We start from the raw sequence: 144,179 nt of genomic DNA on the forward strand, positions 1-144,179 counted from the left end.
CTGGCATATTTATAGGCCTGTGTACAGCTCTGCCCTCTTTGCACCAAGAGCCCAAGCCACCTGTCGTGGTAATAGCATAAGAGTGTGGCCACTCATTAGCCTGTTAACGACCATACCACAGGGCCGATTCTACCTCCTGCTGGGGAAAACAGCGGATCACGCAGCAAAACCCCACAGTGCAGCTGCTGCACAACATAACAGGTCAAAGACACGGCAAAAAAATGTTTCCTCTCCTTCAACAGCTGGAGGCCTCCGATATGGCCTGCTACACGACTTACACACAGCAGGAAGGAAGCCAACTAAGGCTTCTCCGGTGCTGCCATCTTGTGGTATAAATAAGTATTACATTGCTTATGTACTGTCGTGAGCCACGGACCCCTTGCCGAGCTCAGACCTCACGTTCCCACGAGCAGTACCTCACAATGAGGTGTCTCGGGGACGAACTCAAGTACTCCGAACGTCCTGGAGCCCTGGTAAGTTCTACTGAACTTCCAGCCCAGTCTCGAAGTGAAGGGTGTGATGCAAATCTGGTAATCGATGTCCTGTATTCAATGTATTCCTCTAAAGACTCTTTATCACATATGATTATAGTAAGATATACTTTATTATAATCAATAAAAAGAATAGAGTTATACAGATTACAGTGTACATATCATCTTTTGCAGTTTGCTAATCACATGCAAGTTACATATACCCCTCTTAGCTCTTTCTAAATTACCTTTCCACCACGATGTTTAAAAATCAAGGTACACCCTTCCTATATCCATCCTCTTTGGCCTTAGCCTTATCCTATAGCTCCCCCTTCTTGACGTTTAAAAAGAAACTATTCCTAGAATATTATATTTATCTAAATATGATAACTTCTCTACATTTTTCTACTTTATATAGTACCCTAATGAGAAATAAAAGATATATAAAAGTAAACTTATAATATGTTACTTTTCCTACTTCTACAAGTAATATAGATTATAATTACCACTCCAGCTTGGTTATAATTGTTCTGCGTGGATCTTTCTTCACCAGCTCGTAGATATCTTCTGAAGCCAAATTCTGGGATCCTGCTCTAAGGTCTAAAAGCTTATTCCTTATATATCTTTTTTGCATACAAAAGTGTACCTTTTTTGATAAGAAATGCCCCCATTATGTCAAGTGGGAAGACATTTATCTTTTATATAACCTGTTTTTTAATGATCATATTAATTATTTCTGTTTTTCCAATTGTCATTTTCCCATACCTCAAAAGAACTGTCCCCAATATTTTATTTCATGGGCCCCTCTGGTTTGGGAATTTCCACCATCTTAATATACGAGTGGAAAAACACTAGCCCTTATGTTGTTTTTAATGAACCTATTCATCACTGGTGTCTGTGTCAGTTTCATAATCTCTCCTTGACTTCCTCCAAACTTTGATCTCATGCAAGCCAGACGTTAAAGCCTGCCACCATCTCAACACACTCTTCAGGTGCCCCTCTCCGCGGCGCCTTAAGGGATCTACAAAGGACATCCAGCCAATAGCTGAGTGTAAATCATCCGCCATTAATCATTAATTTTCTTTCAGTATTGACATCCCTTCCGTTTTCCTTATTTAGCCAGGCATTGTGCCCCTCCCCTGTAGGGTTGGGGTATTCTCAGTCAGAACTTTAACCTTGCTCCTTAAAACCCTAAATCTAAGTCCCCCGACTTCAGACTCCTCTACTGACAAGTATGGCTGCTCATTCTCTGAACCACATATTTTTCTTCTTACGGGCGTTCTTACTACCACCTCGATGGCGTGTGCGAGGTGGTAACCCATCCCCCGTCAATCTCTTATCAGGGGGGCCTAGGGCCGGGTCCTCAACAGTACTGTATTAGATATCATTACCGGAAAATGCGTTATTCTTGCTCCACACTTAAGGCGTTTGGATTCAAGGTCAAAAGATGAATATGCAACAAAAGTACAGACAAGCTTTTATGTTATGGTATTCAGGAGAGGAAACCGTTTCTTGCCACGTGTCTGATCTGCTATGTTTTGCATCAACACTCGGAAGTGTTGTTCCAACCTAAGAAAAGATTATAAATAAGAGAAAATTGTTGAATGTGCCAAATTTTCGTACAAGCAATTTTAGAACATATAAACTCAGCGAGCACTTTATTAGGTATTTATTCGACTTCTTTTTTAGACATCTACTGCTGTAGTCAATCCACCAACAATCATTCCACAATCACATTTTTTCTGATGGTTGATGTGAACATTAAGAGAAGCTCCTGACCCATATCTAAATGTGGTAGCATGCATTGCACTGCCTCACAATTGTCTGATTAGATAATCGCATGAATAAGTAGGTGTAATAAAGTAAAAATGTTCATAATAACGTGCTCAGTGAGTGTATATTTATTTGTATGGTTCTTCCATGAGGCCAATTGTTCTAAATATTTGCGAAAATTATGTTTCTTTTAAAATAATTGTCTTCACCTACTGTGCCAAAATTTTACTGTTGTCCAAAAGGTTAAGGTATTTCAGATACAATTTTACATAGTTCTGTTCGTTATATATATTTTTATATCATTATTTAATGAGGTAAGTGACCTTTGACCCAGGTTTGTTGCCTTCTCTATGGCTGAATAATTCCTCTATGCCTCTCAGTGAAAGGCAGCAATCATACATAAGAGCACCCCCTAGTGGCAACATAGTTATCTGGCAGTGGCAGAAGGCTGAACAATGAAGCAGCAAAAATTGCAGGGGGGTCCATTTGCTGTTGTGCAAAAGCTTCCTGCCATCAGTGTCAGGTTACTTCAAAAACATTGCAGTGTCTTAGTCATACTGCTTGGGTTTTGTCAGCATGAAATCGTAACTCCATGTCGAGAATGCACCTTTTAAAACTGTAATTTCTTTAGCATTCTCTGCAGTTGTGCTTTGGTGGCATACAATGTATGCTGGAAGATAACAATTATTTTTACTACTATCAATTTAATAGTAAATCAAATATTCAATAACATATTTGTTATTTGCCATTCTTATTTTATAATTTCATAATCTGCAGTGCATCTTTGCTCTAATTAGGCAACACCAAGTCTGCATGGTCCGTATAGATTGTTTTTAAATGTATTTATTTCAACCCCAATTAAATCTGTAGGCCTCTCTGTATGATGAACCTTTATAAGTGTACATCATTCATCTGTACACCTTGTCTGGGCCTTTGATCGTATGGATTTTTCATATTAATACAGACTCTCAATAATGGTATCGTCAGGCTTGGCAGATAGTACAAGCCAGACGATAAAACTGATTCCGTTTTCATGTATAGTGTGTGACACACTGCCAAGGCTGCACTTATGGAAAAATTTCCATCTGCAATACCATTTAAATAAGTTGAATTGTTGGTAAGTATATTTCACAGCAGGGTTATATCCTGCAATATCTTAAAGCAACATTAAAACATTGATATAACATACCAGGTTCAATTTGTATTAGAAGATACTAGATACTTAGGTATTAGAGCAAGAGTTAGACACTGGAGTTATTGTTATTTCCTAGGCAGACTGAAGGCTGCTGAGGTCAGGTCTAGACTCTGTCTTGTGGGACTTTATGGTAATGGGCTATACATGGTTCCAACTGCTTGAGTGATCACATAGATAAAAACTTGAATCCTTGAGAAAAATCGGATACGGTCCCCTCCAGAAGTATTGGAACAGCAAGGCCAATTCCTTTGTTTTTGCAATACACTGAATACATTTGGGGCTGAGATAAGAAGATGAACACAAGACAAGAGTTCAGAATTCTATCTTTTATTTCCTGGCATTTACACCCAGATGTGCTAAACTACTTAGAGCATAGCACCTTTGTGATATCACTGACTGATGTTTTGGGGTATTTCTTCACAGCATTCACAATGTTTCTGTCATCAACAGCTGTTGTTTTCCTTGGTTGACCTGTTCAATGTCTGTTGCTTAGTACATCAGTGGTTTCTTTGTTTTTCAGGACATTCCAAGTTGTTATACAAGCTATCCCCAATGATTTCCCTTTGTGGCTTGCTTCTCTCCCAAAGACAGCTCTCTCAGTTGTTTTTTTCTTTTCTAACATAAATGCCCAAGCTAAAACCAAGAGTAGACTTTCACAGTTATTTATTGTTTAACCAATGAATCTAACATGACACATTTGGGCCACAGGAAACACCTGTCAGTCACATGTTCCAATACCTTTGCTCACGAAAAAATCGGGTGGTCCGATACAAAAGGTGATCAAAGTTGTTTAACAAATCTAGATAAAAATACCAGGAAATAAAAGCTGAAATTCAGATCGGTCATCTCATGTACTTATCATGTAAATACCGAAGGACCTCAAACTCAATTGTCTTCAGTGTATACAGCGTACACAAAGAAATTGACCTTGCTGTTCCGATATTTTTGGACGGGACTGTAACTGTGCAAGTAGCAATACCCCAGTTGAACAGCACAACTAGTAAAATATATCATGTGATGCAGCACAGTGAACTCTCACTCTCACTCTCATGTCCAAATAAGGATATATCTGTGCATGGACGATTAGCAGCTAATTACACAAACATGACCTAATGTCTCCATATTACTGGGAGATACGTGAAAGCAACAAACATCTGCACTAGGACACTGTGGATCGGCGCCAGGCCCTGAAATTGTCCATCTTCCTGTGGCTCTTCCTGCCGGGAAGCCAAAACAAAGCCAAAAACTACTTCTGTCTGTGATTACTGCACCGTCATTTAGCAGTTGCTTTTATAGCACAGACACAAGTGGAAGAATCATGGATCAAAGTAGGCTAATTGCTTCGAGTGGGGAAGGTACATTCCCGAGAGAGATGGCGAGCGCAAGTTATAGGGGCGATATTGGCTCAGGCGGTAAGAGCAGTTATCTGGCAATTGGAGGGTCGTCGGTTCGATCCCCCGCCCGGGCTGTGCCGAAGTGTCTCTGAGCAGGACACCTGATCTCAAAATGCTCCTGGCAGACTGGTTTGTGCCTCGCATAACAGCCAATCACTGTTGGTGTGTGAATGGGTGAATGGGTGAATAAGAAGCATCAATTTTGCAGCGCTTTGGATAAAGTGCATGGCCTCAGTCAGAACTTTAACCTTGCTCCTTAGTACTCTAAATCTAAGTCCCCCGACTTCAGACTCCTCCGCTGACAAGTAGGGCTGCTCATTATCTCTGAACCGCATATTTTTCCTCTTACGGGCGTTCTTGCTACCACCTCAATGGCGTGTGCGAGGGGTTAACAATGCATTCCTTCCTAACCCATCTCTGTCAATCTCTCATCAGGGGGGCCTAGGGCTGGGTCCTCGACAAAAGTGCAATATAAATGCCAGCCATTTACCAATTATATATCCAGTTGGATGTTGCCTGCCATATTGGTGGAATTACTTGTTCCAGACAGTAATGAGATTGGGCCTGCTCTTCTTGGCGTGTCGTTTTCAGAACCCTGCACTGGAGAAACTAAAAGAATAAGTCATTTTAGTCTTATATTTAGACTTCAAATATAATTTCTATAACTTTTTTGCTAAACAGGACAAGAATATTGGGGCAGCAAGAATAAGACAAGAAAATGGGGCGACATTGGCTCATACAGTAAGAGCAGTCATCTGGCAGTCGGAGGGTTGCCAGTTTGATCTCAACCTGGGTGTGTCGAAGTGTCCCTGAGCAAGACACCTAACCCACAAAAGCTTTGGATAACAGCACTATATAAATTCCAACTATTTACCTCATTTACCATATTGCCAGTGAGGTGACATGGCTTATCTCATTTCAAGATTTGTGAAAGGAGGAAAAAATGTCACTAAGGGAGCGAGAGAGAGAGGGGGAGAGAAAGAGAGAGAGGGAGAGAGAGAGAAAGAGAGAGAGAAAGAGAGAGAGGGAGAGAGAGTGAGAGGGAGAGAGAGGGAGAGAGAAAGAGAGAGAGAGGGAGGGAGAGAGGGAGAGAGAGAGGGAGGGAGAGAGAGAGAGGAGAGAGAAAGAGAGAGGGAGAGAGAGAGGGAAGTAGAGAGAAAAAGAGAGGGAGAGAGAGAGGGAGAGAGAGGGAGAGAGAGAGAGAGAGAGAGAGAGAGAATACCAAATACAGGAACTGCAACTGCAGGAGGATCAGGAACAGGAGGAAGGACATATCCCAGCATGCATTCGGCAAGAGGCAGCAACACACCATGTACCGGTCACCAATCCATCGCAGTGCACACACACTATTCACTCACACACTCATACCTACAGGCAAGAACACTGTGAGGGTTATGGTTATGCAATGCCTTGGGCCACATTATAAAACGTGTTCTACAGTCACATTGCATTCTGTGGTTTGGGCACAGTCCCTTGCCAGGATTTTTGGTGGAGCCTGGCTTTTTGATCCAAAATAGACTTATTGTTATGACTTCCTGCCTACATTCTCTTCACAGTAAATGTAAACGCGCTCCCTAACTACTTCCAGAGTCTAGTACTGGAATGGGTGGTGCAAAGCAGCCTTTTTCACAGACCAACATGGGGAGGCAACTTTAGTAGAGGTTGATTCAGTAACTGGATTGGGAGAGCTGTGCTGGGAATTCTGGCCCTGGTGAGCAAAATAGTGGCACAGACCACCTGTTTCTTGTTTTTTTTTTAACATTTTAGGCATTTAATTGATGCTCTTGTTAACCCGTTACCAAGGAAAAACCTGTTATCAAATTATATCACTCAGTTGAGGGCTTAGCAATTTTTCAGTTTCCATTGGTCTAGAGACTACTTCTGCCAATCCCAAACTATATTTTTGCCCGACTTTTTGTGAACACACAAAACACTCTGTACCTGGACAAACCATTTGTGTGATACTCAAAAATACACAATTATTTTATTTCCATCCATCCATCCATTATCTTAACCTGCTTATCCTGAACAGGGTCGCAGGTATCCCAGAATACGTTGGGTGAAAGGCAGGAATAAACCCTGGTCACCAGTCCACCACAGGGCACACACACCATTCACTCACACACTCATACCTACAGGCAATTTAGACTCTCCAATCAGCCTAACCTGCATGTCTTTGGACTGTGGGAGGAAACCGGAGTACCCAGAGGAAACCCACGTGAACACGTGGAGAACATGCAAACTCGACACAGAGAGGCCCCGGCTAACCGGGATTCAAACCCAGGACCTCCTTGCTGTGAGGCAGTGCTACTCACTGCACCATTCGTTCATTTTTTTTATTATTTGGTGGATGAATCATCTCCTACAGCCCTCTATGAAAAAGGCCCTTTGTAAAAGGTCCATTATAGAGGGCATCTAGCCAAAATCATGAGCAAACCATGTACTTTATCACATTAGCTGTGCTTATGATATCAAACCGGACAATGAAGGTTCCAGAACGGCAACAGACTCCATTTTGAAGAACTGAAATCAGTCAGCCATATCCGCAGTCTCCCCCAAAGGCAATTACAGTTGCATTTCAAAACGAAAGATGGATATCTAATCAACAAGCTTCCAGCTTTTTCAGACACACTCTTCGTCACAGTGACAAACCCACATAATAATAAGAGTGTACATCTCCTGTAATATTTATTCCAGGAAAGCATTTTGCAGCCCAATCCAAGTACATTTTATAAAAGTTTTTATATAAGGACAGCCATTGTGTATACAAGTAGCCGGACATGTTATAACCCATTTCTACATTACTACACCTGTATATTTTTGCCGAAAGTGCATGCAATCTTTCTCTTCTGTTGTCTAGATTGCTTTGTGTACAATTCATGAGATTTGGCATGAAATTGTTAAGCTTTGACAGAAGCATATGGTTTGAGAACATGGGCCAGTAGAAAACAGCATTGGAGCCTGAATTTGGGGATACGACCATATGAACGTGACAAGGGGAGGGGACGGCAGTAAAGCATATCTTCCTTCTCTCGATTTTCTGTGTATACATATTTCCTGCTGCATACAAGTTGTCCAGTACCAGTTTTGTGATGGTTGTTGATTGGCTGCAGTGTCTGTAATGCATGGTTCACCCACCCACCCCCACCACTCTATTTCTTTGGGTGGTGCCTGGAACAGCGTCAGGAGTTTCTGCAGCGATAAAACTGCTTGAGCCAGCTGCTACGTAGCAGAATCTGAGAAACGCATCGTGCGCATCACCACAGGAGCCGCACAGGCAGTCTCTAAGGTAAGAACGCTGCCGCATAATGCCAGCTAACTTCACATACCATACACATACAATTGGGAACTCGCATATCTCCAGCGGACAGCTAATGCGTAGAAAATGTATATTTGTTAAGATGTTGAAGATAGGAGTATGACCCGAATTACAGTCAGATATAAAACCGCTTTTTTTTCATCGACTCCGCTTTTACCTGAATGCAATGTTCTTTTTTTGTGGGTTTTGTTTTTGTTTTTTTTGAGGGGGGGGGGGGGGGGGGGTTCTTCAGTTTTACGTGGCTCTTTTGACCCGAACGGTGTTATACAGTGTCAATGTAATATATGGACCTAATTGAGCATAAGATGTGGTGGGTGGGAGGGCTGGCTGAAAGGACAGTTGACATTTTACAAGTGCTGAGCCATCATCTGGGGACCAGCTGGAAAATACGTAATATGTACATGATAAAGACGTTACCTTGGGTGTCCGACCGCAGGGGACTGGAGTGGGAGGGGCCACCGCAGGAGAGGGTGTCGCACAGAATGGTGCATGCTAGAGTGTTTTCAAGTCGTGTTCACCGAAACGCATTTTGACTGTACAGTATGTATCGGTGAAAAATGGGGGCGAGCGGTTTGGCACTGCGGAACTAGGGTGGGGCGACGCTTGCACCTGAGGGCAAATACAGGCGGTGCTGAGTGGAGAGCATTATGCTCAGACATGCTGCATGGCAGCATGTGACGTTTCTGTTAAACTGAGTTAAACATTACGGTTAAACTGAGCATAATTTGGTTTTCCGTCGGACTTAATCAAAGTCAGGGATTTGAAATGCTCAGAGACTTGAAACAAACTCCCCGGGCGTCCAGAGTGACGATGCAACAAAAAAAGTAAATTACGCCAGCACTAGCAAGGGTGAAACACAGCTTCAGTGTTGGACGCAAGCCAATGAGTCCTGCATATCCCACTAGGTCACGAGACAAAAATGTCAATGACTAAATGAATCCACTGATGGAATAGTCTTTTTCCCCATTTGCAATAGCTTTGGTCCAGAGCAGGGCCGCATAAAATGGCGCTGGATATCAAAAAACGCATTCACATACAGGACGTCGCAGTTCCAATTCTGCCTTCTGGCTTTATTTTGACCACGACTGCAGATCTGTGTGAGCTTGGTGCCGTATTACAGATGCGTCCAGAAACTGGAATTGTGGTGGTGCCTTCCCTAAGATATGAGAACAGCCAGTTATATTTTTTCATTGGTAGGAAAAAGATAACAAGGATGAGAACTTTCAAATAAATTGTCCCGCTGCCGTCATGGACACAATATAACATTTTATATTTTGAAGGACAGTCTACACATGCCATCCTGTAATTTCATCCCGACGTCATCCAAGCACGGTTCCATCTTTTTTAAATAATCATACGTAACCTAATGTGTAGAAAATCCCGACGGTAAAGTTAGTTTTATCTTCGATATTCCATTTTCCGACTTTAATAGCTCTTCAATCAAACATGCCACAGTCCTCAAAATAACAGTTTCGTAATCAGAGGAGCTCTTTTGAATGTCACTAACTTCAAAATCACAATTATAACACATCCTAGGCATTTAATTTATCCATTAGCCCATTTTTTAAAATATTTATATGTACGCAGCAATTCTACATTTTTGTGGCTCAGGCTTACATTTAGGGACCGTCTGAAAAGTGCGGTATTGTCTGAAAAGTGGTTGTCAAATTAAAATGTTAATAACTTTCTAACCACAGCACTCAGAGTGCTCAAATTATTACATTATTGAACCTATTGAATCATATATGAATCTATTATTCCCCTTTAAATACTTATTAAAACAGAAATAAGCACATATTGACAATATTAATAGGTGTGCTTCATGAAGCATTAATTGTATAATTAACAGGCATTGGTTTGGTGCCAGTGAGTCGTATGGAAGGTATTGATATATTAAAAGAACAATTGTGATGTACCATTCAGAGGACCCAAATGCAGACCAGGAAATATGCAAAAACGTTGTCTTCAATCAGTCCAATATCAAGCCAGGTAATCAGAGATCAACAATGCCAGAATGCTCAAATTGAAGGCAAAGGGTGTTGTTAAAGAATCTCAAATAATCAGGCTTACTGGTAATCGGCTACTGAGAATTGATCAACGTTCTGACGAGGAATAAAGCAGAGACTGAGGTTTAAATACATGAGGGGAAGTGACATACTAGGCGGGGCACGGGAGTGAGGAGGGCTAAACAAATAAACAACAGGTGAAGAACATCATAGGGTAATGACACAATAACAAGGGGGAAACGAAAATGTGGACTGGATGCACATAGACCCACACGTAAAACATATGGCTCCAGATTAGGGTGTGGACATTTGCATAGAGTTAGGAGACGTAGTGATAGCGAGAGGCAGGTGCGAACACTTCTCAGAATTAAAGCAAGTAATCAGTGAGAGAGACGGAGTTACAGAGCAGACTCGAAACTGGAGATAACGTTAGTCAGATAGTTACATGATTCAATCTAAATTACCCAAAACAAGTGACTGTTAGTTAATTAGTTAGACAGACAGTAAGTGTGTTCGTATAATTAGTACTGTACAATATCCATGTTAGTTGTTATTAGTTAGTAGTGCTGTACAACATGAACTAGCAAGAAAGCAGGAAGTAAGAAAACGCACCCGGAAATTTCTGAAACCAACTGAATAGTGCAACACGCAGACAGGGGAGTGACTTGGGCTCAGAAACATCTAGACACAGACATAACAGGGGATGACAAATGCAATGAACAGTGATGGATACTAAACAGAAAACCAGATATGAAGATGAAAAAAATCAATTACAAGAAATAAACAAACCAACAGAAAATACTCAAAACATAACAACAATAAGTAATTTCGGACTTCTAACGGTCAAGCAAGGAATAGCAGCAAAAAACACCTTGAAACCACAACACTGTGTATCCTTTCCCCTTCGCTGGAAACACGCTGACATTGAAACGGCATTGGCTGTGGCACTTAGAACCAATTTACAACCAATGAGCTTAAATTATTGTACATTTATACAATGTTTTGGTACAGAGTGTCGTCAACTTTATTTTGTGAAATATAAATTTTAAGGACTATAAACACAGGCAGAGGATGAGCCAACATGTCAATGAACCTTATTCAATGATCGGAAGGGATTTACAATAGTCTTGTAACAATGTTTTAACAAAAAAATCTTACCTATTGTATCTTTCATATAATTGAAATATCTTTCAAAAATCATGTCCCATGCATTGTGCCCTTATTCCCATGTCCCCCTGATTATTTCATATTGGATTGGAGTCAGTAGGTCATGTGATCTTGAAGCTATTGAAATATTAACATAATAATTGAAATATTTGTAAAAAAAAAAAAAAAAAAAAAAAAAAGTACATCAACTCCCACCAGGATCCAGGAGTTGTGACGGTGTGTTCATGTCCTCCTGATCCTCAACACATTATTTGATTAGAAATTGTGCTTTGCACTTTTCAGACTGTCCCTAAATGTGAGCAGTCTGAGCCACAAAACGTTTGTTGCATAAATATAAATATTGAAAAAGAAATAATGATAATGGGCTTAATGGATAAATGAAATGTTGTGCCTTGATGTTGCAAGGTCCCACGCCATAACGCACTTCTCCTGGGATGTGTTATAATTGTGATTTCGAAGTTTGTGGCTCATCTCTGTACCTCTTTGCAAATTGTAATCTTGCCTTCTGATTTTTACTACTGATAAGTGGGTTACCAAATGGTCTGAGCCAATGACTCACTTAATTCGCTAAACGATTAGGTGGTGCCATCGCCTGATACTTGGAATTAAGTCTACATTGTTTAACATTCTGTCGACAATGATGGAAAGCACATTGCAGTCCAATGCAAGTACTAGGCACAAGGTTTGATCAGAGTCGTGTTACTGTAAATGGAATGTGCATGGAAGGGCGGCCTGTAGCGTAGTAAGGGCGGCCTGTAGCGTAGTGGTTAAGGTAAATGACTGGGACATGCAAGGTCAGTGGTTCTAATCCCGGTGTAGCCACAATAAGATCTGCACAGCCGTTGGGCCGTTGGGCCGTTGGGCCCTTGAGCAAGGCCCTTAACCCTGCATTGCTCCAGGGGAGGATTGTGTCCTGCTTAGTCCTGTACGTCGCTCTGGATAAGAGCGTCTGCCAAATGCCAATCATGTAATGTAATGTAATGCATGCACAGCCAATTCAATGCCTCAATTTTCTCTTCCAGCCACCAGTGGGTTCTGGGGCCCAGGTTTTGTCACTTCTTCCCTACCACTCAACTAGCAGCGATGACTTTTACTTTCTCATGCCTGAACTTTTCACCACAACCACAGTCTAGAAGAGGTCAAAAACATGAGGTGTCAATTGCAGTGTGCTTAGTAGGTTTAAACGTCTGGACCACAGATCTGCATACCAACTGGAGCAGATATCCAAAGCTGTGGACTAAGATTTAGCTATTCCAGTTGAAATGCAGAGCTGTGGTCTAGAGATTTTAAACCTGCAGTTTAAACGCCAGCTCAGCACACTGCAATTGCCCCTCTAAGTATTACCCACATGGTGAATCACAACAACAATTGTTTTAACCCTTGTGTTGTCTTGAGGGTCAAATATGACCCACCACTATGTTTAACAGTAGATAAAACCCCCTAAATTATATATTTTCAACTTGAAATTTGATGACAAAGTTTGTGATGAGTGGCAAGTTGTTTCTTCATGCAAAATAGATTTGGGATTTAAAATTCAATTAAGCTGCTTTATTTGAGGGGTTTAGTGAAGGCGGGTCATTTTTGACCGTCAGGACAAGGGGAGTATACAGAATGTTAAGACTACACAATGGTTAACCAACATTGTGAAGCTGAAGACTAATTTCCACTTCTGTGGACAATAAAGTTCCATTGTATTATTTTCTATTGTATGCATTCATGTTTGGAATGGACAAGCACTTCTTCTGGATCCCCCTCAATATTTGAATAGTATCTAGCTATTACAAAGTATTATACCTGCAGTAACTGACTCTTCTTCTGATTTCTTACAGATCAAAGGGGAAACCAATCAGCATGGCCAACAGTTTGTTTATAAGTAGTATTTTTCTTGTTGGTAAGAATAAACCCATTCCTTTCTCAATGAGTCCCATTCAATAATTTGCGGACACGGTACAAAAAGAATAGCATGAATGTGTCATTGTATAGGTTTGGGCGTTTAAAGGTCTCCATCTCCAAATGGTGTATGGAAATTCAATTTACCCATGGGATATCAGGGAATATTCTAATGGCTGGAAGGCAAACTGCAAACTACCCAATTTATAATAATAGATTAGGCTCTTCTTTTATGGATTTGAAGTGCTATGTTGATTATTTATTTGACAAAACTGTCATTTCTATGAGAATATTTTGTGAATGAACAGTTCTGTAGTTATTGTATTACCTGTCATCTTGCAGACCCCCAGCAGAGGACCCCTTGTGGGCCAACAAATGCTGCTCTAGAGTCCCGAATATGGGCTTGCTCGTATCCAATCCAGGCTGCTGGTCCAATGAGTTTAAGCACCGCTGATTGATTTAACCCTTTCAGTCCAAAACCCAGGATGAAGTGGCTTCACCCAAATCCCAAGGCCTTTTGGCTTTGGTTGAGAAAATGGAGATAGTTGAGAAAATTTAGTAGGGTTTTAATAGGGGCTCAAAACAATAGTATAGCAGTAATTGTGATTGGTCGAATGGCACTCTTGAGATTGTATGGTAGCTACGCTTGAGTGTCATATAGCACTCTTGGTACTGAAAGAGTTAAGTCATTTATTGGCTAAAAAGAATCCACACCCCTTGTCCTTAAGGCAATTATAGTATAATATAGTGGGCGACATGGCTCAGGCCGTAAGAGCAGTCGTCTGGCAGTCGGAGGGTTTCTGGTTCGATCCCCCGCCCGGGCTGTGTTGAAGTGTCCCTGAGCAAGACACCTAACCCCCAAATGCTCCTGACAAGCTGGTCGGTGCCTTGCATGGCAGCCAATCGCCGTTGGTGTGTGAGTGTGTGTATGAATGGGTGAATGAGAAGCATCAATTGTACAGCGCTTTGGATAAAGGTGCTATATAAATGCCAACCATTTAGTGGAGATTATAGTATGCCCATATAACTACTATTGAAGATTTCAAGTTCCTCACTTTCCTTCTGTTCTTCATTTTATCATTTTGCATGCCAAATTCATTACAATAATGAATACAAACTTACAACATACATAACAGAAATACAGTTCTCCGTACACATTCACTAATTTATAATTTATCATTCCCAGTTTTAGTGACACCTGGATTTTGTCAGGAAACCACTGTGTGTAAAGAAGAGGATGGAGACATAAGGATAGATTGTCTTATCAAGATTAAACCTAACCAGGTCAACAGCTATGATTTTTCCATTGCCAAGGGTGGCAAGGAAGTCATCATGAACACCAATGTCTCTGGAACAACCGCAGACCAGAGCTTCAAGGAAAAAACTACAGTAACTCCACTCGATTCGGCTTCAGGATACAGGCTGAGGTTGAAAAACTACCCGATAAATGAGAACGCTACTTTCATCTGCAAAATCTCCAACATAGCTGCAAATGCAGTGGTTGAGAAAGGTGAGGCAGTCACCAGGAAGATGCCTGGCCTTGTGTAAAGTTATGTTGTATCTTTGTTTTTAATAATAATAATCAGCCAACAGCTGTGTGGACCTTATCATGGCTACATCGGGGCTTGAGCCACCAACCATCCAGGTCCCATCATGTCCCTTAGCCACTAGGCTACAGGCTGCCCATGTTTTATTTGGTGTATTCACAAAATACATGCCATAACTGCACACTTCTGTTATTTGCACAAATCACAGGCCCTCACTGTACCCTCCAAATGTATCAACCTGAAGTATTTATCAGCTATGTATTAATACTTTGACTACGCACAACTAGCCAAGTATCTCTGACTATTAGTCTTCTTCACAGCTCTCACAATGTTTCATCAACTGTTGTTTTCCATGGTTGACCTGTTCGATGTCTGTTGCTCAGTCAGCGGTTTCTTTCTTTTTCAGGACATTCCAAGTTGTTGTACAAAGCTTCAAAATGGCTTACTTTTCTCCCAAAGACAGATCTCTGGTCTTCATGTTGTTTTTTTATTAACATAAATGCAGTCTTCACAGGCAAAACCAAAGCTAAAACTAAGAGTAGACTTTCAGAACTATTTATTGTATAACCAATCAATCTAACTGGACACATCTGGGCCACAATAATTGGGTGGTCTGATACCAAAGGTGATATGTTCTAAGTTGTTAAACAAATCTAGATAAAAATACCAGGAAATAAAAGCTGAAATTTGGATCTGTCATCTCATGTACATATTTTGACTTGTCTTCAGTGTATAGCAAAAACAAAGAAATTGACCTGTTCCAATACTTTTTGAGGGCACTGTATATAAAAAAGAAAAAAGAAAAACTGTAATAACAGCTAGGATAAGTGTGGATATTATGTCTTGACTGTTTCACCACTTAACTTTCCACATGCTAACCTTCACCATCTTCACTATGAGCTAAAAGGCTAAAACCATGCATGGTCACTCCTGGAGCTAAATGAGCCTTGTACGACTACTACTACAGCTGTACCATGCTGAAAGAGTGCTGGGTGTTTGTCCTTTTTCCCCTTTGACTCTGCCCTTCTCGCCTTGCAGGTAAAATGGTGACGTGTTCCGCTGTCAGCGTGTTCCTGCACGGCTGTCCCTGGCTCCTGTCCTTGCTAGTTGTCCTCCATGTCACGCAGAGCTGGGTGCTGTCCACACCCTGAGGGAAGACTCACAAAGGGGGGGATGGGTCCTAAATAATAACTGACTTAAATCCAGTTGTAGAAAAATATAGCGTTGTAGAGGAACAACCAGAAACTCAGCAGGAGCCTTAATCATAATAATAATAATAATAATAATAATAATAATAATAATAATAATAATAATAAAATCAACTAAGGGAGCATGCATGTTCTTAACATCGCTGTCACCCCTCTACTGCCAGGCTGCCATCTCTTTAGTTCTGCCCTCAGATATTACAGAAGCCGGTGGATAATAAGTCTTCTGTAATAATGGTACTAATAATAACAATCTATAACAAAGTTTTTTATTGATATTATTTTATTTTCCCTGTTCCCTAGGGCCTTTATCATAATCACAGGCTATTGCATCATGCATATCTTCAAGAAAATCTTCACTGAAATTACTGACAATAAAACACATAAAATGTCACATAAATTTACAATTTGCAATTTCATGATGTAATAGCGGTTCAAGTGCACTATTGATGTAAATACATTAATATTTTGGATGAAACATTATTTAATGCACGCTGGCTCATGAAAGCAGGCCAGCCAAAGCTTTTGTGAGTTTTTGTAGCAGGTGGAAAACAGAACAATCTTGAGAAATATTATGATGAATTCAGACAGGAGGAACTGTCTGGATAAACATCGTCGTGGAAATGAGAAGTGAGAGACAATCATGAGCGTTCATTAAGAAGTTATATGTATCCCATGAACAGGCACTTATGCAAAATAAAAAGGCAGCACTGACGATTTCCTTAAAACATCACAAAACCATACGCAAAGGAACCATTGTTTAGTCACTTGCATACCATTCATCAACTAATAACAGAGAAATAATGAGGATAAAAGTTACCCCAAGTAAATTCAGGACCTCTGCTCCCTGGTACGCTTCAGTGATACTGCAGAATATTACACCATACTATGCGATTTGACTGCTTAAAGTGTAGGTGGATATGTTCCAAGTGTACGCTCTCAGAACTTGCACCATTCCTATCGATAACAAGTTGTAGGCCTAAAACGAATGTACCCGTTTACGGAAAGTGCGATTTCGGACTCATGGACGCTTCTAGAACGTGCAAGTTCCATCGCATTTAGCGTAAACGCATGCCCACATCCCCCATGTTAGACTGGTCACATTGAACTGACAAAAGGATGAGGAGAGAGAGGAGAGTGGTAGTGTGCATTTAAACCATTTGTTTAGGCGTGATACACTGTGATACACTGTTCCTGTGGCTTTATTAGTGTCGTGTGTCAATTTTCCTAGCAGTAGCCAAAGCGTTGCCATTATATTGTCAGCTGCTTATCGTCTTCCTTAAAGTAATATTTGCTTCAAATGCAGAAAATGTGGATGCTTTAATTATCAATAATGCTCAGGTAATTTCCTCATTTCACAGCCTACAGTGAGCATATAAAACTCCACATCATATCTACCCTACGCTATCTTATAGTCACACTTACAGCAAATAAGTCATTCAATGCTTCATGATTACACATATAGGCCCAACTATGACTATACCATGGAGTTCCGTATAAAACATACTACTTGTAATACTGTATAACCGTGACAGTTGGCAAAAGCTTGAAATAAATACCATTCTTTAATAAAGTGATTGTCGCTAACAGTTGTTGTCTATTCTTTAACATATTTGCTGTATTAAAGGCATACAGTAACATTTTGGGAAATATACCTTTTTTCCAACTTACCCAGACATAGACAAGATGATTGAGTTTATTTTAATTTTTGTGCATTCACTGGCTTGGTTTCCATGTTAGCATAACATGTTAGCTTAGCATAAAGACTTGAAGCCTATAGGAGTCAGTAGTCAAAATGGATAAATACACCTTACAGCAACTTCGAAGCTGTCTTATTTACAAAAGGTATTGTGTATTTGAAAATGTATTTAAAAGAGAGATATAACTATACTAACTAAACTATAACCGCTGAACACAGATGTATCCTTCCATCTTCCGCTGGTTGAGCGCAGTGATCCGCGCACCTTCTGAAGGTACAGCTACGTCAGGCACAAAGTGCGCTCACTCACTTGGAAACAAAACCACCAGAGTGTTTAGTGTGGGTCTGATTTAAGCACATTTTCTGTGCCTGTTACATCCCTCCCCAGCTAGTGTTACAACTCACCCCAGTAGTGGAACTCTTTGTATTTAACATAAACTCACACATTCTGTGATGTTGTAGTAGCTGTCTAAATGACTAGTATTTGTAACAGTCAAATACGGGTAGCTTATATCAATATTTGAGAGCTCAAGTATAAACTCATGAAGTTATACTTACATTGTTGCCAGTTGCTTTTTCAGGACACCCTCTTTCGATATTGTAGCTGGAAAAGCTAAACAATGCACCTATGACTGCAAGATGCATCTGGCCCGCGGCGACAGAAAACGGCATAATTAAGCATGAAGCGGAACGAGAATCCGTGGTATATAGTTGATATAGGCACGCCTTGCAGGATGTTCGTGTAGTGGCGTTACACCCTCTACCTGTGCCAATATCCACGATATACTACAGGTTCGAGTTCCATAACGCTTTTATACAACGGTCAGCACATTTATTGCTTAATGTTAATATGAATATATTTTTAATGGAACTATGTTGTATGGTAAATGTATTATTCCGCTGAACAGTAGTTTATTGGTTGCTAAGCAACTTTAGCTATTTTGGCACGGCTGGAATGCAAACTGACCAATGGACCTATCCGTTGTATAATAGCGTCATGAAATAATTAGCCAAAAATGCCTTTCATCTTTTATAAATACAACTAAAGTTGCGCATCAATGAGCAACAAGTTGCAGGTCAAGTAGCCAGACGTAGCCTATTTGTTTAGCTCCTTGAAGTTGGCAAATGTTGCTGGCCACAATTGGAGACTTTCGGTTCGCATTTATCAAAATAAAAGTTCGGTGAATAAAATTATTTACGAACTGTAATTTTGTCAGTTTTCATTGTTAAATTAATACAGTTGGATATGATTGTGATGTATTTGCAGAGAATATAAAATTATGCACAAATTTCAATGAAAACTGTTTGCCACATGTTGTTGCTGTGTTGGTGTGGTATGGGCATGCATTGCCATAGACTGTCAATTGCCAACCTGCTCATTTGCATAGCTGATAACTCAAAAACTATAAATTGTTTCCAAATGAAAGGGGGTATACATTTGTTAGCTGGACCCATACATTTAATATTCTACAGTCCTTTCTGTGAAATCATGTTCCCAGCAATTGTTGCTGTGTTTCCAGTGTGGGGAGGCCATACGTTGCTATTGACCGTCAATTCACAAGCAGCTCATTTGCATAGCTGATAACTAAAAAACTATAAATTGTTTCAAAATGAAAGGGGGTAAACATTTGTGATCTGGACACATATCTTTAATATTAAACAGTCCTTTCTGTGAAATCCTGTTCCGAGCAATTGTTGCTGTGTTTCTAGTGCGGGGAGGCCATACGTTGCTATTGACTGTCAGTTGCCACCCAACTCATTTGCATAGCTGATAACTCAAAAACTATTAATTGTTTCAAAATGAAAGGGGGTATACATTTGTTATATGATATGGGTCCAGCTAACAAATGTATACCCCACAATTGCTGGGAACCTGATTTCAGAGAAACTACTGTAGAATATTAAAGATATGGGTATATAGAGTAAATGTATAACCCCTTTCATTTGGTAACAATTTATAGTTTTTGAGTTATGGGCTATGCAAATTAGCTGCTCGTGAATTGACAGTCAATGGCATTGCATGCCCTTACCACACGGTAAATATAGCAACAATTGCTGGGAACATGATTTTAGATAATAAATGTATCATTTTATAGATATTATACATAGATTTAATGTATGCCCCTCCATATTTGGCAACATTTTTTTCAAACAGTAAGCAGGTATGCAAATGAGCTGTTATTGAACCAACAGTGTCAAGCAATTTATGCTTGGCCTACATTATAGTAACTAGTCAAATAGCAAGCTAGTTGCTTGCTGACTTTTATAAGTTGTATCAGCAATGAATTTAAACAATGGTAATTATATGAGGAAGCGCAGAAAACGCGGTAACTATGTTCTCATTATTTAACGTTACTCAGCAGCTCTTATTTTGACGGAAAATCACAGGAAGTTGAGACCGGAACTTCTGTACAGGAAGTCTAATTGTTGCCGACTTCACGGAGCTTATTTGTTTGGGCCCCACCACTTCCTAAAATAAAATAAAATGATCGCCCAACAAACGTTCCGTCCCTCAGTGACGACGAAGGCAGACAGCTACGTTACTGAATTAACTTTAGCTAGTTTGATAAACTGTCGCTATAAATTAACTTGGCAAGGAAAGTAGTACCTCAGACATAAAGCTGTCGCAACAATAATGTAGACCTACTGGTGTGACGTACGCTACGTAATATCTGGAAATCACTACTGCTGGTGCTTAGTGAAATGAAAGTGAAACAACATTGTGTGAACAACAATTTCACGGCAGCGTTGGAACATATTCGCCTGCTATACACGGGTAGGGAGAACGTATATATTACATTTACGAAAAACACAAACCAAAAATGTCCGAGTGATTAAAACGCCCGTGTTATATGTAGGCTAAGCGAGAGTAGAATGCGTAGGCTACGCGTACGTATTCGCATAGGCTACGCGTACGCATTCACGGGTACAATATATTAAAAAAACTTTTATATCAAACCTAGCGTTATCGTGACTCCAAGATATAGTTATATTATCGTTTTGGGGTGAGTTTCCCCATAACGACGTGTCTTGAAAATACACGACATAGCCTACTACTTCCCGCACAATTTCAAGACAGTTGTTGAAACTTTCACTTTACTTTCAACTTCTTCAAGGGTTCATTGGAGATTTCAGTTTTCAGACGTGTTTACAATACGGAATCAAAGTGGTATTAAGAAGTTCGTGCAAACAAATTAGACTTTCTCCAATTAAATCTTTCATTATTGACTGAGGCAGCTTGAATATCACAAATTGTGCTGCAGTAGGGGATATAGTTTTAGGTAGCCTATGTTTAGATATAGGACAAATCAATTACCTATAAAACAGTGAAAGGGATTTAACATGGAATGCGCAATTGGAATCTGGAAACTCATCCCAAATTGTTATATGTAACTGGCGTCTTAGTTATTGGTTGTGTGGTGGGTATACATTCAGTGAGCAATTTATTAGGTAGACCTGTACACCAGCTTGTTATCGCAAATATTTAACCTGCCAATCATGTGGCAGAAACTAAATGCATAAAAGCATGCAGACGTGGTCAAGAGGTCCATCTGTTGCAGTGTCACAATGGGGAAGAAATGTGATCCAAGTGACTTTGACGTATAGGATTCACTGTCTGAGGGTATTGATCATATCTTTTATCATGACAGGAGGAGAGAGCACACACACACCAACACACATACACACATAAACACAAGGATAAATGGACACATCCTCTTCAATAGTAACAAGATTCTTCAAAGATAATCCTGTATCTGGTATTGCCTGGTTATAAATGGGCAATTCCACATGTCAACCTGAGCATGAAAACATAAACTTACTTACTTTCCAATTAAACATATTATGTCCCTAACAGTTGATTGTGACCATTTTGAAATGTGATAAAAATTTTCTCAATGTCAAAACTGACACCCAGAGCCATTTCAGATGACAACAAATGTGTTACAATAAAATTTGATTGGGAAATCGATCATGCACTGCAAACAATGTGCATTTCAGATGTGTCACATCATAATGCAATGGCTTCATATCCATATCTCCTTATAAAAATCAAGACAAAGAAATACATATTTTCAAAATGGCTATTTTTATGTTCAGCCAAGCCTCCTGCATTAAATGGATATCAAACTTTCTGCATTAGACTTTTAGGAAGTGCATAGTCTCCCAAAAATACCTGTCACATCCATAAGGCAAAAAAGTTATTTCTCACATTTCATCTGCCATAGCTGTATTTTCCCAGTCACATAAGGGTTAATGAGAGAGGTCAGAGAAGAAGGGCCAGTCTGGTCGAAGCTGACAGGTGGTGACAGTAACGCAAATAACCACAGATTACAGTGTACACAACACTAGCGAACTGAACACCTTCCTTACCTTTTTCTTTGAAATGTATAAGAAACCCAAACCAGCACAATACCTGACTCATTAAGTCACTGAGTCTACCGTGTGCTTACCAGCTTTGTGCAAGAGCGAACAGTTGACACCAAAGCGTTGATAGACTGCCAGCAATGGCTTTAAATACTCTTAGGAGGTAGGTTCCCCTGGCACTAATGATGGCCAGGTGAAAACAATGGCGCCTCGGGAAAAGTAACGGGCGTAGCAGCCCTGAGGGGGGACGGTGCAAGCCCTTGCTGCGTGCGCAAACCGGACAAGTGGCCAAAAACTCACGGACATCCTTTTCCATCCCGGGTCACCAGAACCGTCTGGACAAAAAATCCCTGGCGCGGTGGGACCCAGGATGCCCCGCCAGCCATGAGGCATGTCCCCACTGTAGCACTTGGGACCGGACCCCAGCGGGCACAAAGAGGCAGTTAGGCGGACCCCCTCCTGGATCCGACTCTAGTCGTAAAGCTCTCCGCACTGCCACTCAACCTCCCAAATCACTGGCGCCACGATTTGAGCCCCAGAGAGAATGGGTTCAGGAGCATGTTCCCTGTCCGTCTTATCAAAAACCCGAGAGAGGGCGTCTGGTTTCGTGTTTTTTGATCCTAGACGATACGTCACCGTAAAAGAAAAACGTCGCCCAGCGGGCCTGACGCGAGTTGCATGTCTTAGTGGTTTGGATGTACTTCAGGTTTTTGTGGTCCGTCCAAACCGTGAACGGATGCAAGAGCGAACAGTTGACACCAAAGCGTTGATAGACTGCCAGCAATGGCTTTAAATACTCTCAGGAGGTAGGTTCCCCTGGCACTAATGAGGGCCAGGTGAAAACAATGAGCACCTGCCCTCTGGTGGCCACAATCGGTCACTACCTCCCACCATGACATCAAACCTCAAAGTGGATAGGCTACAGCAGCAGAAGACCAATAAGTCTAAAAAATAACTCTAATAAATACCTAATAAAGTGTTCACTGAGTGGTTTCTTTTCTCTAGGGTCATCATCGCACTTGTCCCTGTGTTCGAATTACACTTCGAGCGTCTGATAAATGCCTGTACTGTATTATTGATTTATTATTTGGAACCATCATGAAAATGTTATAATGAATGTTTCCTGAAGTTGAACAACAAAATTATCCCATAGAAAGTCAGGTCGGTGTGAATGTTCTGTGCTCTACCCGAAACAGGGGACGATGCCGGTCACGTTCAGCGGCTGGGAAGCGGTGTGTGAGGGAAGGCGGCTGAAAGCGGGCCAAGCTCCGAAGAGAGGGCGAGGCTACACCATGTACCACGGCACGCACAAGAACAACGCCAAGGCCATAATCCAGTCCGGGTTCAAGCCTTCCGCTGGAGGAACGCTGGGCCCAGGGGTCTATTGCAGCAGAGACCTCAACAAGGCCATGTCATACCCCCCGTCCTGTGCCTCCAACGACAGGGTGGTGTTCAGGCTCCTGGTGCGAGTGGGGAAGGTCAAGAAGATCGACGGGCCGAGCATGAACCTGATGACCTCGTGGCATCAGAACGGCTACGACACGGCCTGGCTGCCTTCGGGCATGGTAAGCCATGAGGAAGACTGCGTCTGGGACCCCAAGAGGCTGACCGTGGTGGCCATCGAGCACTGCCTTGACGCAACCGCCAAGAACGACCTGGAGAAAGTCATTAAGCAGCAAGGCAATGGGGCGGCAGGGAGCGCGGCCCCCCAGCAGGGCAGTTGTAAGACCTGCGGGCAGCGCCCGCGGCCCCGCACTGCTCACGCGCTCCAAAAGTGCTGGGGATGTGCAACCCAAATCTGCCCTTTCATGGAGAAACACGTATGCCCCAGTAAGAGTTAATAACAAAAGACTGAGCGGGAGGCAGTGTGGTATAGGGACGTGAACGTTTGATTTTGTAGGCCCCACAAAATTGTGTACCGCTGTTCACATAATTCTACATTTTTATTAATATTAGATTTCATGCCCATCATACAGTTTGTTGCTGTAATACTAAGTGTTTGATGTGCCCTTGCATGTGTGTAATAATAATTATGTAATGCCATCTACCCCTGAAAAAATGACACCACTAAACTATTCCCTATCCTATAAAAAATCACAGATGCAGTTTTGAGTAGTCCTACAATGTGTTTACCAAGTGTTGGATGTATGCTTGCAAATGTATGCAAATAATACTGTAGTCACTGAAAAATAAAAGATTTGGATAATAAATTCTCTAACTTGCACAGTTTTATGACAACAATTCAATGTGTCACACGGTTCATGCACTCTCAGAAATAAAGGGGCAGTGGATTTGTGTTCTTCAAGGATCACATTTACACTTGAAGTACAGTAATGTTTTCTTTGGGTACAAATGAGTATGTTTTCCCAGCAAAAAAGGAATACATCCATTATACACTCAGTGAGCACTTCATTATGTATTTATTAGACTTATTTTTTAGACTTATTGGTCTACACAAATGTAATGTATCTTGGCTAAAGTTTACAAAATTCCTCATAGCTTTCACTCATTCATTCTTCCCCTATTGCACATTAAAGGGTCTATAAATAGCGCAATTTAGACAACCGTAATTTAATCCAATTTACAATTCTTTATCCAAAAAAACGTACTTTTTCCATAGATCCATAGGTCGAAGGCTGTTTTCCATAGACCGAGGGCCTTTTTCCGTAAACCGAGGGATGTTTCCTTCAACCGACAGCCGTTTTACATATGTTGTCTTAGGTCCATGGACTGACATTTGTTTTCCTGAGATGTCGTCTGAGGGCCACCGTACATATGAATGTTTTTCAATGAGTCTTACAAGTGAACTGGGTATCGTGAATCACAAGTTCGAATGTGTCTTCATTTGACTCACTAGCCAGGTAGTAGGTGGCAACAAATCACGTGTGTAGTGAAAAGCAGGCAATCAGCCTGTGGCACTGCTGAGGTGTTATAGAAGCCCAGGTTGCTTTAATAGCGGCCTTCAGCTCGTCTGTATTGTTGGGTCTGGTGTCTCTCATTTTCCTCTTGACAATAAAAACACAGTGGACCAACACCAGCAGATGAAATGGCACCCCATCATGTGTAAACGTCACGCTGGACTTCAAGCAACTTGGATTCTGTGCCTCTCCACTCTTCCTCCAGACTGTGGGACCTTGATTTCCAAATGAAATGCAAAATGAAATACATTTGAAAAGAAGACTTGGACCACTGAGCAAAGGTCCAGTTTTTTTCCTCCTTAGCCCAGGTAAGACACTTCTGATGTTATCTCTGGTTCAGGAGTGGCTTGACACTAGAAACACTTGTAACCCATTTCCTGGACACGTCTGTGTGTGGTGGCTCTTGATGCACTGACTCCAGGCTCAGTCCACTCCTTGTGAAGCTCCTTAGCTCATATATTTCATTTAATTGGGTTCAATAACCCTTATGACCTTGATCGTACTGGGGTCCCAGACACAGTCCTCCTCCAGACCACTGGGCACCGTGCCACAGTTCGGGGGCACCCAGGCCGTGTTATAGCCAGCTTCGTGCCAGGTCTTCTGCAGGGGGTGTCCCTGGCGGTCAATCTTCTTCACCCTCCCCACATTCACTATGAGCACTAGGACCCTGCGGTCCCCTTCGGCTACATTCAGGGGGTAGCGGCTGGCTTTCTAGATGTCGCGGCTTTTCCGGGCCCCAGCATGCCGTCCTTCGAGGGAGAGAAGCCGTTACACCTGATGCTTTCAGCAGCCTCCTTGCTGGTGCCGTGGTACGTGACGTAGGTTTAATCGTTCACAGGCTCGCGGTAGCTGTCCAGCCAAGGCTTAGGGCCCATACTATTTGCAGCCCAGTAGGTTCTTCTCCCTTTGTACTGTAATAAATGAAACCAAAATGAGGTCTGCAGAGCATCCTCATGATGTTCATTTTGAATGGATTGTAGATTTGTGATTTCTCCAAAATAATGAACGTTACACACAGTTTCTAAAATGTAAATGGTTAACAATGTAATTCAATCAAGTATTTGATATATTGGGAAATATTTTCTAATTATTTGATATCTTACAAAAATCTTTCCCTGTGTTTAGAAAAAGAAATTATGTTGGCAGTGTAAGATATGTAGTGTTTAGATTATGGCCTTAGAGAGAGGACCAGGGTAATTGGATGGGGTGAGATTTATTGCTTCTAAGAATGCTGATGTCCTCTGACATCAAAGACACACTGATACCCTAGCCTACCCTAACCTAGGCCTGCAATCTATGGGCCTGACCTCCTGCATAGCATGTCACTGAAGAAACACCACAACCAGGGCAGGGCCTTGCCAGAATTTCCTTCTCCCCCACTTTAAGTTTGAATGCAATTTGTTACATTCAACTGAAATCATTCATGGAATGCCTATATAGATAATTATTGTTTGAAACTGGACAGTTGAAATCTACATTACTGTTAAAAGAAGTTTCAGATTCAACTGTACATCGCTCTGGATAAGAGCGTCTGCCAAATGCCATTAATGTAATGTAATGTAATGTAATGTAATGAACCGCTCAATTCAGAAAATAAACATATTATACTATATTATAAGGATTACTTGCTTCGACGACCGCAGTTTGCCTAAGGTTAGGACAGTAGTACTGTATATGCAATAAACAGGTGCAAGTGAGAAACTTTGTGATAGCTGGCATTTTTACAATTCACAAATGTCTGTACTTCAAGGATCTTTACCCAAACAAATGACAAAATTATATTGTATGGTACTCTGCTGCTGTTTCAGATTGCACCCACAAACTCATGCAAGACTACTATACTTGTAAAATAAGTTTGTTAGATCCAGCGGCGATGACGCGGATTGTTTCGGCCTCACCTACTGGTGGAGAGCACACGTTTTACTCTGCTGAAGTATATGCTTGAACCAGGGTAATTTATAGAGCTCTCGGGAAAATAAAATCAAAGCAATTGTTTGGAACAAAAAAGAAATGTACGCAGACCAGCCATTGGGGTTGTGCACCCCTGCCAGAGCGTCAGTTTTGAGTTTGCTTGTTGTGGCTAATTTGTGGCTAATTTGCTTGTTGCTTCCGATGTGTAGTCATCGCTTGGATAATAAGAAATAGTATACAGAGTTTCAGTGATTGCTTGTCTGGAGTGCAATTTGGGCCGCAACAAAAGAATAAGCCCCCACGCCATTGGATTTTACATTTGTGGTGCCTGGGGGTAAATCCTGAGGCCGTGGGTGGGCCCAGCTGAAATCCAAGACACAGGAGTCAGTAATCCAGAAAAAATTAGTCTTTTTATTTTTTCTGTTTTCTTTTTTTTTTCGTTGGGGTATTGCTGATAGCGCCCCCCCTCAGGGCAAGGGTAGTAAAACGGGAGAAAATAAAAGGGCCGTTGAGGCAAAACTAAATTAGGTTCTTCCCAGACCGGGGTATTCTTCAGGGCCTCCTTCCTTCTTCCCTCCGGGGCCGCGTCAGGGCTGGGGGAAGCACACAGAGATAGGATTAGGTAAGGGGGCTCAATTATCCTCACGTGTCCGTTGGTAATGGTGGGGCCTCCTTTTAGGTTTAATCCTCCAGGTCAGTACGGTAGAGGATCTTTCCTCTGCTCTTCCTTCCTCAGCATAGGCGCCGACCGACTCCGTTTGCAGCCTCGACCGCGCCTTAAATATCTTCCCCTGCTCATTAGGGAAAAGAGCTGCAGCTGAGTCAGTAGTTTTCCACCGTGTTCACTTACGTGCGCTGTCCGGGGTCCTGGACCTGCAGGTAGAGGGTTCTCTCTCCATGGTGCTGATCTCCCCATCACTTCCCTAGGGAAATAGATCCCTTCGCATACCTCTCCCAATGCATAACGGTTGCAGGGTTGCGTTGTGCGGGCCCTTCTGGGGTTCTCTACCCACGTGGCGCAACATGCAGGAGCAGGGGCGCCACATATTCCCCCCCTCAGCTCCAAGCCCCGGGCGGGAGCGTCTGCCCCTAGGCCATCCTCTCTCCTGGATAGCGCATCAGCATTCTGGTGCAGCTTCCCAGCACGATGCTCCACCTTGAACCTGTAGGGTTGCAGCTCTAAAAACCAGCGGGTCACTCGGGCATTGCTGTCCCGGTTAAGGTACATCCATTTTAAGGGGGCATGATCAGTCACCAACAAGAACTCACGGTCGAGTAGGTAGTAGCGTAATTTACCTACTGCCCATTTGATGGCGAGGCATTCCTTCTCGACCGTGGCGTAATTCTTCTCATGGCTGAGGAGTTTTCGGCTGATGTACGTCACTGGGTGCTCCACTCCGTCCTGGATCTGCGAGAGTACAGCCCCAAGTCCCACTTCCGATGCGTCGGTCTGCAGCACAAAGGTTTTCTTAAAATCAGGGGTGATCAGTACCGGTTCCTCCCCCAGGGCTGCCCGTAAGTCCAGGAAGGCTGCAGTGGCGAGGGGGTTCCACTGGACCCGGTTGGGCTGCTCCTTTTTGGTGAGGTCGTGGAGCGGGGCTGCTCGTGCTGCAAACTCTGGAACAAACTGTCGGTAGTACCCCACCAGACCCAGGAACATTCTCACCTGCTTCTTGGTGGCCGGTTGGGGCCAGGTGACGATGCTGTCGACCTTGTTCGACTGGGGCTTCACCCGTCCCCTCCCGACAGTGTGGCCAAGATAGGCCGCTTCCTCCAGTCCGAGCCGGCACTTCGCAGGGTTAGCTGTCAGCCCGGCCTCCCTCAGTGACGTCAGCACAGCTTCGATCCTGCCGACGTGACTGTCCCAGTCGGTGCTGTGTATGATTATGTCATCCAAGTAGGCTGCGCAATACATCTGGTGGGGCCGTAACACCTGGTCCATCAGTCGCTGGAACGTGGCTGGGGCTCCATGTACGCCGAAGGGGAGGACTGTGTATTGGTAGAGGCCCGTGGGGGTTGCAAAGGCCGTCTTCTCCCTGGCACGGGGGGTTAGGGGAACTTGCCAATATCCCCGCGTCAGGTCCAGGGTGCTTATGAATCGGGCCGGTCCCAGCCGCTCGATGAGTTCGTCCACTCTCGGCATGGGGTACGCGTCACACAGGGAGATGTCGTTCAGCCGGCGGAAGTCGTTGCAGAACCGCCAGCTCCCATCCAGCTTGGGGACCAGCACCACGGGACTGGACCAGGCACTGCGGCTTTCCTCAATGACCCCGAGGTCAAGCATTTTCCTCACCTCCTCCCGTATGGCGTGTCTGCGAGCTTCCGGGATTCGGTAGGGTCGTAGCTTCACCGTCTTCCCTGGTTCGGTGCTGATGTCGTGGGTGATCAGGTGGGTGCGGCCAGGCATAGTCGAGAAGACGTCCCGGTTCCGGTCGACCAGCTCACATAGCGCTTGCTTCTGCCGGCAGCTCAACTGCTCTCCCATCCTCACATCAGGGGTCGGTGGTGGGACACACTGGGCGGAGAGGGCTGGGGTCGGAGCTGGGGGTGGCTCATGCCATCTCTTCATCAGATTAACATGGTAGATCTGGAGGTGGCGTCGTCGCCCCGGCTGCCTCACCCGGTAGTTCACTGGTCCCGTGCGCTCCACGACCTCATACGGCCCATGCCATTGGGCCAGAAATTTACACTCACTGGTGGGGACTAGGATCATCACCTTGTCTCCTGGGACAAATTCTCTCACCTGCGCTCCCCGGTTATACAGCCTGGCTTGCTCTTGTTGGACCTGTTCCATGTGGGCCCTCATCATAGGCCAGATCTGGGCCATCCGCCGGTCCATTTGTTCCACGTGTTCGATCAGGCTGCGGGTTTTGGACGGTTGCTGTTCCCAGGCCTCCTTTGCCAGGTCTAGTAGTCCCCGAGGTCGTCGGCCATATAATAGTTCAAATGGAGCGAAGCCGGTCGTGCTCTGGGGTACCTCTCTGACTGAAAAGAGGAGATAGGGTAAGAGCTGGTCCCAGTCCTTACCGTCAGTCTCGATTGTCTTCCTCAGCATGGACTTGAGGGTTTTGTTGAATCTCTCCACTAGCCCATCGGTTTGGGGGTGGTAGACGGAGGTCCGCAGTTGGGTCACGTGTAGCAGCCGGCACATCTCTTTTAGGACCCCTGACATGAAGCACGTCCCTTGGTCTGTCAGGAGTTCCTCCGCTATCCCGACCCGGCTAAAGAGCATGAACAACTCCTTGGCCACTGCCTTTCCTGTCGCAGTCCTGAGCGGGATAGCTTCTGGGTAGCGAGTCGCATAGTCCAAGATCACCAGGATGTACCGATGTCCCCGGCTGGACTTCGGCAAGGGCCCCAGGATGTCCATCGCGATCCTCCTGAAGGGTACATCGATAACAGGAAGGGGGATTAGTGGGTTTCTCAGGGTTACCTTAGGGCTATGGAGTTGGCACACAGCGCAGTGGCGGCAGTAGTCCTCCACAGCCTTTTTCACCCCGGGCCAATAGAACCTCGCCAGGATCCTCTCGTAGGTCTTCTCCCTTCCCAGATGGGCTCCCAGTAGGTGATTGTGGCCTAAATAGAGGACTCGGGACACAAACAGTTGGGGTACGAGCAGCTGCTCGACTTCCTCCCCCTGTGGGTTACAGACCCGATAGAGCAGGTCACGTTTTACCCTGAAGAAGGGATAAGCTGGTGTACTCACCGCCCCTTGGGGTACCCCGTTAATGTCTCGGGCGTCTCTCCAGGCTTGAGCGAACTTGGGCTCGTTTAGTTGGGCAGTGCCGAAGCGGGTGGGCGCTTCGGCCTCCTCGCTCGTCTCTCGGGGCCCATCCGAGAAGGCCAGACGGACGTCTTTCTCCGGGGGCAGGGCCTCCCCAAGCTCTTTTTCGGTCGCGGTGACGGTTCCACTGGTGGCCGGGGGGTTTGGTTGGCGTTCCCACTCTGGTAGCGGGGCCTCTACTTCACTGTCCCCAGATGTCACTGCCCAGACTGGAAGGGGGGTGCGGCGGGCCGCCCGTCGGGGCCGTCGTGGCCTCATCTCGTTCGGAGACCGGGACCCCTCCTCCCAATAGGTCCGGAACAAAGGGCAGTCTCTTCCCATTAACACAGGTACGGGTAGATTTGGTACCACTCCTGCTCTCACCGAGTGGGTTCCCCGTGGGGTGATTAGGTCCACCCACACCGTGGGGTATTTCCTGGTGTCCCCATGGATGCATGCCACAGCCACCTCTTCACCCCTCTCTTCTCCCGCAAATTCTGGTCGCAGCAGGGTGATGGCGCTGCCCGAGTCGAGCACTGCTTCAGTGTCCCGGTCCCCCACTCGTACCGGGAATCTGGGGGCCTCCGTACTCTGATGTGCCCAGCAGGTGGTCAGGTACAGGCAGGGGTGCACGGGGCTGCTCGCACCACTGGCGGTGGGCCTGGACACCTCCTTCCCAGGGCAGTTCCTGACTAGATGCCCCTCCTCTCCGCAGTTGTAGCATCTCCACTCAGGCCGTGGTCTCCCTGTATTGGGTCTGCCCCGGCGATTTGGGTTAGGGAGGGGCGGTGGGTGCTTCACAGGTTGTGGGCCCTGGGTTGGTTGGCTCTGGGTTTCGGTGCGTTCTGGTTGGAGCATCTGCTGGGTTACCTGATGGTTTTCAAGGAGGGCCACTAGGAGGTCTACCGAGGCGGATCCCACCTGGGCTACGTATTGTTTGGCCTCCTTCGGTAGGGCGCGGGTGCATCGGTCCAACACGACCCTCTCCAACAGGGGTGGCCCCTCTCCCTCGGCCAGCCAGCTCTTAGTCAAGCGGGTCAGGGCGGCGATTTGGGACCGGGTAGGCTGGGAGGCATCATATGACCATTCGTGGTAGCGCTGGGCTCGTGTGGGGAGGCTGAGCCCATATCGGGCCAGGATGGCTTTCTTCAACTTGAGGTAGTCGGTGGCATCAGCCACGGCTATATCCCGGTAGGCCTGTTGGGCCTCCCCCATTAAGAAAGGGGCTAGTATGGCCGCCCAGTCTGCCGGCGGCCATTCTTCACGTTGAGCTGCTTGCTCGAACACGTGGAGGTACGCCTCGACGTCATCGTCGCCCGTCATCTTCATCAATACATCTCGTGGGGTCCATCTCGACCCGTCGCGTGGAGATAGGCGACAGAGTTCAACCACCGCTTCCTGCAGGGCCCGCTGGGACTTTGCCAGCTCGGTGATGACCGCTTCCAACATCATCCCTCGGGACTCCTCCTCTGCTTCTGCCTCTTGCATCTCGGCCAGGGTAGGTGCAGCCAGCCGTGTCCTTCGTCTCCCTTCACTGGGGGGTGTGGCCTCCATTCGCGTTGACCTTGATTCTTCCGTCCAGACCAACTTTCCCAGCGTGGCATCAGTGTGCCCGCATCCTCCACCATATGTGGTGCCTGGGGGTAAATCCTGAGGCCGTGGGTGGGCCCAGCTGGAAACCAAGACACAGGAGTCAGTAATCCAGAAAAAATTAGTCTTTTTATTTTTTCTGTTTTCTTTTTTTTTTCGTTGGGGTATTGCTGATAGCGCCCCCCCTCAGGGCAAGGGTAGTAAAACGGGAGAAAATAAAAGGGCCGTTGAGGCAAAACTAAATTAGGTTCTTCCCAGACCAGGGTATTCTTCAGGGCCTCCTTCCTTCTTCCCTCCGGGGCCGCGTCAGGGCTGGGGGAAGCACACAGAGATAGGGTTAGGTAAGGGGGCTCAATTATCCTCACGTGTCCGTTGGTAATGGTGGGGCCTCCTTTTAGGTTTAATCCTCCAGGTCAGTACCGTAGAGGATCTTTCCTCTGCTCTTCCTTCCTCAGCATAGGCGCCGACCGACTCCGTTTGCAGCCTCGACCGCGCCTTAAATATCTTCCCCTGCTCATTAGGGAAAAGAGCTGCAGCTGAGTCAGTAGTTTTCCACCGTGTTCACTTACGTGCGCTGTCCGGGGTCCTGGACCTGCAGGTAGAGGGTTCTCTCTCCATGGTGCTGATCTCCCCATCACTTCCCTAGGGAAATAGACCCCTTCGCATACCTCTCCCAATGCATAACGGTTGCAGGGTTGCGTTGTGCGGGCCCTTCTGGGGTTCTCTACCCACGTGGCGCAACATGCAGGAGCACACTGAGGAACCAGAATGGAAAACAGGCGTGAACGTGCAGCTTGACTGCCAGGTGCTCGTAGTAAATGGTAAATGGTTGGAATTTATACAGTGCCTTTATCCAAAGCGCTGTACAATTCATGCTTCTCATTCACCCATTCATACACACACTCACACACCGACGGCGATTGGCTGCCATGTAAGGCACCAACCAGCTCTTCAGGAGCATTTAGGGGTTAGGTGTCTTGCTCCGGGACACTTCGTCACAGCCCGGGCGGGGGATCGAACCGGCAACCCTCCGACTGCCAGACAACTGCTCTTACTGCCTGAGCCATGTCGCCCCATGCTTGTAGTGAGGGAACCATAAGGTGACCAGAGCAGGCAGACTGGAGTGGTCTAGCTGGGGAGTAGGGAGTGATTAAGGATTGTATGTAAGGTGGGGCAGTCCCCTTAGCAGCCTGAAATGCCAACACTAGGGCCTGGAAGCGGATGCGTGCAGCAATAGGAAGCCAGTGGAGGCCAATGAGGAGTGGGTGTGGCAGTTTTAACTAAATTTCAACAAATGAGTTTGAATTGTTGTACAGCTGGACAATGTTTGGATACAGAGTGATGGCCCAACAAATGTAAACTTTGAAACCCGAATTTAAGGACGATAAACACAGGCAAGGGGTGAGTCAACATGTCAGTGAGCGTTTTTCAATGATAGGATGGTCTTGCAGCAGTGTTTTAACACAAACGTCTTACCTATTGTACCTTTAAGGGGCCGTTTTGTTATTTAACTTGTACAAGATAGTTTTCTGATGGACTCATTCATTATCCTAACCCGCTTATCCTGAACAGGGTCGCAGGGGGGCTGAAGCCTATCCCAGCATACATTGGGCGAAAGGCAGGAATACACCCTGGACAGGTCGCCAGTCCATCGCATGGCACACACACCATTCACTCACACACTCATCCCTATGGGCAATTTAGACTCTCCAATCAGCCTAACCTGCATGTGTGTGGACTGTGGGAGGAAACCAGAGTACCCGGAGGGAACCCACACAAACACGGGGGGAACATGCAAACTCCGCACAGAGAGGCCCCGGCCGACGGGGATTCAAACCCAGGACCTCCTTGCTGTGAGACGGCAGTGCTACCCACTGCACCATCCGTGCCGCCTGCGACAAAGCTCATGCACTGTTATATGTAGTAACCACATCATTGCAGCTCCCATAGTTTTTGAGAAATTTCACTCTCGGCTTGTGGCATAGTACATGAGGTAAATAACTGGGACACTCAAGGTCGATGGTTCGATCCCCGGTGTAGCCACAATAAGATCCGCACAGCTGTAGGCCCTTGAGCAAGGCCCATAACCCTGCATTGCTTCAGGGGAGGATTGTCTCCTGCTTAGTCTAATCAACTGTACATCGCTCTCGATGAATGCTGTTAATGTAATATAATGTATATGTACATTAGGCAAGCCTACTTTCATGCAATTTACACCTTCAAGATTCACACCCAAACAAATGATGAAATAATATAGGACTCCACAGCTCTATGAGAATAAACCCCAAAGTAGGCTACTTGTAAGGTAAGTCGTCAAACTTATAAAAGATGTAGCAGGAGTGAGGTTACCTTTCAGATTTGTGGTTATGCTTGTCGATCACGCTCCCTTTCTATGCGCTTGGGGTAGCGGTAAGCTTGTGACGAGAACAAAACCATCTGGCATTTACCAGGTTCTTCTTTTTTAGAGACCACATTGCTGTAGAGTTTCCCTCGAAAATCGTGCCTTTGATAAGTGATTCATGCAGTAACATATCGTTCCAGCAGCTGAAGTTGAAAATTTCTTAGCCGCTCAATTTTACATGAGAGTTATGAAACATTTGAACTAATTGTATGTAATTTTGCAGCAATGCAGGTTAAGTGCCTTTCCCACAAGGACATATGTTGAAAATAGACCTTGCTGTGTCTTCTAATTCTAATTCTCGTCATTGTACATGTACATGAAATGACAGATTTCAAACTTTATTTCCTGCTATTTCTATAACGATTTTTTACAACTTAGAACATACCACCTTTTGTATCAGACATTTTTAAGTGAGCAAAAGTTTGGAACATGTGAGTGACATGTGTTTCTTGTTGCCTTAGACAAAATAGAGGCTATAGCACAAGATGCAAACCAATCATCAGTAGTAAAAATAAAAAGGTGAGATTACAATTGGCAAAGAAGTACAGAAATCAGCCACAAAAGTTTTGTGGACTGTTGAGACCAAGATTAACCTCTACCAATGTGATGGAAAGGCCAAAGTGTGGAGAAAGAAGGGATCTGCTCATGATCTAAAACATAGAAGCCCATCTGTGAAGCACAGTGGAGGTAGCAGCAGGATGAATTTAAACAAAGGACTTCATAAGGGAAGTTTTTAGATTAGCCAAATGACTGAGACCTTAACTCAACTGAGCCAGTATTTCACCTCCCGAAGAGGAGATTGAAGAGAAAAACTTTTTTTTCCTACAATGTATCTTACCAAGTGTTGGATGCACCTTTGCAAATGTAGACAAAAAACAATTTCATCCTATCACTGAAAAATAAAACATTTGGATAAGAAATTAATCACTTGCACAATTTTGTCTGTGGGATATCAGAGAAGACTCTTAACTCTTAAGACTTTTCAAATATTTTTATTTATTTAATGTAAAACAGCAGTTGCCCCCTACAGTACATTACAGAACCAGAACAGCTGTTGTATGGGTTGAATAACACTGATGGTGGATGGCTGTGGTATGGGTTGAATAACATTGATGACTTTGATCCTACGGGGGTCCCAGACACAGTCCTCCTCCAGACCACTGCGCACCATGCCACACTTAGGGGGCACCCAGGCCGTGTCATAGCCTGCTGCATGCCAGGTTTTCCGCAGGGGGTGCCCCTTGCGGTCAATCTTCTTCACCCTCCCCACATTCACTTCGAGCACTAGGACCCTGCGGTCCTCTTCGGCTACTTTCAGGGGGTAGCGGCTGGCTTTCTGGAGGTCACGGCTGACGTACACACCGGGCCCCAGCATGCCGTCATTCGAGGGATAGAAGCCATAACACCTGATGCTTTCAGCAGCCTCCTTTCTGGTGCCGTGGTACATGACGTAGGATGAGTTGTTGGCAGGCTCAGAGTAACTTTCCAGGCTAGGAGGCCTAGGGCCCATCATGTCATCTTCAGCCCAGTACATTCTTCTCCCTTTACACTGTAAAAAATTCAAATTTCAACCAAAATCAGATCTGCAGAACATGCGCACGGTGTTGGTACGGATTGAGGATTTGCGATATTTCCATAAAAGTATATATATTGTGGCTATATTGTGAGTTTCTGACGTTTGTAGAATCATTTTCAAACATTATGACAGTTTTGGCATCAGTGACCCTTGAATCGTAGGCAAACGTTTTAATGAACCTATAGATAAATGTTTGTTGTGAGGACTCTTAGCTTATCAAATCTATATTTTTTGACTAATTTAAGAAATAATAAGAAAGTTCAAGAAAAAGAAACATCTGGAACTACAAACGATTAGTTAACTTCATCGTTTTTATGAACGTAGAAAGTGTCACATGGTGTAAGCACTGTTTATCTGCTCTTGTGTCCCACGAGGACATATGTCTCTGTTGAAAAGAGACCTCTCTGTTGACTTCCTAATTCTAATTCTCGTAATTTTCTATTAATATAACTAAAGAAAATGCATTACAAGTCATTGTAAAATATCGCGAGACGAAAGTAATATTGTTACTTTAGTCCCTCCATGGGACGTTACTTCCATCCCTGTCCTCTCTCCTGTCTCTTCTCCCTGGCTATCATCCAAAATTCGCTAACATGAAACTTGAAACCGATGCTATCATTTACTCATTAGATGTGTGAAGAAAATTATTAATGTTTGCAAACTTAAACAACTAAACACAATTCTACAATTAAAAAAAAGACTTACTGGAGCATTTTTTACTCAACTTGCGCAAAAAACCCAACCCCGTTTTCAGACGGTAGACTTCTGATGGCGCCGAAATTTTGGATGAAGCCATTTCACTGTTATCTGTAGTAACCACGAAATTGTGCTCCTAGCGTTTTCGAGAAAATACCCACGTCACTTTCGCCCTCCATGACTTTCGACCCGGCTCTCCCCTATATTGTGCAATAAAGAGGTGCATTCTTGCCTAAACTTTATGGACATCTCCATAGCTTTCATTCTCCAACGACCAAATATACGGCTAAAAACCAAGTTCAAGATTCTTCATATGTTTTCAGGACACACATTCATGGTCAGATTTTTGCCAACACATGCATTGATTACATTAGGCAAACCTACTTTCAATTAATTTAGGCGTTCAAGAGTCGCACCCAAACAAATGATGAAACAATATAGTACTCCACAGCTCTGAGAATAACCCCCCAACACAGACCTACTGTAGGCTACTTGTAAAGTAAGTCGTCAAACTAATAAAAAAATATGGCAGGAGTGAGGTTACCTTCCAGATTTGTAGGTATTCTTGTAGATCACGCTCCGTCTCCGTGCGCTAGACACTGGTTAATTTGCGACAAAGCGTATTTTATTTGACAGGAAATATAGGCGTTAACTTTGGCGAAAATGAAGAAACCGATTACATTACATTACATTACATTACACCCGGTGTTTCTTTCTTCTTTATGGTATGAGTTTTATGGTCATTTACATGGACACAAATTTTATGCAGAGTATCAGTTTGTTGGCTTGGGCATCAGGACACACAATCAAAATGCCATGTGCCTTTCTGCAACTCTTACACTATCTGCATTTATATCTCATTTACAGTCACAATGAACCTTTTTTTGTAAATACCCCTTATGAATATTTTTGACTGAGTCTTTGAAGTTAATTGGATATCGTGAATCACAAGTCAAATGTTTTAATTTGACTGACCAGCCAGGCAGTAGGCGGCAGCAAATCACTTGAAAAGCAGGCACCGGTAGATTCATTACTTCTGTTTACGGACCTCTAGTTATGCAGTCTATTGTAAATTAATATGCTAATTCCACGGGTGACCGTAATAGGTACATACTGGATCTTTCTACTAAACTGAACTTAAATGAACAAATACTGTTTTATTAAATATTCACAAATGCAAGCATTCACGCTTAGTTAAAACACAGATACAAATTGTGTCCTTTCTGTACCCTGTCAAGGATCATATAATTCCACATTTTCATTTTCAATATTACATTTCATTCCCATCCTACAGTTTTTTACTGTAATGCTAAGTATTTGGTGTATCCCACAATGTGTCTTACCAAGTGTTGGATGAAGCAGACCGCTCCAAAAGTATTGGAACCACAAGGTCAATTCCTTTGCTTTTCTTGTACCCTGAAGACAATTGGATGTGCATGAGCTGACAGATACAAATTTAAGATTTTATTTCCTGGTATTTTTATCTAAATGTTTGAAACAACTTGGAACATATCAATTTTTGTATCAGACCACCCCATTTTTAGGTGAAAAAAAGCATTGGAACATGTGACTGACATGTGTTTCTTGTTCCCTTAGACTTAGAGAGCAGCAATATAGAGCCAATAAAAGTATTTCATGTTGCCCGCCATGGGGCCAATGGAGCCTGGTGGGCCTGCACCTGTTCTATGTAGTTACAATTGTTGAATGGGTCGGAAGTAACGGTAAACTAGGGGTGGGCAATGTGTGGCCTATCTCTGTTTTTCAGGTTTGTAATTCTGTTTACTTTCAACACATGTAAGATTAGACATACTTTCATGTTTGTATCGATTCAACAAATGCTACAGGTTCGAAATTCATCCAAATTAATCATGCGTAAACAATGTTGCGCAACCAATAAAATGTTTTGCGATACAAGATTAATCGGACTGAAATGCATTATTTGGGTTAAATAGTTACACTAGATCCTCGAATATAATTTATGAATTAAACCTGTCAATTAAATTAGGCTATATCGTGAGTTTCTAATGTTTGTAGAGTAATTCTCAGACATTATGTCAGTTGATTTTCGTAACAGTCACCCTCGAATCGAACGTTTTATTGAACCTGAAGATAAATGTTTGTTGTGAGGACTCAAAGCTTATGAAGCAGTCACAATTCGAATCATCACATATTTGTAGACTAATTTTCAAACATTAGGTAGTAGATTTGCAATATAGAATGAACTAGAGGAGAACAAATACCTTTTCTGTATATGTTTTTACTGTGGGCTTCAACTAGTAGCCCTAACAACGGGTAAGATTAGACACTAGAAAGTGCAAGAAAAAGAAACATCTGGAACTACAAACGATTCGTTAACTTAATCCTTTTCATAAATCTAGAAGGCGTCACGTGGCATATGTTCTGTTTAGCTGCGCTTGTGCGCACATAAACCTTCCCACTAGGACATATGTTGAAAATACACCTCGCTGTGTCTTCTATTTCTAATTCTCGTCATTTTGTGTCAATGTAACTGAAGTTAATGCATTATAAGTCATTAAATATCGCGGGACAAAAGTAATAGTGTTACATGGGACGATACTTCCGTCCGTACCCTCTATGTCACTTCTCCCTGGCTAGCATCCAAGACTTGCTAGCATGAAACTTCAAACCTATGCAATAATTTACTCTCTCGATGTGTTAAGAAAATTACATGTGTTTGCTAACTTAATCAACTAAACACAATTCGATAACCGAAAAAGGCTTACGGGGCCGTTTTATTAATTAACTCGCGCAAAAAGGTTTTCCGACGGTAGCTCTAGCAAACGTGTTCCTATGGCGCCGAAATTTTGTATGAAGCTCTTTCACTGTTATCTGTAGTAACCTCGTAATTGCAGCTCCCATGTTTCTGAGAAATTTCGACCTCTGTTAACTCCCGTGCTCCCATATATCATGCAATAAATAGGTGCATTCCTGCCTAAACTTTATCAACTTCCCCATAGCTTACATTTTACAATTAGCAAATATATGGCTAAAAACAAGTTCCAGATTCTTCATAAGTTTTCAGGACACACATTCATAGCCACATTTTGGTCGACGTGTGCATTGCACACATTAGGCAAGCTTTCTTTCATGCAATTTACGCGTTCAAGATTCGCACCCAAACAAATAATGAAATAATATAGTACAACACAGTTCATTGAGAATAAACCCCCAAATAGGCTACTTATAAAGTAAGTCGTCAAACTAATACAAAAAATAAAGCAGGAGTGAGGTTACCTTTCAGATTTGTAGTTATGCTTGTAGATAACGTTCCCTCTCCGTGCGCTACACAATGAGTAGCTTGCGACGAAAACGAAACCATTCTAGGCTGTTCTTTTTTTAGAGTCCACATTACTGTAAACTAAGGAATGCCCCTCATACATTGTTCCAATCTGGTAACGTATTGTTTTTGGCCGTTTGCCAATTTTACATGAGAGTTACGTGTAAGCCAGTCAGGCGCTGGTCAGCTTGCTGACTTCCCCCTCCTGGAGCATACATTGTTAGCCCCCATCGTTGGCACACATGCCTGTGGGGGAGAGCTAGAGAAGGATTCTTAGAGGCGCCTTCTTGGGCCCTGGGGCCCCCCCTTTTCTCACATTCCCGACAGGAATATTTGAGATGGTATAAAGATGTTTCATGATAATCCCAGGTCAGAATATAGTAATGTTTGGTCTTATTCTGATTGGTTCAGTGCGACTGGTGTAATGGTCTAGTTTTTGTAACAGTCTACCTTTGATAGCATAACCATTCAGGAGCCGAGGGGAAACTGGGCAAAAGCTGTCTCTGTAGAAGCCATGTGTTTTAGCCCCCTGCCTGGTGGGCCTGGCTGTAAATTATAGATGGGTGACTCACTTTTAGGGTCAAGAACTAAGGCCTGGATTTCGGAGATAAGGAGAAGAAACCAATCTGGGGTTGTGTCGCCTTTCCTTTCATTCACCCAAATCAGGTTTATCCAAAAGGTATATTACCATGAGAGGCACAAATACATATTTACAGCATAATTCAGTTATCATGAAAACTCCCAACTACAGCATTCATAGATATGATGGGGCGGCCTGTAGCATAGTGGTTAAGGTCAGGAAGGGCTGCCATTTGTGAGGGGCCTGAGAGCTGGGGTTTCAATGTTGTTTAGACTACCTGTTGGGGAGTTAAGATGTATGGGTGGTCCAAGGCCAGTTGGGTCATGGGAAAAGAATCCGCCCGAACATTGGTGACCTCCCTGTGACCCCATACCTGGTCACTTCCAAGGGGGAAGACTCCGGACAATGCCACAGTGCCCTCATTTGGGACTGCTCTCCTAGATGAAATATTCAAAACTGCTATTAAGATAGTAAATAGACCTGGTAACACCTTGAAAACATTGCCCATGTGATCCTTGTATTATTGCATTAAGTCTTATGTAATGGTAACAGGAATTGCATGTAAAATGGATAATCAGGAGGGAAGTTTCATGATAACTGCAACATAATAAAACATACAATACCAAACAGGGTAATCTGTTTGGTATGGATGTGATCTGATAAAATCAAGGAATCGGATGAGATACATTTCATACCAAATGGAATTTAATAAACTATAGTTTCAGTAACCCAAGGGAAAACCTACACGTCCTCTCTTGGTAATCATCTCATTTTCCCTACTCAACAACCCCCAACGGTGGGGGTCTAAATTCCAGATTTGACCACCCCTCCAGGTTGATTTATGGCACTGCCGCCTGGTTCCAAACGTATGATTTGGCATAAAAGCAAGGGAGACAGACCAATCTGGGAAGATCGTATTCAACTTCCCACACAGCATATTGTACGTGTATGTAAGTATCAGGAAGATCGTACTCAACTTCCCACACAACATGTCTTGTGTATGTATGTATGTATGTATGTATGTGTAGCAGCGGAAGATCGTATTCGACTTTCCACATGGCATATTCTATACTCTGTGTTTGTGTGTAGTCCAAGCAGGCTAGGTATGATTATTTACTCTATCTCTATTCTTAATTTGTGTATTTTGTAATTGATTATGATATTCTAAAGCTAATAACCTACCTGTCTGCGAATAAACTATTTTGTTTGTAACTTGCATGATCTCCATGACTCTAATTCATCTTGTACCTTTTCAGCCTAAATTACAACTGAATATTGATGGGGAAAAGGGAGGCCAAAGACTGACCGATCGGCAGTTTGGCACATAAGTGATAGTTCTAAGCTGTCAGGCCAGCAAGTTTCTGCCACGCACGTCTCTTGTGATTTGACGCGAAGGGAACCCCTGGGCGTTACGGCGCTGGTTCCTGTCAAATTAGCTACGCCGACCTGGGCTCGCAACTAGCATGGCAGGTGTGCATGTATTGTGTTGACTGGACCCTCAGCCTTTGAGTTCTACACCGAACTGAGATTTCAGCAATAATGTTAATCGCGAGAGCATATATTGAGTAATGGTGGCACAGGTACATGTAATCACTCCCGAGGTCCGCGTAAGTTGCAAACCCAAATTTCTAAATTATATTTTAAATGGAGTCCGATAAACGAGTAAAACTATAGTAACCACTAAGCGTACAATACGGCCCCGTTTGAGAACGGAGAATATTAAGAATTGTACTGATCCGTTTCTGGCCAGCTGTAAGCGGGATATGGGGCAGGTCAATCCATATCCGACCCATGGCAACAGACCCAGTATATTCTTAAACATAATTGTGCTCTGTTCTTGTACGGAGGATAATAATTAACCCTACTAATGTTCTCCCAGCAACGCCAGAAGGACAAGCACGCAAAACCCCCCTCGGCCCCCGCTAAATTCCGTCATTGGGTTAGCGTGGGGTTTTGCATACGAGACGTTTTAACTAATTGTACGCAATTTTGCAGCAATTCAGATTAAGTGCCTTGTTCAACTCGACAACAAAAACAGCGGTAGTGGAAAGTCTGTCAATTCGTTCGCTTTTGTTGTATCCTGAACACAACTGATTTTGAGGGGAAACGATGGACATGAGATGACAGACACAAATTTCAGCTTTTATTTCCAGGTATTTTTATCTCAATTTTTGAAACAACTTAGAACATATCACTTTTTGTATCAGACCACCCCATTTTTAGGTGAGCAAAAGTATTGCAATATGTGACTGACAGGTGTTTCTTGTTGCCTTAGACTTAGAGAGCAGCAAAATTGAGGCTATAGCACAAGATGCAAACCAATCATCAGTAGTAAGAATCGAAAGGTGAGATTACAATTTGCAAAGAAGTACAGAAATGAGCCACAAAGGTTTTATGGACTGATGAGACCAAGATGAACCTCTTCCAATGTGATGGAAAGGCCAAAGAGTGGAGAAAGAAAGGATCTGCTCATTATCTAAACCATACGAGCCCATCTGTGAAGCAAGGTGGAGGTCAGGGCTTGGCTTGCATGGCTGTTGGAGTAGGCTCACTAATCTTGATGTAACTCATGATGGTAGCAGCAGGATGAATTCAAACAAAGGACTTCATTAGGGAGAAAAGGTGGAAGGTTTTAGATTAGCCAAATCAATCACCAGACCTTAACTCAACTGAGTCAATATTTCACCTCCCGAAGAGGAGATTGAAGGGAAACACTTTTTTCCTACAATGTGTCTTCCCAAGTGTTGGATGTACCTTTGCAAATGTATACAAATAACGATGTCATCCTACCACTGAAAAATAAAACATTTGGATAAGAAATTAATAACTTGCACAATCTTGTCTGTAGGCCGATGACAGCATTTCAATGAATGTGACACACAGTTAAATCCATGGGTGAATCACAGGCTAAATCCTGAGGGACTGGTTCTAATTTTTGAAGAAACAGAAGCACATCAGGGAAGATACTCTTCAGACTTTTCAAATATTTTTATTTATTTAATGTAAAACAGCAGTTGCCCCCTATAGTACATTACAGAACCAGAACGGCTGTTGTATGGGTTGAATAACACTGATTGGGGATGGCTGTGGAATGGGTTGGATAACACTGATGACATTGATCCTACAGGGGTCCCAGACACAGTCCTCCTCCAGACCACTGGGCACCATGCCGCAGTTAGGGGGCACCCAGGCCGTGTCATAGCCTTCTGCATGCCAGGTCTTCTGCAGGGGGTGCCCCTGGTAGTTAATCTTCTTCACCCTCCCCACATTCACTATGAGCACTAGGACCCTGCGGTCCCCTTCGGCTACATTCAGGGGGTAGCAGCTGGCTTTCTGGATGTCGCGGCTGACGTACACACCGGGCCCCAGCATGCCGTCCTTCAAGGGTGTAATGTTTCTGTATTTGTTCTGTATGTTTTCATGTTTAGTCTTGCTTATTATTCATTTTTCTTAGTTACCTGGTTTATGTTTCCCATTACAGTTCTCCATTGTCCTCCCCTGTTATGTCTGCGTCTGAATGTTTACCAGTCTAGTCACTCCCCGTCTGCGTGTCCCACTATTCGGGTGGTTACGGTAGTTTTCGGTTTTTCAACATTTTTTCTAAAACTCACGATTCTTACTTCCTGCTTTTTCTTGGTAGTTAAATGTTGTAAAGCACGATTCTTACTAACTACTACTAATCTAGGTTTTGTACAGTACTAATCCGATTATTACACTTACTGTCTGTCTAACTAACTAACTAACAATCACTTTTATTGGGTAGTTTAGAAATATTCACGCAACTAACTCACTAACGCTATCTTTTAGTATTTCTGCCCTGTTCTGTAACTCCGCCTCCCTATGCTATCCCTGATTACTCGTTTACTTTCAGCGAAGTGTTCGCACCTGTCTCTAACTATCACTACGTCTTCAAACTATGCAAATGTCTACTCCCTAATCTGGAGCCGTATGTTTTACATGTTTTGTTTCGTGCATCCAGTCCGCGTTTTCGTCTCACTCCCGTTATTATATTATTACCCTATTATGTTTCCCCACCTGTTGTCTATTTGTTTAGCCCACCTTTTCCTCTGCCCCGCCTAGATTGTCATCTTCCCTCTTGTATTTAAACCTCAGTCTCAGTATGCTTCTTTGTCAGAACGTTGATCTTAGTAAGTGCCGATTGTGTGTAAGCCTTATTATAGAGATTCTTGATATACACCCCTTTGCCTTGACTTCCGTACCTGCCTTGCCCTCTTGTTTTGTTTGCTCATCAGAGCTTCTGGTATTTCGACGTGTTGTTTTGTACTTTTTGACTACGAGTTTGTTTTTGCCCTTTTGTACCTTCACCCTGTGATTTCCTGGACTTTGACCTCTCGCTTGTTTTTTTCGACTATACTTTTGCCTTTCGTTTTTGACTTTGTACTGGATCTCTTGGCCTTTGACCACTGAACATTAAACTTTGATTTTTCGATTATCCTGTGGTCTGCTTCTGGGTTCTCTGCACCATACATAACAGAGGGAGAGAAGCCATAACACCTGATGCTTTCGGCAGCCTCCTTGCTGGTGCCGTGGTACATGATGTAGGATGGGTTGGTGACAGGCTCAGAGTAACTCTCCAGGCTAGGAGGCCTAGGGCCCATCATGTCATCTTCAGCCCAGTACATTCTTCTCCCTTTACACTGTAAAAAATTCTAATTTCAACCAAAATCAGATCTGCAGAACATGCGCACGGTGTTGGTACGGATTGAGGATTTGCGATATTTCCAAAATTAGTAGTGTTACACAAGGGTTCTAAAATGTAAATGGCGCAGGCTGGGTCAACAACACAAATCAATCACGTCATTGATACATTAGTCAATTTATGATTTTACAAAATCTTTGCATAACAATAATGTCAGCAGTTTGTCTGAGGTTAGGACAGTTGGCATCAGCAAAGTATTTTATACTTTCAACACATGTACTATTAGACATAATTACATGTTTGTTTTGATTTAATAAATTCTAGAAATCCTAGATCCTCGAATATAATTTATTTATTAAACCTGTCAATAAAAGTAGGCTATATTGTGAGTTTCTGGCGTTTGTAGAATCATTTTCAAACATTATGACAGTTGATTTTGGCATCAGTGACCCTCAAATCGTAGCCAAATGTTTTAATAAACCTATAGATAAATGTTTGTTGTGAGGACTCTTAGCTTATCAAATCTATATTTTTTGACTAATTTAAGAAATCATAAGAAAGTGCAAGAAAAAGAAACATCTGGAACTACAAACGATTAGTTAACTTCATCCTTTTTATAAACCTAGAAAGCGTCACATGACATAAGCACTGTTTATCTGTTCTTGTGTCGCACGAGGACATATGTCTCTGTTGAAAAGAGACCTGTCTGTTGACTTCCTAATTCTAATTCTCGTAATTTTTTATTAATATAACTAAAGAAAATGCATTACAAGTCATAGTAAAATATCGCGAGACGAAAGTAATAATGTTACTTTAGTCCCTCCATGGGACGTTACTTCCATCCCTGTCCTTTCTCCTGTCTCTTCTCCCTGGCTATCATCCAAAACTCGCTAACATGAAAATTGAAACCTTTTACTCATTAGATGTGTGAAGAGAATTACAGATGTTTGCAAACTAAAACAAGTAAACACAATTCTACAATAAAAAAATTAAAAAGACTTACTGGACCATTTTTTACTTAACTCAAGCAAAAAAGTTTTCAGACGGTAGACTTCCGATGACGCCGAAATTTTGGGTGAAGCTCATTCACTGTTATCTGTAGTAACCACGAAATTGCAGCTCCCATCGTTTTCGAGAAAATACCCACGTTACTTTCGCCCTCCATGACGACCCGGCTCTTCCCTATATTATGCAATAAAGAGGTGCATTCTTGCCTAAGCTTTCATTCTCCAACGACCAAATATACGGCTAAATACGGACACACATTCATGGCCACATTTTTGTCAACACGTGCAGTGATTACATTAGGCAAACCTACTTTCAATTAATTTACGCGTTCAAGAGTCGCACCCACACTAATGATGAAACAATATAGTACTCCACAGGCCTTTGAAAATAACCCCCCAAACACAGACCTACTGTAGGCTACTTGTGAAGTAAGTCGTCAAACTAATAAAAAAATATGGCAGGAGTGAGGTTACCTTCCAGATTTGTAATTATTCTTGTAGGTCACGCTCCGTCTCCGTGCGCTTGACACTGATTAACAAATACGAAGCATTTTTGATTTGACAGGAAATATAGGTGTTAACTTCGGCGAAAACGAAACCACCCGGTGTGTCGTTCTTCTTTAGACGGGGGTCAGTTTGTTGGCATGGGCATCAGGACACACAATCAAAATGCCATGTGCCTTTCTGCAACTCTTATAAACACATCTGCATTTATATCTAATTTACAGTCACAATGAACCGTTTTTTGTAAATACTCCATATGAATGTTTTTAAATGAGTCTTTGAAGTTCATCGGATATCGTGAATCACAAGTTCTAATGCGTCTTCATTTGACTCACCAGCCAGGCAGTAGGTGGCAGCAAATCATTTGAAAAGCAGACTACCAGTAGATTTATTACTTCTGTTCACGGACCTCTCGCTGGCTCTATGTGATGGGGTCTCGGCCATGCTACAGCAGCTTCTGGAAGCTGGCATCATTGAGCCAGTGGACGCTTCGCCCTGGGTCTCAAACCTCGTGGTGGCTAAGAAGACGTCAGGAGCCCTGCGTGTCTGTGTCGATCTACATGCAGTGAATAAGGCAGTGATCCCTGAAAAGTATCCACTGCCCACCTCAGAAGAGCTCACAGCTCCGTCCTACAGCTCTACAGTGTTCTCCCAGCTAGACCTCAGGCTGCTTACAGGTGCCTCTCCATCCCAGCAGCAGAGACCCCTGCTTTTGTGACACATGCTGGAGTGTTTTGCGGCACCTGGATGCCTTTTGGCCATCATGGTGTCTGTGCTGGCTGTCATACCGGGTATGGCCATATATCTGGACGATGTTGTCATACACGGGCCCACCACTTAAATCCACAATGAGCAACTCAACAGGGTCTTTGCAGCCCTAGCCAAGCACAAGCTAACAGTCAACACTGAATAATGTGTCCTCAGTGCCAGCCATTGAGTTTGTGGGGTTCCGGCATTCAGCAGGTGGCATAACTCCACTCCAGTCCAATGTGGACGCCATTCAGGCCAGCCCCGAGCCCAGTTCAGCCACTCAGCTCACCTCCTTCCTGGGCATGACGGGCTACTGCCTGAAGTTCCTCCCTCAGTATTCTGCCACCCCAGCCCCCTTGCACCAGCTGCTGCATAACGACGAACCATGGGTGTGGTCTCAGGCATGTAGCGATGCTGTGCGTACCCTCAAAATGCAACTTACTCCACCCCCAGTGCTGACTCACTTCGACATCTCCAGCCCCACCCTTGTGACCTGTGAGGCGTCAGCCACAGTGATAGGGGTTGTGCTGTCACAGATCCAGAGAGGCGTCGACCAGACTGAGCAGCGGTACTCAGTGGGTGAGCGTGAGGCTGCAGACCACTGTCTCTCTGCAGGAGCTCAAGGAAGCCTCTGCCCTGTCCTCTCTCAGCTCTGCACCGACATCCAGGGGCGGCCTGTAGCGTGGCAAGACTGGCCACCAGGCTCCCCCACCCCTGGAACCTCTTGCCTGGCCGTCTCAGCCCTGAGATCACCTACAGCTGGACATCTGTGGACAGATCCATGGGGTTCCCCACCAACAACGCTTCTTGGCGGTTGCCTACGACTTACACTCCAAATGGCCAGAGCTCACCACTACCGGCTCTGTGACCTCTCAGGTCATAAGAGACTCCCTCTTCTCTTGCTGGGGTCTCCCAAAGCCCATTACCACCAACAACGGTCCTCAACTGGTCTCTGTAGAGTTCACTACTTACCATGAAAGCAAGGGCATCTGGCAGTGTTATCGCCCCCAGGCCAATGCAATGTCTGTACACTGGGTTATCAGTGAGTTATAGCATGTTTCTACTGTGCTGCAATCATCATATGCCTGAGTGATAGGTATAGAATTGTGTTGCTCTGGTCTAGGAGGTCGCGAATGCGTAAGTAAACAGGTGTTGTGTTGATGCTACTGTGTCATGGTGTGATCCTTTCAAACATAGTAGTATTCAATACCTGAGCAGGATAACCTCCTAACCTCCTGTGGTCCTACAGCAGCATTTCAATGAATGAGTCACCCAGTTAGGTCCATGGGTGAATCACAGGGTAAATACTGCGGAAACAGAAACACACCAGGGAAGTCAGTCTTCAGACATTTCAAATATGTATATTTATTGCATGTAAAACCGCAGTTTCTTCAACCTTGTTTTATGACAGTCGAAACAAATGTACAGGGACAGACTAGGCAGGAAATATTACACTATGATTGCTAACAGCCTGGATTACAGCATTTATGATTTCCCAAAGATTCTGACAGCAAAACTTACAAAGAACCGTATGGTGTCATGTCCCTTATTTTACGTTACAGTAGAATAACAGTGGTTAAATAACCCTGATGACCCTGATGACCTTGATTCTATGGGGATTCCAGACACAGTCCTCCTCCTCACCACTGGGCACCATGCCACAGTTAGGGGGCACCCAGGCTGTGTTATAGCCAGCGTCGTGCCAGGTCTTCTGCAGGGGGTGCCCCTGGCGGTCAATCTTCTTCACCCTCCCCACATTCACTTTGAGCTCCAGGACCCTGCGGTCCGCATTGGCTAAATTCAGAGGGTAGCGGCTGGCTTTCTGGATGTTGCGGCTGAGGTACACACCGGGCCCCAGCATGCCGTCTATTGAGGGAGTGAAGCCGTTCCTCATGATGCTTTCAGCAGCCTCCTTGCTGGTGCCGTGGTACATGATGTAGGGTGAGTTTTTGGTTGGCTTGGAGCGGCTCGGCAGGCAAAGAGGCCGAGGGCCCATGTTGTCATGTCCAGCCCAGGACATTCTTCTCCCTTTATACTGTAAAAAATTCAAAATGCTAACTAAATGAGATCTGCAGAACATGCCCATGCTGTTAAAGTGGTATGGATTGTGGATTTTGCGATATTTCTAAAATTAGTAGTGTTACACACGGGTTCTAAAATGTAAATGGCGCAGGTCAACAATGCAAATCAGTCAAGTCATTGATACATTAGTCATTTATAGTTTATACTGTATTTTAAAAAATCTTTCAGAACAATAATGCTTACAGTTTGCATGAGGTTAGGACAGTATTATATGCAATAAGGAGGATGAAACCTTGTCTCAAATCTTGGTCATAGCTGCCATTTTTACTTTCTGTACTTTAATAAAATTAAGAAACTTTACCCAAACAAATTATGATATATTATTGTATGCGACTGCACAACTGTTCCAGAATGCACCCCCAAACTCATTTAAGATAGACCTACTATACATGTAAAATAAGTTTTCTTTTCTATATGGCATAGGTACACATTGCAATTCAATCAAGTCTTTGAAGCATCAGCAAAGTATTTTTTGTTGACAAAAACATTTAGCTAGGTCCAGAATTATATATTATTTAGGCAGTTTATCTGAGTTTAGAACAGAGGTAAGGGAGAGCCGGGATGAATCTAACACTTTTTTGTTTGATCCCATTTACAAATGAATAGAGATAGAGATCCTACACAATGACACACAACTTGCACAGGTCCTTCCCTATTTTCAACTGTAATTTTCATTCTAGAATATATGATTTTGACATGAATACGTGGAGAACGGGCCGAGCGCAATGTTACTTTTGTCCCTACCCAGCTGAACGAAAGTAACATAAGAGTGGGTCGAAAGTAACGGTAAACTATGGGTGCGCAATGTGTGTCCTATCTCTGTTTTTGGGGATTGTAATTCTCTTTACTTTCAACACATGTACGATTAGACATAATTTCATGTTTGTGTCGATTCAATAAATGCTATAGGTTCGAAATTCATCCAAATTAACCGTGCGCAACCAATAAAATGTTTTGCGAAACAAGATTAATCGTACTGAAATGCATTATTTGGGATTAATAGCTAAAATTGATCCTCTAACATAATTTATGTATTAAACCTGTCAATAAAAGCAGGCAATATCATGAGTTTCTGATGCTTGTTGAATAATCCATCCATCCATTATCTGAACCCGCTTATCCTGAACAGGGTCGCAGGGGGGCTGGAGCCTATCCCAGCATACATTGGGCGAAAGGCAGGAATACACCCTGGACGGGTCGCCAGTCCATCACAGGGCACACACACCATTCACTCACACACTCATACCTACGGGCAATTTAGACTCTCCAATCAGCCTAACATGCATGTCTTTGGACTGTGGGAGGAAACCGGAGTACCCGGAGGAAACCCACGCAGACACGGGGAGAACATGCAAACTCCGCACAGAGAGGCCCCGGCCGACGGGGATTCGAACGCAGGACCTCCTTGCTGTGAGGCGGCAGTGCTACCCACTGCACCATTCGTGCCGCCTTGTTGAATAATTCTCAAACATTATGTCAGTTGATTTTCGCAACAGTGAAAACTTTACTAAACTGAATATAGATATGATGGGCATTCCCAGAGCTTCTGGGAAAACGAAACATTAATGTACCTGCCCAGTGTTTAGTTTTTAGAGGCCAAGTTCCTGTTCCTTTGGAATTCCCCTCCAGTATTTTGGCCCTGAAAAACATACAATCTGCAGGCAAGGAAGCCACATTATGTCAGCTGATTTTCGTAACAATCACCCTCGAATCGTTGCCTAACGTTTTATTAAACCTGAAGATAAATGTTTGTTGCTTATGTTTTGTTAATCTAGAAAGCGTCACATGGCATAAGCCATGTTTATCTGCGCTTGTCCGCACAGATAGCTTTCACACTAGCACATATGTCTCCGTTGAAAAGATACCTCTCTATGTCTTACTAATTCTAATTCTCGTCATTTTCTATAAATATAACAAAAGAAAATGCATTATAAGTCATTATAAAATTATAATTATAAAAGTAAATATCGCGAAACGAAAGAGTGCTACTTTAGTCCCTCCATGGAACGTGGATCCAAGACTTGCTAACATGAAACTTGCAACCTCTGCTATCATTTACTCACTAGATGTGTGAAGACAATTACAGATGTTTCCTAACTTAAACGAGTAAACACAATTCTACTATAAAAAAAAGACTTACTGGACCATTTTTTACTTTTAACTCGCGCAAAAAAAGTTTTCAGATGGTAGATCCGAACGATTAGTAGATCAGAACGACTTCCGATGGCGCCGAAATTTTGGATGAAGCTCATTCAATGTTATCTGTAGTAACAACGAAATTGCAGCTCCCATCGTTTTCGAGAAAATACCCACGTTACTTTCGCCCTCCATGACTTTCGACCCGACTCTCCCCTAAATTATGCAATAAAGAGGTGCATTCTTTCCTAAACTTTGCCCATAGCTTTCATTCTCCAACGACCAAATATACGGCTAAAAACCAAGTTCAAGATTCTTCATAAGTTTTCAGGACACACACTCATGGTCACATTTTGGTCAACACGTGAATTGAATACATTAGGCAAACCTACTCAACCTACTCGCACCCAAACAAATGATGAAACAATATAGTACTCCACAGCTCTTTGTGAATAACCCCCCAACCCAGACCTACTGTAGGCTACTTGTAAAGTAAGTCGTCAAACTAATAAAAAAATATGGCAGGAGTGAGGTTACCTTCCAGATTTGTAGGTATTCTTGTAGATCACGCTCCGTCTCCGTGCGCTTGACACTGGTTAACTTGCGACAAAGCGTATTTTATTTGACAGGAAAGAAAAGGCGTTAACTTAGGGGAAACGACACCACCCGGTGTTTCTTCCTTCTTTAGATTTGTACACACATTTTATGTCGACTAACACTTTGTTGGCATGGGCTTCAGGACACATAATCAAAATGCCTTTCTGCAACACTTATAAACACTATCTGCATTTATACCTCATTTACAGTCACAATGACCCTTTTTTTGTAAATACCCCTTATGAATGTTTTTAATGAGTCTTAAAAGAGAACTGAATATCGTGAATCACAAGTTCTAATGTGTCTTCATTTGACTGACCAGCCAGGCAGTAGGTGGCAGCAAATCACTTGAAAAGCAGGCTACCAGTAGATTCGTTGCTTCTTTTTACAGACCTCTAGTTATGCAGTCTATTGTAAATGAATATGCTAATTTCATGGGTGACCGTAATAGCTACATACTGGATCTTTCTACTAAACTGAACTTAAATTCACAAATACTGTTTTATTAAATATTCACAAATGCAAACATTCACAATTATGGGCAAAATTCCCATACCTAAAACAAAGTTTTTTTTTGTTTGTTTGTTTTTAAAAAAAATAAAAATTGTGTTCCTTCTGTTCAAGGATCACATAATTCCACGTTTTCATTTTCAATTTCACGTTGCCTGTAGCGTGGCAAGACTGGCCACCAGGCTCCCCCACCCCTGGAACCTCTTGCCTGGCCCTCTCAGCCCTGGGATCACCTACAGCTGGTCATCTGTGGGGAGATCCATGGGGTTCCCCACCAACAACGCTTCTTGGCGGTTGCCTACGACTTACACTCCAAATGGCCAGAGCTCACCACTACCGGCTCTGTGACCTCTCAGGTCATAAGTGACTTCCTGGACTCCCTCTTCTCTTGCTGGGGTCTCCCAAAGCCCATCACCACCAACAACGGTCCTCAACTGGTCTCTGTAGAGTTCACTACTTACCGTGAAAGCAAGGGCATCTGGCAGTGTCATCGCCCCCAGGCCAATGCAATGTCTGTACACTGGGTTATCAGTGAGTTATAGCATGTTTCTACTGTGCTACAATCATCATATGCCTGAGTGATAGGTATAGAATTGTGTTGCTCTGGTCTAGGAGGTCGCAAATGCATAAGCAAACAGGTGTTGTGTTGATGCTACTGTGTCATGGTGTGATCCTTTCAAACATAGTAGTATTCAATACCTGAGCAGGATAACCTCCTAACACGTTCATGTTTATTGTCATTAAAAAGATACAAAAACCGTGAATCTTTTCTGAATAATATAATGGTGCTTAGTCCTGCTTTCAACAATATATGGTAAAATTCATGAATAAGTACATTGTTCTCTTGGATGGGCTAGTTCAGGATATAAATTAGTATGACCCCCCACTTCCTTCTACACCTAAACTCAGCATCACCCAATCAGGGGTAAGCATCCTTGGGTAGCCTGGCTAAGGTATTTATGATGGCTGCAGGAACAAGCTTGTGGGTTAGAATTTGAATCTTTGGAGGAGAAGGATTCCCCTTTTTATTTTGGGGCTGCTTCCTGGGGTAATACTCTGGCAAGGTCTGGCTTATCTGTTTTTTCTGGTATTTGTAATTATTGTCTTGTTGTGTTTTGTAAATTGGATGTAGTGAGCCTACATTCAATAAAGAATGTATAATTTTTATTCATCATGCTATCTGCTTCTTAATACATTCATTTAATCCAAGGATCTGATATAGTTTGTTTTGACTTGTTGATTGATTCCACCAGTTTTCGGTAGACTGACCTTTTAAAGAATTAGAAAATGTTATTGATAATTGTCATTCCTAATGATGAGGATTAAATTAAATCATATAAAATATATTTTGGATAAGTGAGGGGTTCTAGCATGAAATACCACTTGTGTTCCGTATTCAGAGAGCTGAATACCTTAACAAGGATATTGATTGTTGATAATGATTCATTACAACAATGTTCTAACCTATGAATAAACACAGACAAGTCCTACAATGTGTTGGATGTACCTTTGCGGATACAAATAATGTCACACTGTCACTGAAAAATAAAACAAGAAAGAATAACTTGCACAATTTAGGCTGTGGTCCTACAGCAGCATTTCAATGAATGAGTCACCCAGTTAGGTCCATGGGTGAAGCAAAGGCTAAATACTGCGGAAACAGAAACACACCAGGGAAGTCAGTCTTCAGACTTTTCAAATATTTATATTTATTGCATGTAAAACAGTAGTTTCTTCAACCTTGTTTTATGACAATCAAAACAAACGTACAGGGACAGACTAGGTGGGAAATATTACATTGTGATTGCTAACAGCCTGGATTACAGCTCTTATTATGCTTATATATAGCTCTTGTTATGATTTCCCAAAGGTTCTGACAGCAAAACCTACAAAGAACTGTAAGGTGCTCATGTCCCTTATTGTACGTTACAGACCAATTTCAGCTGTGGTTCTGGTTCAATAACCCTGATGACCACGATCCTACTGGGGTCCCAGACACAGTCCTCCTCCAGACCACTACGCACCATACCACACTTCGGGGGCACCCAGGCCATGTCATAGCCAGCGTCATGCCAGGTCTTCTGCTGGGGGTGCCCCTGGCGGTCAATCTTCTTCACCCTCCCCACATTCACTTTGAGCACCAGGACCCTGTGGTTCCTTTCGGCTTGATCTAGGGGGTAACGGCTGGCCTTCTGGATGTCACGGCTGACGTACACGCCGGGCCCCAGCATGCCGTCCTCTGAGCAGCGAAAGCCGTTCCTCTTGATGCTTTCGGCAGCCTCCTTACTGGTGCCGTGGTACATGATGTAGGATGAGTTGTTGGCAGGCTGAGAGTAGCTCTCTGGGCAAGGAACCCGAGGGGCCATGTTGTCATTTTCAGCCCAAGACATTCTTCTCCCTTTAAACAGTAATAAATAATAAGTTCTAACTAAATGATCTGTAGAACATGCATGTGGTGTTAAAGTGGTATGGATTGTGGATTTGGTATATTTACAAAATGAGTAGCGTTACACACAGGTTCTAAAATGTAAATGGTGCAGGCTGGGTTAACAATGCAAATCAATCAAGTCATTGAAACATTAGTAATTTTTTAAATTATGTTAAAAAATATTCCCTGTTTAGGTTAGGACAGTAGTATATGCAATATGGCGGAGCAGTTTCCTGGATCAACTTTATCATAAATCTTCGCCATAGCATGCATTTTTGCAGTGAGCATATTTTTGTTCTTTAATAAAATGAAGAAACTTTACCCAAACAAATTATGAAATTATATTGTATGCTAATGTACAGCTCTTCCAGAAAGCACCCTCAAACTCATTTAAGACAGACCTACAAGAAGTCTAAGGTTAGTTGGACTTAATAGAGATAGAGATCCTATAATTTATGACACACAACTTCACAAAACCTTCGCTATAATCAACTGTAATTTTCATTCTAGGATATAGCCGATTGCAATGTTGTATTTGTCCCTACCCAGTGGGACGAAAGTAACGCAGGACTGGGTCGAAAGTAATGGTAAACTAGGGGTGGGCAATGTGTGGCCTATCTCTGTTTTTCAGGTTTGTAATTCTGTTTACTTTCAACACATGTACGATTAGACATAATTTCATGTTTTTATCGATTCAATAAAAGCTACAAGATCGAAATTCATCCAAATTAACCGTGCGTAAACAATGTTGCGCAACCAATAAAATGTTTTGCGATACAAGATTAATCGGACTGAAATGCATTATCTGGGATTAATAGCTACTCTAGACCCTCGAATATAATTTATGTATTAAACCTGTCAATAAAAGTAGGCTATATCGTGAGTTTCTGATGTTTGTACAGTAATTCTCAGACATTACGTCAGTTGATTTTTGTAACAGTCGCCTTCGAATCGTCGCCGAAGGTTTTATTAAACCTGAAGATAAATGTTTGTCGTGAGGAATAAAAGCTTATAAAGCAGTCACAATTGTAATGATCACATATTTGTAGACAAATTTTCAAACATTCGGTAGTAGTTTTGCAAGATAAAACGTCTGTTTTTTTCTGTTTTTTTACTCCAGGCTTAAACAAGTAGCCCTAAAAACGTGTCGGAATAGACATAAGTAAGTGCAAGAAATAGAAACATCTGGAACTACAAACGATGAGTTAACTTCACCTTTTTATGAATCTAGAAGGCGTCACATGGCATAAGTCATGTTTATTTGCGCTTGTGCGCACAGAAACGTTCCCACGAGGACATATGTTGAAAATAGACCTCGCCGTGCCTTCTATTTCTAATTCTCGTCATTTTCTGTAAATGTAACAAAAGCATTATAAGTCGCGGGACAAAAGTAATAGTGCACCCACGTCATTGCCTCTCCCATCGTTTTCGTGAAATTCCGCCGTCCATTACCTTCGACCCGGCTCTCCAATATATCATGCAATAAAGAGACGCATTCCTGCCTAAACTTTATCAACTTCCCCACAGCCTACATTTTACAATGAGCAAATATATGGCTAAAAACAAGTTCCAGATTCTTCATAAGTTTTCAGGACAAACATTCATGGTCATATTTGTGCATTGCATACATTAAACAAACCTACTTTCATGCAGTTTACGCGTTCAAGATTCGCACCCAAACAAATAATGAAATAATATAGTACTCCACAGCTCTTTGAGAATAAACCCGCAAAGAGGCTATTTTGTAAAGTAAGTCGTCAAACTATAAAAAATATAGCTGGAATGAGGTTACCTTTCAGATTTGTAGTTATGCTTGTAGATACCGCTCCCGGTCTGTGCGCTTGACACTGATTAGCTTGCGACAAAAACGAAAACGAAACCATTCCAGGTTGTTCAAGGAAAGTCCAAGGGTCAAAAAGTAAAAGTCTTGTCACTGTTTCATAGCCAACCGAATTCATTAAAAGGATATACAGTCCCCTCTAAAAGTATTGGAACAGCAAGGTCAATCCCTTCGCTTTTGTTGTACCCAGAATACAATTGATTTTGAGGTCAAAGGATGTACATGAGATGACATTACAACAATTTCCTAACCTATGAATAAACACAGATGCAGTTTTGACAAGTCCTACAATGTGTTGGGTGTACATTTGCGTATACAAATGACAATGTCACCCTGTCACTGAAAAATAAAACAAGAAAGAATAACTTGGACAATTTAGGCTGTGGTCCTACAGCAGCATTTCAATTAATGAGTCACGCAGTTAGGTCCATGGATGAATCACAGTCTAAATACTGCCAAAACAGAAACGCACCACGGAAGTTAGTCTTCAGACTTTTTCAAATATTAATATTTATTGCATGTAAAACAGCAGTTTCTTCAACCTTGATTTATAACAATCGAAACAAACGTACAGGGACAGACTAGGTGGGAAATATTACACTGTCATTGCTAACAGCCTGGATAACAGCACTTGTGATTTCCCAAAGATTCTCACAGTAAAACTGACAAAGAACCATATGCTGCTCATGTCCCTTATTGTACGTTACAGTAGCCCCAGGATGGTTCTGGTTAAATAACCCTGATGACCTTGATTCTACGGGGATTCCAGATACAGTCCTCCTCCAGACCACTGGGCACCATGCCACAGTTAGGGGGCACCCAGGCTGTGTTATAGCCAGCGTCGTGCCAGGTCTTCTGCAGGGGGTGCCTCTGGTGGTCAATCTTCTTCACCTTCCCCACATTCACTTAGAGCACTAGGACCCTGCGGTCCCCTTCGGCTACATACAGGGGGTAGCGGCTGGCTTTCTTAATGTCGCGGCTGAGGTACAAGCCGCGCCCCAGCATGCCGTCCTTCGAGGGAGTGAAGCCGTCCCTCATGATGTTTTCAGCAGCCTCCTTGCTGGTGCTGTGGTTCATGTTGTAGCATGAGTTGTTGGTTGGCTTGGAGTGGCTCTGCAAGCAAGGAGGCCGAGGTCCCATGTTGTCATGTCCAGCCCAGGACATTCTTCTCCCTTTATACTGTAAAAAATTCAAAATTCGAACTAAATGAGATCTGCAGAACATTCGCATCGTGGTACAGTGGTAAGCATTGTGGATTTGCCATATTTACAAAATGAGTTGCGTTTTACACAGGTTCTAAAATGTAAATGGCGCAGGCTGGGTCAACAATGCAAATCAATCAAGTCGTTGATACATTAGTAATTTATAGTTTATATTATATTTAAAAAAATCTTTTGGAACAATAATGCTGACAGTTTATATGAGGTTAGGACAGTAATATATGTCATAAGGAGGATCAAACGTTGTCATAAATCTTGGTCATAGCTGCCATTTTTACAATTAGCAACTTTCTGTACTTTAATAAAATGAAGAAACTTTACCCAAACAAATTGTTTGAATGCACCCCCAAACTAATTTAAGATAGACCTACTGTACATGTAAAATACGTTTTCGGTGCTAATAAAAATAAAGGAGGTCTAAGGTTCCCTTTCTGTGTTCTTCAAACTGGTTAGTTTGATAGAAGTTACGGTGATAAACAGAGAAAGCCAGAGGCTAAACCACGAGTGAAACACACTGAATTTAATGCTTGTGATAGGAGTAGCGGAACAAGGTAATGTCATGCAAGCCTCCCTGTGCCTTTTTATGAAATATACAGGATGTGGAATCCGTACCTGGTATTGGCCAATACTACTGTTATTAATTATTCAGTATTCGGTATCTGTCTTTAAACATGGTATTGGTGCACTCCTAACTGGCATGAATTGTGGATTTGGGATATTTCCCAAATTAATAGGGTTACACATTGGTTCTAAAATTCTCTATATGGCGTAGGTACACATTGCAATTCAATCAAGTCTTTGAAGCATCAGCAAAGTATTTTATGTTGACAAAAACATTTAGCTAGGTCCAGAATGATAAATTATTTAGACAGTTCCGAACAGAAGTAGGGGAGAGCCGGGACGAAAGTGACAGCTTTTTTTGTCTGATCCCATTTACAAATTAATAGAGATAAAGATCCCACACAATGACACACGACTTGCACAGGTCCTTCCCTATTATCAACTGTAATTTTCATTCTAGAAAATATGATTTGGACATGAATACGTGGAGTACGGGTGAGTGGGTCGAAAATAGCGGTAAACTAGGGGTGGGCAATGTGTGGCCTATCTCTGTTTTTCAGGTTTGCAATTCTCTTTACTTTCAACACATGTACGATTAGACATAATTTCATGTTTGTATCGATTCAATAAATGCTATCGGTTCGAACTTCATCCAAATGAATCGTGCGTAAACAATGTTGCGCACCCAATAAAATGTTTTGCGATACAAGATTAATCGGACTGAAATGCATTATTTGGGATTAATAGCAAGACTAGATCCTCGAATATAATTTATGTATTAAACCTGTCAATAAAAGTAGGCTATATCGCGAGAGTAATGTAGAGTAATTCTCAGACAGTTGATTTGAGTAACAGTCACCCTCGAATCGTCGCCTAAAGTTTTATTTAACCTTAAGATAAATGTTTGTCGTGAGGACTCAAAGCTTATGAAGCAGTCACAATTGTAATAATCACATATTTCTAGAATAATTTTCAAACATTAGGTAGTAGTTTTGCAATGTAGAATGAACTAGTTTGTGTATATGTTTTTACTGTAGGCTTAAACAAGTAGCCCTAACAACGGGTAAGATGAGACATAAGAAAGTGCAAGAAAAAGAAACATCTGGAACTACAAACGATTAGTTAACTTCATCCTTTTCATAAATCTAGAAGGCGTCACATGGCATATGTCCTGTTTATCTGCGCTTGTGCGCACATAAACCTTCCCACTAGGACATATGTTGAAAATAGACCTCGCTGTGTCTTATATTTCTAATTCTCGCAATTTTCTGTAAATGTAACTTAAGTTAATGCATTTTAAGTCATTAAATATCGCGGACCGAAAGTAATACCTCCGTCCCACCCCTCTGTCACTTCTTCCTGGCTAGCATCCAAGACTTACTAGCATGAAACTTCAAACCTATGCTATCATTTACTCTCAAGATGTGTAAAGAAAATTACATTTGTTTGCTAAATTAAACAAGTAAACAAAATTCGACAAACGAAAAAGGCTTACGGGGCCGTTTTGTTAATTAACTCGCGCAAAAAAAAAGAACGTTTTCTGGTATATGGGAGGGGCGTGTAGAACCTGCACAGCTAGACCAATGAGGGAATAGCTGGAGGTGAAGGGACGACGTGTTCTTTCCTGGCTGTTTAGAAGTGAATGAAAATTTTTTAATTATCAAACTCCGCACACGAACAGAGCACAATTATGTTTAGGAATATACTGGGTCTGTTGCCACGGGTCGGATATGGATTGACCTGCCCCATATCCCGCTTACAACTGGCCTGAAACAGATCAGTAAAATTCCTAATATTCTCCGTTCGTAAACGGGGCCGTATTGAAAGCTTAGTGGTTACTTTCGTTCCACTCGTTTATCTGACTCCATTTAAGAATTTAGAAATTTGGGTTTGAAATTTACGCGAACCTCGGGAGTGATTACACTCGACTCGTACCTGCGCCACTATTACTCAATATATGTTCTCGCGATTAACATTATTGCTGAATATCTCAGTTCGGTGTAGAACTCAGAGGCTGAGGGTCCAGTCAACACAATACATGCAAAACTGCCATGATAGTTGCGAGCCCAGGTCGGCGTAGCATTAACTGGGCTCCTTAGAGCTAATTTGACAGGAACCAGCGCCGCAAGGCCCAGGGGTTCCCTTCGCGTCAAACCACAAGAGCCGTGCCTAACCGACGTTGGCAGAAACTTGCTGGCCTCACAGCTTAGAACTATCACCTGTACCAAGCTGCCGATCGGTCAGTCTTTGGTCCCCATTGTCCCCCTCAATATTCAGTTGTAATTTAGGCTGAAAAGGTACAAGAATTAGAGTCATGGAGATCACGCAAGTTACAAACAAAATAATTTATTTCCAGACGGGTAGGCAGTTAGCATAGAATAACACAGTCAATTACGAATAGACAAATTGAAAATAAAAAGAATAGAGTGAAATAGTCTTACCCAGCCTGCTTTCGCTACACACATATACAAAGTATGCACAGTGTGGGAAGTCGAGTGCGATCTTCCCTGATAGGCTTGTCTCCCTGGCTTTTATGCCAAATCATGTGTTTGATCCAGGCGGCAGTGCCATAAATTAGCCTGGTGGGGTTGTCAAATCTGGAATTTAGACCCCCACCGTTGGGGGTTGTTGCGTAGGGAAAATGAGATGATTACCAAGAGAGGATGTGTAGGTTTTCCCTTGAGTTATTGAAACTATGGTTTATTAAAATCCATTTGGTATGAAATGTATCTCATCTGATTCCTTGATTTTACTGGATCACATCCATACCAAACAGATTATCCTAATGTTTCGTTATGGTGCAGTTATCATGAAACCTCCCTCCTGTGTATCCATTTTACATGTAATTCATGTTATTACTACAATGGGCATAATGCAATACAACAAGGATCACATGGGCAATGTTTACAATATTTTACCGGGTCTATTGACCATCTCAACAACAGTTTTGAGGTTTTCCTCCAAGAGAGTATTCCCTGGGGTAATGACAGCAATGCCCAAAGGAGGGCACTGTGGTACTGCCCGGAGTCTTTCCCCCTGGAAGTGGCCAGGTGTGGGGTCATAAGATTTTAGGCACATTCTTTTCCCAGGAGTTTTAATGGCCTTCATGGCCTAATTGCCCGGGAACCGCTCATCCACCCACCATATATCTATCCCTTATCTTCTTGGCGTCACTGGTCTGGAACTCGTCAAAAGGTACTACAAACAGCATTGTCCTTTGTCCCTTTTGACACATACCAATGAGTCACACATTGCCTTCCTCCAGAACCCCCAGCTCACAGGCTCCACACAAATGGCAGTCACACTTCGCCTCCCTCCTACAAGTGCAAGAAAAAGAAACATCTGGAACTACAAACGATTAGTTAACTTCATCCTTTTTATAAACCTAGAAAGCGTCACATGGCATAAGCACTGTTTATCTGCGCTTGTGCGCAGATAGCTTAACCACAAGGACATATGTCTTCTCCCTGGCTATCATCCAAGACTCGCAAACATGAAACTTGAAACCGATGCTATCATTTACTCATTAGATGTGTGAAGATGTCGTGTCTAGGAAACGACAAAGTCCAAATCTTCAATTTGTCGAAAAACATCTTCGCGAGGGAAAAGACGACACCAGGCAGCAAGATCTTCAGGAAAATCAGACTTTATTAGCACACGTGCATAAAGCCGGATCAGCTCTCCAGAACTGAACCCCGACGGCATTTGTACACCCATTTTATACACAGTTACTCCACCTACAACTCCTCCTCAAACCTCATTCTGGCAAATCACCCACACTTTTCTTATCGTAACTCCTCCCAACGCTCCTCCCACAACGTCATTGTGGCAAATTGCCAACGGTCCTTATGCTCTGCCAACTCTGTACAAAGTTCAGGGCATTCTGCCAACTACGTGTCCTCACTTCACCCCGCACCTGCTCTTGGCAAACTACCAGACCTCAAGTTCTGGATGCCCTCCCTCTAACACGTCATCCATACACGTCACTCTGTATCTTTCGCTTTTATAAGACAAACTAAGCAGCAGTAATCATTGAAAATATACAGACAAACTAAACATTTCATTAATATTCACTTCTAATATACTTTTCTAATATACAGACATACTAAACATTTGATTAATTATTCTCTTCTAAGGGAATAAATATACGTAGCATTCTTTGCTCTCATTTCAACAGTTTTCACTGTGGTTTCTTGCGTTTTCATAAGCTCAGCTATAATTAATGTTCTAGGTCAAATAGATACACTCCTGGCATAAAACATCGAGAGTCCCGGAGAAATCAGCTGTATAGTCATATCTTGCTCTGCCCGTGTCCTTGACAGTTTGGTCTACACAGTTCAAGACGCCCCCCCCCCCCCCCCCCCCCCGCCAGCTGGCTGGGCTCACTGTGTAATCCTAGCACAATTTAGCAGTTAATCAGTTTGAAACTATACAGGGTACATATCATACTTTAATACAGATATATTGATAAACTTTTAGCACACATCGTCGAGAGTTTTGGAGGAACCAGCCTGCTCACTAAGGCGGAGTCTGATTTTGACTTGTGATTGGTTATCATGCTTTTAGGAGGGAGATCTTTCGTTCTGTGAATTTTCCCCTACAAAGAAAATTACAGATGTTTGCAAACTTAAACAAGTAGGCTAAACATAATTCTACAATAATAAAAAAAAAAGACTTACTGGACAATTTTTTACTTAACTCGCGCAAAAAAGTTTTCAGACGGTAGATCCGCCGACTTCCGATGGCGCCGAAATTTTGGATGAAGCTCATTCACTGTTATCTGTAGTAACCACGAAATTGCAGCTCCCATCGTTTTCGAGAAAATACCCACGTTACTTTCGCCCTCCATGACTTTTGACCCGGCTCTCCCCTATATTATGCAATAAAGAGGTGCATTCTTGCCTAAACTTCATGCACATCCCCATAGCTTTCATTCTCCAACGACCAAATATACGGCTAAAAAGTTTTCAGGACACACATTCATGGTCACATTTTGGTCAACACGTGCATTGATCACATTAGGCAAACCTACTTTCCAATTAATTTACGCGTTCAAGAGTCGCACCCAAACAAATGATGAAACAATATAGTACGCCACAGCTCATTGAGAATAACCCCCCAAACACAGACCTACTGTAGGCTACTTAGAGTAAAGTAAGTCGTCAAACTAATAAAAAAATATGGCAGGAGTGAGGTTACCTTCCAGATTTGTAGTTATTCTTGTAGATCACGCTCCGTCTCCGTGCGCTTGACACTGGTTAACTTGCGACAAAGCGTATTTTATTTGACAGGAAAGTTGGGCGTTAACTTCGGGGAAACGAATGACCACCCGGCGTTTCCTCCTTCTTTAGATTTGGGGTAGATCTTTTTCTGGTAATTAACATTTCACAAATTTTATGTAGAGTAACACTCTACGGCCGGCTTTCTGGATGTCTCGGCTGACTTACACGCCGGGCCCCAGCATGCCGTCCTCTGAGGGAGAGAAGCTGTTCCGCTTGATGCTTTCGGCAGCCTCCTTGGTGGTGCCGTGGTACATGCGGTAGGATGAGTTGTTGACAGGCTTGGAGTGGCTCTGCAGGCAGGGACGCCTAGGGCCCATTTTGTCATCTTCAGCCCAGAACATTATTCTCTCTTTATACTGTAATAAATTCAACCGAAATTAAATCTGCAAAACATTCTCATGACTGTAGATTTGGGATATTTCCAAAAAGCGTTACACATTCTAAAATATAAATGGCGCACGCTAGGTCACACTGCAATTCAATCCAGTTTTTGATGAATCAGGAAATATTATATTTCACGAAGACATTTCGCTGCGTTCAGAGTACTTATGCAGTAAGATTGCCTGTGTTTTTAACAGAAGTAGGGTTACAGTTTAACGATTCGGTTAAAAACAATAAAAGAGGATTAAAAAGTTCCAGATTCTTCATAATTATTCAGTAAACATATTTATTCTTCCATTACTAGCACATAGTTCTACTATCTTCGCCTGCGACGAAGCTCATGCACTGTTATATGTAGTAACTACATCATTGCAGCTCCCATAGTTTTTGAGAAATTTCGCTCTCCTTACTTTCGACCCGGCTCTCCCTTATATTATGCAATGAAGAGAAGCATCACTGCCTAAATTTTATGAACTTTCCCATAGTTTATATTTTACAATGAGCAAATATATGACTAAAAACCAAGTTCCAGATTCTTCAAGTTTTCAGGACACACATCCATGGTCACATTTTGCTCTACATGGGCGGCATGTGGCATAGTACATGAGGTACATGAGGTATTGTCATTGTCATTGTCATTAGGCAAGCCTACTTTCATGCAATTTACACCTTCAAGATGCACACCCAAACAAATGATGAAATGATAGAGTACTCCACAGCTCTTTGAGAATAAACCCCAAAGTAGGCTACTTGTAAGGTAAGTCGTCAAACTTATAAAAAATGTAGCAGGAGTGAGGTTACCTTTCAGATTTGTGGTTATGCTTGTCGATCACGCTCCCTCTCTGTGCGCTTGGGGTAGCGGTAAGCTTGCGACGAGAACAAAACCATCTGGCATTTACCAGGTTCTTCTTTTTTAGAGACCACATTGCTGTAGAGTTTCCCTCGAAAATCGTGCCTTTGATAAGTGAGTCATGCAGTAACATATCGTTCCAGCAGCTGAAGTTGAACATTTCTTAGCCGCTCAATTTTACATGAGAGTTATGACACATTTTAACTAATTGTATGTAATTTTGCAGCTAAGTGCAGGCTAAGTGCCTTTCCCACGAGGACATATGTTGAAAATAGACCTTGCTATGTCTTCTAATTCTAATTCTCGTCATTGTAAATGTACATGAAATGACAGATTTCAACCTTTATTTCCTGCTATTTCTATCAAGATTTTTCAAAACTTAGAACATACCACCTTTTGTATCAGACATTTTTAAGTGAGCAAAAGTTTGGAACATGTGTCTGACATGTGTTTCTTGTTGCCTTACACAAAATAGAGGCTATAAAGTATCGAAAGGTGAGATTACAATTGGCAAAGAAGTACAGAAATCAGCCACAAAGGTTTTGTGGACTGTTGACACCAAGATTAACCTCTACCAATGTGATGGAAAGGCCAAAGTGTGGAGAAAGAAGGGATCTGCTCATGATCTAAAACATAGAAGCCCATCTGTGAAGGACGGTGGAGGTAGCAGCAGGATGAATTTAAACAAAGGACTTCATAAGGGAAGTTTTTAGATTAGTCAAATGAATCACCAGACCTTAACACAACTGAGCCAGTATTTCAACTCCCGAAGAGGAGATTGAAGGGAAAAACTTTTCTCATTTTTGAAGAAACAGAAGCACATCAGGGAAGACACTCTTACACCAATAATAATAATAATAATAATAATAATAATAATAATAATAATAATAATAATAATAATAATAATAATCACTGATTACTAACAGCAAAGATTATCAATGGCTCACAAGACAAGGATACCATTTTTATTCAACATCTGAAAATACAATCATATTTATTGTATGATTTATCAAAAGATTCTGACTGCAAAACTTAGAAAGAATAGTTATATGCTCATGTTCCTTACATTTTATTTGATGGCTATTTTGCCGGTTCTTTTATTGATAGTAACCACTTTCACATCCCCAGCCCATACATGGCTGTGGTTTGGGTTTGATAACACTGGTGACTTTGATCCTACAGGGGTCCCAGACACAGTCCTCCTCCAGACCACTGGGCACCATGCCACAGTTTGGGGGCACCCAGGCCGTGTCATAGCCTTTTGCATGCCAGGTCTTCTGCAAGGGGTGCCCCTGGTGGTCAATCTTCTTCACCTTCCCCACATTCACTATGAGCACTAGGACCCTGCGGTGCCCTTCGGCTACATTCCGGGGGTAGCGGCTGGCTTTCTGGATGTCGCGGCTGACGTACACGCCGGGCCCCAGCATGCCGTCCTCTGAGGGAGTGAAGCCGTTCCGCTTGATGCTTTCTGCATCCTCCTTGCTGGTGCCATGGTACATGACGTAGGTTGAGTTGTTGGCAGGCTCAGAGTAACTTTCCAGGCAAGGAGGCCTAGGGCCCATCATGTCATCTTCAGCCCAGTACATTCTTCTCCCTTTACACTGTAAAAAATTCAGATTTCAACCGAAATCACATCTGCAGAACATGCGCACGGTGTTGGTACGGATTGAGGACTTGCGATATTTCCAAAATTAGTAGTTTTACCTAAGGGTTCTAAAATGTAAATGGCGCAGGCTGGGTCAACAACACAAATCAATCAAGTCATTGATACATTAGTCATTTATAATTTTTTTATATTTTACAAAATCTTTACATAATAATAATGTCAGCAGTTTGCCTGAGGGTAGGACAGTTAGCTCAGCAAAATATTTTATATTTTCAACACATGTACAATTAGACATAATTTCATGTTAGTTTTGATTTAATAAATTATATAGGGTCGAAATCCTAGATCCTCGAATATAATTAATTTATTAAACCTGTCGATAAAAGTAGGCTATATTGTGAGTTTCTGATGTTTGTAGAATCATTTTCAAACAGTTGACAGTTGATTTTGGCATCAGTGACCCTCGAATCGTAGCCAAATGTTTTAATAAACCTATAGATAAATGTTTGTTGTGAGGACACATAGCTTATCAAATCTACATTTGTAAACTAATTTAAGAAATAATAAGAAAGTGCAAGAAAAAGAAACATCTGGAACTACAAACGATTAGTTAACTTCATCCTTTTTATAAACCTAGAAAGCGTCACATGGCATAAGCACTGTTTATCTGCGCTTGTGCGCACAGATAGCTTAACCACTAGGACATATGTCTTCTCCCTGGCTACCATCCAAGACTCGCTAACATGAAACTTGAAACCGATGCTATCATTTACTCATTAGATGTGTGAAGAAAATTACAGATGTTTGCAAACTTAAACAAGTAAACACAATTCTACAATAAATAAAAGACTTACTGGAACATTTTTTCTTAACTCGCGCAAAAAAGTTTTCAGACGGTAGATCCGCCAAACGACTTCCGATGGCGCCGAAATTTTGGATGAATCTCATTCACTGTTATCAGTAGTAACCACGAAATTGCAGCTCCCATTGTTTTCGAAAAAATACTCACGTTACTTTCGCCCTCCAAGACTTTCGACCTGGCTCTGCCCTATATTATGCAATAAAGAGGTGCATTCTTGCCTAAACTTTATGAACATCCCCATAGCTTGCATTCTCCAACGACCAAATATACGGCTAAAAACCAAGTTCAAGATTCTTCATAAGTTTTCACACATTCATGGTCACATTTTTGTCAACACGTGCATTGATTACATTAGGCAAACCTACTTTCAATTAATTTACGCGTTCAAGAGTCGCACCCAAACAAATGATGAAACAATATAATACTCCACAGCTCATTGAGAATAACCCCCCAAACACAGACCTACTGTAGGCTACTTGTAAAGTAAGTCGTCAAATTAATAAAAAAATATGGCAGGAGTGACGTTACCTTCCAGATTTGTAATTATTCTTGTAGATCACGCTCCGTCTCCGTGCGCTTGACACTGATTAACAAATACGAAGTGTATTTGATTTGACAGGAAATATAGGCGTTAACTTCGGCGAAAACTAAATCATCCGGTGTTTCTTTCTTCTTTAGACGGGGGATGGGGGGCGGGGGGGGGGGGGAGGGGTAGATATTTTTAGAGATTTTATGCAGAGTATCAGTTAGTTGGCGTGGGCATCAGGACACACAATCAAAATTACATGTGCCTTTCTGCAACTATTATAAACACTGTCTGCATTTATATCGCATTTACAGTCACAATGAACCGTTTTTTGAAAATACCCCCATATGAATGTTTTTGAATTAGTCTTTGAAGTCAAATGGATATCGTGAATCACAAGTTCTAATGGGTTTTCATTTGACTCACCAGCCAGGCAGTAGGCAGTATGCAGTCTATTGCAAATAAATATGCTAATCTCCTGGGTGACCGTAATAGCTACATACTGGGTCTTTCTACGAAACTGAACTTCAATGAACAAATACTGTTTTATTAAATATTCACAAATGCAAGCATTCACAATTATGGGCAAAATTCCCATACCTAGAATTTTTTAAAAATTAAAATAAAAAACACAATTTTTTGTTTGTTTGTTTGTTTGTTTTTGAATAAAAACTGTGTTCCTTCTGTTCAAGGATCACATAATTCCAAATTTTCATTAATATTACTTTTCATGCCCATCCTAGTTACTGTAATACTAAATATTTGGTGTATCCTCAAAAATGTACACCAATAATAACAATAATAATAACGATAATAATAATAATAATAACAATAATAATAATAATAATAATAATAATAATAATAATACTGTAATGGGTTCTCCCCCTGAAAATTAATTACTTTCCAAACAAAGTAATTGCCTAACCTTTAAATAACAGATTAAGTTTTGACTGTCGTACAATTTCTCTTACCAAGTGTTCGATGTACCTTTCAAATGTATTCAAATAATGCTGCAATTCTGTCTCTGAAAAATAAGACATTTGGATAAGAAATGAATAACTTGTACAATTTAGGCTGTGGTCCCATGGTGGCATTTCAATGAATGTGACACACAATTAAATCCATGGGTGAATCACAGGCTAAATCCTGAGGGATTGGTTTCTCATTCCTGAAGAAACAGAAACACATCAGGGAAGACACTCTTCAGACATTTATAATATTTGTATGTATTTAATATAAAACAACAATTACTTCAACCTTGTTTTACAAAAATAGAAACAAATTCACTGAGGAACAGATTTGCCTGGACAAATTATAAGTAAGCACTGATTACTAACAGCCAAGATTATCAATGGCTCATGTTGAAGTTTGATCAAAATTCCCTAGTTGAAAACCAGGAATGATGAAGTTTTATTTAAATACTTTCAGAATCATGTGCAAAAATACCCTTTCCTAAATGTTACTATGTATCTATATACTATATTTCAAATGCTGTTTAGTACTACAATGATAAGCCATACTGTTTGAAGAATTATTATTAATTATGTTAAAATGAATAAGTCAGTCATCTTGAGCAATTAGAACTGTGTGTCTGTTAAAACAAACTGAGCTGCAAAGTACAGTTTGTTTAATGAAAGTGCAGAGAACACTTAATCTGGTGTTTACAAACCATGGCATTGGATGCGGCCTGTTTTGACTCTGTGATGCAGTCCAAGAGATGTGGGTCTTTGCAAAGAGATGTTTTGAGTTAGTGATCACCAGCCCAATTTGCCTGCATCATTATATAGGCGAAAGGTTAAGACTGCTCAGCTTTCATACAGTGACAGAAAATATTAAGGCGGGTTAAGAGAGACAATGTGATGATTTATTACAAATGATTGGTTAGCTATAATGTATAAAGACTAGGATACTTCCTACTGTTACTTTGGAATTCTCTGATCTCTGGAAGTTCTCTGGAGCGCACAGACTCCCCAGATTAATCTGTTTTATTTTCAACTAAAGATTTATAATGAGCTACTACTGAGTCTGAATATTTCTTCAACATCATTGCTGCCAAAACAACTTCACCCACGTAAAAGGGACGAGGAGGAAAAGAGACAAAAATATTTCCTCAACACTCACAAGGATACCATTTTTATTCAACATCTTTAAATACAATCATATTTATTGTATGATTTATCAAAAGATTCTGACTGCCAAACTTAGAAAGAATAGTTTTATGCTCATGCCCCTAACATTTTATTTGATGGCTATTTTGACAGATCTTTTATTGGTACTAACCACTTCCAAATCCCCAGCCCATACATGGCTGTGGTTTGGGTTGGATAACACTGATGACATTGATCGTACTGGGGTCCCAGACACAGTCCTCCTCCAGACCACTGGGCAACATGCCACACTTAGGGGGCACCCAGGCCGTGTCATAGCCTGCTGCATGCCAGGTCTTCTGCAGGGGGTGCCCCTGGTAGTTAATCTTCTTCACCTTCCCCACATTCACTTTGACCTCCAGGACCCTGCGGTCCCCTTCGGCTACATTCAGGGGGTAGCGGCTGGCTTTCTGAATGTCGCGGCTGAGGTACACGCCGGGCCCCAGCATGCCGTCCTTCGAGAGAATGAAGCCATAACACCTGATGCTTTCAGCAGCAGCTGGTGCCGTGGTACATCATGTAGGTTGAGTCGTTGGCAGGCTCAGAGTAACTCTCCAGGCAAGGAGGCCTAGGGCCCATCATGTCATCTTCAGCACAGTACATTCTTCTCCCTTTACACTGTAAAATATTCAAATTTCAACCGAAATCATATCTGCAGAACATGCGAATGGTGATGGTACGGATTGAGGATTTGCGATATTTCCAAAATTAGTAGTGTTACACACGGGTTCTAAAATATAAATGGCGCAGGCTGGGTCAACAACACAAATCAATCAAGTCAAATCTTTACATAACAATAATATCAGCAGTTTTCCTGAGGTTAGGACAGTTAGCATCAGCAAAGTATTTTATATTTTCAACACATGTACTATTAGACATAATTTCATGTTTGTTTTGATTTAATAAATTCTATAGGGTCGAAATCCTAATTAATTAATTAGTCGAAAATTAATTTATTAAACCTGTCAATAAAAGTAGGCTATATTGTGAGTTTCTGATGTTTGTAGAATCATTTTCAAACAGTTGACAGTTGATTTTGGCATCAGTGACCCTCGAATCGTAGCCAAATGTTTTAATAAACCTATAGACAAATGTTTGTTGTGAGGACTCATAGCCTATCAAATCTATATTTGTAGACTAATTTAAGAAATAATAAGAAAGTGTAAGAAAAAGAAACATCTGGAACTACAAACGATTAGCTAACTTAATCCTTTTTATGAACCCAGAAAGCGTCACATGGCATGAGCACTGCTTATCTGCGCTTGTGCGCACAGATAGCTTTCCCAGTAGGACATATGTCTCTGTTGAAAAGAGACCTCTCTGTTGTCTTCCTAATTCTAATTGTCGCAATTTTCTATTAATATAACTAAAGAAAATGCTTTACAAGTCATTGTAAAATATCGCGAGACGAAAGTAATATTGTTACTTTAGTCTCTCCATGGGACGTTACTTCCATCCCTGTCCTCTCTCCTGTCTCTTCTCCCTGGCTATCATCCAAGACTCGCTAACATGAAACTTGAAACCGATGCTATCATTTACTCATTAGATGTGTGAAGAAAATTCCAGATGTTTGCAAACTTAAACAAGTAAACACAATTCTACAATTTAAAAAAAAAAGACTTACTGGTCCATTTTTTCTTAACTCGCGCAAAAAAGTTTTCAGACGGTAGATCCGCCAAACGACTTCCGATGGCGCCGAAATTTTGGATGAAGCTCATTCACTGTTATCTGTAGTAACCACGAAATTGCAGCTCCCATCGTTTTCGAGAAAATACCCACGTTACTTTCGCCCTCCATGACTTTCGACCCGGCTCTCCCCTATATTATGCAATAAAGAGGTGCATTCTTGCCGAAACTTTATGAACATCCCCATAACTTCCATTCTCCAACGACCAAATATACGGCTAAAAACCAAGTTCAAGATTCTTCCTAAGTTTTCAGGACACACATTCATGGTCACATTTTGGTCAACACGTGCATTGATTACATTAGGCAAACCTTCTTTCCAATTAATTTACGCGTTCAATATAGTACTCCACAGCTCTTTGCGAATAACCCCCCAAACACAGACCTGCTGTAGGCTACTTGTAGAGTAAGTCGTCAAACTAATAAAAAAATATGGCAGGAGTGAGGTTACCTTCCAGATTTGTAGCTATTCTTGTAGCTCACGCTCCGTCTCCGTGCGCTTGACACTGGTGAACTTGCGACAAAGCGTATTTGATTTGACAGGAAATATAGGCGTTAACTTCGGCGAAAACGAAACCACCCGGTGTTTCTTTCTTCTTTAGACGGGGGGTGTAGATCTTTTTATGGTCATTTACATGTACACACATTTTATGCAGAGTACCAGTTTGTTGGCATGGGCATCAGCACACACAATCAAAATGGCTTGTGCCTTTCTGCAACTCTTATGAAGACGATCTGCATTTATAACTCATTTACAGTCACAATTAACCCCATATGAATGTTTTTGAATGAGTCTTTGAAGTTAAGTGGATATCGTGAATCACAAGTAATAATGTGTCTTCATTTGACTCACCAGCCAGGCAGTAGGTGGCAGCAAATCACTTGAAAAGCAGGCGACCTGTAGATTCATTAGTTCTGTTTACGGACCTCTCGTTATGCAGGCTATTGTAAATTAATATGCTAATTTCATGGGTGACCGTAATGGCACCATATTGGATCTTTCTGCTAAACTGAACTTAAATGAACAAATACTGTTTCATTAAATATTCACAAAAGCAAGCATTCACGCTTATAGGCAAGACTCCCCGAGTTAAAACACATACAAATTGTGTCCTTTCTGTACCCTATCAAGGATCATATAATTCCACATTTTCACAAATATTACTTTTCATTCCCATCCTACAGTTTTTTACTGTAATACTAAGTATTTGGTGTATCCTACAATGTGTCTTACCAAGTGTTGGATGAAGCTTTGCAAAACATATGCAAATAACGATGTAATCCTGTGACTGACCGAAATGAGATCTGCAGAACATGCCCGTGGTGTTAAAGTGGAATACAGACCGCTCCAAAAGTATTGGAACCACAAGGTCAATTCCTTTGCTTTTCTTGTACCCTGAAGACAATTGAGTTTGAGGTCAAAGGATGTACAGGAGATGACAGATCCGAATTTCAGCTTTTATTTCCTGGTATTTTTATCTAAATTTTTTAAACAACAAGGAACCTATCACCTTTTTGTATCAGACCACCCCATTTTTAGGTGAACAAAAGTATTGGAACATGTGACTTAGAGAGCAGCAATATAGAGCCAATAAAAGTATTTCATGTTGCCATGGGGCCAATGGAGCCTGGTGGGCCTGGACCTGTTCTCTGTGCTGGGGTTCTATGCAGTTACAACTGGAAAACAGTTCAACTGTTACAACTGTTATCCAGCCACTCTGCCACATCCCGCTGGCTCTATGTGATGGGGTCACGGCCATGCTACAGCGGCTTCTGGAAGCTGGCATCACTGTGCCTGTGTTGATCTACATGCAGTGAATAAGGCAGTGATCCCTGAAAAGTATCCACTGCCCACCACAGAAGAGCTCACAGCTCAGAGCTACGGCTCTACAGTGTTCTCCAAGCTAGACCTCAGACAAGGCTGCTTACAGGTGCCTCTCCATCCCAGCAGCAGAAACCTCTGCTTTTGTGACACATGCGGGAGTGTTTCACTGCACCCAGATGCCTTTTGGCCATCATGGTGTCTGTACTGGCTGTCATACCGGGTATGGCCATATATCTGGACGATGTTGTCGTACACGGGCCCACCACTGAAATCCCCGATGAGCAACTCAACAGGGTCTTTGCAGCCCTAGCCAAGCACAAGCTAACAGTCAACACTGAAAAATGTGTCCTCAGTGCCAGCCATTGAGTTTGTGGGGTTCCGGCTGTCAGCAGGTGACTCCAGTCCAACGTGGACGCCATTCAGGCCAGCCCCGAGCCCAGTTCAGCCGGTCAGCTCACCTCCTTCCTGGGCATAATGGCCTACTACCTGAAGTTCCTCCCTCAGCACTCTGCCACCACAGCCCCCTTGCACCAGCTGCTGCATAAGGAACCATGGGTGTGGTCTCAGGCATTTCGCGATGCTGTGCTTACCCTCAAAATGCAACTTACTCCACCCCCAGTGCTGACTCACTTCAACATCTCCAGCCCCACCCTTGTGACCTGTGAGGCGTCAGCCACAGTGATAGGGGCTGTGCTGTCACAGATCCAGAGAGGCGTCGACCAGACTGAGCAGCGGTACTCAGTGGGTGAGCGTGAGGCTGCAGACCACTGTCTCTCTGCAGGAGCTCAAGGAAGCCTCCGCCCTGTCCTCTCTCAGCTCTGCACCGACATCCAGGGGCGGCCTGTAGCGTAGTGGTTAAGGTAACTGACTGGGACAGGCAAGGTTGGTGGTTCTAATCCCAGTGTAGCCACAATAAGATCCGCACAACCATTCGACACTTGAGCAAGGCCCTTAACCCTGCATTGCTCCAGGGGAGGATTGTCTAATCAACTGTACGTCGCTCTGGATAAGAGTTTCTGCCAAATGCCAATAATGCTCTGCAGAGTTCACTACTTACCTTGAAAGCAAGGGCTTCTGGCTGTGTTATCGCCCCCAGGCCAATGTAATGTCTGTACATTGGGTTATCAGTGATGCATCGAGTTATAGCATTTTTCTACTGTGCTGCAATCATCATATGCATCATATGATAGGTATAGAATTGTGTTGCTCTGGTCTAGGAGGTCGCAAATGCGCAAGTAAACAGATGTTGTGTTGATGCTACTGTGTCATGGTGTGATCCTTTCGAACATAGTTGTGTCTGGAGCAGGAAAAGCACCAGCTGACTCCCACCCCCTCCACAGTCCTATTATTTTCGATGCAGAACCAACCCACCACATGGAGCTCAGGACAAAGCAGGTAAAGGGCAATAATTTTATTTCATTTATTGTTTAAAAATTTTCCCCAGGTCCTACCTAGTAAGCACCCCCCTTTCCCCCAGAGCCCCCACCCAGGCAGGAGCACACCCACAGCACGACACACCAAGCCACGAAGGTTACCCCTCACACGTGGACACGCCCAAAGGTTTAAACCACCAGTGTCCCACTCAGGCCACCCCTGCGCCACAGCCCTGCCCAGAAGTGGGGGAACCTCCACCCTCTAACTGGGGGAATCACTGAACTCAGACGGGGTCTCACACACCTAACTTGCACTGCCGCACACACACACACAAATAAGGTAAAAAATAAGGTAGTGAGACAACGCCTCCTGACTGGGTCTCACTACCCAAAAAAAGAAAAGGAAAAAAGAAAGAAAATAATCCCAACCAACCAATTCCCCCCTCCCAGGCCCGCCGCCTCCCACTATCGTTAGGTTTGTGGCTACTGGCCCGCGGCCCGGACTGTTCTGCTGGCCACTGCACCAAAGTTAAGGTGAACAGCCCCGGCTGCGCCTAGCCCCTGGGAAGCGAGTCGGCGCCGGCCCCGGTGCTGGATATCGCCCACTGTTGTTCAGAGCGGGAGACGGAATGTTCGTCCGCCCTCATCAGGGCCTGTCGTGTCCCCTCGCAATGTTGTTCCGGCGAAACAGCGCAGCATCCTTAAGGCCAGCCCGGTCCTGCACGGCGCCGCTCCTTCCCCAACTCCCGGAACGTTCCGCGGCTCTGTCCCGGGGCAGCTCGCTCCAAATGTCCCTCGGTGCAGCGGTACTATTGTCCGGGTTTGCAGCCACGCCAGCCACCGCAACTTCGGAAGCCCGCTGCCCAAACCGAAGGAGGAGGAGGAGAACAAAGAAAAATGAACACAAAAATGTATCTTATTTTATTTTATTAATTCTTATTTTAAGTATCCCCTCATCAAGACAAACACGAAACAGCTGCGTCACGCCCCAAAACCCTGTAGCCGGCACGTCACACACGCATGGATACATGTGCACGCCGAGCCCCAATTAGTTCTCCGGCACATTTAGCACAGCTGTCAGATTCCTGACAGTAGTATTCAATACCTGAGCAGGATTACCTCCTCACACATTGTCATTAAAAAGATACAAAAACTGAATCTTTTCTTAATCTTAATCTGATCTTGGTGCTTAGTCCTGCTTTCAACAATATATGGTAAAATTAATGAATAATTACACTGTTCTCTTGGATGGGCTAGTTCAGGATATAAATTAGCATTTGCCCCCACTTCCGCTGCACCAAAATTCAGCATCACCCATTCAGGGGCAAGCATCCTTGGGTTGTCTGGCTAAAGTATTTAAGATGGCTGCAGGAACAGGCTTGTGTGTTAAAATTTTGATCTTTGGAGGAGAAGGATTTCCCTTTTTATTTTGGGGCTGCTTCCTGGGGTAATACTATGGCAAGGTCTGGCTTATCTGTTTTTTCTGGTATTTGTAATTATTGTCTTGTTGTGTTTTGTAAATTGGATGTAGTGAGCCTATATTCAATAAAGAATGTATGATTTTTATTCATCATGCTATCTGCTTCTTAATACATTCATTTAATCCAAGGATCTCATAGCGTTTGTTTTGACTTGTTGGTTGATTCCACCAGTTTTCGGTAGACTGACCTTTTTGACATTTGAAAATGTTATTGATAATTTTTATTCCTAATGATAATGATTAAATTAAATCATATAAAATATATTTTATTAAGTGAGGGGTTCTAGCATGCAATACCACTTGTGTTCAGTATTAAGAGAGCTGAATATCTTAACAAGGATATTGATTGTTGATATTGATTCATTACAACAATTTCCTAACCTATGAATAAACACAGATGCAGTTTTGACAAGTCCTACAATGTATTGGATGTATAATTTAGGCTGTGGTCCTATAGTGGCATTTCAATGAATGAGTCACCCAGTTAGGTCCATGGGTGAATCACAGGTTAAATACTGCGGAAACAGAAACACACCAGGGAAGTCAGTCTTCAGACATTTCAAATATTTATATTTATTGCATGTAAAACAGCAGTTTCTTCAACCTTGTTTCATGACAATCGAAACAAACGTGAGTTTAGAACAGAAGTAGCGGAGAGCCGGAATGAGAGTAACACTTTTTTGCCTGATCCCATTCACTCCGAAATTAATAAAGATAGAGATCCCATAATTTATGGCACACAACTTGCACATTCTAATTTTCCTTCTAGGATATATGATTTTGACATTAATATGCTGCGAACGGGCGGAGTGCAATTTTACTTTTGTCCTTACCCAGAGGGACAAAAGTAACACAAGAATGGTTTGAAAGTAACGGTAAACTAGGGGTGGGCAATGTGTGTCCTATCTCTGTTTTTTTGGATTGTAATTCTGTTTACTTTCAACACATGTACGATTAGACATACTTTCATGTTTGTATCCATTCAAAAATGCTATCGGTTCGAAATTCATCCAAATTAACCGTGCACAACCAATAAAATGTTTTGTGATACAAGATTAATCAGACAGAAATTCATTATTTGGGCTAAATTGCTATATTAGATCCTCAAATAGAATTTATGTATTAAACCTGTCAATAAACGTAGCCCATATTGTGAGTTTCTGATGCTTGTTGAATAATTCTCAAACATTATGTCAGTTGACTTTCGCAACAGTGAAAACTTTACTAAACCGAATATAGATATGATTGGCATTCCCAGAACTTCTGGGAAAACAAAACATAAATGTACCCGCCCAGTGTTTAGTTTTTAGAGGCAAAGTTCCTGTTCCTTAGGAATTCCCCTCCAGTATTTTGGCTCTGAAAAACGAGTCATACAATCTGCAGGCAAGGAATCCTCACCACTATGTTATCATCTTCTGCCCAACACATTATCCTCCCTTCATACTGTAATACATTCATTACATTACATTACATTACATTATATCACATTACATTTTATTACATTACATTAATGGCATTCGGCAGATGCTCTTAACCAGAGCGATGTGCAACAAAGTACAACAACATTCAAAATTGAACCAGAAATTAAATCTGCAGAAAATGCTCATGGTATAAAATTTTGATTTTTTTTTTTTTTTTAATATATTTTCTAAATTAGTGTTACAACACTCTACTAACTTTTTAGCAATATCTGATCAGTTATTAGCCATATATAAATTTTACATGAGCGTTATGCTATATTTTAGTAGATTGCAAGCCATTTTTGCAGCAATTCAGGTTAAATATCTTGTTCAATTGTACCACAGGAAAGGTGGAAAGTGCTGGAAAGTCGAAGTCCTGCTGTGTGTTCTACCTCCTGGCTGATGAATTGCTCCAGCTGACATGAATGAATACTAGAGAACATTTACATCTGTATTCATAAGGCACTTTTCCAAACAGAAGTGCTGGATAAAATAAAACATGCTTGTGCATGACTCACTTTTCAGCGGTAAAATATTCCTTCAAGTCAGCTGGGTATAGTGCAAGGTTGGCAACCCTAGTTCTGGGAGAGTCAGCAGCATTTAATTGATCAATGAAATATGTTGATTACAGTTAACTCACCTGACATTGTTTCTTGGGTCTGAATCGGTTGTTGATTTTTAAGGTGAAAATAAAGACCAGCGCCCCCGGCAGCTCTCCTGGAACAGGTTTGCCACCCCCTGGCAAATCAAATCCTAAATTGTGTTCATTTGACTCAGCCTGGAATTAGGTGGCAGAAAATCAATTGTCTTGTGAAAAAGCAGTCTCCCAGTAGATTTATTTGTTTTAACGGTTTATCAAGTAGTGTGTTATAAATTAATATGCTAATCTTAAGGGTGACTAATACCCTCATACTAGATCTCTCAAATAAGATGAACAGGCAAAATTGAATTCATTCATTATCCTAACCTGCTTATGCTGAACAGGTTCGCAGGGGGGCTGGTGCCTATCCCAGCATACATTGAGCGAAAGGCAGGAATACACCCTGGACAGGTCGCCAGTCCATCACAGGGCACACACAGCATTCACTCACACACTCATGCCGATGGGCAATTTAGACTCTCCAATCAGCCTAACCTGCATGTCTTTGGATTGTGGGAGGAAACCAGAGTACCCGGAGGAAAACCACGCAAACTCCGCACAGAAAGACCCCGGCCAACCGGGATTCAAACCCAGGACCTCCTTGCTGTGAGGCGGCAGTGGTAACCACTGCACCAACCATGCCCCCGGCAAAAGTTAATTGAAGTACAAAATAAAAACAATGACTACAGCCCTGCTTTGTTATATGTTCAGGAATGCAAGCATTGACAATTGACAAAAAATCATTTCTGCTGCAAGTCTAAGATTGGAGCTAGCAATTTATGGCTACTAATAGCCAGGTAAATAATTAGCCTTGATTGATTAATGATTAAGATGGTGGTGATGGTGATTTCTGAAGAGAAAAACGTCAAGGAAGAAAACATTGAGACATTTTTCATTTTTCATTTAATGTAAAACAGTTTCTACAACCTGGTTTTAACAATCAAAACAAATGCAAGGAATGACACATCTTGCAGTAAATATTAGAGTAAGTGCCAATTACTAACAATCAAAATGAACAGTGGCTCACAAGACAATGATAACAACTTCTGAACATACTTCTGATTTATCAAAAGATAATCACTGCAAAACTTACAAACAGTGTTGTGCTCATGTGCCTTGCATATTCTTGGACGACTGTTTTGATGGGTCTAATAGTCGTCACCATAACCACGTCCCTTACTGCCGGACGGCTGGGATTTGGGTTTGATAACCTTGGTGACTTTGATCCTACTGGGGTCCCGGACACAGTCCTTCTCCAGACCACTGCGCACCATGCCACAGTTAGGGGGCACCCAGGCCGTGTCATAACCAGTGTCGTGCCAGGTCTTCTGCATGGGGTGCCGCTGGTGGTCAATCTTCTTCACCCTCCCCACATCCACGTCGAGCTCCAGGACCCTGCGGTCACGGTCGGCCACGTCCAGGGGGTAGCGGCTGGCTTTCTGGGGATCGCCGGGCCCCAGCATGCCGTCCTCTGAGGGAGAGAAGCCGTTCCGCTTGATGCTTTCGGCAGCCTCCTTGGTGGTGCCGTGGTACATGGGGTAGGATGAGTTGTTGACAGGCTTGGAGTGGCTCTGCAGGCAGGGACGCCTAGGGCCCATTTTGTCATCTTCAGCCCAGGACATTATTCTCTCTTTATACTGTAATAAATTCAACCGAAATTAAATCTGCAAAACATCCTCATGACTGTAGATTTCGGATATTTCCAAAAAGCGTTACACATTGTAAAATATAAATGGCGCACGCTAGGTCACACTGCAATTCAGTATCAATTCCGCACGGTCGGTGGTTCGATCCCTGGTGTAGCCGCAATAAGATCCGCACAGCTGGAGAGCAAGGCCCTTAACCCTGCATTGCTCCAGGTGTTATGTTCCTGTGTTCTGTGTGTTTGTTTATTATCTTTAGTCTTGTAATTTATTATTTTTCATATTCATGTCTGGTGTTCTGTTTACATTCATTCGTCTTTGCACTCTTCTTCCCCAGTGATGTCTGAGTCTGAATGTTTACTAGTCCAGTCACTCCCTTGTCTGTGTGCCTCACTATTCGGGTGTTTACGGTAGTTCCAGGGTTCAATATTCCTTCCAATCTTGCATTCCTTACTTCCTGCTTTCTCTCCATTTCATGTTTGTACATAACACTAATATACTAATCCCAACTAACATAGAATTTGTACAGTACTAATTATACTAACTAATATGTTTGTCAAACTGACAAACTAACATTCACTAGTTTTGGGTATTTGTAATTTAAATCACTTAACTAACTTACTAATGCATCTCCAGTTTCAATTCTGTTCTGTAACTCCGCCTCCCTATTCTATCACTGATTACTTGCTTAGATTCAGCGAAGTATTCGCACCTGTCTCTCCGTCTCTCTGCATCTCCTGATTCTATGCAATTGTCTACTCTCTAGTCCAGAGCCGTTTGTATTACATGTGTGTCATTGTGAATCCAGTCCGTGTTTTCGTTTCCCCCTCGTTATTGTCCTATTACCCTTTCATGTTTCTCACCTGATGTTTAATTGTTAGACCCTCACTCCCATGCCCCGTCTAGTTTGTCTCATTCCCCTGTGTATTTATACCTGTCCTTTTCAGTTGCATGCTGCTAGTTCATCTTGTCCTGTTTTGTTGTCTGAGCCCTTGATTCCTTCCCCCAGTTCTAGCCTCCTTGTTTCCTTGCCCTTGCCCTTGCCTTTGCCCTTGCCCTTGTTGCTGAGTCCTTGCCCTTGCCCTTGTATATCTGGATTTCCGGTTCTCACCCCTGCCTGCTTCCCTGGAACCTTCTTTGCTTTGTGGATATCTGTACCTCTGCTTTGTTGGACTGACCCCATGGTTTTTGACCCTGGCCTGTTTTTTGACTCCGCTTGGTCTGCCCCTTTTGGAATTAAACCTGCCATTGTTCTGCACCCCTGTCTGCTTTTGGTTCCTCGGTTCCCCCCGGCATAACACCAGGGGAGGATTGTCTCCTGCTTAGTCTAATCAACTGTACATCGCTCTGGATGAAGGCCATTAATGTAATATACTTTCATGCAATTTACACCTTCAAGATTCACACCCAAACAAATAATGAAATAATATAGTACTCCACAGCTCTTTGAGAAAAAACCCCAAAGTAGGCTACTTGTAAGGTAAGTCGTCAAACTAATAAAAGATATAGCAGGAGTGAGGTTACCTTTCAGATTTGTGGTTATGCTTGTAGATTACACTCCTTCTCTGTGCGCTTGGGGTAGCGGTAAGCTTGCGACGAGAACAAAACCATCTGGCATTTACCAGGTTCTTTTTTTTTAGAGACCACATTGCTGTAGATTTTCCCTCGAAAATCGTGCCTTTGATAAGTGAGCCATGCAGTAACATATCGTTCCAGCAGCTGAAGTTGAAAATTTCTTAGCCGCTCAATTTTACGTGAGAGTTGTGAAACATTTGAACTAATTGTACATAATTTTGCAGCAATGCATGTTAAGTGCCTTTCCCATGAGGACATATGTTGAAAATAGACCTTGCTGTGTCTGCTAATTCTAATTCTCATCATTGTACATGTACATGAAATGACAGATTTCAACCTTTATTTCCTGCTATTTCTATCAAGATTTTTTACAATTTAGAACATACCACCTTTTGTATCAGACCACCGAATTTTTAAGTGAGCAAAAGTTTGGAACATGTGACTGACATGTGTTTCTTGTTGTCTTAGACAAAATAGAGGCTATAGTACAAGATGCAAACCAATCGTCAGTAGTAAGATTGAGATTACAATTGGCAAAGAAGTACAGAAATCAGCCACAAAAGTTTTGTGGACTGATGAGACCAAGATTAACCTCTACCAATGTGATGGAAAGGCCAAAGTGTGGAGAAAGAAGGGATCTGCTCATGATCTAAAACATAGAAGCCCATCTGTGAAGCACGGTGGAGGTAGCAGCAGGATGAATTTAAGCAAAGGACTTCATTAGGGAGATTAGCCAAAATCAATCACCTTAACTCAGATTAGCCAGTATTTCACCTCCCGAAGAGGAGATTGAAGGGAAAAACGTTTTTTCCTACAATGTATCTTAGCAAGTGTTGGATGTACCTTTGCAAATGTATACAAATAACAATGTCATCCTATCACTGAATAATAAAACATTTGGACAAGAAATTAATCACTTGCACAATCTTGTCTGTAGGCCAATGACAGCATTTCAATGAATGTGACACACAGTAAAATCCATGGGTGAATCACAGGCTAAATCCTGAGGGACTGGTTCTCATTTTTGAAGAAACAGAAACACATCAGGGAAGACACTCTTCAGACTTTTCAAATATTTGTATTTATTTAATGTAAAACAGCAGTTGCCCCCTACAGTACATTACAGAACCAGAACGGCCGTTGTATGGGTTGAATAACACTGATGGTGGATGGCTGTGGTTTGGGTTTGATAACCTTGGTGACTTTGATCCGCCTGGGGTCCCAGACACAGTCCTCCTCCAGACCACTGCGCACCATGCCACAGTTAGGGGGCACCCAGGCCGTGTCATAGCCTGCTGCATGCCAGGTTTTCCGCAGGGGGTGCCGCTTGCTGTTAATCTTCTTCACCTTCCCCACATTCACTTCGAGCACTAGGACCCTGCGGTGCCCTTCGGCTACATTCAGGGGGTAGCAGCTGGCTTTCTGGATGTCACGGCTGAGGTACACGCCGCGCCCCAGCATGCCATCCTCTGAGGGAGAGAAGCCATAACACCTGATGCTTTCGGCAGCCTCCTTGCTGGTGCCGTGGTACATGACGTAGGTTGAGTTGTTGGCAGGCTCAGAGTAACATTCCAGGCTAGGAGGCCTAGGGCCCATCATGTCATCTTCAGCCCAGTACATTCTTCTCCCTTTACACTGTAAAAAATTCAAATTTCAACCAAAATCAGATCTGCAGAACATGCGCACGGTGTTGGTATGGATTGAGGATTTGCGATATTTCCATAAAAGTAGGCTATATTGTGAGTTTCTGACCTTTGTAGAATCATTTTCAAACATTATGACAGTTTTGGCATCAGTGACCCTCGAATCGTAGGCAAACGTTTTAATGAACCTATAGATAAATGTTTGTTGTGAGGACTCTTAGCTTATCAAATCTATATTTTTTGACTAATTTAAGAAATAATAAGAAAGTTCAAGAAAAAGAAACATCTGGAACTACAAACGATTAGTTAACTTCATCGTTTTTATGAACGTAGAAAGCGTCACATGGCGTAAGCACTGTTTATCTGCTCTTGTGTCCCACGAGGACATATGTCTCTGTTGAAAAGAGACCTCTCTGTTGACTTCCTAATTCTAATTCTCGTAATTTTCTATTAATATAACTAAAGAAAATGCATTACAAGTCATTGTGAAATATCGCGAGACGAAAGTAATATTGTTACGCCGAAATTTTGGATGAAGCCATTTCACTGTTATCTGTAGTAACCACGAAATTGCAGCTCCCATCGTTTTCGAGAAAATACCCACGTCACTTTCGCCCTCCATGACTTTCGACCCGGCTCTCCCCTATATTGTGCAATAAAGAGGTGCATTCCTGCCTAAACTTTATGGACATCTCCATAGCTTTCATTCTCCAACGACCAAATATACGGCTAAAAACCAAGTTCAAGATTCTTCATATGTTTTCAGGACACACATTCATGGTCAGATTTTTGTCAACACATGCATTGATTACATTAGGCAAACCTACTTTCAATTAATTTAGGCGTTCAAGAGTCGCACCCAAACAAATGATGAAACAATATAGTACTCCACAGCTCTGAGAATAACCCCCCAACACAGACCTACTGTAGGCTACTTGTAAAGTAAGTCGTCAAACTAATAAAAAAATATGGCAGGAGTGAGGTTACCTTCCAGATTTGTAGTTATACTTGTAGACCACGCTCCGTCTCCGTGCGCTTGACACTGGTTAATTTGCGACAAAAGCGTTTTTGATTTGACAGGAAATTTAGGCGTTAACTTTGGCGAAAATGAAGAAACCGATTACATTACATTACATTACACCCGGTGTTTCTTTCTTCTTTATGGTATGAGTTTTATGGTAATTTGCATGTACACAAATTTTATGCAGAGTATCAGTTTGTTGGCATGGGCATCAGGACACACAATCAAAATGCCATGTGCCTTTCTGCAACTCTTATGAACACTATCTGCATTTATATCTAATTTACAGTCACAATGAACCTTTTTTTGTAAATAGCCCTTATGAATATTTTTTACTGAGTCTTTGAAGTTAATTGGATATCGTGAATCACAAGTCAAATGTTTTAATTTGACTGACCAGCCAGGCAGTAGGTGGCAGCAAATCACTTGAAAAGCAGGCACCGGTAGATTCATTACTTCTGTTTACGGACCTCTAGTTGTGCAGTCTATTGTTAATTAATATGCTAATTCCACGGGTGACCGTAATAGGTACATACTGGATCTTTCTACTAAACTGAACTTAAATTCACAAATACTGTTTTATTAAATATTCACAAATGCAAGCATTCACGCTTATGGGCAAGACTCCCCGAGTTAAAACACAGATACAAATTGTGTCCTTTCTGTACCCTGTCAAGGATCATATAATTCCACATTTTCGCAAATATTACATTTCATTCCCATCCTACAGTTTTTTACTGTAATGCTAAGTATTTGGTGTATCCCACAATGTGTCTTACCAAGTGTTGGATAAAGCAGACCGCTCCAAAAGTATTGGAACCACAAGGTCAATTCCTTTGCTTTTCTTGTACCCTGAAGACAATTGAGTTCGTTGTCCAAGGATGTGCATGAGCTGACAGATACAAATTTAAGATTTTATTTCCTGGTATTTTTATCTAAATGTTTGAAACAACTTGGAACATATCAATTTTTGTATCAGACCACCCCATTTTTAGGTGAAAAAAAGCATTGGAACATGTGACTGACATGTGTTTCTTGTTCCCTTAGACTTAGAGAGCAGCAATATAGAGCCAATAAAAGTATTTCATGTTGCCCGCCATGGGGCCAATGGAGCCTGGTGGGCCTGGACCTGTTCTCTGTGCTGGGGTTCTATGTAGTTACAATTGTTGAATGGGTCGGAAGTAACAGTAAACTAGGGGTGGGCAATGTGTGGCCTATCTCTGTTTTTCAGGTTTGTAATTCTGTTTACTTTCAACACATGTAAGATTAGACATACTTTCATGTTTGTATCGATTCAACAAATGCTACAGGTTAGAAATTCATCCAAATTAATCATGCGTAAACAATGTTGCGCAATCAATAAAATGTTTTGCGATACAAGATTAATCGGACTGAAATGCATTATTTGGGTTAAATAGCTACACTAGATCCTCGAATATAATTTATGAATTAAACCTGTCAATTAAATTAGGCTATATCGTGAGTTTCTGATGTTTGTAGAGTAATTCTCAGACATTATGTCAGTTGATTTTCGTAACAGTCACCCTCGAATCGTCGTCTAACGTTTTATTGAACCTGAAGATAAATGTTTGTTGTGAGGACTCAAAGCTTATGAAGCAGTCACAATTCGAATCATCACATATTTGTAGACTAATTTTCAAACATTAGGTAGTAGATTTGCAATATAGAATGAACTAGAGGAGAACACATACTTTTTCTGTATATGTTTTTACTGTGGGCTTCAACTAGTAGCCCTAACAACGGGTAAGATTAGACATTAGAAAGTGCAAGAAAAAGAAACATCTGGAACTACAAACGATTCGTTAACTTAATCCTTTTCATAAATCTAGAAGGCGTCACGTGGCATATGTTCTGTTTATCTGCGCTTGTGCGCACATAAACCTTCCCACTAGGACATATGTTGAAAATACACCTCGCTGTGTCTTCTATTTCTAATTCTCGTCCTTACCTTTGTTGTACAGGTAGCAATTGAAATTGTACTTCCCTCTAGGGTCTTTCAGCGAACTTATCCCTGGTTATGGGTATGCACTTTGTTGTACGTCGCTCTGGATAAGAGCGTCTGCCAAATGCCAATAATGTAATGTAATATAATTTACTCTCTAGATGTGTTAAGAAAATTACATGTGTTTGCTAACTTAATCAAGTAAACACAATTCTACAACCGAAAAAGGCTTACGGGGCCGTTTTATTAATTAACTCGCGTAAAAAAGTTTTCCGACGTTAGCTCTAGCAAACGTGTTCCTATGGCGCCGAAATTTTGTATGAAGCTCTTTCACTGTTATCTGTAGTAGGGAGTTGCAGCTCCCATCGTTTCTGAGAAATTTCGACCTCCCATATATCATGCAATAAAGAGGTGCATTCCTGCCTAAACTTTATCAACTTCCCCATAGCTTACATTTTACAATTAGCAAATATATGGCTAAAAACAAGTTCCAGATTCTTCATAAGTTTTCAGGACACACATTCATGGCCACATTTTGGTTGACGTGTGCATTGCACACATTAGGCAAGCTTTCTTTCCTGCAATTTACGCGTTCAAGATTCGCACCCAAACAAATAATGAAATAATATAGTACTCCACAGTTCATTGAGAATAAACCCCCAAATAGGCTACTTGTAAAGTAAGTCGTCAAACTAATACAAAAAATAAAGCAGGAGTGAGCTTACCTTTCAGATTTGTAGTTATGCTTGTAGATAACGTTCCCTCTCCGTGCGCTACACAATGAGTAGCTTGCGACGAAAACGAAACCATTCTAGGCTGTTCTTTTAGAGACAACATTACTGTAAACTAAGGAATGCCCCTCATACATCATCTGGTAACGTATTGTTTTTGGCCGTTTGCCAATTTTACATGAGAGTTACGTGTAAGCCAGCCAGGGGCTGGTCAGCTTGCTGACTTCCCCCTCCTGGAGCACATTATTAGCCCCCACCGTTGGCACACATGCCTGTGGGGGAGAGCTAGAGAAGGATTCTTAGAGGCGCCTTCTTGGGCCCTGGGGGCCCCCTTTTCTCACATTCCAGAACAGGAATATTGGAGATGGTATAAAGATGTTTCATGATAATCCCAGGTCAGAATATAGTAATGTTTGGTGTTATTCTGATTGGTTCAGTGCGACTGGTGTAATGGTCTAGTTTTTGTAACAGTCTACCGTTGATAGCATAACCATTCAGGAGCCGAGGGGAAACTGGGCAAAATCTGTCTCTGTAGAAGCCATGTGTTTTAGCCCCCTGCCTGGTGGGCCTGGCTGTAAATTATAGATGGGTGACTCACTTTTAGGGTCAAGAACTTAGGCCTGGATTTCAGAGATAAGGAGAAGAAACCAATCTGGGGTTGTGTCTCCTTTCCTTTCATTCACCCAAATCAGGTTTATCCAAAAGGTATATTACCATGAGAGGCACAAATACATATTTACAGCATAATTCAGTTATCATGAAAACTCCCAACTACAGCATTCATAGATATGATGGGGCGGCCTGTAGCATAGTGGTTAAGGTCAGGAAGGGCTGCCATTTGTGAGGGGCCTGAGAGCTGGGGTTTCAATGTTGTTTAGACTACCTGTTGGGGAGTTAAGATGTATGAGTGGTCCAAGGCCAGTTGGGTCATGGGAAAAGAATCCTCCCGAACATTGGTGACCTCCCTGTGACCCCATACCTGGTCACTTCCAAGGGGGAAGACTCCGGACAATGCCACAGTGCCCTCATTTGGGCACTGCTGTCATTACACCGGTGACTGCTCTCCTAGATGAAATATTCAAAACTGCTATTAAGATAGTAAATAGACCCGGTAACACCTTGAAAACATTGCCCATGTGATCCTTGTATTATTGCATTAAGTCTTATGTAATGGTAACAGGAATTGCATGTAAAATGGATAATCAGGAGGGAAGTTTCATGATAACTGCAACATAATAAAACATAAGGGTAATCTGTTTGGTATGGATGTGATCTGATAAAATCAAGGAATTGGATGAGATACATTTCATACCAAATGGAATTTAATAAACTATAGTTTCAGTAACCCAAGGGAAAACCTACACGTCCTCTCTTGGTAATCATCTCATTTTCCCTACTCAACAACTCCCAACGGTGGGGGTCTAAATTCCAGATTTGACCACCCCTCCAGGTTGATTTATGGCACTGCCGCCTGGTTCCAAACGTATGATTTGGCATAAAAGCAAGGGAGACAGACCAATCTGGGAAGATCGTATTCAGCTTCCCACACAGCATATTGTATGTGTATGTAAGTATCAGGAAGATCGTATTCAACTTCCCACACAACATGTCTTGTGTATGTATGTATGTATGTATGTGTAGCAGCGGAAGATCGTATTCGACATTCCACATGGCATATTCTATACTCTGTGTTTGTGTGTAGTCCAAGCAGGCTAGGTATGATTATTTACTCTATCTCTATTCTTAATTTGTGTATTTTGTAATTGATTATGATATTCTAAAGCTAATAACCTACCTGTCTGCGAATAAACTATTTTGTTTGTAACTTGCATGATCTCCATGACTCTAATTCATCTTGTACCTTTTCAGCCTAAATTACAACTGAATATTGATGGGGAAAAGGGAGGCCAAAGACTGACCGATCGGCAGTTTGGCACATAAGTGATAGTTCTAAGCTGTCAGGCCAGCAAGTTTCTGCCACGCACGGCTCTTGTGATTTGACGCGAAGGGAACCCTTGGGCGTTACGGCGCTGGTTCCTGTCAAATTAGCTACGCCGACCTGGGATCGCAACTATCTTGGCAGGTTTGCATGTATTGTGTTGACTGGACCCTCAGCCTTTGAGTTCTACACCGAACTGAGATTTCAGCAATAATTTTAATCGCGAGAGCATATATTGAGTAATGGTGGCGCAGGTACAAGTCGAATGTAATCGCTCCCGAGGTCCGCGTAAGTTGCAAACCCAAATTTCTAAATTATATTTTAAATGGAGTCCGATAAACGAGTAAAACTATAGTAACCACTAAGCGTACAATACGGCCCCGTTTGAGAACGGAGAATATTAAGAATTGTACTGATCCGTTTCTGGCCAGCTGTAAGCGGGATATGGGGCAGGTCAATCCATATCCGACCCATGGCAACAGACCCAGTATATTCTTAAACATAATTGTGCTCTGTTCTTGTACGGAGGATAATAATTAACCCTACTAATGTTCTCCCAGCAACGCCAGAAGGACAAGCCCGCAAAACCCCCTTCGGCCCCCGCTAAATTCCGTCATTGGGTTAGCGTGGGGTTTTACATACGAGACGTGTTAACTAATTGTACGCAATTCAGATTAAGTGCCTTGTTCAACTCGACAACAAAAACAGCGGTAGTGGAAAGTCTGTCAATTCGTTCGCTTTTGTTGTATCCTGAACACAACTGATTTTGAGGGGAAACGATGGACATGAGATGACAGAAACAAATTTCAGCTTTTATTTCCAGGTATTTTTATCTCAATTTTTGAAACAACTTAGAACATATCACTTTTTGTATCAGACCACCCCATTTTTAGGTGAGCAAAAGTATTGCAATATGTGACTGACAGGTGTTTCTTGTTGCCTTAGACTTAGAGAGCAGCAAAATTGAGCCTATAGCACAAGATGCAAACCAATCATCAGTAGTAAGAATCGAAAGGTGAGATTACAATTTGCAAAGAAGTACAGAAATGAGCCACAAAGGTTTTATGGACTGATGAGACCAAGATGAACCTCTTCCAATGTGATGGAAAGGCCAAAGAGTGGAGAAAGAAAGGATCTGCTCATTATCTAAACCATACGAGCCCATCTGTGAAGCACGGTGGAGGTCAGGGCTTGGCTTGCATGGCTGTTGGAGTAGGCTCACTAATCTTGATGTAACTCATGATGGTAGCAGCAGGATGAATTCAAACAAAGGACTTCATTAGGGAGAAAAGGTGGAAGGTTTTAGATTAGCCAAATCAATCACCAGACCTTAACTCAACTGAGCCAATATTTCACCTCCCGAAGAGGAGATTGAAGGGAAACACTTTTTTCCTACAATGTGTCTTCCCAAGTGTTGAATGTACCTTTGCAAATGTATACAAATAACGATGTCATCCTACCACTGAAAAATAAAACATTTGGATAAGAAATTAATAACTTGCACAATCTTGTCTGTAGGCCGATGACAGCATTTCAATGAATGTGACACACAGTTAAATCCATGGGTGAATCACAGGCTAAATCCTGAGGGACTGGTTCTAATTTTTGAAGAAACAGAAGCACATCAGGGAAGATACTCTTTTCAGACTCAGACTCAGACTTTTCAAATATTTTTATTTATTTAATGTAAAACAGCAGTTGCCCCCTATAGTACATTACAGAACCAGAACGGCTGTTGTATAGGTTGAATAACACTGATGGGGGATGGCTGTGGAATGGGTTGGATAACACTGATGACATTGATCCTACAGGGGTCCCAGACACAGTCCTCCTCCAGACCACTGGGCACCATGCCACACTTAGGGGGCACCCAGGCCGTGTCATAGCCTTCTGCATGCCAGGTCTTCTGCAGGGGGTGCCTCTGGTAGTTAATCTTCTTCACCCTCCCCACATTCACTTTGAGCACTAGGACCCTGCGGTCCCCTTCGGCTACATTCAGGGGGTAGCGGCTGGCTTTCTGGATGTCGCGGCTGACGTACACACCGGGCCCCAGCATGCCGTCCTTCGAGCGACGAAAGCCGTTCCTCCTGATGCTTTCTGCATCCTCCTTGCTGGTGCCGTGGTACATGACGTAGGTTGAGTTGTTGGCAGGCTCAGAGTAACTCTCCAGGCAAGGAGGCCGAGGGCCCATCATGTCATCTTCAGCCCAGTACATTCTTCTCCCTTTACACTGTAAAAAAAACAAATTTCAACCGAAATCATATCTGCAGAACATGCGCATGGTGTTGGTATGGATTGAGGATTTGCGATATTTCCAAAACTAGTAGTGTTACACACGGGTTCTAAAATGTAAATGAAGCAGGCTGGGTCAACAACACAAATCAATCAAGCCATTGATACATTAGTCATTTATCATTTTTTTTATATTTTAAAAAATCTTTACATAACAATAATTTCAGCAGTTTGCCTGAGGTTAGGACAGTTAGCTCAGCAAAGTATTTTATATTTTCAACACATTAGACATAAACTATGAGACATAATTTCATGTTAGTTTTGATTTAATAAATTATATAGGGTCGAAATCCTAGATCCTCGAATATAATTAATTTATTATACCTGTCAATAAAAGTAGGCTATATTGTGAGTTTCTGAAGTTTGTAGAATCATTTTCAAACATTATGACAGTTGATTTTGGCATCAGTGACCCTCGAATCGTAGCCAAATGTTTTAATAAACCTATAGATAAATGTTTGTTGTGAGGACACATAGCTTATGAAATCTATATTTGTAAACTAATTTAAGAAATAATAAGAAAGTGCAAGAAAAAGAAACATCTGGAACTACAAACGATTAGTTAACTTCATCCTTTTTATAAACCTAGAAAGCGTCACGTGGCATCAGCATTGTTTATCTGCGCTTGTGCGCACAGATAGCTTTCCCACTCGGACATATGTCTCTGTTGAAGAGACCTCTCTGTTGACTTCCTAATTCTAATTCTCGTAATTTTCTATTAAGATAACTTAGGAAATGCATTACAAGTCATTGTAAAATATCGCGAGACGAAAGTAAAACTGTTACTGTAGTCTCTCCATGGGACGTTACTTCCATCCCTGCCCTCTCTCCTGTCTCTTCTCCCTGGCTATCATCCAAGACTCGCTAACATGAAACTTGAAACCGATGCTATCATTTACTCATTAGATGTGTGAAGAAAATTACAGATGTTTGCAAACTTAAACAAGTAGGCTAAACACAATTATACAATAAAAAAAAGACTTACTGGACCATTTTTTACTTAACTCGCGCAAAAAGGTTTTCAGACGGTAGATCCGCCAAACGACTTCCGATGGCGCCGAAATTTTGGATGAAGCTCATTCACTGTTATCTGGAGTAACCACGAAATCCCATCGTTTTCGAGAAAATACCCACGTTACTTTCGCCCTCCATGACTTTCGACCCGGCTCTCCCCTATTTTATGCAAAAAAGAGGTGCATTCTTGCCTAAACTTTATGAACATGCCCAACGACCAAATATACGGCTAAAAACCAAGTTCAAGATTCTTCAGACGTTTTCAGGACACACATTCATGGTCACATTTTGGTCAACACGTGCATTGATTACATTAGGCAAACCTACTTTCCAATTAATTTACGCGTTCAAGAGTCGCACCCAAACAAATGATGAAACAATATAGTACTCCACAGCTCTTTGAGAATAACCCCCCAAACACAGACCTACTGTAGGCTACTACAAAAGTTAGTCGTCAAACTAATAAAAAAATATGGCAGGAGTGAGGTTACCTTCCAGATTTGTAGTTATTCTTGTAGATCACGCTCCGTCTCCGTGCGTTTGACACTGGTTAACTTGCGACAAAGCGTATTTTATTTGACAGGAAAGATAGGCGTTAACTTCGGCGAAAACGAAACCACCAGGTGTTTCTTTCTTCTTTAGACGACGGGAGGGGGGGTGTAGATCTTTTTATGGTCATTTACATGGACACAAATTTTATGTAGAGTATCAGTTTTTTGGCATGGGCATCAGGACACACAATCAAAATCAAAACACGATCTGCATTTACATCTCATTTACAGTCACAATGACCCCTTTTTTGTAAATACCCCATATGAATGTTTTCGAATGAGTCTTTGAAGTTAAGTGGATATCGTGAATCACAAGTTCTAATGTGTCTTCATTTGACTGACCAGCCAGGCAGTAGGTGGCAGCAAATCACTTGAAAAGCAGGCTACCAGTAAATTCATTACTTCTGTTTACGGACCTCTAGTTATGCAGTCTATTGTAAATTAATATGCTAATTCCACGGGTGACCGTAATAGGTACATACTGGATCTTTCTACTAAACTGAACTTAAATTCACAAATACTGTTTTATTAAATATTCACAAATGCAAGCATTCACGCTTATGGGCAAGACTTCCAGAGCTAAAACACAGATACAAATTCTGTCCTTTCTGTACCCTATCAAGGATCATATAATTCCACATTTTCACAAATATTACTCTTCATTCCCATCCTACAGTTTTTTAATGTAATACTAAGTATTTGGTGTATCCCACAATGTGTCTTACCAAGTGTTGGATGAAGCTTTGCAAAACATATGCAAATACCGATGTAATCCTGTGACTGACCGAAATGAGATCTGCAGAACATGCCCGTGGTGTTAAAGTGGAATACAGACCGCTCCAAAAGTATTGGAATCACAAGGTCAATTCCTTTGCTTTTCTTGTACCCTGAAGACAATTGAGTTTGAGGTCCAAGGATGTGCTTGAGATGACAGACAGAATTTCAGATTTTATTTCCTGGTAGGAAATAAACTAGGAACATTTCACTTTTTGTATCAGACCACCCCATTTTTAGTTGAACAAAAGTATTGGAACATGTGACTGACATGTGTTTCTTGTTCCTTTAGACTTAGAGAGCAGCAATATAGAGGCAATACAAGTCTTGTCTTTCATGTTGCCTGTCATGGGGCCAATGGAGCCTGATGGGCCTGGACCTGTTCTCTGTGATGGGGTTCTATGCAGTTACAACTGGATAACAGTTACAACTGTTACAACTGTTATCCAGCCACTGTGCCACATCCCGCTGGCTCTATGTGATGGGGTCTCGGCCATGCTACAGCCGCTTCTGGAAGCTGGCATCACTGAGCCAGTGGACGCTTCGCCTGGGTCTCAAACCTCGTGGTGGCTAAGAAGACGTCAGGAGCCCTGCGTGTCTGTGTCGATCTACATGCAGTGAATCCCTGAAAAGTATCCACTGCCCACCTCAGAAGAGCTCACAGCTCCGTCCTACAGCTCTACAGTGTTCTCCAAGCTAGACCTCAGGCTGCTTACAGGTGCTTCTCCATCCCAGCAGCAGAGACCCCTGCTTTTGTGACACATGCTGGAGTGTTTTGCGGCACCCGGATGCCTTTTGGCCATCATGGTGTCTGTGCTGGCTGTCATACCGGGTATGGCCATATATCTGGACGATGTTGTCATACACGGGCCCACCACTTAAATCCACAATAAGCAACTCAACAGGGTCTTTGCTGCCCTAGCCAAGCACAAGCTAACAGTCAACACTGAATAATGTGTCCTCAGTGCCAGCCATTGAGTTTGTGGGGTTCCGGCATTCAGCAGGTGGCATAACTCCACTCCAGTCCAATGTGGATTCAGGCCAGCCCCGAGCCCAGTTCAGCCGCTCAGCTCACCTCCTTCCTGGGCATGATGGCCTACTACCTGAAGTTCCTCCCTCAGTACTCTGCCACCACAGCCCCCTTGCACCAGCTGCTGCATAACGACGAACCACGGGTGTGGTCTCAGGCATGTAGTGATGCTGTGCGTGCCCTCAAAATGCAACTTACTCCACCCCCAGTGCTGACTCACTTCAACATCTCCAGCCCCACCCTTGTGACCTGTGAGGCGTCAGCCACAGTGATAGGGGCTGTGCTGTCACAGATCCAGAGAGGCGTCGACCAGACTGAGCAGCGGTACTCAGTGGGTGAGCGTGAGGCTGCAGACCACTGTCTCTCTGCAGGAGCTCAAGGAAGCCTCCGCCCTGTCCTCTCTCAGCTCTGCACCGACATCCAGGGGCGGCCTGTAGCGTGGCAAGACTGGCCACCAGGCTCCCCCACCCCTGGAACCTCTTGCCTGACCCTCTCAGCCCTGGGATCACCTACAGCTGGTCATCTGTGGGGAGATCCATGGGGTTCCCCACCAACAACGCTTCTTGGCGGTTGCCTACGACTTACACTCCAAATGGCCAGAGCTCACCACTACCGGCTCTGTGACCTCTCAGGTCATAAGTGACTTCCTGGACTCCCTCTTCTCTTGCTGGGGTCTCCCAAAGCCCATCACCACCAACAACGGTCCTCAACTGGTCTCTGTAGAGTTCACTACTTACCGTGAAAGCAAGGGCATCTGGCAGTGTCATCGCCCCCAGGCCAATGCAATGTCTGTACACTGGGTTATCAGTGAGTTATAGCATGTTTCTACTGTGCTACAATCATCATATGCCTGAGTGATAGGTATAGAATTGTGTTGCTCTGGTCTAGGAGGTCGCAAATGCATAAGTAAACAGGTGTTGTGTTGATGCTACTGTGTCATGGTGTGATCCTTTCAAACATAGTAGTATTCAATACCTGAGCAGGATAACCTCCTAACACGTTCATGTTCATTGTCATTAAAAAGATACAAAAACCGTGAATCTTTTCTGAATAATATAATGGTGCTTAGTCCTGCTTTCAACAATATATGGTAAAATTCATGAATAAGTACATTGTTCTCTTGGATGGGCTAGTTCAGGATATAAATTAGTATGACCCCCCACTTCCTTCTACACCTAAACTCAGCATCACCCAATCAGGGGTAAGCATCCTTGGGTAGCCTGGCTATGGTATTTATGATGGCTGCAGGAACAAGCTTGTGGGTTAGAATTTGGATCTTTGGAGGAGAAGGATTCCCCTTTTTATTTTGGGGCTGCTTCCTGGGGTAATACTCTGGCAAGGTCTGGCTTATCTGTTTTTTCTGGTATTTGTAATTATTGTCTTGTTTTGTTTTGTAAATTGGATGTAGTGAGCCTACATTCAATAAAGAATGTATAATTTTTATTCATCATGCTATCTGCTTCTTAATACATTCATTTAATCCAAGGATCTGATATAGTTTGTTTTGACTTGTTGGTTGATTCCACCAGTTTTTGGTAGACTGACCTTTTAATGAATTAGAAAATGTTATTGATAATTGTCATTCCTAATGATGAGGATTAAATTAAATCATATTAAATATATTTTGGATAAGTGAGGGGTTCTAGCATGAAATACCACTTCTGTTCCGTATTCAGAGAGCTGAATACCTTAACAAGGATATTGATTGTTGATAATGATTTATTACAACAATGTTCTAACCTATGAATAAACACAGATGCGGTTTGACAAATCCTACAATGTGGTGGATGTACCTTTGCGGATACAAATAACAATGTCACACTGTCACTGAAAAATAAAACAAGAAAGAATAACTTGCACAATTTAGGCTGTGGTCCTATAGCGGCATTTCAATGAATGAGTCACCCAGTTAGGTCCATGGATGAATCACTGGCTAAATACTGCGGAAACAGAAACACACCAGGGAAGTCAGTCTCCAGACTTTTCAAATATTTATATTTATTGCATGTAGAACAGTAGTTTCTTCAACCTTGTTCTATGACAATCAAAACAAACGTACAGGGACAGACTAGGTGGGAAATATTACATTGTGATTGCTAACAGCCTGGATTACAGCTCTTATTATGCTTATATATAGCTCTTGTTATGATTTCCCAAAGATTCTGACAGCAAAACCTACAAAGAACTGTAAGGTGCTCATGTCCCTTATTGTACGTTACAGACCAATTTCAGCTGTGGTTCTGGTTCAATAACCCTGATGACCACGATCCTACTGGGGTCCCAGACACAGTCCTCCTCCAGACCACTGGGCACCATACCACACTTCGGGGGCACCCAGGCCATGTCATAGCCAGCGTCATGCCAGGTCTTCTGCTGGGGGTGCCCCTGGCGGTCAATCTTCTTCACCCTCCCCACATTCACTTTGAGCTCCAGGACCCTGTGGTTCCTTTCGGCTTGATCCAGGGGGTAGCGGCTGGCTTTCTGGATGTCACGGCTGACGTACACGCCGGGCCCCAGCATGCCGTCCTCTGAGCAGCGAAAGCCGTTCCTCTTGATGCTTTCGGCAGCCTCCTTACTGGTGCCGTGGTACATGATGTAGGATGAGTTGTTGGCAGGCTGAGAGTAGCTCTCTGGGCAAGGAACCCGAGGGGCCATGTTGTCATTTTCAGCCCAAGACATTCTTCTCCCTTTAAACAGTAATAAATAATAAGTTCTAACTAAATGATCTGTAGAACATGCATGTGGTGTTAAAGTGGTATGGATTGTGGATTTGGTATATTTACAAAATGAGTAGCGTTACACACAGGTTCTAAAATGTAAATGGTGCAGGCTGGGTTAACAACGCAAATCAATCAAGTCATTGAAACATTAGTAATTTTTTTACACCATAGCATGCATTTTTGCAGTTAGCATATTTTTGTTCTTTAATAAAATGAAGAAACTTTACCCAAACAAATTATGAAATTATATTGTATTCTGATGTACAGCTCTTCCAGAATGCACCCTCAAACTCATTTAAGACAGACCTACAAGAAGTCTAAGGTTAGTTAGACTTAATAGAGATAGAGATCCTATAATTTATGACACACAACTTCACAAAACCTTCGCTATAATCAACTGTAATTTTCATTCTAGGATATAGCCGATTGCAATGTTGTATTTGTCCCTACCCAGTGGGACGAAAGTAACGCAGGACTGGGTCGAAAGTAACGGTAAACTAGGGGTGGGCAATGTGTGTCCTATCTCTGTTTTTCAGGTTAGTAATTCTGTTTACTTTCAACACATGTACGATTAGACATAATTTCATGTTTGTATCGATTCAATAAAAGCTACAAGATCGAAATTCATCCAAATTAACCGTGCGTAAACACTGTTGCGCAACCAATAAAATGTTTTGCGATACAAGATTAATCGGACTGAAATGCATTATCTGGGATTAATAGCTACACTAGACCCTCGAATATAATTTATGTATTAAACCTGTAAATAAAAGTAGGCTATGTCGTGAGTTTCTGATGTTTGTAGAGTAATTCTCAGACATTACGTCAGTTGATTTTCGTAACAGTCGCCCTCGAATCGTCGCCGAAGGTTTTATTAAACCTGAAGATAAATGTTTGTCGTGAGGAATAAAAGCTTATGAAGCAGTCACAATTGTAATAATCACATATTTCTAGACTAATTTTCAAACATTCGGTAGTAGTTTTGCAAGATAAAACGTATTCTGTTTTTTTATTATTATTATTATTTTTTACTCCAGGCTTAAACAAGTAGCCCTAAAAACGTGTCGGAATAGACATGAGTAAGTGCAAGAAATAGAAACATCTGGAACTACAAACGATTAGTTAACTTCACCTTTTTATGAATCTAGAAGGCGTCACATGGCATAAGTCATGTTTATTTGCGCTTGTGCGCACAGAAACGTTCCCACGAGGACATATGTTGAAAATAGACCTCGCTGTGCCTTCTATTTCTAATTCTCGTCATTTTCTGTAAATGTAACAAAAGAGAATGCATTATAAGTCGCGGGACAAAAGTAATAGTGCACCCACGTCATTGCCTCTCCCATCGTTTTCGTGAAATTCCGCCGTCCATTACCTTCGACCCGCCTCTCCAATATATCATGCAATAAAGAGACGCATTCCTGCCTAAACTTTATCAACTTCCCCACAGCTTACATTTTACAATGAGCAAATATATGGCTAAAAACAAGTTCCAGATTCTTCATAAGTTTTCAGGACACACATTCATGGTCATATTTTGCTCTACATGTGCATTGCATACATTAGACAAACCTACTTTCATGCAGTTTACGCGTTCAAGATTCGCACCCAAACAAATAATGAAATAATATAGTACTCCACAGCTCTTTGAGCAAAGAGGCTATTTTGTAAAGTAAGTCGTCAAACTTACAAAAAATATAGCTGGAATGAGGTTACCTTTCAGATTTGTAGTTATGCTTGTAGATACCGCTCCCGGTCTGTACGTTTGACACTGATTAGCTTGCGACAAAAACGAAAACGAAACCATTCCAGGTTGTTCTTTTTTAGAGACCACATTACTGTAAACTTAGGAATTGTCCTCATACATCTTTCCAATCTCGTAGCATATTGTTCTTAGCCGTTTATAAATTTTACATGCGAGTTATGAGACGTTTTAACTAATTGTACGCAATTTTTTGCAGCAATTCGGGTTACGTGGCTTGTTCAATTTTACAACAACAGCAGTCGTGGAAAGTCCAAGGGTCAAAAAGTAAAAGCCTTGTCACTGTTTCATAGCCAACCGAATTCATTAAAAGGTTATACAGTCCCCTCTAAAAGTATTGGAACAGCAAGGTCAATCCCTTCGCTTTTGTTGTACCCTGAATACAATTGATTTTGAGGTCAAAGGATGTACATGAGATGACATTACAACAATTTCCTAACCTAATAATAAACACAGATGCAGTTTTGACAAGTCCTACAATGTGTTGGATGTACATTTGCGTATACAAATAACAATGTCACCCTGTCACTGAAAAATAAAACAAGAAAGAATAACTTGGACAATTTAGGCTGTGGTCCTACAGCAGCATTTCAATTAATGAGTCACACAGTTAGGTCCATGGATGAATCACAGGCTAAATACTGCCAAAACAGAAATACACCAAGGAAGTTAGTCTTCAGACTTTTTCAAATATTAATATTTATTGCATGTAAAACAGCAGTTTCTTCAACCTTGTTTTATAACAATCGAAACAAACATACAGGGACAGACTAGGTGGGAAATATTACACTGTCATTGCTAACAGCCTGGATAACAGCACTTATGATTTCCCAAAGATTCTCACAGTAAAACTGACAAAGAACCATAGGCTGCTCATGTCCCTTATTGTACGTTACAGTAGCCCCAGGATGGTTCTGGTTAAATAACCCTGATGACCTTGATTCTACGGGGATTCCAGACACAGTCCTCCTCCTCACCACTGGGCACCGTGCCACAGTTAGGGGGCACCCAGGCTGTGTCATAGCCTGCTGCATGCCAGGTCTTCTGCAGGGGGTGCCCCTGGTAGTTAATCTTCTTCACCTTCCCCACATTCACTTTGAGCTCCAGGACCCTGCGGTCCCCTTCGGCTGTATTCAGGGGGTAGCGGCTGGCTTTCTGGATGTCGCGGCTGAGGTACAAGCCGGGCCCCAGCATGCCGTTGATGTTTTCAGCAGCCTCCTTGCTGGTGCCGTGGTACATGATGTAGCATGAGTTGTTGGTTGGCTCGGAGTGGCTCTGCAGGCAAGGAGGCCGAGGGCCCATGTTGTCATGTCCAGCCCAGGACATTCTTCTCCCTTTATACTGTAATAAATTAAACTAAATGAGATCTGCAGAACATTCGCATCATGTTAAAGTGGTAAGCATTGTGGATTTGCCATATTTACAAAATGAGTAGCATTTTACACAGGTTCTAAAATGTAAATGGCGCAGGCTGGGTCAACAATGCAAATCAATCAAGTCGTTGATACATTAGTCATTTATAGTTTATATTATATTTTAAAAAATCTTTTGGAACAATAATGCTGACAGTTTATATGAGGTTAGGACAGTAATATATGTCATAAGGAGGATAAAACTTTGTCATAAATCTTGGTCATAGCTGCCATTTTTACAATTAGCAACTTTCTGTACTTTAATAAAATGAAGAAACTTTACCCAAACAAATTGTGATATATTATTGTATGAGACTGCACAGCTGTTCCAGAATGCATCCCCAAACTAATTTAAGATAGACCTACTGTACATGTAAAATACGTTTTCGGTGCTAATAAAAATATAGGAGGTCTAAGGTTCCCTTTCTGTGTTCTTCAAACTGGTTAGTTTGATAGAAGTTACGGTGATAAACAGAGAAAGCCAGAGGCTAAACCACGAGTGAAACACACTGAATTTAATGCATGTGATAGGAGTAGTGGAACAAGGTAATGTCATGCAAGCCTCCCTGTGCCTTTTTATGAAATATACAGGATGTGGAATCCGTACCTGGTATTGGCCAATACTACTGTTATTAATTATTCAGTATTCGGTATCTGTCTTTAAACATGGTATTGGTGCACTCCTAACTGGCATGGATTGTGGATTTGGGATATTTCCCAAATTAATAGGGTTACACATTGGTTCTAAAATTCTCTATATGGTGTAGGTATACATTGCAATTCAATCAAGTCTTTGAAGCATCAGCAAAGTATTTTATGTTGACAAAAACATTTAGCTAGGTCCAGAATGATAAATTATTTAGACAGTTCCGAACAGAAGTAGGGGAGAGCCGGGACGAAAGTGACAGCTTTTTTTTGTCTGATCCCATTTACAAATTAATAGAGATAAAGATCCCACACAATGACACACGACTTGCACAGGTCCTTCCCTATTATCAACTGTAATTTTCATTCTAGAAAATATGATTTGGACATGAATACGTGGAGTACGGGTGAGTCGGTCGAAAATAGCGGTAAACTAGGGGTGGGCAATGTGTGGCCTATCTCTGTTTTTCAGGTGTGCAATTCTCTTTACTTTCAACACATGTACGATTAGACATAATTTCATGTTTGTATCGATTCAATAAATGCTATCGGTTCGAACTTCATCCAAATTAATCATGCGTAAACAATGTTGCGCAACCAATAAAATGTTTTGCGATACAAGATTAATCGGACTGAAATGCATTATTTGGGATTAATAGCAACACGAGATCCTCGAATATAATTTATGTATTAAACCTGTCAATAAAAGTAGGCTATATCGCGAGAGTAATGTAGAGTAATTCTCAGACATTACGTCAGTTGATTTGAGTAACAGTCACCCTCGAATCGTCGCCTAAAGTTTTATTTAACCTCAAGATAAATGTTTGTCCTGAGGACTCAAAGCTTATGAAGCAGGCACAATTCTAATCATCACATATTTGTAGACTCATTTTCAAACATTAGGTAGTAGTTTTGCAATGTAGAATGAACTAGAGGAGGCCTTTTTCTGTATATGTTTTTACTGTAGGCTTAAACAAGTAGCCCTAACAACGGGTAAGATGAGACATAAGAAAGTGCAAGAAAAAGAAACATCTGGAACTACAAATGATTAGTTAACTTCATCCTTTTCATAAATCTAGAAGGCGTCACATGGCATATGTCCTGTTTATCTGCGCTTGTGCGCACATAAACCTTCCCACTGGGACATATGTTGAAAATAGACCTCGCTGTGTCTTCTATTTCTAATTCTCGCAATTTTCTGTAAATGTAACTTAAGTTAATGCATTTTAAGTCATTAAATATCGCGGACCGAAAGTAATACCTCCGTCCCACCCCTCTGTCACTTCTTCCTGGCTAGCATCCAAGACTTACTAGCATGAAACTTCAAACCTATGCTATCATTTACTCTCAAGATGTGTAAAGAAAATTACATTTGTTTGCTAAATTAAACAAGTAAACAAAATTCGACAAACGAAAAAGGCTTACGGGGCCGTTTTGTTAATTAACTCGCGCAACTCGTTACCTTAAGATCCGACTCTCCCATATACCATGCAATAAAGAGGTGCATTCCTGCCTAAAATTTATCAACTTCCCCATAGCTTACCTTTTACAATTAGCAAATATATGGCTAAAAACAAGTGCATGTGCATTGCACACATAAGGCAAGCTTTCTTTCATGCAATTTACGCGTTCAAGATTCGCACCCAAACAAATAATGAAATAATATAGTACTCCACAGCTCATTGAGAATAAACCCCCAAATAGGCTACTTGTAAAGTAAGTCGTCAAACTAATACAGAAAATAAAGCAGGAGTGAGGTTACCTTTCAGATTTGTAGTTATGCTTGGAGATAACGTTCCCTCTCCGTGCGCTACACAATGATTAACTTGCGACGAAAACGAAACCATTCCAGGCTGTTCTTTTTTTAGAGACCACATAACTGTAAACTTAGGAATACCCCTCATACCTCTGTCCAATCTAGTAACGTATTGTTTTTGGCCGGTTGTCAATTTTACATGACAGTTATGAGACGTTTTAACTAATTGTACGCTCTTTACTTTCAACACATGTACGATTAGACATAATTGCATGTTTGTATCGATTCAATAAATGCAATAGGTTCGAAATTCATCCAAATTAACCGTGCACGACCAATAAAATGTTTGGGTTAATCAGACATAAATTCATTATTTGGGCTTAATTGCTATATTAGATCCTCAAATAGAATATATGTATTAAACCTGTCAATAAACGTAGCCCATATTGTGAGTTTCTGATGCTTGTTGAATAATTCTCAAACATTATGTCAGTTCATTTTCGCAACAGTGAAAACTTTACTAAACTGAATATAGATATAATGGGCATTCCCAGAACTTCTGGGAAAACAAAACATAAATGTACCCGCCCAGTGTTCAGTTTTTAGAGGCAAAGTTCCTGTTCCTTAGGAATTCCCCTCCAGTAATTTGGCTGTGAAAAACGAGTCATACAATCTGCAGGCAAGGGATCCTCACCACTATGTTATCATCTTCTGCCCAACACATTATCCTCCCTTCATACTGTAATACATTCATTACATTACATTACATTACATTACATTACATTAATGGCATTCGGCAGACGCTCTTAACCAGAGCGATGTACAACAAAGTACAACAACATTCAAAATTGAACCAGAAATGAAATCTGCAGAAAATGCTCATGGTATAAAATTGGTTGGATTGTGGATTTTGGATATTTTCTAAATTAGTGTTACAACACTCTACTAACTTTTTAGCAATATCTGATCAGTTATTAGCCATATATAAATTTAACATGAGAGTTGTGCTATATTTTAGTAGATTGCAAGCCATTTTTGCAGCAATTCAGGTTAAATATCTTGTTCAATTGTCCAACAGGAAAGGTGAAAAGTGTTGGAAAGTCGAAATCCTGCTGTGTGTTCTACCTCCTGGCTGATGAATTGCTCCAGATGACATGAATGAATACTAGAGAACATTTAGATCTGTATTCACAAGGCACATTTCCAAACAGAAGTTAAAGTGCTGGATAAAATAAAACATGTGCATGACTCACTTTTCAGCGGTAAAATATTCCTTCAAGTCAACTGGGTATAGTGCAAGGTTGGCAACCCTAGTGCTGGGAGTCAGCAGCATTTAATTGATCAATGAAATATGTTGATTACAGTTAACTCACCTGACATCGTTTCTTGGGTCTGAATCGGTTGTTGATTTTAAAGGTGAAAATAAAGACCAGCCCACCCGGCAGCTCTCCTGGAACAGGTTTGCCACCCCCTGGCAAATCAAATCCAAAATTGTGTTCATTTGACTCACCAGCCTGGATTTATTCGTTTTAACGGTTTCTTATCAAGTAGTGTGTTATAAATTAATATGCTAATCTTAAGCATCAGCAAAGTATTTTATATTGACAAAAACATTTAGCTAGTGTAGGGGAAAATTCACAGAACGAAAGATCTCCCTCCTAAAAGCATGATAACCAATCACAAGTCAAAATCAGACTCCACCTTAGTGAGCAGGCTGGTTCCTCCAAAACTCTCGACGATGTGTGCTAAAAGTTTATCAATATATCTGTATTAAAGTATAATATGTACCCTTTATAGTTCCAAACTGATTCACTGCTAAATTGTGCTAGGATTACACAGTGAGCCCAGCCGGGGGGGGGGGGCCGTCTTGAACTGTGTAGACCAAACTGTCAAGGACACGGGCAGAGCAAGATATGACTGTACAGCTGATTTCTCCGGGACTCTCAATGTTTTATGCCAGAAGTGTATCTATTTGACCGTGAACATTAATTATAGCTGAGCTTATGAAAACGCAAGAAACCACAGTGAAAACTGTTGAAATGAGAGCAAAGAATAATTAATCAAATGTTTATTATGTCTGTATATTAGAAAAGTATATTAGAAGTGAATATTAATGAAATGTTTAGTTTGTCTGTATATTTTCAATGATTACTGCTGCTTAGTTCGTCTTATAAAAGCGAAAGATAGAGTGACGTGTATGGATGACGTGTTGGAGGGAGGGCATCCAGAACTTTATGAGGTCTGGTAGTTTGCCAAGAGCAGGTGCGGGGTGAAGTGAGGACACGCAGTTGGCAGAATGCCCTGAACTTTGTACAGAGTTGGCAGAGCATAAGGACCATTGGCAATTTGCCACAATGACGTTGTGGGAGGAGCGTTGGGAGGAGTTACGATAAGAAGAGTGTGGGTGATTTGCCAGAATGAGGTTTGAGGAGGAGTTGTAGGTGGAGTAACTGTGTATAAAATGGGTGTACAAATGCCAGTCGGGGTTCAGTTCTGGAGAGCTGATCCGGCTTTATGCACGTGTGCTAATAAAGTCTGATTTTCCTGAAGATCTTGCTGCCTGGTGTTGTCTTTTCCCTCGCGAAGATGTTTTTCGACAAATTGAAGATTTGGACTCTGTCGTTTCCTAGACACGACACTAGGTCCAGAATGATATATTATTTAGGCACTTTATCTGAGTTTAGAGCCGGGACGAAAGTAACGCTTTTTTGTCTGATCCCATTTACAAATGAATAGAGATAGAGATCCCACACAATGACACACAACTTGCACAGGTCTTTCCCTATTATCAACTGTAATTTTCATTCTAGAATATATGATTTTGACATGAATACGTGGAGAACGGGCCTACCAGTAGATTCATTCGTGTTAACGGTTTCTTATGACGTAGTGTGTTAGAAATGAATATGCTAATCTTAAGGGTGACTAATACCGTCATACTAGATCTCTCAAATAAGATGACCAGGCAAAAGTGAATTCATTCATTCATTCATTCATTCATTCATAATCCTAACCCTCTTATCCTGAACAGGGTCGCAGGGGGGCTGGAGCCAATCCCAGTATACATTGGGCGAAAGGTAGGAATACACCCTGGACAGGTCGCCAGTCCATCGCAGGGCACACACACCATTCACTCACACACTCATACCTACAGGCAATTTAGACTCTCCTAACCTGCATGTCTTTGGTCTGTTGGTCTGTTTGATAGTGATTGATAGTGTTTGGATAATTAACTTTGGTCACTTTTGCTCTGTTTGTTTGTTTGTTTGTTTGTTCTCAAAAAATAATAATAATAAAAAAACAAAAAAACAAAACCAACAATACAAATCAATCAAGTCCTTGATACATTAGTAATTTATATATTTTTTTAATTTTACAAAATCTTTACATAATAATAATGTCAGCAGTTTGCCTGAGGTTAGGACAGTTAGCTCAGCAAAGTATTTTATACTTTCAACACATGTACAATTAAACATAATTTCATGTTAGTTTTGATTTAATAAATTATATAGGGTCGAAATCCTAGATCCTCGAATATAATTAATTTATTATACCTGTCAGTAAAAGTAGGCTATATTGTGAGTTTCTGATGTTTGTAGAATCATTTTCAAACATTATGACAGTTGATTTTGGCATCAGTGACCCTCGAATCGTAGCCAAATGTTTTAATAAACCTATAGATAAATGTTTGTTGTGAGGACACATAGCTTATCAAATCTACATTTGTAAACTAATTTAAGAAATAATAAGAAAGTGCAAGAAAAAGAAACATCTGGGACTACAAACGATTAGTTAACTTCATCCTTTTTATGAACCTAGAAAGAGTCACATGGCATAAGCACTGTTTATCTGCGCTTGTGCGCACAGATAGCTTAACCACTAGGACATATGTCTTCTCCCTGGCTATCATCCAAGACTCGCTAACATGAAACTTGAAACCGATGCTATCATTTACTCATTAGATGTGTGAAGAAAATTACAGATGTTTGCAAACTTAAACAAGTAAACACAATTCTACAATTTAAAAAAAAAGACTTACTGGTCCATTTTTTCTTAACTCGCGCAAAAAAGTTTTCAGACGGTAGATCCGCCAAACGACTTCCGATGGCGCCGAAGTTTTTGATGAAGCTCATTCACTGTTATCTGTAGTAACCACGAAATTGCAGCTCCCATCGTTTTCAAGAAAATACCCACGTTACTTTCGCCCTCCATGACTTTTGACCCGGCTCTCCCCTATATTATGCAATAAAGAGGTGCATTCTTGCCTAAACTTCATGCACATCCCCATAGCTTTCATTCTCCAACGACCAAATATACGGCTAAAAAGATTCTTCATAAGTTTTCAGGAAACACATTCATTGTCACATTTTGTCAACACGTGCATTGATTACATTAGGCAAACCTACTTTCCAATTAATTTACGCGTTCGAGAGTCACACCCAAACAAATGATGAAACAATATAGTACGCCACAGCTCTTTGAGAATAACCCCCCAAACACAGACCTACTGTAGGCTACTTGTAAAGTAAGTCGTCAAACTAATAAAAAAATATGGCAGGAGTGAGGTTACCTTCCAGATTTGTAGCTATTCTTGTAGATCACGCTCCGTCTCCGTGCGCTTGACACTGGTTAAATTGCGACAAAGCGTATTTTATTTGACAGGAAAGTTAGGCGTTAACTTCAGGGAAACGACACCACCCGGTGTTTCCTCCTTCTTTAGATTTGTACACAAATTTTATGGGGGGGGGGGGGGGGGGGAGGTTAGATCTTTTTCTGGTCATTTACATTTCACAAATTTTATGTAGAGTAACACTCTACGGCCGGCTTTCTGGATTTCTCGGCTGACTTACACGCCGGGCCCCAGCATGCCGTCCTCTGAGGGAGAGAAGCCGTTCCGCTTGATGCTTTCGGCAGCCTCCTTGGTGGTGCCGTGGTACATGCGGTAGGATGAGTTGTTGACAGGCTTGGAGTGGCTCTGCAGGCAGGGACGCCTAGGGCCCATTTTGTCATCTTCAGCCCAGAACATTATTCTCTCTTTATACTGTAATAAATTCAACCGAAATTAAATCTGCAAAACATTCTCATGACTGTAGATTTGGGATATTTCCAAAAAGCGTTACACATTCTAAAATATAAATGGCGCACGCTAGGTCACACTGCAATTCAATCCAGTTTTTGATGAATCAGGAAATATTATATTTCACGAAGACATTTCGCTGCGTTCAGAGTACTTATGCAGTAAGATTGCCTGTGTTTTTAACAGAAGTAGGGTTACAGTTTAACGATTCGGTTAAAAACAATAAAAGAGGATTAAAAAGTTCCAGATTCTTCATAATTATTCAGTAAACATATTTATTCTTCCATTACTAGCACATAGTTCTACTATCTTCGCCTGCGACGAAGCTCATGCATTGTTATATGTAGTAACTACATCATTGCAGCTCCCATAGTTTTTGAGAAATTTCGCTCTCCTTACTTTCGACCCGCCTCTCCCTTATATTATGCAATGAAGAGAAGCATCACTGCCTAAATTTTATGAACTTTCCCATAGTTTATATTTTACAATGAGCAAATATATGACTAAAAACCAAGTTCCAGATTCTTCAAGTTTTCAGGACACACATCCATGGTCACATTTTGCTCTACATGGGCGGCATGTGGCATAGTACATGAGGTACATGAGGTATTGTCATTGTCATTGTCATTAGGCAAGCCTACTTTCATGCAATTTACACCTTCAAGATGCACACCCAAACAAATGATGAAATGATAGAGTACTCCACAGCTCTTTGAGAATAAACCCCAAAGTAGGCTACTTGTAAGGTAAGTCGTCAAACTTATAAAAAATGTAGCAGGAGTGAGGTTACCTTTCAGATTTGTGGTTATGCTTGTCGATCACGCTCCCTCTCTGTGCGCTTGGGGTAGCGGTAAGCTTGCGACGAGAACAAAACCATCTGGCATTTACCAGGTTCTTCTTTTTTAGAGACCACATTGCTGTAGAGTTTCCCTCGAAAATCGTGCCTTTGATAAGTGAGCCATGCAGTAACATATCGTTCCAGCAGCTGAAGTTGAACATTTCTTAGCCGCTCAATTTTACATGAGAGTTATGAAACATTTTAACTAATTGTATATAATTTTGCAGCAATGCAGGCTAAGTGCCTTTCCCACGAGGACATATGTTGAAAATAGACCTTGCTGTGTCTTCTAATTCTAATTCTCGTCATTGTAAATGTACATGAAATGACAGATTTCAACCTTTATTTCCTGCTATTTCTATCAAGATTTTTCAAAACTTAGAACATACCACCTTTTGTATCAGACATTTTTAAGTGAGCAAAAGTTTGGAACATGTGTCTGACATGTGTTTCTTGTTGCCTTACACAAAATAGAGGCTATAAAGTATCGAAAGGTGAGATTACAATTGGCAAAGAAGTACAGAAATCAGCCACAAAGGTTTTGTGGACTGTTGAGACCAAGATTAACCTCTACCAATGTGATGGAAAGGCCAAAGTGTGGAGAAAGAAGGGATCTGCTCATGATCTAAAACATAGAAGCCCATCTGTGAAGCACGGTGGAGGTAGCAGCAGGATGAATTTAAACAAAGGACTTCATAAGGGAAGTTTTTAGATTAGTCAAATGAATCACCAGACCTTAACACAACTGAGCCAGTATTTCAACTCCCGAAGAGGAGATTGAAGGGAAAAACTTTTTTTTCCTACAATGTATCTAACCAAGTGTTGGATGTACCTTTGCAAATGTAGACAAAAAACAATTTCATCCTATCACTAAAAAATAAAACATTTGGATAAGAAATTAATCACTTGCACAATCTTGTCTGTGGGCCGATGACAGCATTTCAATGAATGTGACACACAGTTAAATCCATGGGTGAATCACGGGCTAAATCCTGAGGGACTGGTTCTCATTTTTGAAGAAACAGAAGCACATCAGGGAAGACACTCTTACACCAATAATAATAATAATAATAATAATAATAATAATAATAATAATAATAATAATCACTGATTACTAACAGCAAAGATTATCAATGGCTCACAAGACAAGGATACCATTTTTATTCAACATCTGAAAATACAATCATATTTATTGTATGATTTATCAAAAGATTCTGACTGCAAAACTTAGAAAGAATAGTTATATGCTCATGTTCCTTACATTTTATTTGATGGCTATTTTGACAGGTCTTTTATTGATAGTAACCACTTTCACATGCCCAGCCCATACATGGCTGTGGTTTGGGTTTGATAACACTGGTGACTTTGATCCTACAGGGGTCCCAGACACAGTCCTCCTCCAGACCATTGGGCACCATGCCACAGTTTGGGGGCACCCAGGCCGTGTCATAGCCTTTTGCATGCCAGGTCTTCTGCAAGGGGTGCCCCTGGTGGTCAATCTTCTTCACCTTCCCCACATTCACTATGAGCACTAGGACCCTGCGGTGCCCTTCGGCTACATTCCGGGGGTAGTGGCTGGCTTTCTGGATGTCGCGGCTGACGTACACGCCGGGCCCCAGCATGCCGTCCTCTGAGGGAGTGAAGCCGTTCCGCTTGATGCTTTCTGCATCCTCCTTGCTGGTGCCATGGTACATGACGTAGTTTGAGTAGTTGGCAGGCTCAGAGTAACTTTCCAGGCAAGGAGGCCTAGGGTCCATCATGTCATCTTCAGCCCAGTACATTCTTCTCCCTTTACACTGTAAAAAATTCAAATTTCAACCGAAATCACATCTGCAGAACATGCGCACGGTGTTGGTACGGATTGAGGACTTGCGATATTTCCAAAATTAGTAGTTATACATAAGGGTTCTAAAATGTAAATGGCGCAGGCTGGGTCAACAACACAAATCAATCAAGTCATTGATACATTAGTCATTTATCATTTTTTTATATTTTACAAAATCTTTACATAACAATAATGTCAGCAGTTTGCCTGAGGGTAGGACAGTTAGCTCAGCAAAGTATTTTATATTTTCAACACATGTACAATTAGACATAATTTCATGTTAGTTTTGATTTAATAAATTATATAGGGTCGAAATCCTAGATCCTCGAATATAATTAATTTATTAAACCTGTCGATAAAAGTAGGCTATATTGTGAGTTTCTGATGTTTGTAGAATCATTTTCAAACAGTTGACAGTTGATTTTGGCATCAGTGACCCTCGAATCGTAGCCAAATGTTTTAATAAACCTATAGATAAATGTTTGTTGTGAGGACACATAGCTTATCAAATCTACATTTGTAAACTAATTTAAGAAATAATAAGAAAGTGCAAGAAAAAGAAACATCTGGAACTACAAACGATTAGTTAACTTCATCCTTTTTATAAACCTAGGAAGCGTCACATGGCATAAGCACTGTTTATCTGCGTTTGTGCGCACAGATAGCTTAACCACTAGGACATTTGTCTTCTCCCTGGCTACCATCCAAGACTCGCTAACATGAAACTTGAAACCGATGCTATCATTTACTCATTAGATGTGTGAAGAAAATTACAGATGTTTGCAAACTTAAACAAGTAAACACAATTCTACAATAAATAAAAGACTTACTGGAACATTTTTTCTTAACTCGCGCAAAAAAGTTTTCAGACGGTAGATCCGCCAAACGACTTCCGATGGCGCCGAAATTTTGGATGAATCTCATTCACTGTTATCAGTAGTAACCACGAAATTGCAGCTCCCATTGTTTTCGAAAAAATACTCACGTTACTTTCGCCCTCCAAGACCTTCGACCTGGCTCTGCCCTGTATTATGCAATAAAGAGGTGCATTCTTGCCTAAACTTTATGAACATCCCCATAGCTTGCATTCTCCAACGACCAAATATACGGCTAAAAACCAAGTTCAAGATTCTTCATAAGTTTTCAGGACACACATTCATGGTCACATTTTTGTCAACACGTGCATTTATTACATTAGGCAAACCTACTTTCAATTAATTTACGCGTTCAAGAGTCGCACCCAAACAAATGATGAAACAATATAATGCTCCACAGCTCATTGAGAATAACCCCCCAAACACAGACCTACTGTAGGCTACTTGTAAAGTAAGTCGTCAAATTAATAAAAAAATATGGCAGGAGTGACGTTACCTTCCAGATTTGTAATTATTCTTGTAGATCACGCTCCGTCTCCGTGCGCTTGACACTGATTAACAAATACGAAGTGTATTTGATTTGACAGGAAATATAGGCGTTAACTTCGGCGAAAACTAAATCACCCGGTGTTTCTTTCTTCTTTAGACGGGGGATGGGGGGCGGGGGGGGCGGGGGGGGGGGGTAGATCTTTTTAGAGATTTTATGCAGAGTATCAGTTTGTTGGCGTGGGCATCAGGACACACAATCAAAATTACATGTGCCTTTCTGCAACTCTTATGAACACTGTCTGCATTTATATCGCATTTACAGTCACAATGAACCGTTTTTTGAAAATACCCCCATATGAATGTTTTTGAATTAGTCTTTGAAGTGAAATGGATATCGTGAATCACAAGTTCTAATGGGTCTTCATTTGACTCACCAGCCAGGCAGTAGGCAGTATGCAGTCTATTGCAAATAAATATGCTAATCTCCTGGGTGACCGTAATAGCTACATACTGGGTCTTTCTACGAAACTGAACTTCAATGAACAAATACTGTTTTATTAAATATTCACAAATGCAAGCATTCACAATTATGGGCAAAATTCCCATACCTAGAATTAAAAAAATAAAATAAAAAAAAAACACAATTTTTTGTTTGTTTGTTTGTTTGTTTGTTTGTTTTTGAATAAAAACTGTGTTCCTTCTGTTCAAGGATCACATAATTCCAAATTTTCATTAATATTACTTTTCATGCCCATCCTAGTTACTGTAATACTAAATATTTGGTGTATCCTCAAAAATGTACACCAATAATAACAATAATAATAATAATAATAATAATAATAATAATAATAATAATAATAATACTGTAATGGGTTCTCCCCCTGAAAATTAATTACGGCTCCAAACAATGTATAAGTAATTGCCTAACCTTTAAATAACAGATTAAGTTTTAACTGTCGTACAATTTCTCTTATCAAGTGTTCGATGTACCTTTCAAATGTATTCAAATAATGCTGCAATTCTGTCTCTGAAAAATAAGACATTTGGATAAGAAATGAATAACTTGTACAATTTAGGCTGTGGTCCCATGGTGGCATTTCAATGAATGTGACACACAGTTAAATCCATGGGTGAATCACAGGCTAAATCCTTAGGGATTGGTTTCTCATTCCTGAAGAAACAGAAACACATCAGGGAAGACACTCTTCAGACATTCATAATATTTGTATGTATTTAATATAAAACAACGATTACTTCAACCTTGTTTTACAAAAATAGAAACAAATTCACTGAGGAACAGATTTGCCTGGACAAATTATAAGTAAGCACTGATTACTAACAGCCAAGATTATCAATGGCTCATGTTGAAGTTTGATCAAAATGCCCTAGTTGAAAACCAGGAATGATGAAGTTTTATTTAAATACTTTCAGAATCATGTGCAAAAATACCCTTTCCTAAATGTTACTATATATCTCTATACTATATTTCAAATGCTGTTTAGTACTACAATGATAAGCCATACTGTTTGAAGAATTATTATTAATTATGTTAAAATGAATAAGTCAGCCATCTTGAGCAATTAGAACTGTGTGTCTGTTAAAACAAACTGAGCTACAAAGAACAGTTTGTTTAATGAAAGTGCAGAGAACACTTAATCAGGTGTTTACAAACCATGGCATTGGATGCGGCCTGTTTTGACTCTGTGATGCAGTCCAAGAGATGTGGGTCTTTGCAAAGAGATGTTTTGAGTTAGTGATCACCAGCCCAATTTGCCTGCATCATTATATAGGCGAAAGGTTATGACAGCTCAGCTTTCATACAGTGACAGAAAATATTAAGGCGGGTTAAGAGAGACAATGTAATGATTTATTACAAATGATTGGTTAGCTATAATGTATAAAGACTAGGATACTTCCTACTGTTACTTTGGAATTCTCTGATCTCTGGAAGTTCTCTGGAGCGCACAGGCTCCCCAGATTAATCTGTTTTATTTTTAACTAAAGATTTATAATGAGCTACTACTGAGTCTGAATATTTCTTCAACATCATTGCTGCCAAAACAACTTCTCCCACGTAAAAGGGACGAGGAGGAAAAGAGACAAAAAATATTTCCTCAACACTCACAAGGATACCATTTTTATTCAACATCTTTAAATACAATCATATTTATTGTATGATTTATCAAAAGATTCTGACTGCCAAACTTAGAAAGAATAGTTTTATGCTCATGTTCCTTACATTTTATTTGATGGCTATTTTGACAGGTCTTTTATTGGTAGTAACCACTTCCAAATCCCCAGCCCATACATGGTTGTGGTTTGGGTTTGATAACACTGATGACATTGATCCTACAGGGGTCCCAGACACAGTCCTCCTCCAGACCACTGGGCACCATGCCACAGTTAGGGGGCACCCAGGCCGTGTCATAGCCTGCTGCATGCCAGGTCTTCTGCAGGGGGTGCCCCTGGTAGTCAATCTTCTTCACCTTCCCCACATTCACTTTGAGCACTAGGACCCTGCGGTCCCCTTCGGCTGCATTCAGGGGGTAGCGGCTGGCTTTCTGGATGTCGCGGCTGAGGTACACGCCGGGCCCCAGCATGCCATCCTTCGAGGGAGAGAAGCCATAACACCTGATGCTTTCAGCAGCCTTCTAGCTGGTGCCGTGGTCATGTTTGTTTTGATTTAATAAATTCTATAGGGTCGAAATCCTAGATCCTCGAATAAAATTAATTTTTTAAACCTGTCAATAAAAGTAGGCTTGTGAGTTTCTGATGTTTCTAGAATCATTTTCAAACATTATGACAGTTGATTTTGGCATCAGTGACCCTCGAATTGTAGCCAAATGTTTTAATCAACCTATAGATAAATGTTTGTTGTGAGGACTCATAGCCTATCAAATCTATATTTGTAGACTAATTTAAGAAATCATAAGAAAGTGCAAGAAAAAGAAACATCTGGAACTACAAACGATTAGTTAACTTCATCCTTTTTATAAACCTAGAAAGCGTCACATGGCATAAGCACTGTTTATCTGCGCTTGTGCGCACAAATAGCTTTCCCAGTAGGACATATGTCTCTGTTGAAAAGAGACCTCTCTGTTGACTTCCTAATTCTAATTCTCGTAATTTTCAATTAATATAACTAAAGAAAATGCATTTCAAGTCATTGTAAAATATCGCGAGACGAAAGTAATATTGTTACTTTCGTCCCTCCATGGGACGTTACTTCCATCCCTGCCCCCTTTCCTGTCTCTTCTCCCTGGCTATCATCCAAGACTCACAAACATGAAACTTGAAACCGATGCTATCATTTATTCAATAGATGTGTGAAGAAAATTACAGATGTTTGCAAACTTAAACAAGTAAACACAATTCTACAATAATAAAAAAAGACATACTAGACCATTTTTTACTTAACTCGCGCAAAAATGTAGATCCGCCACGACTTCCGATGGCGCCGAAATTTTGGATGAAGCTCATTCACTCTTATCTGTAGTAACCACGAAATTGCAGCTCCCATCGTTTTCGTGAAAATACCCACGTTACTTTCGCCCTCCATGAATTTCTACCCGGCTCTCCCCTATATTATGCAATAAAGAGGTGCATTCTTGCCTAAACTTTATGAACATAGCCCTCGCTTCCATTCTCCAACGACCAAATATACGGCTAAAAACCAAGTTCAAGATTCTTCATAAGTTTTCAGGACACACATTCATGGTCACATTTTTGTCAACACGTGCATTTATTACATTAGGCAAACCTACTTTCAATTAATTTACGCGTTCAAGAGTCGCACCCAAACAAATGATGAAACAATATAATGCTCCACAGCTCATTGAGAATAACCCCCCAAACACAGACCTGCTGTAGGCTACTTGTAAAGTAAGTCGTCAAACTAATGAAAAAAAATATGGCTGGAGTGAGGTTACCTTCCAGATTTGTAGTTATTCTTGTAGATCACGCTCCGTCTCCGTGCGCTTGACACTGGTTAACTTGCGGCAAAGCGTATTTGATTCGACAGGAAATATGGGCGTTAACATCGGCGAAAACGAAACCACCCGGTGTTTCTTTCTTATTTAGACGGGGGGGGGTGTAGATCCTTTTATGGTCATTTACATGTACACACATTTTATTCAGAGTATCAGTTTGTTGGCAAGGGCATCAGGACACACAATCAAAATGCCATGTGCCTTTCTGCAACTCCTATAAACACATCTGCATTTATATCTAATTTACAGTCACAATGAACCGTTTTTTGTAAATACTCCAGATGAATGTTTTTGAATGAGTCTTTGAAGTTAAATGGATATCCTGAATCACAAGTTCTAATGTTCATTTGACTGACCAGCCAGGCAGTAGGTGGCAGCAAATCACTTGAAAAGCAGGCGACCAGTAGATTCATTACTTCTGTTCACGGACCTCTAGTTATGCAGTCTATTGTAAATTAATATGCTAATTTCATGGGTGACCGTAATAGCTACATACTGGATCTTTCTACTAAACTGAACTTAAATGAACAAATACTGTTTCATTAAATATTCACAAAAGTAAGCATTCACGCTTATGGGCAAGACTCCCAGAGCTAAAACACATACAAATTGTGTCCTTTCTGTACCCTATCAAGGATCATATAATTCCACATTTTCACAAATATTGCTTTTCATTCCCATCCTACAGTTTTTTACTGTAATACTAAGTATTTGGAATATCCTACAATGTGTCTTACCAAGTGTTAGATGAAGCTTTGCAAAACATATGCAAATAACGATCAGTAATCCTGTGACTTACCGAAATGAGATCTGCAGAACATGCCCGTAGTGTTAAAGTGGAATACAGACCGCTCCAAAAGTATTGGAAGGTTAATTCCTTTGCTTTTCTTGTACCCTGAAGACAATTGAGTTTGAGGTCCAAGGATGTACATGAGATGCCCGATCTGAATTTCAGCTTTTTTTTCCTGGTATTTTTATCTAAATTTTTTAAACAACATGGAACCTATCGCCTTTTGTATCAGACCACCCCATTTTTAGATGAACAAAAGTATTGGAACATGTGACTGACATGTGTTTCTTGTTCCTTTAGACTTAGAGAGCAGCAATATAGAGCCAATAAAAGTCTTTCATGTTGCCTGCCATGGGGCCAATGGAGCCTGATGGGCCTGGACCTGTTCTCTGTGCTGGGGTTCCATGAAGTTACAACTGTTATCCAGCCACTGGACCACATCCCGCTGGCTCTATGTGATGGGGTCACGGCCATGCTACACCAGCTTCTGGAACCTGGCATCATTGAGCCAGTTGACGCTTCACCCTGGGTCTCAAGCCTCGTGGTGGCTAAGAAGATGTCAGGAGCCCTGCGTGTCTGTGTCCACCTGACAAGTATCCACTGCCCACCTCAGAAGAGCTCACAGCTCAGTGCTACGGCTCTATGGTGTTCTCCAAGCTAGACCTCAGACAAGGCTGCTTACAGGTGCCTCTCCATCCCAGCAGCAGAAACCCCTGCTTTTGTGACACATGCTGGAGTGTTTCGCTGCACCCGGAAGCCTTCATGGTGTCTGTGCTGGCTGGCATATCGGGTGTGGCCATATATCTGGACGATGTTGTCATACACGGGCCCACCACTTAAATCCACAATGAGCAACTCAACAGGGTCTTTGCAGCCCTAGCCAAGCACAAGCTAACAGTCAACACTGAAAAATGTGTCCCCTCTGTGCCAGCCATTGAGTTTGTGGGGTTCCGGCTGTTAGCAGGTGGCATAACTCCACTCCAGTCCAAAGTGGACGCCATTCAGGCCAGCCCCGAGCCCAGTTCAGCCGCTCAGCTCACCTCCTTCCTGGGCATGACGGGCTACTGCCTGAAGTTCCTCCCTCAGTATTCTGCCACCACAGCCCCCTTGCACCAGCTGCTGCATAAGGAACCATGGGTGTGGTCTCAGGCATGTAGCGATGCTGTGCGTGCCCTCAAAATGCAACTTACTCCACCCCCAGTGCTGACTCACTTCAACATCTCCAGCCCCACCCTTGTGACCTGTGAGGCATCAGCCACAGTGATAGGGGCTGTGCTGTCACAGATCCAGAGAGGCGTCGACCAGACTGAGCAGCGGTACTCAGTGGGTGAGTGTGAGGCTGCAGACCACTGTCTCTCTGCAGGAGCTCAAGGAAGCCTCCGCCCTGTCCTCTCTCAGCTCTGCACCGACATCCAGGGGCGGCCTGTAGCGTGGCAAGACTGGCCACCAGGCTCCTCCACCCCTGGAACCTCTTGCCTGGCCCTCTCAGCCCTGGGATCACCTACAGCTGGACATCTGTGGACAGATCCATGGGGTTCCCCACCAACAATGCTTCTTGGCGGTTGCCTACGACTTACACTCCAAATGGCCAGAGCTCACCACTACCGGCTCTGTGACCTCTCAGGTCATAAGAGACTTCCTGGACTCCTTCTTCTCTTGCTGGGGTCTCCCAAAGCCCATCACCACCGACAACGGTCCTCAACTGGTCTCTGCAGAGTTCACTACTTACCTTGAAAGCAAGGGCATCTGGCTGTGTTATCACCCCTAGGCCAATGTAACGTCTGTACACTGTGTTATCAGTGATGTTTTGAGTTATAGCATTTTTCTACTGTGCTGCAATCATCATATGCCTGAGTGATAGGTATAGAATTGTGTTGCTCTGGTCTAGGAGGTCGCGAATGCGTAAGTAAACAGGTGTTGTGTTGATGCTACTGTGTCATAGTGTGATCCTGTCGAATATAGTAGTATTCAATACCTGAGCAGGATTACCACCTAACACGTTTATGTTCAATGTCATTAAAAAGATACAATAACCGTGAATCTATTCCGAATAATATAATGGTGCTTAGTCCTGCTTTCAACAATATATGGTAAAATTAATTAATAAGTACATTGTTCTTTTGGATGGGCTAGTTCAGGATATAAATTAGTATGACCCCCCGCTTCCTTCTACACCTAAACTCAGCATCACCCAATCAGGGGCAAGCATCCTTGGGTAGCCTGGCTAAGGTATTTAAGATTACATTACATTACATTACATGGCATTTAGCAGACGCTCTTATCCAGAGCGACGTACAACGAAGTGCAGAACAAACACAAGTACAAGTGCGAAGAGGACCTGAGAGGACAGTACAGTACAGAGTCCTAGTGTAACCATACATATATAATCGGAACCCTTGAAGAATACATCAACTTCCAAACTAGCATACCACAGTTGGCAGCTAGAATACCCTAAGTACAACAATACAAAAACAACAGTATCTACACAACTATATGAGTGCCATTACAGTCTATAAGGCTAATCATGGTGGTGAGTTAGGGAGAGAAAGGTGTAGCCTGAAGAGATGAGTCTGAAAGAGGTCAGAGACTCTGACATCCGCACGGAAGTCATTCCACCACCGTGGGACCAGGACAGACAGCAGTTGTGAGCGAGAAGTGCAGGTGTGGTGAGGGGGAGGCGCCAGACGGCATGAAGTGGCAGAACGGAGGGGTCTTGTTGGTGTATATGGTGTATGGTGTATATGAAGTGATTGAATATATACAGGGGCTGATCCCTTAACTGCCTGGTATGCGAGCACCAAAGTTTTAAATTTGATGCGAGCCATAACAGCGCAGCCAGTGGAGGTTGCTGAGCAGGGGGGTGACATGTGAATGTCTGGGAACATTGAATATCGGATGGGCTGCAGCATACTGGATCAGTTGTAGGGGTCTGATGGCAGATGCTGGAAGGCCAGCCAGCAGATAATTGCAATAGTCCAGGCGGGACAGGACCATTGCTTGGACAAGGATGGCTGCAGGAACAGGCTTGTGTGTTAGAATTTGGATCTTTGGAAGAGAAGGATTTCCTTTTTTATTTTGGGGCTGCTTCATGGGGTAATACTCTGGCAAGGTCTGACTTATCTGTTTTTTCTGGTATTTGTAATTATTGTCTTGTTGTGTTTTGTAAATTGGATGTAGTGAGCCTACATTCAATAAAGAATGGATGCTTTTTATTCATCATGCTATCTGCTTGTTAATTCATTCATTTAATCCAAGGGTCTGATATAGTTTGTTTTGACTTGTTGGTTGATTCCACCAGTTTTCGGTAGACTGACCTTTTAAAGAATTTGAAAATGTTATTGATAATTGTCATTCCTAATGATAATGATTAAATTAAATCATATAAAATATATTTTATCTGAAGGATAAGTGAGGGGTTCTAGCATGCAATACCACTTGTGTTCAGTATTCAGAGAGCTGAATATCTTAACAAGGATATTGATTGTTGATATTGATTCATTACAACAATTACCTAACCTATGAATAAACACAGATGCAGTTGACAAGTCCTACAATATCTTGGATGTACCTTTGCGTATACAAATAACAATGTCACCCTGTCACTGAAAAATAAAACAAGAAAGAATAACTTGCACAATTTAGGCTGTAGTCCTATAGCGGCATTTCGATGAATGAGTCACCCAGTTAGGTCCATGGGTGAATCACAGGCTAAATACTGCCAACGCAGAAACACACCAGGGAAGTCAGTCTTCAGACTTTTCAAATATGTATATTTATTTCATGTAAAACAGCAATTTCTTCAACCCTGTTTTATGACAATCGAAACAAATGTACAGGGACAGACTAGGTTTGAAATATTACCCTGTCATTGCTAACAGCCTGGATTACAGCACTTATGATTTCCCAAAGATTCTGACAGTAAAACTTACAAAGAACCGTATGGTGTTCATGTCCCTTATTGTGCGTTACAGCCAAAGGACGGCTGTGGTTCTGGTTCAATAACCCTGATGACCACGATCCTACTGGGGTCCCAGACAGAGGCCTCCTCCAGACCACTGTGCACCATGCCACATTTAGGGGGCACCCAGGCCATGTCATAGCCAGTGTCGTGCCAGGTCTTCTGCAGGGGGTGCCCCTGGTGGTCAATCTTCTTCACCCTCCCCACATTCACTTTGAGCTCCAGGACCCTGTGGCCCCTTTCAGCTACTTTCAGGGGGTAGCGGCTGGCTTTCTGGATGTCGCGGCTGACGTACACGCCGGGCCCCGTAGTAGCGTTACACACAGGTTCTAAAATGGTGCAGGTTGGGTTAACAACGCAAATCAATCCAGTCATTGATAAATTCATAATTTTTTAAATTATGTTACAAAATCTTCCCTGTTTAGGTTAGGACAGTAGTAGATGCAATATGGCTGGGCGTGATTCCTGGATAAACTTTGTCATGAATCTTTGCCATAGCGTGCATTTCTGCAATTTGCAAATTTTTGTACTTTAATAAAATGAAGAAACTTTACCCAAAATAATTAGGAAATTATATTGTATGCTAATGTACAGCTCTTCCAGAATGCACCCTCAAACTCATTTAAGATAGACCTACTATATATGTAAAATATGTTTTCGGTGCTAATAAAAAATATAGGAGGTCTAAGGTTCCCTTTCTGTGTTCATCAAACAGGTTAGTTTGATAGAAGTTGTGGTGATGAACAGAGAAAGCCAGAGGCTAAACAACAGACTAGTCGAGTGAAACACACTGAAGTCAATGCTTGTGATAGGAGTAGTGGATCAAGGTAAAGTCATGCAAGCCTCCCTGCGCCTTTTTAAGAAATATACAGTATGTGGAATCTGTACCTGGTAGGGGAAGGGGAGGGGAGAGCCGGGACGAAAGTAACGCTTTTTTTGTCTGATCCCATTTACAAATTAATAGAGATAGAGATCCCACACAATGACACTCAACTTGCACAGGTCCTTCCCTATTATCAACTGTAATTTTCATTCTAGAATATATGATTTTGACATGAATATGCGGAGAACGGGCCGAGCACAATGTTACTTTTGTCCCTACCCAGCAGAATGAAAGTAACATAAGAGTGGGTCGAAAGTAACGGTGGGGTGGGCAATGTGTGTTCTATCTCTGTTTTTGGGGATTGTAATTCTCTTTACTTTCAACACATGTACGATTAGACATTTCATGTTTGTGTCGATTCAAAAAATGCTATAGGTTCGAAATTCATCCAAATTAACCGTGCGCAACCAATAAAATGTTTTTCGATACAAGATTAATCGTACTGAAATGCATTATTTGGGATTTATAGCTACACTAGATCCTCGAATATAATTTATGTATTAAACCTGTCAATAAAAGTAGGCTATATCGTGAGTTTCTGATGTTTGTAGAGAAATTCTCAGACATTATGTCAGTTGATTTTCGTAACAGTCACCCTCGAATCGTTGCCTAACGTTTTATTAAACCTGAAGATAAATGTTTGTTGTGAGGAAAGCTTATATCAATTTTTGTAATTTTCAAACGTTAGGTAGTTCATTTTGCAAGATAGAATGAGCTCGAGGCGACAACAAACGTTTTCTGTTCATTTTTTTACTGCAGGCTTAAACAAGTTGCCCTAACAACGGCTAAGAGTAGACATTCGAAAGTGCAAGAAAAAGAAACATCGGGAACTGCAAACGAATAGTTAACTTAATCTGATTTATAAATCAAGAAAGCGTCACATGGCATAAGTCATGTTTATCACAGATAGCTTTCACACTAGCACATATGTCTCTGTTGAAAAGAGACCTCTCTGTGTCCTCCTAATTCTAATTCTCGTCATTTTCTTTAAATATAACAAAAGAAAATGCATTATAAGAAATATCGCGAAACGAAATAGTGCTACTTTGGTCCCTCCGTGGGACGTTACTTCCGTCCCTCCCCTCCCTCTTGTCACTTCTCCCCGACTAGCATCCAAGACTTGCTAACATGAAACTTGAAACCGATGCTATCAATTACTCACTTACTTGCTTTTAGCCCTTTTATTTTCTCTCCTTTTTTAATTATCATATATTGTTTTATATTGTATTCTATTTGGTACTGTTGCACTTTTATCTGCATTTATGCTCCTTATTTTTATTGTTCCTCAATCTGTAAAGCACTTTGGTTTCAGCTGTTGCTGCATGTAAATGTGCTATACAAATAAAGTTGACTTGACTTGACTCACTAGATGTGTGAAGACATGCATTGATTACATTAGGCAAACCTACTTTCCAATTAATTTACACGTTCAAGAGTCGCACCCAAACAAATGATGAAACAATATAGTACTCCACAGCTCCTTGGAATAACCCCCCAAACACAGACCTACTGTAGGCTACTTGTAAAGTAAGGCTACTTGTCAAACTAATAAAAAAATATGGCAGGAGTGAGGTTACCTTCCAGATTTGTAGTTATTCTTGTCGATCACGCTCCGTCTCCGTGCGCATGACACTGGTTAAATTGCGACAAAGCGTATTTTATTTGACAGGAAAGTTAGGCGTTAACTTCGGGGAAACGACACCACCCGGTGTTTGTTCCTTCTTTAGACGGGGGGTGGTAGATCTTGTTATGGTCATTTACATGTACACAAATTTTATGTAGAGTAACACTTTGTTGGCATGGGCATCAGGCCACACAATCAAAATGCCATGTGCCTTTCTGCTACACTTATAAACACAATCTGTATTTATATCTCATTTACAGTCTCAATGACCCTTTTTTTGTAAATTCCCCCATATGAATGTTTTTTAATGAGTCTCAAAAATGAACTGGATATCCTGAATCACAAGTTCTAATGTGTCTTCATTTGACTGACCAGCCAGGCAGAAGGCAGTATGCAGTCTATTGCAAATTAATATGCTAATCTCATGGGTGACCGTAATAGCTACATACTGGATCCTTCTACTAAACTGAATTTAAATGAACAAATACTGTTTTATTAAATATTCACAAAAGCAAGCATTGACAATCATGGGCAAAATTCCCATACCTAGAATAAAAAATTTTTTTAAATCAATGTTTTTTTTGTTTTTTGTTTCTTTGTTTCTTTGTTTTTTTAATAAAAATTGTGTTCCTTCTGTTCAAGGATCACATAATTCCACATTTTCATTAATATTACTTTTCATGCCCATGCTAGTTACTGTAATATTTGGTGTATCATTAAAAATGTACACAAATAATAATCATAATAATCATAATAATCATAATAATCATAATAATACTGTAATGGGTTCTCCCCCTGAAAACTAATTACGGCTCCAAACAATGTATTAGTAATTGCCTAAACTTTAAATAACAGATTAAGTTTTGACTGTCGTCCAATTTCTCTTATGAAGTGTTCGACGTACCTTTCAAATGTATTCAAATAATGCTGCAATTCTGTCTCTGGAAAAGAAGACATTTGGATAAGAAATTAATAACTTGTACAATTTAGGCTGTGGTCTCATGGCGACATTTCAATTAATGTGACACACAGTTAAATCCATGGGTGAATCACAGGCTAAATCCTTATAGTAGTAATAATAGTAATAATAATAATAATAATAATAATCCTAATAATAATAATAATAATAATAATAATAATAATAATACTGTAATGGGTTCTCCCCCTGAAAATGAATTACGGCTCCAAACAATGGATTAGTAATTGCCTAACCTATAAATAATTACAGATGAAGTTTTGACTGTCGTACAATTTCTCTTATCAAGTGTTCGATGTACCTAATTCTGTCTCTGAAAAAGAAGACATTTGGACAATGTAGGCTGTTGCCCCATGGCGGCATTTCAATTAATGTGACACACAGTTAAATCCATGGGTGAATCACAGGCTAAATCCTTAGGGATTGGTTTCTCATTCCTGAAGAAACCGAAACACATCAGGGAAGACACTCTTCAGACTTTTCTAATATTTATATGTATTTAATATAAAACAACGGTTACTTCAACCTTGTGTTACAAAAATAGCAACAAATTCACTGAGGAACAGATTTGCCTGGACAAATTAAGTAAGCACGGATTACTAACAGCCAAGATCATCAATGGCTCACAAGACACTGTTCAAAACAGTTAACTTTCAGGTCAAAACCCAATAAAATTCTGATCATTGTGGAAGGAAATATGCTGCATTTTGGTAGATAAATGAAACTATATGCTTGAAATACGCAAGACAGAACATTCTGATTTGAGCAGAAAGTTTATTCCGTTTATTCAATTTTTTTTGTTTGCAGCCTTGTTACCATCTATACAAAAGTGATCATACTTGCATTGAAATGTGCATGTATATAGGGTAAATATAGAAGTAGTCACTGAAGAGATTTTTCCACTATTACTGCTGTAAATGTACTGCTGAAACACCTGGCTGTCATTTCAGTGAACAACCTACCCAGGTGTTTGTGCCCCGTTACCACATTTGGATTTGCATTTGCATTCTTTAGCCTTGGTGGGGAAAATGGATGCAGCCAGAGGTAACAACAGAATGTTTCCGCAGGTTGATCAAAGCTCCAAAGGTCACGGTGCTGCACGAGAAAAATAAAGGCGATGAAGATTTTTACAGCTCTGGAGTGATCATATATTTGTGATGTACTCTCACAGGATAATAACATGAAAGAGGGAACAGATTGCCAGTCAAATATTTTGATTTTGCTCTATTATGCTAGCTAACAATAGCACTGTGCGTCAACAAATGACCGGAAAAGCTAGCGCTGGTAAACCAGACTGGAAGTCAGAAATTGCGGGTAACGTTATTTAGCTGAAGTAATGGTACTTGGCTATCCGGCTGTTTTATTGTAGCCTAGATCTGCAATATACAATATTCGCCAAACATTCTAACTGAACCTGAATCGTATTCCAAAGCTAAAAGCAAGCAGCATATGAATGTGATTTTCCTCCAGAAGATGAACGGAAATATACAGTTAACGTTACTGCTTACTGCGTCCAATAAACAGTGTGAGCTAGCCAGCTGCGTTACCTGTTGGGTTTTTCGTTTGGTCTAAGGTTACTCAGTGAAGTGCAGTCTCCAGAAATAATATTTTAGTTACTCACTAAAGAGGGGTTTCCAACGATGAAAGCCTTTTCTCCGTCGTGGCTGCAGTTTCTACTCTTCGCATTTTGTATAAATAGTAAAACAAATCACTTAACTTCCCCGAAGTTGGTGAAAAAAAAACTCTGGGAAAAATACAGGTGTGTGTCCACAGTTATGGGCGCATTTGGGCGGGCTCAAAATCAACCGTCTTCTGGTTAAAAAAAAAACAAAACTGTATTGCACTGTATAGTCTGTATAGTCGCATAGTAACATTTCACAGTAGCATGCCGTTTACGGCAAGTCATGCTTTTGGCGCCAAAAAAGCGCTGCTTTTTACAGTATTGTACTGTACTTAAGAAAAACTGTACATTACTGTTTGCATTTGGCCGTATTTTTACAGTATTTTTTTTTTTTTTTTTACAGTGTGGGACGTTACTTCCATCCCTGCCCTCTCTTCTGTCTCCTCTCCCTGGCTATCATCCAATATATCATCGCTAACATGAAACTTGAAACAGATGCTATCATTCACCCATTAGATGTGTGAAGAAAATTACAGATGTTTGCAAACTTAAACAAGTAAACACAATTCTACAATAAATAGACTTACTGGACCATTTTTTACTTGACTGGACACACAATCAAAATGGCATGTGCCTTTCTGCAACTCTTAAACACTATCTGCATTTATATCTCATTTACAGTCACAATGAACCGTTTTTTGTAAATACCCCCATATGAATGTTTTTCAATTAGTCTTTGAAGTCAAATGGATATCGTGAATCACAAGTTCTAATGCGTCTTCATTTGACTGGCCAGCCAGGCAGTAGGTGGCAGCAAATCACTTGAAAAGCAGGCTACCAGTAGATTCATTACTTCTGTTTCGGGACCTCAAGTTATGCAGTCTATTGTAAATTAATATGCTAATTTCATGGGCGACCGTAATAGATACTGTGGTGCCTCGGGGTAGATACTGAGGCAGCGGGTGGGCCCAGGTGTGCATTGGTAAAGGTGGGGCCTCCTGTTAGGTTCAATCCTCCAGGTCAGTACTGCAGAGGCTCTTTCCTCTCGCTGCTCTTCTTTCCTCAGCATAGGCGCCGACGGAACCCGTTTGCAGCCTCGACCGCGCCTTAAATATCTTCCCCTGCTCATTAGGGAAAAGGGCTGCAGCTGAGTCAGTAGTTTTCCACAGTGTTCACTTACGTGCGCTGTCCGGGGTCCTGGACTGCAGGTAGAGGGTTCTCTCTCCATGGTGTTGATCTCCCCATCACTTCCCTAGGAAAATAGACCCCTTCGCTTACCTCTCCCAATGCGTAACGGTTGCGGGGTTGCGTTGTGCGGGCCCTTCTGGGGTTTTCTACCCACGTGGCGCAACATGCCGGATCGTTCTACTAAATTGAACTTAACTGTATTGTATATGTTATACTGTTTTACTAAATGCAAGCATTCACGCTTATGGGCAAGACTCCCAGAGCTAAAATACAGATACAAAGTGTATCCTTTCTGTACCCTATCAAAGATAATATAATTCCACATTTTCACAAATATTACTTTTCATTCCCATCCTACAGTTTTTTACTGTAATACTAAGTATTTGGTGTATCCTACAATGTATCTTACCAAGTGTTGGATGAAGCTTTGCAAAACATATGCAAATAACGATGTAATCCTATGACTGAAAAATAAAACATTTGGATAAGAAATTAATAACTTGCACAATCTTGTCTGTGGGCCGATGACAGCATTTCAATGAATGTGACACACCGTTAAGTCCATGGGTTTTACTGTGTACCTATTTTTAGAGGCCAATTTCTGTGGAATTGAGACTTCCTCTTCATTATGTTGCCATTCAAATTTGAGTCATGCAATCTGCCGGCAAGGACACCTCAGCTCCATGTCCTCCGCCCTTTATAATGTAATGAATTCAAAATTCAACCAAAATCTGCAGAACAAGCTCATGATGTTAAATTGGTGGGATTGTGGATTTGGGATATTACCTGCATTCCATTATGGATATTTAGCTGAAGTTTTTATCCAAACGGACTTGCAGTTGAGTAGACTAAGCAGGGGCCAATACCTCCTGGAGTAAGGAGGAGTTATGGGCCATTCTACTACACTGGGGATTTCACCACCAACTTTCCAGATCCCAGTCAACATGAGAGTATTGAGAGATTTGAGTAAATAGCGAGCAATATCTTCATGTACCTTGTTGAATTGTACAACAATAGAAATGGTGTAAAGTCCAGGGATCCGAAAGCAAAAGTCCTGTCTTGTGTCTTTTCATTTCACAAATTAGTTCTACCTCCTGGCTGAAGTATTACACTTCTTAGCAAATCCAGGTGATTCAAACGAATACTAGGGAGGACTTTTACTTTCTCATTCCACACCTCTGTATGCTACACCTCGGCCACAAAAGTGGCCTGTTGATGATCTATCGAAATAATCATATAGAGGCATTGTTAAAAATGTGAAAACTAACACCTTTTTCAAAAGCTTTGTTCTTTGGAAAGGGAAAAATCCTCCTTTTATGGTAGTGTTAGATCACAAAATTGGGAATTTTATGTAGAGTAACACTTTGTTGGCATGGGCATCAGGACACACAATCAAAATTCCATGTGCCGTTCTGCAACACTTATAAACACGATTCGCATTTATATAGGCTGATTGGAGAGTCTAAATTGCCCGTAGGTATGAGTGTGTGAGTGAATGGTGTGTGTGCCCTGCGATGGACTGGTGACCTGTCCAGGGTGTATTCCTGCCTTTCGCCCAATGTATGCTGGGATAGGCTCCAGCCCCCCTGCGACCCTGTTCAGGATAAGCGGGTTCAGATAATGGATGGATGGATGGATGGATGGATGAACTGTTTTTGTAAATACCCCATGTGAATGTTTTTTAATGAGTCTTAAAAGTGAACTGGATATCGTGAATCACAAGTTCTAATATGTCTTCATTTGACTGAACAGCCAGGCAGTAGGTGGCATGCAGTCTATTGTAAATTAATATGCTAATTTCATGGGTGACCGTAATAGCTACATACTGGATCTTTCTACGAAACTGAACTTCAATGAACAAATACTGTTTTATTAAATATTCACAAATGCAAGGACTCACAATTATGGGCAAAATTCCCATTCATAGAATTTAAATGAAAAAAAAACAACACAATTTTTTGTTTCTTTGCTTTTTTTAAAATAAGAATTGTGTTCAAGGATCACATAATTCCACATTTTCATTAATATTACTTTTCATGCCCATCCTAGTTACTGTAATACTAAATATTTGGTGTATCCTCAAAGAATGTACACCAATAATAATAATAATAATAGTAATAATAATAATAATAATAATAATCCTAATAATAATAATAATAATAATAATAATAATAATAATAATACTGTAATGGGTTCTCCCCCTGAAAATGAATTACGGCTCCAAACAATGGATTAGTAATTGCCTAACCTATAAATAATTACAGATGAAGTTTTGACTGTCGTACAATTTCTCTTATCAAGTGTTCGATGTACCTAATTCTGTCTCTGAAAAAGAAGACATTTGGACAATGTAGGCTGTTGCCCCATGGCGGCATTTCAATTAATGTGACACACAGTTAAATCCATGGGTGAATCACAGGCTAAATCCTTAGGGATTGGTTTCTCATTCCTGAAGAAACAGAAACACATCAGGGAAGACACTCTTCAGACATTTATAATATTTGTATGTATTTAATATAAAACAACGATTACTTCAACCTTGTTTTACAAAAATAGAAACAAATTCACTGAGGAACATATTTGCCTGGACAAATTATAAGTAAACACTGATTGCTAACAGCCAAGATTATCAATGGCTCACAAGACATGGATACCTTTTTTATTCAACATCTTTACATACAATCATATTTATTGTATGACTTATCAAAAGATTCTGACTGCCAAACTTAGAAAGAATAGTTTTATGCTCATTCCCCTAACATTTTATTTGATGGCTATTTTGACAGGTCTTTTATTGGTAGTAACCGCTTCCAAATCCCCAGCCCATACATGGGTGTGGTTGGGGTTGAAAAGCACTGATTGGGTATGGCTGTGGTATGGGTTGAAAAGCACTGGTTGGGTATGGCTGTGGTATGGGTGGAATAACACTGATTGGGTATGGCTGTGGTTTAGGTTTGATAACACTGATGACATTGATCCTACAGGGGTCCCAGACACAGTCCTCCTCCAGACCACTGGGCACCATGCCACAGTTAGGAGGCACCCAGGCCGTGTCATAGCCTGCTGCATGCCAGGTCTTCTGCAAGGGGTGCCCCTGGTAGTCAATCTTCTTCACCCTCCCCACATTCACTATGAGCACTAGGACCCTGCGGTCCCCTTCGGCTACATTCAGGGGGTAGCGGCTGGCTTTCTGGATGTCGCGGCTGAGGTACACGCCGCGCCCCAGCATGCCGTCATTCGATGGAGAGAAGCCATAACACCTGATGCTTTCGGCAGCCTCCTTGCTGGTGCCGTGGTACATGACGTAGGTTGAGTTGTTGGCAGGCTCAGAGTAATTCTCCAGGCAAGGAGGCCTAGGGCCCATCATGTCATCTTCAGCCCAGTACATTCTTCTCCCTCTACACTGTAAGAAATTCAAATTTCAACCGAAATCACATCTGCAGAACATGCGCATGGTGTTGGTACGGATTGAGGATTTGCGATATTTCCAAAATTAGTAGTGTTACACACGGGTTCTAAAATATAAATGGCGCAGGCTGGGTCAACAACACAAATCAATCAAGTCATTGATACATTAGTCATTTATCATTTTTTTATATTTTACAAAATCTTTACATCATAATAATGTCAGCAGTTTGCCTGAGGTTAGGACAGTTAGCTCAGCAAAGTATTTCATATTTTCAACACATGTACTATTCGACATAATTTCATGTTAGTTTTGATTTAATAAATTCTATAGGGTCGAAATCCTAGATCGTCGAATATAATTAATTTATTAAACCTGTCAATAAAAGTAGGCTATATTGTGAGTTTCTGATGTTTGTAGAATCATTTTCAAACATTATGACAATTGATTTTGGCATCAGTGACCCTCGAATCGTAGCCAAACGTTTTAATAAACCTATAGATAAATGTTTGTTGTGAGGACACATAGCTTATCAAATCTATATTTGTAAACTAATTTAAGAAATAATAAGGAATGCAAGAAAAATAAACATCTGGAACTACAAACGACTACAAACGATTAGTTAAAATCCTTTTTATAAACCTAGAATGCGTCACATGGCATAAGCACTGTTTATCTGCGCTTGTGCGCACAGATAGCTTTCCCACTAGGACATATGTCTCTGTTGAAAAGAGACCTCTCTGTTGTCTTCCTAATTCAAATTCTCGTAATTTTCTGTTAATATAACTAAGGAAAATGCATTACAAGTCATTGTAAAATATCGCCAGACGAAAGTAATACTGTTACTTTAGTCTCTCCATGGGACGTTACTTCCATCCCTGCCCTCTCTCCTGTCTCTTCTCCCTGGCTATCATCCAAGACTCGCTAACATGAAACTTGAAACCGAAGCTATCATTTACTGATTAGATGTGTGAAGAAAATTACAAATGTTAGCAAACTTAAACAAGTAGGCTAAACACAATTCTACAATTAATTTAAAAAATCAAGTTGTCAAACTGATAAAAAAATATGGCAGGAGTGAGGTTACCTTCCAGATTTGTAGCTATTATTGTAGATCACGCTCCGTCTCCGTGCGCTTGACACTGGTTAACTTGCGACAAAGCGTATTTTATCTGACATGAAAGATAGGCGTTAACTTCGGCGAAAACGAAACCACCCGGTGTTTCTTTCAGCTTTAGACGGGGGGGGGAGTAGATCTTTTTATGGTCATTTATATGGACACAAATTTTATGTAGAGTATCAGTTTTTTGGCATGAGCATCAGGACACAGCAGCAAATCACTTGAAAAGCAGGCTATCAGTAGATTCATTACTTCTGTTTACGGACCTCTAGTTATGCAGTCGATTGTAAATGAATATGCTAATTTCATGGGTGACGGTAGTAGGTATATACTGGATATTTCTACGAAACTGAACTTAAATTAACAAATACTGTTTTATTAAATATTCACAAATGCAAGCATCACGCTTATGGGTAAGACTCCCAGAGCTAAAACACAGATACAAATTGTGTCCTTTCTGTACCCTATCAAGGATCATATAATTCCACATTTTCACAAATATTACTTTTCATTCCCATTCTACAGTTTTTTACTGTAATACTAAGTATTTGGTGTATCCTACAATGTATCTTACCAAGTGTTGGATGAAGCTTTGCAAAACATATGCAAATAACGATGTAATCCTATGACTGAAAAATAAAACATTTGGATAAGAAATTAATAACTTGCACAATCTTGTCTGTGGGCCGATGACAGCATTTCAATGAATGTGACACGCAGTTAAGTCCATGGGTGAACCCGCCCAGTGTTTCACCATGTCACCATTTTTAGAGGCCAATTTCTGTGGAATTGAGACTTCCTCTTCATTATGTTGCCATTCAAATTTGAGTCATGCAATCTGCCGGCAAGGACACCTCAGCTCCATGTCCTCCGCCCTTTATAATGTAATGAATTCAAAATTCAACCAAAATCTGCAGAACAAGCTCATGATGTTAAATTGGTGGGATTGTGGATTTAGGATATTACTTGCATTCCATTATGGATATTTAGCTGAAGTTTTTATCCAAACGGACTTGCAGTTGAGTAGACTAAGCAGGGGCCAATACCTCCTGGAGTAAGGAGGAGTTATGGGCCATTCTACTACACTGGGGATTTCACCACCAACTTTCTAGATCCCAGTCAACATGAGAGTATTGAGAGATTTGAGTAAATAGCGAGCAATATCTTCATGTACCTTGTTGAATTGTACAACAATAGAAATGGTGTAAAGTCCAGGGATCCGAAAGCAAAAGTCCTGTCTTGTGTCTTTTCATTTCACAAATTAGTTCTACCTCCTGGCTGAAGTATTACACTTCTTAGCAAATCCAGGTGATTCAAACGAATACTAGGGAGGACTTTTACTTTCTCATTCCACACCTCTGTATGCTACACCTCGGCCACAAAAGTGGCCTGTTGATGATCTATCGAAATAATCATATAGAGGCATTGTTAAAAATGTGAAAACTAACACCTTTTTCAAAAGCTTTGTTCTTTGGAAAGGGAAAAATCCTCCTTTTATGGTAGTGTTAGATCACAAAATTGGGAATTTTATGTAGAGTAACACTTTGTTGGCATGGGCATCAGGACACACAATCAAAATTCCATGTGCCGTTCTGCAACACTTATAAACACGATTCGCATTTATATAGGCTGATTGGAGAGTCTAAATTGCCCGTAGGTATGAGTGTGTGAGTGAATGGTGTGTGTGCCCTGCGATGGACTGGTGACCTGTCCAGGGTGTATTCCTGCCTTTCGCCCAATGTATGCTGGGATAGGCTCCAGCCCCCCTGCGACCCTGTTCAGGATAAGCGGGTTCAGATAATGGATGGATGGATGGATGGATGGATGAACTGTTTTTGTAAATACCCCATGTGAATGTTTTTTAATGAGTCTTAAAAGTGAACTGGATATCGTGAATCACAAGTTCTAATATGTCTTCATTTGACTGAACAGCCAGGCAGTAGGTGGCATGCAGTCTATTGTAAATTAATATGCTAATTTCATGGGTGACCGTAATAGCTACATACTGGATCTTTCTACGAAACTGAACTTCAATGAACAAATACTGTTTTATTAAATATTCACAAATGCAAGGACTCACAATTATGGGCAAAATTCCCATTCATAGAATTTAAATGAAAAAAAAACAACACAATTTTTTGTTTCTTTGCTTTTTTTAAAATAAGAATTGTGTTCAAGGATCACATAATTCCACATTTTCATTAATATTACTTTTCATGCCCATCCTAGTTACTGTAATACTAAATATTTGGTGTATCCTCAAAGAATGTACACCAATAATAATAATAATAATAGTAATAATAATAATAATAATAATAATCCTAATAATAATAATAATAATAATAATAATAATAATAATAATACTGTAATGGGTTCTCCCCCTGAAAATGAATTACGGCTCCAAACAATGGATTAGTAATTGCCTAACCTATAAATAATTACAGATGAAGTTTTGACTGTCGTACAATTTCTCTTATCAAGTGTTCGATGTACCTAATTCTGTCTCTGAAAAAGAAGACATTTGGACAATGTAGGCTGTTGCCCCATGGCGGCATTTCAATTAATGTGACACACAGTTAAATCCATGGGTGAATCACAGGCTAAATCCTTAGGGATTGGTTTCTCATTCCTGAAGAAACAGAAACACATCAGGGAAGACACTCTTCAGACATTTATAATATTTGTATGTATTTAATATAAAACAACGATTACTTCAACCTTGTTTTACAAAAATAGAAACAAATTCACTGAGGAACATATTTGCCTGGACAAATTATAAGTAAACACTGATTGCTAACAGCCAAGATTATCAATGGCTCACAAGACATGGATACCTTTTTTATTCAACATCTTTACATACAATCATATTTATTGTATGACTTATCAAAAGATTCTGACTGCCAAACTTAGAAAGAATAGTTTTATGCTCATTCCCCTAACATTTTATTTGATGGCTATTTTGACAGGTCTTTTATTGGTAGTAACCGCTTCCAAATCCCCAGCCCATACATGGGTGTGGTTGGGGTTGAAAAGCACTGGTTGGGTATGGCTGTGGTATGGGTGGAATAACACTGATTGGGTATGGCTGTGGTTTAGGTTTGATAACACTGATGACATTGATCCTACAGGGGTCCCAGACACAGTCCTCCTCCAGACCACTGGGCACCATGCCACAGTTAGGAGGCACCCAGGCCGTGTCATAGCCTGCTGCATGCCAGGTCTTCTGCAAGGGGTGCCCCTGGTAGTCAATCTTCTTCACCCTCCCCACATTCACTATGAGCACTAGGACCCTGCGGTCCCCTTCGGCTACATTCAGGGGGTAGCGGCTGGCTTTCTGGATGTCGCGGCTGAGGTACACGCCGCGCCCCAGCATGCCGTCATTCGATGGAGAGAAGCCATAACACCTGATGCTTTCGGCAGCCTCCTTGCTGGTGCCGTGGTACATGACGTAGGTTGAGTTGTTGGCAGGCTCAGAGTAATTCTCCAGGCAAGGAGGCCTAGGGCCCATCATGTCATCTTCAGCCCAGTACATTCTTCTCCCTCTACACTGTAAGAAATTCAAATTTCAACCGAAATCACATCTGCAGAACATGCGCATGGTGTTGGTACGGATTGAGGATTTGCGATATTTCCAAAATTAGTAGTGTTACACACGGGTTCTAAAATATAAATGGCGCAGGCTGGGTCAACAACACAAATCAATCAAGTCATTGATACATTAGTCATTTATCATTTTTTTATATTTTACAAAATCTTTACATCATAATAATGTCAGCAGTTTGCCTGAGGTTAGGACAGTTAGCTCAGCAAAGTATTTCATATTTTCAACACATGTACTATTCGACATAATTTCATGTTAGTTTTGATTTAATAAATTCTATAGGGTCGAAATCCTAGATCGTCGAATATAATTAATTTATTAAACCTGTCAATAAAAGTAGGCTATATTGTGAGTTTCTGATGTTTGTAGAATCATTTTCAAACATTATGACAATTGATTTTGGCATCAGTGACCCTCGAATCGTAGCCAAACGTTTTAATAAACCTATAGATAAATGTTTGTTGTGAGGACACATAGCTTATCAAATCTATATTTGTAAACTAATTTAAGAAATAATAAGGAATGCAAGAAAAATAAACATCTGGAACTACAAACGACTACAAACGATTAGTTAACATCCTTTTTATAAACCTAGAATGCGTCACATGGCATAAGCACTGTTTATCTGCGCTTGTGCGCACAGATAGCTTTCCCACTAGGACATATGTCTCTGTTGAAAAGAGACCTCTCTGTTGTCTTCCTAATTCAAATTCTCGTAATTTTCTGTTAATATAACTAAGGAAAATGCATTACAAGTCATTGTAAAATATCGCCAGACGAAAGTAATACTGTTACTTTAGTCTCTCCATGGGACGTTACTTCCATCCCTGCCCTCTCTCCTGTCTCTTCTCCCTGGCTATCATCCAAGACTCGCTAACATGAAACTTGAAACCGAAGCTATCATTTACTGATTAGATGTGTGAAGAAAATTACAAATGTTAGCAAACTTAAACAAGTAGGCTAAACACAATTCTACAATTAATTTAAAAAATCAAGTTGTCAAACTGATAAAAAAATATGGCAGGAGTGAGGTTACCTTCCAGATTTGTAGCTATTATTGTAGATCACGCTCCGTCTCCGTGCGCTTGACACTGGTTAACTTGCGACAAAGCGTATTTTATCTGACATGAAAGATAGGCGTTAACTTCGGCGAAAACGAAACCACCCGGTGTTTCTTTCAGCTTTAGACGGGGGGGGGAGTAGATCTTTTTATGGTCATTTATATGGACACAAATTTTATGTAGAGTATCAGTTTTTTGGCATGAGCATCAGGACACAGCAGCAAATCACTTGAAAAGCAGGCTATCAGTAGATTCATTACTTCTGTTTACGGACCTCTAGTTATGCAGTCGATTGTAAATGAATATGCTAATTTCATGGGTGACGGTAGTAGGTATATACTGGATATTTCTACGAAACTGAACTTAAATTAACAAATACTGTTTTATTAAATATTCACAAATGCAAGCATCACGCTTATGGGTAAGACTCCCAGAGCTAAAACACAGATACAAATTGTGTCCTTTCTGTACCCTATCAAGGATCATATAATTCCACATTTTCACAAATATTACTTTTCATTCCCATTCTACAGTTTTTTACTGTAATACTAAGTATTTGGTGTATCCTACAATGTATCTTACCAAGTGTTGGATGAAGCTTTGCAAAACATATGCAAATAACGATGTAATCCTATGACTGAAAAATAAAACATTTGGATAAGAAATTAATAACTTGCACAATCTTGTCTGTGGGCCGATGACAGCATTTCAATGAATGTGACACGCAGTTAAGTCCATGGGTGAACCCGCCCAGTGTTTCACCATGTCACCATTTTTAGAGGCCAATTTCTGTGGAATTGAGACTTCCTCTTCATTATGTTGCCATTCAAATTTGAGTCATGCAATCTGCCGGCAAGGACACCTCAGCTCCATGTCCTCCGCCCTTTATAATGTAATGAATTCAAAATTCAACCAAAATCTGCAGAACAAGCTCATGATGTTAAATTGGTGGGATTGTGGATTTAGGATATTACTTGCATTCCATTATGGATATTTAGCTGAAGTTTTTATCCAAACGGACTTGCAGTTGAGTAGACTAAGCAGGGGCCAATACCCCCTGGAGTAAGAAGGAGTTATGGGCCATTCTTCGCGGATCCTATCGGGACTACACTGGGGATTTCACCACCAACTTTCCAGATCCCAGTCAACATGAGAGTATTGAGAGATTTGAGTAAATAGCAAGCAATATCTTCATGTACCTTGTTGAATTGTACAACCATAGAAATGGTGTAAAGTCCAGGAATCCGAAAGCAAAAGTCCTGTCATGTGTCTCTTAATTTCATGAATTAGTTCTACCTCCTGGTTGAAGAATTACATGTAGCCCTAAGGGAAATTTTGGTATTTCCTAAACTCATTGTATTTTTATTTTGTTTATTTTCTTTTAACACATGTTTTGAATGATCTAAAAAATGTTTAAATACTGTTTACATGCATTAAAAAATGTGTTAGTTAAAATTCACTTCCTTGGAGTGAGGCCTAATCAGCAGCCAGGGTGAGAGTTCAGGGGGAAGCAGGAAGACGAACCGAGGAAGACGGGGGGAGAAAAAACGGGAGTAGAGCGAGAAGAGGCAAGACGGGAGAGCTAGCACTGTTTATAAGTTTATAGTTTGTAGAACACCAATGTATAGTGATATTGTAGTGAATGTGTTTAGACGAACGGACAGTGAGTCTTTTAACAACATTCTAACGTGATACAGCGGTGTTATAACGTGTTTGATAACGAAAACTCGGACAGAGTTTACGGCGAGGATACATGCTAGTTAGCCCGAAGTAGCGTGCCGTTGGAGGATCCAAGGACTTTGTATTAGAGTAGCCAGCCCGGTCACTCCTTCACACATCGTCTCCAAGATCTCCGTGGACCGAACACAACTGAGGAGGACTGCAGTGACGACGTCTCCACACACAGCGCCGCCGACATTGCGTAGCTATCGCGGTGAGGAGGACAACCAGCACAAGTTTCTTTTGTTTTCTCTAGCGGAGCTTTGGGCGCGAAGCAGCCATTTTGTTTGAGGCTTCACCGAACGCTAGCATAAGTACAGGCCTGCATCTCTCTGCTGACAACTGGTTTGGTATCCAATACTCTTGCACTTAGGTTACAGTAAATCCTCAAATAGTGTCCGGGATTCTATTTGAAGCCGGGCCTCGGATAATAGCCGGGGGCGTGGCCGATTCGGACAAATAAAAGCCGGCCCCCAAATACAAGCCGGGGTAACCAGCAGGGCTATCAGTCCATACTTGACATTGTTTCGATTTAACTCAATGAAATAAAAGAGCTCTTCTTAATATTTTATATTGTTGGTTGGTTTAATACTGTTGCCAATGAAAAGTCGTTGTCCTACACCATGGGTCTCCAACACGTTGCTCTCAAGCTACCAGTCGCTTGCCGCCCCCTTCTAAGTAGCTTGCCAAAGCCTGAAGCAGTATACATTTAAACACAATTGTTGCCGCGAGGCATTCCAGCCTACGAATTTAATAAAAAGTAAATCAGGCAAAATATAAAAATAAACTCAATTTAGGCTACTTGGCAACGCAATAAGGTTTCCATGTATTTACAGCACAGCGCACGTTCAAATGAATGAATAAATGAAAGCGGCTGCCTTGGCTCGCAATAAACAGACGGGTGGGGACGACTTACGAAACGGTGTTCCTGATTAGCCTACACTAATTGATTTCTGAACGGTTACAGGAAGTGTTGAACAGTGTTGGCCCACTTGAAGTGTAGCCTTTTACTTTTATTTCTAAGAATAAAATTATACAACAGAAGCCTAATAAGAAATAAAGGCCTGCCTCGAATACAAGCCTGCCCCAAATAAAGGCCTGTGCTTTGTGCAGCCTAAGTAAATAAAAGACCCCGGACACAATTTGAGGATTTACGGTATATATTTGCCGGCTTAGTTTTAGGTTTGAAACTGAAAGTGTGCTTTAAATATTTTGACGGAACTGTGTTTTGAGTGAATGCATAGCATTTAAAGAACTGAAAAGCAAGCCATTCATTTGGGTTTGTCTGTCATATTTCCATGTATATATTTGTATATAACATATTTTTCAAGTAAATAGTTTAAACTTGATTCTCTTGGATATTTGCCTGTTTTTGGGTAGCTTATTTGATACTGAGAGTAAGCTAAAAGTGAAAAGGTTAGCTTAGTAGCCTAATATACAGTGAAGCATTTCAAAGTGTTAATACTGATTCATGGTTATATATGACATTTCATTTGATGCGTATTGCACTGATCATTTTGTTAGCTATTTAAAGGTTCAAATATTAATGTAACTTTAAAATCGAATGCTTATTTAACCTAGCACTGATAACAGCTACATAGCCTACATTTAGTGAATTATTTCATTTAGCAGTCACTTGATTGAAACTTGGCATTAAGTTAAAAGCATATGGTAGGTATTCTTAGTGTAATGTGAATAGGTGTAAATGTCAATAAGTAAGTAATAATTAAATAATTTTGTTAGAGCATTAATTAACACTCGAGAGATCTCTCGCTATATAGGAATTCGGGGAGTGCACTCCACACTAATCGCCAGACACGCTAGGGGACGCTACATACACTTCTTAGCAAATCCAGGTGATTGAAACGAATACTAGGGAGGACTTTTACTTTCTCATTCCACGCCTCTGTATGCTACACCACAGCCACAAAACAGTGGCCTGTTGATGATCTATAGAAATAATCATATAGAGACATTGTTAAAAATGTGAAAACTAACACCTTTTTCAAATGGTTTGTTCTTTGGAAAGGGAAAAATCCTCCTGTTATGGTAGTGTTCAATCACAAAAATGGGAATTTTATGTAGAGTAACACTTTGTTGGCATGGGCATCAGGACACACAATCAAAATGCCATGTGCCTTTCTGCAACTCTTATAAACACTATCTGCATTTATATCTCATTTACAGTCACAATTAACCTTTTTTTTTTTTAAATACCCCATATGAATGTTTTTTAATGAGTCTTAAAAGTGAACTGGATATCGTGAATCACAAGTTCTAATGTGTCTTCATTTGACTCACCAGCCAAGCAGTAGGCAGTATGCAGTCTATTGCAAATAAATATGCTAATTTCATGAGTGACCGTAATAGCTACATACTGGATCTTTCTACGAAACTGAACTTAAATGAACAAATACTGTTTTATTAAATATTCACAAATGCCAGCATTCACGCTTGTGGGCAAGACTCCCAGAGCTAAAACACAGATACAAATTGTGTCCTTTCTGTACCCTATCAAGGATCATATAATTCCACATTTTCACAAATATTACTTTTCATTTCCATCCTACAGTTTTTTACTGTAATACTAAGTATTTGGTGTATCCCACAATGTGTCTTACCAAGTGTTGGATGAAGCTTTGCAAAACATGCAAATAACGATGTAATCCTGTGACTGACCGAAATGAGATCTGCAGAACATGCCCGTGGTGTTAAAGTGGAATACAGACCGCTCCAAAAGTATTGGAACCACAAGGTCAATTCCATTGCTTTTCTTGTACCCTGAAGACAATTGAGTTTGAGGTCCAAGGATGTGCATGAGATGACAGATATGAATTTCAGCTTTTATTTCCTGGTATTTTTATCTCAATTTTTTAAACAACTTGGAACATTTTTGTATCAGACCACCCCATTTTTAGGTGAACAAAAGCATTGGAACATGTGACTGACATGTGTTTCTTGTTCCTTTAGACTTAGAGAGCAGCAATATAGAGCCAATAAAAGTCTTTCATGTTGCCCGCCATGGGGCCAATGGAGCCTGATGGGCCTGGACCTGTTCTCTGTGCTGGGGTTCTATGCAGTTACAACTGGAAAACAGTTCAACTGTTACAACTGTTACAACTGTTATCCAGCCACTGGGCCACATCCCGCTGGCTCTATGTGATGGGGTCACGGCCATGCTACACCAGCTTCTGGAACCTGGCATCATTGAGCCAGTTGACGCTTCGCCCTGGGTCTCAAGCCTCGTGGTGGCTAAGAAGATGTCAGGAGCCCTGCGTGTCTGTGTCGATCTACATGCAGTGAATAAGGCAGTGATCCCTGACATTACATTACATTACATTACATTACATTACATTACATTACATTATTGGCATTTGGCAGACGCTCTTATCCAGAGCGAACTTCACCCCCAGTGCTGACTCACTTCGACATCTCCAGCCCCACCCTTGTGACCTGTGAGGCGTCAGCCACAGTGATAGGGGCTGTGCTGTCACAGATCCAGAGAGGCGTCGACCAGACTGAGCAGCGGTACTCAGTGGGTGAGTGTGAGGCTGCAGACACCCCTGCAGACCACTGTCTCTCTGCAGGAGCTCAAGGAAGCCTCCGCCCTGTGCTCTCTCAGCTCTGCACCTACATCCAGGGGCAGCCTGTAGCGTAGTGGTTAAGGTAAATGACTGGTTGTCTTAATACGTTCATTTAATCCAAGGATCTGACATAGTTTGTTTTGACTTGTTGGTTGATTCCACCAGTTTTCGGTAGACTGACCTTTTAAAGAATTAGAAAATGTTATTGATAATTGTCATTCCTAATGATAATGATTAAATTAAATCATATAAAATATATTTTCTTTGAAGGATAAGTGAGGGGTTCTAGCATGCAATACCACTTGTGTTCAGTATTCAGAGAGCTGAATATCTTAACAAGGATATTGATTGTTGATATTGATTCATTACAACAATTTCCTAACCTATGAATGAACACAGATGCAGTTTTGACAAGTCCTACAATGTGTTGGATGTACCTGTGCGTATACAAATAACAATGTCACCCTGTCACTGAAAAATAAAACAAGAAAGAATAACTTGCACAATTTAGGCTGTGGTCCTATAGCGGCATTTCAGTGAATGAGTCACCCAGTTAGGTCCATGGGTGAATCACGGTAAATACTGCGGAAACAGAAACACACCAGGGAAGTCAGTCTTCAGACATTTCAAATATGTATATTTATTGCATGTAAAACAGCAATTTCTTCAACCTTGTTTTATGACAGTCGAAACAAATGTACAGGGACAGACTAGGCAGGAAATATTACCCTGTCATTGCTAACAGCCTGGATTACAGCATTTATGATTTCCCAAAGATTCTGACAGTAAAACTTACAAAGAACCGTATGGTGTCATGTCCCTTATTTTACGTTACAGTAGAATAACAATGGTTAAATAACCCTGATGACCCTGATGACCTTGATTCTATGGGGATTCCAGACACAGTCCTCCTCCTCACCACTGGGCACCATGCCACAGTTAGGGGGCACCCAGGCTGTGTTATAGCCAGCATAGTGCCAGGTCTTCTGCAGGGGGTGCCCCTGGCGATTAATCTTCTTCACCCTCCCCACATTCACTTTGAGCTCCAGGACCCTGCGGTCCGCATTGGCTAAATTCAGAGGGTAGCGGCTGGCTTTCTGGATGTCGCGGCTGAGGTACACGCCGCGCCCCAGCATGCCGTCTATTGAGGGATTGAAGCCGTTCCTCATGATGCTTTCAGCAGCCTCCTTGCTGGTGCCGTGGTACATAATGTAGCATGAGTTTTTGGTTGGCTTGCAGTGGCTCGGCAGGCAAAGAGGCCGAGGGCCCATGTTGTCATCTCCAGCCCAGGACATTCTTCTCCCTTTATACTGTAAATAATTCAAAATGCTAACTAAATGAGATCTGCAGAACATGCCCATGCTGTTAAAATGGTATGGATTGTGGATTTTGCGATATTTCTAAAATGAGTAGCGTTATACACGGGTTCTAAAATGTATATGGCGCAGGCTGGGTCAACAACACAAATCAATCAAGTCATTGATACATTAGTAATTTATAGTTTATACTGTATTTAAAAAAATCTTTCGGAACAATAATGCTGACAGTTTGCATGAGGTTAGGACAGTATTATATGCAATAAGGAGGATGAAACCTTGTCTCAAATCTTGGTCATAGCTGCCATTTTTACAATTAGCAACTTTCTGTACTTTAATAAAATTAAGAAACTTTACCCAAACAAATTATGATATATTATTGTATGCGACTGCACAACTGTTCCAGAATGCACCCCCAAACTCATTTAAGATAGACCTACTATACATGTAAAATAAGTTTTCTTTTCTATATGGCATAGGTACACATTGCAATTCAATCAAGTCTTTGAAGCATCAGCAAAGTATTTTATGTTGACAAAAACATTTAGCTAGGTCCAGAATTATATATTATTTAAGCAGTTTATCTGAGTTT

At 41.4% G+C, this 144,179-nt stretch overlaps 4 protein-coding genes and 2 pseudogenes across 4 annotated transcripts; 2 read left to right on the forward strand and 4 right to left on the reverse strand.

Moving 5' to 3' along the window:
- The first annotated feature begins 7,935 nt into the window (after nucleotides 1-7,935).
- On the forward strand, nucleotides 7,936-17,553 carry LOC133132175 (thy-1 membrane glycoprotein-like). Its single transcript, XM_061247411.1, has 4 exons — nucleotides 7,936-8,121; nucleotides 13,154-13,215; nucleotides 14,401-14,724; nucleotides 15,800-17,553. The coding sequence occupies exons 2-4, from the start codon at nucleotides 13,176-13,178 to the stop codon at nucleotides 15,910-15,912; spliced, it is 477 nt and encodes a 158-aa protein (XP_061103395.1). The 5' UTR covers nucleotides 7,936-8,121; nucleotides 13,154-13,175; the 3' UTR covers nucleotides 15,913-17,553.
- Nucleotides 17,554-20,162: 2,609 nt separating this feature from the next.
- Nucleotides 20,163-24,240, forward strand: LOC133132308 (uncharacterized). The gene is made up of 2 exons (XM_061247650.1): nucleotides 20,163-20,441; nucleotides 23,227-24,240. Exon 2 carries the CDS (start codon nucleotides 23,233-23,235, stop codon nucleotides 23,869-23,871), a length of 639 nt encoding a protein of 212 aa, XP_061103634.1. The 5' UTR covers nucleotides 20,163-20,441; nucleotides 23,227-23,232; the 3' UTR covers nucleotides 23,872-24,240.
- A 1,173-nt stretch (nucleotides 24,241-25,413) lies between these two features.
- LOC133133350 (uncharacterized) lies at nucleotides 25,414-52,566 on the reverse strand (annotated as a pseudogene).
- A 2,221-nt stretch (nucleotides 52,567-54,787) lies between these two features.
- LOC133133351 (uncharacterized) lies at nucleotides 54,788-98,031 on the reverse strand (annotated as a pseudogene).
- A 2,721-nt stretch (nucleotides 98,032-100,752) lies between these two features.
- On the reverse strand, nucleotides 100,753-111,319 carry LOC133133352 (uncharacterized). The gene is made up of 3 exons (XM_061249453.1): nucleotides 110,882-111,319; nucleotides 108,499-108,622; nucleotides 100,753-101,012 (listed from the first exon to the last, which is right to left on the reverse strand). The coding sequence occupies exons 1-3, from the start codon at nucleotides 111,317-111,319 to the stop codon at nucleotides 100,753-100,755; spliced, it is 822 nt and encodes a 273-aa protein (XP_061105437.1).
- Nucleotides 111,320-121,485: 10,166 nt separating this feature from the next.
- Nucleotides 121,486-143,479, reverse strand: LOC133133353 (uncharacterized). The gene is made up of 5 exons (XM_061249454.1): nucleotides 143,141-143,479; nucleotides 140,847-140,851; nucleotides 135,379-135,803; nucleotides 130,709-131,176; nucleotides 121,486-121,817 (listed from the first exon to the last, which is right to left on the reverse strand). The coding sequence occupies exons 1-5, from the start codon at nucleotides 143,477-143,479 to the stop codon at nucleotides 121,486-121,488; spliced, it is 1,569 nt and encodes a 522-aa protein (XP_061105438.1).
- Nucleotides 143,480-144,179: the final 700 nt, after the last annotated feature.

Source organism: Conger conger, chromosome 7, assembly GCF_963514075.1.
Source record: "Conger conger chromosome 7, fConCon1.1, whole genome shotgun sequence".
Classification (NCBI taxonomy): domain Eukaryota; kingdom Metazoa; phylum Chordata; class Actinopteri; order Anguilliformes; family Congridae; genus Conger; species Conger conger.

Bases quoted from the DNA above. Each gene is read 5' to 3' on its own strand.
- LOC133132175 (XM_061247411.1), top strand. From the start codon at position 13,176: ATGGCCAACAGTTTGTTTATAAGTAGTATTTTTCTTGTTG. The intron at 13,216-14,400 runs GTAAGAATAAAC...TATCATTCCCAG, and splicing joins AAGTAGTATTTTTCTTGTTG to TTTTAGTGACACCTGGATTT. The intron at 14,725-15,799 runs GTGAGGCAGTCA...CTCGCCTTGCAG, and splicing joins AAATGCAGTGGTTGAGAAAG to GTAAAATGGTGACGTGTTCC.
- LOC133132308 (XM_061247650.1), top strand. From the start codon at position 23,233: ATGCCGGTCACGTTCAGCGGCTGGGAAGCGGTGTGTGAGGGAAGGCGG.
- LOC133133352 (XM_061249453.1), bottom strand. From the start codon at position 111,319: ATGGACCCTAGGCCTCCTTGCCTGGAAAGTTACTCTGAGCCTGCCAAC. The intron at 108,623-110,881 runs GCATGTGAAAGT...CCCTGCCTGCAG, and splicing joins CACAGCCATGTATGGGCTGG to AGCCACTCCAAGCCTGTCAA. The intron at 101,013-108,498 runs TGTAAGTCAGCC...TGGGGCCCGGCT, and splicing joins CGGCATGCTGGGGCCCGGCG to TGTACCTCAGCCGCGACATC.
- LOC133133353 (XM_061249454.1), bottom strand. From the start codon at position 143,479: ATGTACCACGGCACCAGCAAGGAGGCTGCTGAAAGCATCATGAGGAAC. The intron at 131,177-135,378 runs GTGTTATTCCAC...TACAGTGTAGAG, and splicing joins ACCACAGCCATACCCAATCA to GGAGAAGAATGTACTGGGCT. The intron at 121,818-130,708 runs GTGTTATTCCAC...GCACCATTTTAG, and splicing joins ACCACAGCCATACCCAATCA to AACCTGTGTGTAACGCTACT.